The sequence below is a fragment of the Tachypleus tridentatus genome, chromosome 13 (genome assembly GCF_004210375.1).
Source record: "Tachypleus tridentatus isolate NWPU-2018 chromosome 13, ASM421037v1, whole genome shotgun sequence".
In the NCBI taxonomy this organism is placed as follows: domain Eukaryota; kingdom Metazoa; phylum Arthropoda; class Merostomata; order Xiphosura; family Limulidae; genus Tachypleus; species Tachypleus tridentatus.
The window spans coordinates 179,146,978-179,291,156 of NC_134837.1; the positions used below are offsets into that span (position 1 = coordinate 179,146,978).

The window sequence follows — 144,179 nt, forward strand, 5'->3', positions numbered from 1 at the left end:
TATTTTTTCTACACTTCTTATGTTATTCTCGCTTATCCATATATTTTCTGTTAAGCCTCACGCATCAAATCTGAATGATTAGAAATATTTGAATATAACTTGCTTAATAGCACCAATACTTATTTTTCTTCCGCTCTAGACACTGAATACTTAAGAAATTTTAAATTTAATCGTTAAATAAATAACGAACACATGAAAAATAATAGATATTTGTATTGGTTGTAAAGAACGACAGATATCTTAAAGATACTTATATATAAATTATACTTAACTAGCCTATTGAATATTGGAAGATTAATGTACGATTTAAAGTCATAAAAGAAGATTAGAGATTAGTGTATAAATAAAACCACATAGGAAGATTAGGAATTAGTATAGAGGACAAAACCAAAGAGGAAGATTAGAGATTAGTGTATAAATAAAACCACATAGAAAGATTAGGGATTAGTATAGGGGACAAAACCATATAGGAAGATTAGGGATTAGTGTATGACATAAAACCATATAGGAAGATTAGGGATTAGTGTATGACATAAAACCATATAGCAAGATTAGAGATTAACATAAGGGATAAAACCGTTAAGGAAGAATTAGGGATTAGTATATAAATTAGAGCTATAGAGAAAAATGGGTATTAATATATCAGTTAGAGTCATAGAGAAAAATTACATAGTGTAATATTAGATAGAACTACAATCTACGCTGTAAAAATATCTAAAACCTTCTATATTTATATCTGGAACAAGATAAGAAATTTGATTTAGTGTAAAAACAACTTATTACTGAAAATAGTATATTAAAAATAACCATCTGTATATGACTATGTAAAAAGCTAAAAAATAGATTGTTTAAGTACATTATATAAGTAGACTTACCGTCAAACAACTGAGGGCTGTGATACCTAAAGTATATAGTATAATTATTCCAAGGATTATATTGTATTTTAATGAGTCTAAAATATGAATACAATTGGTCAAAATCATTGAACTGAAGCAATGATAAACTTGACTCTGTACTTCCTGTGGATTAATTTATTTTATCGCTCAAATAAATTAAACATTTTTGAATAAACAACATCTACTGAATAGTTCCTCCGGTTCAGAAATTAGCCTGAACTCGATGGAAATGTTGGCATTAAAATGTGGATTTTTAACTCAAAAGAGAATGTTTGTAAAGAGTGTCGTTTAGTGTTAATATTAGTAATTTTAAAGTATGATAAGATAGTCATTTCATTCTTTTGACAACATATCCCAACTCTAGAATTCATATATCAGCGTGGTCGAAACCATATATCAGAAGGTCGAAACGTTGTTCTCTGCTTATCAATAAAAGTGTTAATACCCAGACCAGCCGTTCTGAGATACATTTTTACTTCAAGTGGGTTTCTCCTCATTAAGAAATGAATGGCGTGACTGTATACGAATAATCAACAAAACATTAGTATCAGTGGCATATAAACTTCATATACTAGTGTAACTATGTGTTAAAATTCCTATTATTAAACTTGAAGATACTTATCTATACGATAACGATATCTGTCTACATCACCTTCAAGAAACATAACATCTGGTACAGAAAGATAAATAAAGAAATTATTTGTATCTCAGAAAAATCTCAAATACTAAGTACGGAAACAAATATAAACAAACGCAAAATCAAAGAGGCCTTACTTATACAGCAACTAAAACCAAAACCAAACAAATATAAAGGAACATCTTTATACCTATACTAATTAATTACCTATAACTATAACGTCCCCTACAATCCCGTACCCATTTATACTCTCGTCCCTAAGACATGTTCCCAGCAACAGTGTGTGTGTGTGTTTTTCATATAGCAAAGCCACAAAGGGCTATCTGCTCAGCCCACCGAGGGGAATCGAACCCCTGATTTTAGCGTTGTAAATCCGGAGACATACCGCTGTACTAGCGGGGCGCCCCAGCAACAGTCAATTGCAAACTTTCTTTGTTTTCGTGAAGATGACTTAGGAAGGTCGAAACGTTGTTCTCTGCTTATCAGTAAACACATTAATACCCAGACCAGCCGTTCTGAGATACATTTTTACTTCAAGTGGGTTTCTCGTCATCAAAAAATAAATTATTTCCCATATACTGATTAAAGATATTTTTACATGTGTTTAGTCTCACTCTGAAGGAAACTGAATAACTAAAGTCTTCATAAGAATATCTTTAATTCCAGGTTTGTAGAAAAGTTATGAGAAACTTGTAAAGTTATTATATTTTATGTTGTCGTAGGAAGCGGTTATGTGAAGGTCAGACCACATTGCCACAAGATTGAATCTTGAACTACTTTAACTGATAAATTCTACATACACACAACATAATGTATAGAAATTTAAAAAAAAATCACTTTTAAATATAAATAAAGGATAGCTACACATACCATGACAAAATGGCCAGGCCATGGCTTAACTAGCCTTACCACTTCCTGATGCCCTAATTTCGGCATTATAAGTGATTGTTTGTTTGATTTTCAATTTCAAGCAAAGATACACGAGTAGAGATTTTTTGATTTTACTATTTAAGAAACAGATTTCATATAACAAACTTTATTATACTCTAGGTTTAAGAATTGAAGGAAACTCGAGAGAGAAATCCAACCTTGTTATAGGTATTGGTTTAAATCCGAGAAAACTCATAAAAAAAAGAAAGGCTTATATCATTATGGTGCTGGAACTATAAAAAAAACTCGTGATAGAAAATAAACGGTTCTGTATTTTTGGTCCTACGTGTATATATTTATATACCCACACATACATATAAACTCACGAGATAAATATATATTTTATTATTAAAGTGAATGAGCTTAAGATAATCACAGAAAAGACAATAACAAAAAAAATTTTTTTTTTTCGTTCTGCAACTGAGCCGTTCCTAATCTAGCAGTGTAAAACTAGTAGGAAAGCTAGTCATCACCACTCACCGCCAACTCCTGAGCTACTCTTTTACCAACAAATAGTGGGATTGACCGTCACTATATAACACTCCCACGGCTAAAAGGGTGAGCAGGTTTAGTGTGACGGGAATTCGAACTCTTTACCTTTGAATTAAGGGTTGAGCGCCTTAACCTGAAACAAACATACAGGTGTATTACATTAAAGGTAATGCCATCTTACAGATTTGATTGTTCAAATCTATGACCTCGAATTTAACAAAACTACAAAGAAAAACAAAAGAAGAAAAATAAGGTGTTAAAATTCATTTTAAATGTTCAAATAATTTTTCCTTTGGGATATAAACGTTCTTTCTGTTCTGAATTAGGTGAAGAGAAAAATCAATAATTTGAGAAAGACATGAGTATCACAACCAAAAATAAATTCACTGTTTGCTGAGTGTCCAATTATGTTGTTCAAATGGGACGAAAAGCATTACAATAAAAGTAGAGAATCTTCACTAGCAAACAGGAAATGTTTTATTTATGTGAACCAAAGATCTAAAGCAATATGAGGGATTTATGATTCTTTGGTTGGCAATGAGACCAGAGTGTTCTACTATAATGAGTTTTAGGCTCAGATAATAACTGGATCCAAGAATCTTTGCAAGTACCACTGAGGAGGTAAATAATGCCCGTTATTTATTTTTTATATTGGATTAGAAACCAGTGAATCCAACTAAAGAACTAAAATCGTTAAGATGGGATATAGTTTGGTTCAAATAGTCATCTTTATCTGTATTAATAAATCGACTACCATATCACAAACATTAATAATCAAATCTATTTTGTTTAAGTTCTTTAAGTGTCCTGGCTTATTTCTGAATGTTTGTTCTTGTTTTCTTTATAATTTCGCGCAAAGCTACTCGAGGCTATCTGCGCTAGCCGTCCCTAATTTAGCAGTGTAAGACTAGAAGGAGGGCAACTAGTCATCACTACCAACCTCTAACTCTAGGGCAACTTTTTTATTAACGAATAATGGAATTCGCCGTCACATTATAACGCCCCACGGCTGAAAGGAAGAGAATTTTGGTGCGACGGAGATTCGAACCCACAACCCTCAGATTAAGAGTCGAGCGCTTTAACCGCTTTGCCATGCCGGGCTCTTTATGAATGAGATTAGCTTTATTATTATAGCCCCAAACGTTGGGTACATTACTACCGGGCCTGCATAGCCAGGTGGTTAAGGCACTCGATTCTTAGTCCCAGGGTCGTGGGTTCGAGTTTCTGTCGCACCAAACGTGTTCGCTCTTTCAGTCATGGGTGCATTATAATGTTACGGTCAATTCCACTATTCGTTAGTAAAATAGTAGCTCAACAGTTAGCGGTAGATGGTGATGACCAGCTGCCTTCCCTCTAATCTTACACTGCTAAATTAGGAACGGCGAGCGCAGATATCCCTCATGTAGTTTTGCGCGAAATTCTAAACAATCCCACTATTTATTCTCTTTAACATATTCTAAAATATTCAACATCTTCGAAACTTGCGTGTAGAATATGTAACGTAGAAGAACAAAGCGGAAATAAATTTATTTTTTGTGTCCAGCCGGGTTAAGTAAGAATCAACCGATGTTATGGTACTGAAGTTACCTATCAGTTTTAGGAAGAGTTATTTGATACAATACAATTCCTTACTTTACGTCAACTGTTTGAGTAGGAACAGGTTTATTACTCAACATAACATTTTATAAAATAGTGAGCTATAAGTGATTATATAAAAAATGATATCATAAACTATAATTTAAAGTGAAAATAAACACAACAATAAACAAGGGTTTTTCATATCTTTCTGTGGTATCTAATGTGTATCATAAATGTTATTTTAACTTTTAAAAGATGGACAAAAATGTTATACTACTTATGTTTCGTGACATGGTATTTATCAGAGAACTCAATAAGAATCTTATATAATAGGCTTGACCCCAACTGAAGAAGTGGTAAGATTTCCAATTTACAACGCTAAAATCAGAGGTTCGATTTCCCTCGGAGGACACAGCAGATAGCTCGATGTGGCTTTGGTATAAGAAAATATACATACATACGCACAACAGGCAGTCACAAAGTAAGATACCTATTTAAAAATATTATTTAAAATTTATTTTTCGCCCATTCTCTGGAAACCATATTTTCTAAACTTATTTTTGTTACATATGATTGATGTTGAAATATTCAGTACCAAAGACTGGTGTGTAACATACAAGTTAAACAATTCCTGTAGCTGTTTCCTTTGTGTAAGATTTCAATACGTCGGTTCCAAACAGTCATTATGCACGTCGCCTAAGGTACATAATGATAGAGAAGAAACTGAAGAAGACACGTCAGGAATATTTATATCTTAATATAGAATATCTTACCTTATCCTAATTGATAAGGAGTTGTGTTTTCAATAGTTTCAAACAGTATCAACATAACAATGAACTAGTCTCTAGAACTTTACCACCTACTATATTGTTCACAACTATATTTACAACTTTGATATTAAAGTGTTCAATATGTGATTTTGTCCAGTAGTATAAGCCATATTTTATTAAAATACACCTGATTTTTGCTGTGTCAACTTCTTCCTTTTTTTCTCTCTTTCACACATAAATGTGCAGCGAAATTCAAGAAATCCAGTCAGATTAGTCCAAATTTAAATAACTATAGTGTAGTTAAAATGTGGCTTTAAACTGTGAAGAACGTATGCATGTATTATTGGATAAGTTTTTTTCACATCAAGAAATTTCACCTAGTGAGAATTATATAAATTAAATATACACTATATTTTTATTACGTGAGATCTAAGCATAAAGAAATCGCATTTAGGGATAACAAATTGGCAAATAAATTTATCCCTGCATGACCATGTGATTATGGCACTTAAGTAGTAATCCAAGAGTTTCGGATTTCAATCCCTGTCACACCAAACATGCTCGCCCTTTCAGCCGTGGGGTGACATAATGTTTCAGTCAATTTCACTCTTCGTCGGTAAAAAAGTAGCCCAAGAGTTGGTGGTTGGTGACTAGTTGCCTTCCCTCTAGTCTTACACTGCTAAATTAGGTACGATTAGTGCAGATAGTCCTCGTAAAGCTTTTCGTGATATTCAAAAACCAAATAAGTTAAACTATGGGTTCGATTCCCCTCGGTGAACTCCGCAGATAGCCCAATGTGACTTTGCTATAAGAAAACACACACACACCAAATAATTTTAGAGATTATTTTAACGGACAACTCTGATTTCTTAATAACTTCAAATATAGTTATGTGAAGGAATTATTACTATCTTTTTTATAGAAACCGTGAAAATGAAAACAATAGATAAAAATGTCGAGAATTTAATAAAAAAAATATAAACCGTTATTAAAGATTAATTTCCAATTTCTCAAATATCCGGATAAGGATTTAAAGACTATTCACCAAGTTATCCTCATCAAAACACTTAAAACTGAGGCACAACGGCATGTCTGCGGACTTACAACCCTAAAATCCTGATTTTGATACCTATGGTGGACAGAACACAGATAATCTACTGTGTAGCTTTGTGCTCAGTCACAAACAATAACAACTCTATAATACGAAACGAGGGTTAAAGGGTTTTTTTCTTCTGCTACCAGAAGTATTAGACTTCCATTCAGTTTAGTTAAATCTACCATAAAAAATTGTTGTTTCTTTCATATGAGTTTCTTGGATAGACGAAATAAATAACTATTTCTAACAATGAACATAGTAAGGGGAAATAAAACAACGAAAATACGTCTAACATTCGCCATACACACTATCTATATATTGGATTGAGATTTAGACTTATTTTGACCTGGAAAGGTCAGAATCAAATATGATCTCCTCTTGCGTCCTAGGTTACTGATTTATTTTATTTCATATTGTATTGTGGATTATTCAGGAAAATTCTGATTTTATCAATACACGAGGATCAGTGTTCGTGCTTAGCAGCTCGAGAACATACTTTGACCCCTTCCGAAGTCATATCTGTACATGTAACAGTCTTAACATTAACTCTGTAGTTATCACATTGTCTGAATTAGAATATCAGATAAAAGGAAACTTCACAGTAATTTACTTATTTAAAAGCCCCCCCCCCCAGCAGCTCAGCGGTATGTCTGTGAACTTACAATCTCTTCATTTGGATTGTGCGAAAGTCCTGCACATCGCAAAAACACCTATTGATAATTACACACTTCTTACTGTACTAAATAACTTGAATTGTATAACATACGGAAGAAACAAACAAACACGGTTTAGTAATATATTCAGAATTTATTTGTACTAGCAGTGGGTGACCTGCTATTGTTATAACAACTGTTATCTGGTAGAAGAACTTGAACTATGTATTATGAAGACGGCTGGTATAGTTATTAAAATTTAATTAAAATAAAGTACAGAACAACGTTTTGACCGTCTTAGGTCATCTTCAGATTAACAGGATAACTCTCTCTGTTAACTTCAAGTGGGTTTCTCGTCATCATGAACTTAGGTCTGTATTTGTGATGTATATGATAGTTGTCTATTGCACGTAACACCTTATTTTAGTTTATATTTTCCTGGAAGTAATATAGCGAGTAGGGTAGGAACCTGTCACGTAGTGGCTGTAAGTTAGGTATTGGGTAGAAGAGCTGACGATGTAGATCTGGATTCTCTGGATGTTGTCGTAAGTTGTGAATTTTCTATGTTTTGTAACTCATTTCTTATCAGTGTAGATAAAACGTTTATCCACGCTAAGCATGCGAGTTCTATTTCAACAAAGTTTTTACCTCTGTTTTAACGTGTTAGACGCGTAACACAGTTCGTACGTAGCTACTCTCTAGCTCAGAATTAATTTACGTGCTTTAGAACTGTAGTTCAAATCTAAACATTTTGCAAGTGTAGCATACCAGAGAAGAGTTACGTGTATATACAGTTCGAACAGGTATCTCTGCTGTGGTTAACAGATTTAGTTCTACTTGGGTTGTAAGAACGTTTATTCTTGCTCTATATTTCTGGCAATATTCTACTATTCTGATTGTAGATTTATAGCTACTATGGAGAGTTTCGGGTAACTCTTACAAACTGTCACATAGCGGATTGGGAGGCTAAGTCTGCACAAGAGACATATTGCACACATACATGATGAATAATATAGTGTTACCCTCTCTGGGGGACAGGAGTGAAATAATCAGAGTAGGTGCTTTCTTCTCGCATTAGACACTGTGTTTGGTTAAACAGAAGCACAAAATTTGGTGTTGTGAAATTGTTTATTTGTAGTAAAAACTATCTTTTAATAACAAATCTACACAATATCAAAATATATTGATTCTGCATTTTCTATTTTCCGAAAAGTGGAATAACTAACGAGTGATCTCGTACGGTTGTTTCATTTCTGACGTACAGACAGTTTTACCGTACAACGTCACAAGTTTTTCCTACATCGAGGATGTGGATTTGAACGAACAACTTTCAGATTGCTGATCGAATGCCCCATCACTACGCCATGCAAGTTCATGTAGATAGACACAGACAGAACTTTACAATTGTTTGCAAATTGTGAGTAATTTAAATTTTTTTTAATGATCGATAAGTTAATCCATACCATAAAAGTGATAAAAAATATCCAATTATTTTTTTACTCTAACTTCCAGAAAAAGATTCATTTAGTGTCATATAGGGTAAGAGATAATGCACTTTCTGAAAGCCGTAACTAAAACATAATTCAAATACTTAGTAATTCAGGGAAACGCGAGGGTAGAAATTAGACGATACAAAGAGCTACTCGAATACTATCTTTCCAGCCTAGTTTGGAAGTGTCAGACTTGAAAGAAAACAGATACTTAACTCTACCTACCGTCAATCAACGCTGAGAATGCATTAGTCGAATAATTTGGATCTGACGTTACACTATGAATACCATGTGTGAGCAAGTATTTTTTGTTGTAACGGGATGCGAAACAAGAATCCTCAGATTCATTTATAACCATGGCAATCAGAAAATAACGTAGGGAATAAATTTTCAAGCATAGGTTATTGACATCTTGAAAATAAGCTAAAAAACACCAATAATGGACGAAAAACTATGATCAGTTACCAGAACAATTAAACGAACGACTTTAGAATAGTTGATAACTAGAATACTTAGTTTACTTTGTTTTAATATGTGTTAAGTTTGAACGAGTTTAATTTGATGTTTAAAAGATCTTCGGGTGTGCTTTGATGCTGAAAACATAAGGTTCGTTATAATAGTTTAGAGTATAAAGTAGAAATAACTTTCTTACAGAGGAACCAATTTTATTTGGAGTCAAACAATATTGTTTACATGGAAATCAGTTCTCATTAATATTAAACGTATGTATTTAATTAAGAGCCTTACAGTAGTGTTTAACGAGAACTAAGTTTTATTAGCATTCTTTCTTTATGTTGAATTAGGAGACTTTCAATATTGTTTACAGGGAAATTAGTTCTCATTAGTATTTCTCCCCCGAGTTGAACAAGGATATTTACAATGTTGTTCATTTAAATGCCATCTAGTGTCACGATTCAACAACTTTTGAAGGATTTAAAGGGGTTCCAAAGTGAAAAGTGAGCTCCAGAAATCACTAGCATACTTTATAGATGTTAAGAAAGTAGACGTAAAAATTTCTACATAAACAATAACTTATGCGCACGCGAGCTAAACAACCAGGACAGAGATGAGATGCCTAACTTCCGGGTGAAGCCGCCTCTAATTTAAAACACTGACTGGGTGGAAGACAGCCAACACTAGGGCAGAGCACAGATAGCCCATTGTGTAGCTTTGTGCTTAATTCAAAACAACAACAATCCCCATTTATATTTACCTTTAGAGTATTCGGGATAAAATATTTTGGAGGAAGAGGTCTAGTGTACCTGACTCTCCTGTGTATACAAATATATATATACCCAAACACCTAGAGAGAGAGAGAGAGAGAGAGAGAGAGAGAACGCCAGCTAGACTTATCGACAGACTCTCTGAATTAATAAATGAACATAATCATGGTACAGCATTACTATAGCTGAAAGCACGAGACGTATTCAGTGTTATCGATTTCCAACTCGACACATTAACCATCAGGCCACTCACGTTCCTAGTGATTTCTAAATGGTTTAGGCGTATTTTCTGTAATTTTTGTAAACCTCAAAGTGACAATTAAGCTCCAGGCATGCAATATAATTATAACTTAGTTTCGACACTCTAAAGTGAACAGTGATTTTTGTGTTTGTTTGGAGGTGATTACAATGTAACGTTACATTCCAATAATACTCGTCCTTCTTGTGGTATGGACAAACCACCATGCAGAGCTTAAACAATCTAACTTTATCATGTGGTTCACGTGTAGTTTTCCTGGAGTTTGGACCCTAAAGAACATTAGAAGGTTTGACATTTCTGTTCAGAGAAACAAACTTTATTATGGCACTTGAGCATGCGATTAAGACAAGTGCTCTTTCAATTTTATTTTATTAGAAGTCCAGCATGGTATAATTTTAGTTTGACTTTTGTTTTCTAAACTTCTTTAAGGTAATTAAATGAGTTAAACGTTAAATAGATACACTTCAAAACGATAACATAATAGACTTTTATTACAAGCAGTTACTTAACTTGCTAAACAATAAGCGATGTTTTCTTAAGAAACTTCTGGTGAGAAAAACGAGAAAGGATATCAGTTTGATCACATTAGATACGGTAACGTTTGTACGTATTTTTATTTCTCTGGGAAGTAGATCATATTACTAACAGACCCAACCCTTAATAGTTAAAAAAGCATACGAATGTATTGAAAATTTAAGATAGTTGGTGATTTTAATCACTAAATATTAGAGATATCTCTAAAGCAAAAATGCATATTTTCTTCAATATGAATGTTTCATTTTGTCATTTCCTAAAATTTCCGAAAACAATGTAAAACTAAACAGGATAAAAACACAGTCACCTTGGGCAGCATCCAAAAGCAGTGTAAAACTAAACAGGATAAAAACACAGTCACCTTGGGCAGCATCCAAAAACAGTGTAAAACTAAACAGGATAAAAACACAGTCACCTTGGGCAGCATCCAAAAACAGTGTAAAGCTAAACAGGATAAAAACACAGTCACCTTGGGCAGCATCCAAAAACAGTGTAAAGCTAAACAGGATAAAAACACAGTCACCTTGGGCAGCATCCAAAAACAGTGTAAAGCTAAACAGGATAAAACACAGTCACCTTGGGCAGCATCCAAAAACAGTGTAAAACTAAACAGGATAAAAAACACAGTCACCTTGGGCAGCATCCAAAAACAGTGTAAAGCTAAACAGGATAAAAACACAGTCACCTTGGGCAGCATCCAAAAACAGTGTAAAGCTAAACAGGATAAAAACACAGTCACCTTGGGCAGCATCCAAAAACAGTGTAAAGCTAAACAGGATAAAAACACCGTCACCTTGGGCAGCATCCAAAACAGTGTAAAACTAAACAGGATAAAACACAGTCACCTTGGGCAGCATCCAAAAACAGTGTAAAGCTAAACAGGATAAAAACACAGTCACCTTGGGCAGCATCCAAAAACAGTATAAAACTAAACAGGATAAAAACACAGTCACCTTGGGCAGCATCCAAAAACAGTGTAAAGCTAAACAGGATAAAAACACAGTCACCTTGGGCAGCATCCAAAAACAGTGTAAAGCTAAACAGGATAAAAACACAGTCACCTTGGGCAGCAAATTTTTGAGGCCTACTAGTAGACATTCCTGGAACAACGTTTCCTGTAGTTCGATGACGTTTCGGGATTCTGGATGTAATACACTGGAGATACTTTACCGTTCTGGCATTGTTTGTTTGCTTCATACCATTTCTGGACAGTCGAATAATTTGATGCCCTATAACTCCTGGCAAGTGACAAGGCATAACTCTATACCAAGTAAAAACAAATTGTCCGAACAAGAAGTTGATCTATTTAAAAAAAACAAAAAACATTATTCCAAAAACACACCCTTTTGCATAAAACAGGTGTGTATGTATGTTTGACGAGCACATGCTCATAACAACTTATACAAACCATAACAAAACCTCGTACATGTGTGCCAAACGATACACTACCTTCTGTGTCACTACTAGGACGTTAACTCAATAACTACTGCATGCATGTAGACAATGACATCAATGTAAAACATTATACAAACATTTTAGTAAAAACTGTAAATATGATATTCAAATAATTTTTCAAATATTAAGAATATCTAACTGAATGAAGCAGTTATTCATTTACACCTTTTTCACAAAAATATATTACTAATATTTATATAATTAATGATCCTTTAATATTTGATTTTGTAGCTGCTAATCGAATCAAAATATATAAACATATGCGACGACTTACATGTAATAAAGGCTTAACTAGATCCATGTTTAGCTAGACATGTAATAAAGGCTTAACTAGATCCATGTTTAGCTAGACATGTAATAAAAGCTTAACTAGATCCATGTTTAGCTAGACATGTAATAAAAGCTTAACTAGATTTATGTTTAGCTAGACATGTAATAAAGGCTTAACTAGATCCATGTTTAGCTAGACATGTAATAAAGGCGTAACTAGATCCATGTTTAGCTAGACATGTAATAAAGGCTTAACTAGATCCATGTTTAGCTAGACGTTTTCGCTGTTTCTCTTTGTGAAATATTTCAAAGTTAGATTAGATATCGTCATTCATGAATTCACAAATGTTTTCTATAACTGAATTCGATGTTCTGGCAAGTCAAACACTAAAAACCTTTTAACTTAGTGTTTCTGCCTTGGTAATGCACGGTCATTTTTCTTCCAATTAAAATGAACTTCCACCGAAGAAATCGACGAGGTGATGCTATTAGCGGTACAGTTTCGTTTTAACATATAGAAGCTCTCTTGAATCGGCTTCACTGTGTCTCTGTAATGAGGCTTTTTTCTTTTTCTTCAGTTATATATATGGTGACTGTCCATTAATGTATATGCTTATGATATTAATCTCCAAGGCATGCGACACAAAGTTTGCTGCTTGTAAAAGTGGAACTGTTTATTTTTGTTTTATATCAGATCTAAGTATCATGCTTTACAATCAATGACTTTTGATCAAGAGAACTGAGAAACTGAAGTATGTTTGTAACGCCATTGGTATCAAAGCGATTGAGCTTGAAAATTCTATGTCTCGGTTAAAACAACTAAACTACTGAAAGAAATGGATTCTTTCCTAATAATTCGTTCGTGCTAGAACACTAGTGCCGAATGAATTAAGTATATTACTTGAATTAAATATAAAATTACAAAGAAACCTTGAAGGGAATTACGTATATTAGACATACAACTCATTTAATATTGCCTGGTGGGTAGAGCACTCAATCCATAAGTTGCTGGTAGTGTGTTCGAGACCCGTCACCAAATATACACACTCTTTCAACCAGGGAGCCGTTATAGTGTGAGGGTCAATCACAAGAGTTCTAATGGTTCACACTCAGTTTTGCTTCGTAAAAATATTGTCATTAGTTAACTTCCTTCTCTCTAGTCTATCACTTCAAAATTACGGATGGCCAGCGCAGATAGCTCTCAAGTAGTTTTGATCGACATTCAACGAACCAAACGTATTTTATTGAATTTAGTATTAGTTTGAAAATAAGAACATAAGTTTCCTAGTACACTTATTATTTCAAAGAAAAAGTTCGTCAAAAAGGCCAGAAATAAACAGATTTCTGTTCTGAAATCCTCAACAAGGCGCAAAATTTGGTTAAAAGCATTTCTAAGTATTCATTATTTGATACTTTAAGAAACGTCAAATTTGTTCATATCTTAAACAGGTAGAAACAGTGTTTTATTTACTGGTTTATCACTTTAGACCTGGCCCGGCATGGCCAGGTGAGTTAAAGCGTTCGACTCGTAATATGAGGGCCGCGGGTTCGAATACCGATCGCACCAAACATGTTCGCCCTTTCAGCCGTGGGTGCGTTATAATGTGACGGTCAATCCCACTATTCGTTGGTAAAAGCGTAGCCCAAGAGTTGGCGGTGGGTGGTGATGACTAGTTTCCTTCCCTCTAGTCTTACATTGCTAAATTAGGGACGGCTAGCGCAGTTAGCCCTCGAGTAGCTTTGCGCGAAATTCAAAAAACAAACAAACATCACTTTTGACCTACCCTGTACAAGTTATCGAAACACAGTAGCATCGATAATTGTTTATTTATCGTAAACCTAGAATAGCAATTATTCTTTTAACAAAACTTAACTTATACTAGTAGACGAAAGTTATATTCCAGGTGAAACAATAGTGTCAGATGTAGCTAGAAAATTATAACATCAAGAAACAGTGCGTTGTACAACTCATTGACTCTCCGCGCCTCGATGAAATCGCTATCGTATAAGGTTGGTTAGATTACTACAACGCTTATAATTAACGACTCAACAACAATACATTAGCACACACAAACGTAGGAAAAAATGTATCTCAGGACGGCTGGTATGGGTATTAACACTTTTACTAATAAAGCAGAGAACAACGTTTTGACCCTCTTAGGTCATCTTCAGGGTAACCTGAATAGCGGAATATTTCCAGTAATATAGAGCAAGAATAAACGTTGTTAAAACCCACGTAGAACTAAATCAGTTAACCACAGCAGCCAACTGTTTGAGCTATGTTTACACATAACCCTTCTCGAGTGTGCTACACCTGCAAAATAGAGTACGCATGTTCAACGTAGATAAACGTTTTATCTACACTGATAAGAAATGAGTTACAAAACATAGAAAATTCACAACTTACGACAACATCCAGAGAATCCAGATCTTCATCGTCAGCTCTTCTACCCAATACCTAACTTACAGCCACTACTTGACAGATTCCTACCCTACTCGCTATATTACTTCCAGGAAAATATAAACTAAAATAAGGTGTTACGTGCAATAGACAACTATCATATACATCACAAATACAGACCTACGTAAGTTGATGATGACAAGAAACCCACTTGAAGTTAGCAAAGAGAGTTAACCTGTTAATTTGAAGATGGATTAAGAAGTTAAAAACGTTGTTCTGTACTTTATTTTAATTAAATTTTAATAACTATACCAGCCGTCTTTAGAATACAGTCCAATTTCTTCTCCCAGATAACAGTTGTTATAATCATAACAGGTCACTCACTGCCAGTACAAAACTACGTCATTAGATTAATAAATTGTGAATATATTACTAAACCGTGTTTGTTTGTTTCTTCCGTGTGTTATACAATTCAAGTTATTTAGTACAGTAAGAAGTGTATAATTATCGATAGGTGTTTTTGCGATGTGCAGGACTTTCGCACAATCCAAATGAAGAGATTGTAAGTTCACAGACATACCGCTGAGCTACTAGGGGGGGCTTTTAAATAAGTAAATTACTGTAAAGTTTCCTTTTATCTGATATTCTAATTCAGTTCTGTGGTAAATGTAGTGTCAGAAAACATAGTAGTTAACTACTAAAAGTAGTTTAGTCGTCCTTGTTTCAAATGTTAACGTTTGTAACACAAATTGGAAGTCAAATAAATGTGTCAAATGAAGTGCCCCTTGGTGTGCGGGGGTTTATTTTACATATTTTAATCATTGTTTACAATATCAGGGTTTCACGTAGTCATATACAGATGGTTATTTTTAATACACTATTTTCAGTAATAAGCTGTTTTTACACTCAATCAACTTTCTTCGCTTGTTCCAGATATAAATATATAAGGTTTCTGACATTTTTACAGCGTAGATTGTAGTTCTACCAAATATTTCACTATCTAATCTTTCTCTATGACTGACTCTAACTTATATATTAATCTAACCTTTCTCTAGAGCTCTAATTCATATAGTAATATGTAATCTTCCCCTATTACTATAATTCATAGAAAATTTTCTAATCTTCTTCTAAAGCTCTAATTCATGTACTAATCTCTCATTGTCTGTGGTTTTTATCTCATACACTAATATCTAATTCTCTTCTATGGTTTTATCTCGTACACTAATCTCTAATATTCTTCTATGACTCTAAATCGTACACTAATCTCCAATCTTTTTCCTTTTCCTTTGAGCTTTTTCCTATTTTGTAAAGTATGTGTTTCTTATCATTTATCAACATTTCTATTGGTCTTCAGGACACACCATCAAAAGCCTATCTTTACATGTTTCTATATAGCTTACTTAAAATCCGATTCCCCTTTGTACTACAAAATACAACGAAATTTTAATAATTACTCTATTGTGGCTCAGAGATAAGCTTCAGGGCTTATAATGCTAAGAATCAAGCGTTAGATCCCTAAGACAGTAACAAAACGGGTTACGTATTGTTTAGTCTTTCACTACGACAAACAGGAAACTTCGATAATATTGTTAATATTGTTTCTCCAGTTTATAAAAAATTAAAATGCTCTTTGAACAAGTAGATGAAAATAGATGACCGACTAATAAGATATGGACAATGAGTCAACTCAATACGTTGTTAATAGTTAAGTGAAGTAGAATTTATATAAAAGCACGACCTAGCTTTCTTGACTAACAAAACAAATGTCTATTATTTTTCATGTGTTCGTTATTTCTTTAATGATTAAATATAAAATTTCTTGACTATTCAGTGTCTAGTGGTTTTATTTATACACTAATCCCTAATCTTTCTATGTGGTTTTATTTATACACTAATCCCTAATCTTTCTATGTGGTTTTATTTATACACTAATCTCTAATCTTCTTTTATTATTTAAATCGTACATTAATCTCCAATATTCTTTCTTTGAGCATCTATTCTGGTAAATATATATATATGTATGTGTATTTATATATGATTTTTGTGATTTTTATTATTTACTGTAACTTCTACTGACGTACACGATATACCATTGAACATCTAACTTAACATGTTTTTATATATATTTTAATTATAATAGCTTTTTCTCTTCTGTAATAAAAATACAATATAACTCAGTATCATTCCCCCAGTAATAAAACTCGGGTTACTCATTGTGCAGTCCTGAGTTAAAACAACTAACTTCATTAATAATGTTTCTCCTGCTTAAAAACAAAAAGTAAATGCCATTGAACGAGTATATGAAAATAAATGACCGACTGTTATGGATACTGAGTCATCTCAAGCAGTCTTTGATAGGCTAGTTAAGTATAATTTATATATAAGTATCTTTAAGATATCTGTCGTTCTTTACAACCAATACAAATATCTATTATTTTTCATGTGTTCGTTATTTATTTAACGATTAAATTTAAAATTTCTTAAGTATTCAGTGTCTAGAGCGGAAGAAAAATAAGTATTGGTGCTATTAAGCAAGTTATATTCAAATATTTCTAATCATTCAGATTTGATGCGTGAGGCTTAACAGAAAATATATGGATAAGCGAGAATAACATAAGAAGTGTAGAAAAAATACTGTTAAAATAAACTTGTTTATTGTGAGTAATTAGCTAGTATATTAGTCATGTTTTGGTTAACCCTATCTTTATTAAATGACACAAAACCAAGCCAAAATACAGAAAAACACACACACACACACATTATATATATATATATATATTTGATTGGGGAAATTATCACAATAAATAAAACAGTTATCACTCATTAATTATTTTAGAGCTTAAATCAAATATTATTCAGTGATTCTGGAATGAAAAACGCTCTGGATAAAATTCACATGAATAATTAACATCTGTAACACAAACTCCATGTTCAACATTAGTGTCGTGAAACTGATTCTAAATCTAAATCATTCCTTACGAAAGTTTCAGTTTATATAATAAACACTTTTAACAGCTGATTCACAAATTATATGTAACTTATAATATCATTTATCTCTTACACAGCTCTTGTATAATAAAACATACTTAACATACTCAGTCAGCTTTTCTATAAGTTATATCTTTTGAACACAGGTTACGTAAAGTATTATTTTCAGTATTAGTCTGATGTATATATTGTGTTAAAATCAAAGGAAGGTAATGTTTTATCTGACTACATAATGTATCCAAATCAGAACTAGAACTTGTTTCATTTATTAAAGTAATATCACCGAGGTGATGAGTTTGATCTTTGAATCTGATTCGTTTAATAAAGTAATTTAGTTATTGTTGTAGTTGTAAGTGATTAGGCTTTCTTAGTAGAGACATTTCTTTAGTTGTAATATTAACATGACAGATATTTAACGATCGCGGACCTGGTGCACCCAACCACTACTGACATATTCTTTGTTATCCATGTTTTGATCGTTCCTGTAAAGACTTGGCATGTTTTTGTAATTAACCGAGTTTCCACAATTCCTTTGTATTCTACTTTCAGATACGTTCCTCTGAAGAATCAGATAGTGAGTGTTCTTAATCATCGTTGTCAATATACATTTTTGGATTGTTCCCTATAATTTTCTCGCTAGTACATGTCCTTGTATTTTATATCTTACACAAAATAATATGTGGTTGTTTTGCTTCTGTATTCAACAAAACATGGTGGACAAGATTCTAGTTGGTCAACATTGTTTTGTTTTCAAATCCTCCATGGTTATAATCTTTAGCATAATTTATACATCTACTATAACTAATAAAGTATTGTTTTTGTATTCCAAATTGTTTTGTTTTTCCTTCACTACAGTTTGCGTTTCATTTTCTCGTGAAATATTCAACTCGGTTATGTTCGCTTGTAGCTAAATATTTGCGATCATGTCTAACTGTTGGTTTTTTATTTTTTAATTTCGCGTGATGCTACACGATGGCTATGTGTGCTAGCTGTCCCTAAGTTAGCAGTTTAAGACTACAGTTAAGGCAGCTATCAATCACTCACCGTCAACTCTTGGAGTATTATTTTACTAATTAATAGTGGGATTGACCGTCACATTATAAATAGAATAATTGTTTTTATTAGAAATTTCTGAATTGAAACACATTTTAACAAAGCCTCTGAATTGTATTCAGAATTAGGACAAACAAATTATGTTTTAATATAAAACACAGTCTCCATATTTTTATTCTTTGTGTAAATTAGTAAGATATTGAATTTTCGACAGATGATGTTGGTAGACGTTTTTACAATGTAGATAAGTTTCTTGACATTTTACTAATATCAACTTTAATAAGTAGTTTTATTTTAACGTATAAAATTTATATATATGTTTTTGTTTGTTTTTGAATTTCGCACAAAGATACTCCAGGGCTATCTGTGCTAGCCGTCCCTAATTTAGTAGTGTAAGACTAGAGGGAAGCCAGCTAGTCATCACCACCCACCGCTAACTCTTGGGCTACTATTTTACCAACGAATAGTGAGATTGACCGTCACATTATAACGCCCCCATGGCTGAAAGGGCGAGCATGTTTAGCGCGACGGGGATGCGAACCCACGACCCTCAAATTACAAGTCGCACGCCTTAACGCGCTTGGCCATGCCGGGCCACTAAAGTTTATGTATCGCTAATCCTGCAGTTTTATCGATTATTTTGATTCAGTCACGTCATTGAACGTCTTATCACAAACAGTAAAGGTTGAGTGATGCTGTCAAAATAATGAATGGAATTATTTAAACTTTAACGTAACTGACGATCCATCAATACTAGATGAAAATCATTAGATACTGTCTCTATAAAAATAATAGATTCAACAATCTGTAATTTTCGGAGTTCATCTCTAGGAATTTCAAATCAATTTTTTTCTACAGAGGGAGCTGCACAATCGACACATAAATTCTGTTCATTCAGAAACATCTAATTCCTCTGAGTGAAGAAAATGAGAAAAATCCCTAATAGATACAGACTAAAGCCGTTTATCGTTTCAGTCCACATATTTTGACTGACTGGATTCAGATTTTAAACTTGTTAAATAGCAAACTAGTTCTTAACAAAATTCACAGATCTCTATTAGACATTTGTATTATAAATTTAGTTACTTTACCATCTTTTTTTTTAACTCCAGTTCTTAAAAATAGAAAGTTTTATTTATTTCCCTACAAATACGTTTTTCAGGATAGATTCGCCCTCTTAAACAATCTAATCCTTAACTGCCAATACAACAGTGTAAAGTTGTTGTTGTTGTTGTTTTGAATTAAGCCCAAACTACACAATGGGCTATCTGTGCTCTGCCCAGCACGGGTATCGAAACCCGAGTTTTAGCGTTGTAAGTCCATAGGCATACTCCTGAGCCACTGGGGGGGGGCAGTGTAAAGTAGACGAACCACCTTGTTAATATTTAAAGACAATTCTTCATAAAGAGACGCCAAACGATATAAATATTTAACGTACTTCTGCATTTTGTGAAATAACAATTGATATTGTTACGTTTTTAAGATAATCTAAACACTTGCTGAAGATACTTGATATTTAAGTTAATTATATATCATTATTTTATGTTCATCTTATTCTCAGTAGTTGGTAACAAATCACTGTTGTGAAGCTTTAGTCTTTAATAAGAAGGAAAACGTATAGTTTTATATTGATATAATTTAACGACAGAACATTGAACTAAGATAAGACTACGCTACATTAGCGGCCTCGAGACCTTGTTTTTTTTTTTTTGTCGGTAATGCGATGTAACGTAATCGAGACTCGTCCACGTAAAATTCTTTATCGGTATAAACTTTCCAGTTAAGTAGAATGTCAGAGACGAAAAGAAAATAAACATAAGAAAAGCGTGGATATGTGGTAGATCTTGTTACTATAACTGTCGTGATCTGAGTGTGAAGTGTGTGGTAGTTCGTTGCACAATAAGGGCTGTTCTTTTACAAGAGTCAGGGGTAACAAGAGGTATTCGTTCAGGATAAATAACTCACTTTTTAAACAAAAATTTTTTTATCATATGTTTGAATATATTTATAGAGAACCATGAAGTGGATTTGTTGGTTGTTTTGAATTAAGCACAAAGCTACACAATAGACTATCTGTGCTCTGCCCACCACGGGTATCAAAACTCGGTTTTTAGCGTAGTAAGTCCCCAGATACACCACTGAGCCACTGAGGGGCGCATTTGTTAGAATGAACAAGTGGGTAAGCAACTAAAAGAGATTTTAGAAACATTTCAAATAGTTACCTCGATGAAGAGCGTAATCATTACAAGTTTATCTTATCACTGCAACATGGTACGGCATTTTATACGTAAACATTAAAGTATAATTGGTATTTTTCATACCACATATTACCCAGAGAATCGTTTAAGGTTAACGAAATTCCTAGTGTGTTGTTTCGAAAAGTTCACGTCGCAAGTGATAACGACTTTAACAGACCTGCTTCGAGACAGTTTATCTGTTAAAAAGAGCTCGTTGTTTCCGCATAAAGCAACACAATTAGCCATCCGCGCTCTGAACATCGCGGGAAATCGAACACCGGATTTTAGCGTTGTAAATTCTGTGAAGGTAAAACTGACTCAACAGAACACATTATAAGCGGACGAACCATTCCATTCAATAATAAGAAGAAAGAACACACTGGATTAATGAACATAGACAGTTCCTGACGAAGATGTAATAGAGAAATACCGAGCTAATAAAATAACATTCTGGAGATATAGGTGGTTATTTTATTTAGGTTATTAAAATATTTCAATAATTATTTTATTCACTTTATTCGTGGACTTCAATCAGTGAGGTTAAACGCACAGTTAATACTGTAAATGTTGTAAACTCCCTCCCTAGATTTAGTTTTATTTATTCACATTTCCATTTCTTTTCATACAGATTTTGTTTATTGGTTTATTTTGAATTTTGCGCAAATATACACGAGGGTTATCTGCGCTAGCCGTCCATAATTTTACATTGTAAGACTAGAGGGAAGGCAGGTAGTCATCACCACCCACCTCCAACTATGGGGTTACTCTTTTACCAACGAATAGTGGGATTGACCGTAACATTAAAACGCCCACACGGCTGAAAGGGTGAGCATGTTCGGTGTGACTGAGATATACAAATTTTGTATAAACTATATTTCGCTAAACTATATCACTCAAGTAAAATGTTGTTGGTCTTTAAAAGCAGTAAGAAATATTTTTGAATAACCTTGCATCGTGCATGCAAAGTGTTTATATTTTTTAATCGACTAAATTTATCATACTACACCATAGAATTGTTATTTTATAAATTATTTGTTTTATATTTAATATGAGTAATAATGATACGCCTTTCAAAGGTGAACATCCGAATTATAACACTAACATTCAGGTTTCGATGCCCGCACAGCACAGATAACCCATTGTTTATCTCTGCACTTAACAACATTAACAAAAGTACATGTATAACATAGATGTGTGTGTTTGTATAACTGATTGGCAAACCACTGGTGTTTTATTTGTGTGTAATTGACTGGCAAATAACTGATGTCTTATATATTTTATTCTTTACAGAAAATGTAAGAGATATAAACAATACGGATTAAATAAAGTATAATTAACAGTAAAATAACAGGAATAAAAATAAATCTTAACTTGCAGTCATAAACAGGTTAATATTCCATCCCTTCTACATGACTTAATCACGGGTAAGTTAGAGAGGCCCATCCGTTAAAGGCGCTACGACTCTTATCATTGTTTTTTAACGTATCTTACAGTAACACTATGGTGCAATTTTATCAAGCATTCAGAACTCTTGGCCTGTTTTGTATGAAGAATTTTAAAAGAGCTACACAAGGGCTATCTAGGGTATATACGGGCATAAAGGTCACGCGCCACAAACAAATAAATGTCTTTGTGAATTTAGTTAGAAAGAAAAAGTCCAAATAACGTGACATAAGCTGTGTCCAAACCTCCACCATTTGTTGTAAAGTCGCAGTAAAATAATATAATACCACTAACTTATTATGTCAAACTAACTGACTAAAGTCGCTCTCTTATACCTCAAGAAGACAAAGTTTATTTGAATCATATATTTGTTATTGGTTAAAATATGGGTGACTAAAAACTGAACTTCATCGGATTTTTTTTCTCTCTGAAGAGGCGAAAACTGGATATTTACTTTTAGGTATAAACACATATACAGGCATATATAATAACAACAAAGAATGAAATAGTAATATGTAGTTTTTAATTAGAATCAATGAGTAATTAAAGGAGAACGTAACTATAAAATAATTATTGTTTAAGTAATGTTTTCATACAAATATATTTTGTTTTTGATATCGAACAATATTAAATCAGATGTATCTTTAAAACGCAGAATGGTGACCACGTGAGCTCCAATTTCCAAACCTGGAGGAAGTATAGAGAGGATGTGGAATGTCATAATTAACACACTTCCTTAATTTCCTAGGAAAACTTCTTTCTTTTCCTTCCTATATGTCTTTTTTCAGTGGCTTGGAAAGTGATATTGTTCGGCGTCCGACTATAGATAGCTGAAAAAGATATCTTGGTAAAAAGTTAGTGTTTTCGTTCATTGGATATTCCTCCTCTGTTTGGGTGGGGAATCTGACATCGAGCCATCATTTGATTCCTGTGGTGCCAAGATGTTCCAGTGGAATGGAACTTTTACACTCGAGTACACTTTGATTCTTCTTTTTCGAAAGGAACGAACCTTGATTGTGGCGCAACGAACTGTCGAACTGTCCAGGAGTGTCTCGTTGATGTGTACTAGCGTGATGTTGTTTCGAACGTGGAAGAGAACACAGAGCCCTTTTAAAGGCTTCTCTGTATTTGGCAGACATCAGAGAGTAAAGGATAGGGTTGATGGTGGCGCTGAAGTAGTAGAGACAACCTAGCGGACGATAACAGTGAAAAAAATGCATATCATAATAGTTAATTCAAAGGAAAGCTTTAGAAAATTCAAGTTGCAAATGTCTTTTCTCCGCTGTTCTTCATCCAGAAATTAAAAATTTAGAAGTAAATAAATAAAACATCGAATAACCTTTTTGTAACATTTTTTCTATTCATGATCTTACCTGCAAGGTAGTATAGTACTTCGTTAAGAGTTCTTAAGTTCACCGTCCACTGCTGAGGGTGTACATACACAACCAGGAGGCGCTGTGCATGAAAAGGTGCCCAACAGATAAAGAAAGCGATGACAACAGCAACTATTAGTAATATAAAAATAACATTAATTATTTTAATCGACGTAAAAACATCCATATCTAAACATACAGGGAAATATCGCAATGCAATACATCTCCTAACACGACTTTCAAAAATGAAAATATTTTACTTTTTACTTTCTATTTTTATCCGGTAGATTCAGCAAGGTGACCTTACTATAAGAAAACACACACACTCTACTTTTATCTAACGTTTTTGATTTCACTGAACAAGTCTACGTTTTTTAGATTCAACTTAAATATTTAGGCTTGGCATGGCCAGGTGGTTAAGGCACTCGACTCGTAATCCGAGGTTCGCGGGTTCGAATCCCCGTAACACCAAACATGCTCGTCCTTTCAGCCGTAGGGACGTTATAATGTTATTGCCAATCCCACTATTCGTTGGTAAAAGAGTAGCCCACAGTAGTTTGCAGTGGGTAGTGATGACTAGCTACTTTTCCTCTAGGCTTACACTGCTAAATTAGAGACAGGTAACGCAGATAGCCCTCGTGCAACTTTGCGCGAAATTCAAAAATTCAAACAAACAAATATTTCAATCACCAAACCTTAGATGTTTATGAAGTAAATATATGTGTAACTCATTAATATTCTAAAAATAAGTTTTATTTACTATCTGGAAACCTCTAATATATTTAAGAAATTGATTTCACTACTAAATTACTTCCATATAAAACGTTTTGATGCTTGATTTTGTTTTTGAGCTATATGAGGACTGTCTGCGCTAACCGTTCCTAATTTAGCAGTGTGAGACTAGAGTGAAGGCAGCTAGTCATCATCACATACCACCAACTCTTGGGCTACTCTTTTAACAACGAATACTGAGATTGGCTGTCGCCTAATAACGCCCTCACGGCTGAAAGTGCAAGCATGTTTCATGTAACGGGGATGCGATTGCACAACCTTTAGATTGCTGTCGAGCCCCCTAACCACCTGATCATATCAGGCCTAAACACTTTCATCTTAAAAGTGTTTGCAGAAAGAAAGGCCTAAGGCTCGAAATACGACACGTTACTGAACACGTTTCGCACTCTCAGCTGTGAAGGCTGTAAAGTTGTAACAGCCAGTTCTGCTATTCGTTTAAGATAGAGAAGCTGGGTAGACGGCGGGTGCTGCTGAGTAACTTAACTGAAAGTTAAAGTCTCTGACATGACTGTATAGTCCACAAGCTCCAAAATATCTAATGTTTTATTGATGTGAAATCACATAAGATGCGCATGCTCACCATAAAAGCAAAAGTTAGACAACTTATCCATGAACTATTTGAATTTTACACTGGAAATTTACACGTTAATGTAAAGTACGCAGTAAAACACTACTAATTTTTACACCACTATCAAAAGCAACTGTAAAAATACTGCAGAAATTTTTTCAATGACTTTTAAGGATCAGCGGAGTCTGATCGTTCATACAACAAATCTTGTAATGTATAGATTAGTCATTAACTAAACGTTGAACATAAATATCACTTCAAGGGCGATTAATTAAGCCTAAAATGATTAGATTTAACGGTGAACTTTATGATGTCATTTATCATTTATTTTTAGCAAAGGAAACGGGATTCCTTTGTGAAATTAGTCTATACTCACAAACAGTTTACTTAATTATGTCCTTATACTCGAGTTTACTTTTGAACTATATAAGGTTTCAGAAGGGTGAAGAAACTTTACTAGGCAAAAATAGTGACGCAACTAGGTTTATTAATAGTACCAATTTCTGTTTCAGACTAGATTTTTTAATGTTTTTGTACAGAAATTTGTAAGTTTCTTGATGCGATTAGTTTTAAAGTTGTTTTTTGTGTAGTTTTAAACCTTCAAAGAGAAGGAACGCAGCTAGATTAAATATTATCTGAAAGTACCCGGCTTTTGAAAGTACCGGCTTCGATCGGGTTATTAGATTGAAGCTGTGTGTATTTTGTACCCATTTTAGCATAAAACTGTAAGCTATACGCTACGCTTTTGTTGTTATGCTACATGACATAAAAGTCATTGTTAGAATGCATTGTTACCAAAACGCGTTGGATTTCCTATATGTTAGAAGCTGTTACATAAGGAACCACTTATTCTGTATGTGTTTTTTTGGTTTTTTTTTGCTAGCTTGCTTTATTAAAAGATGCGTATGCGCGCACGAACGTGAATGAATAATGATACCCAGGTGCACACTTTCAGGGTCCACTTAGTACGTGTGCAAAGTTTCAGGCTTTTGTTTTACTTCCTCTTGGAGCTATGGCGTTTACACATCCATAGACACACAAATGCGCACGCGTGCGCACACATGCATGTTTGTCTGTGATTTCTGTTTGTAATATAAGAAAGCACTTGTTTTCTATATGGTTTTTCGCTAGTTTGCCTCCTTAAAAAGACACACACACGCACACACGTAGATAAATAAATAATACCCAAGTGCACATCTTCAGAGCCCACTTCGTATATGTGCATAATTTTAGATTTCTAAGTTCTTTGGTTGTGGAACTATGACGGTCACAGACACAGACACACCCTTTTATTAGTTTAGACGAATATATTAAAGTTTGTCTTTAGTGTTCTATAGTGTTTAACTTTTTGAGTGAAAACCAAGTTTTAATTACCTTGATTCTCGATATAACCCTGAACACTGATTGGAAAATGTACCGATTACGTCTAATTAGGCTCTTCTATATACTTTCATCTAGAAAGTACACATCGTACTTTGTTGAAAAAATTTGATCTAAAATATCTTTTACTAGAAATATAGAACTAGATTTTACGTCTCAAGGAAAAATGCAAATTAATTAAATGAACATGCCAGTTTCATTCTTATTTTTCCAAACTTTATTATACCAGAAATATAGTTAATAACAATGTTATAAAATACCAGAAGTTAAAAAAAAACTTAAAAATTAAACCACGTAAAATATTTTAGACACGTTTAATTACCAAAGCTCTCATGGTTTGGTTATTTTTTTATAAAAACAAATTTATTCACATACCTAACATTTTGTTGATCGATCTTCGGACTTGGCAATGTCTGTTGTTTCCAGAAGATGGCGAACCAATCATTGAGCCGTCAGAAGGATCACGTGATGAGTGTCGTAAAGTCAGACCAATTTTAACATACAATATGATAATTAGCGTCATGGGCAACCAGAAAAAAGCAAAAGTTGCAAACTGTAGTAAGGGAAGACTGATGTCATGGTTTTCCATGGGAAGAGAACAGAAGGCTGATTCTCTGAGAAGTATCCCAGATCCTCTTGGGTATTCGACATAATTAACTTTTGTAAAGACGGCAAAAGGTATAGAGCTGATACCCGCTATAATCCATACAAGTGATATAATTTTGACGCTCCTATATAACGAAGAGACAGTTTGAATAAACAAGGGGTAACAGATAGCGATATACCGTTCAGTACTGAAAGCCACTATCGTTAGCACTGAAGCGTAACTAGTCATCTCTGCCATCAGAGCTCGCAACTTGCAGATCGTCTCACCAAAGACCCATGGATATTGCTGCCAGTAGAGTTTCAGGTCATTTGGAAGTCCTGTAACAAAAGGTACACCTGAGAACGTGTTGTAGATATTACCTGGTAAATGGGCAATTCATCAATACTATTTTAATATGGATATTAAACTTTAAGCATGCTAAAGGGTCACTCTGAGTTTAAGATTCGTCAATACTATCTTAATATAGATATTTAGTTTTAAAATATGAGTACAAAAGAATAAAAGTAGACGCATGTTTAAATAATACAAGCAAGTTTTGTTTGTTTGTAATTAAGCACAAAGCTACACAATGGGCTATCATTGCTCTGCTCATGAGGGGTATAGAAACCCGGTTTCTGGCATTGTAAGTCCGCAGATATTCCGCTGTGTTACTAGAGGCTTTAGAGGGTGATGACGCTTCTTCAATTATTTTAGATATAAATGAATTACAAACCTCTTAACCGAAATAAAAGTTTTTAATAAACTCTCTAACGAAAACATCGAAACCTCAAGAACTACTTTATAAGTACAGCCTGTTTTAATATCAGAATTGTTATATCACAAAATTGCATTTCATTGTGCATACTGTATCATCTTTAACTGAATATTACAAATACTTACGAACGGCGAATGAAAGTACAACTGGAAACATTTTTGGAACTAGAACCTTGATTTACGTAGCACGACGTAAATAAACTTACATTTCCTCAATAAATTAGGTGTCTTCAGGTTCAAGTATTGTATAGTTTTCAAGGACTTCGATAATGAATACTCTTTATATACCTACTGTAATCCTTATTACTTAGAGATGTGCTTTAAAAATAGACTTAATGTTCATGCACAGTCGAGACATGACCAAATACATCAAGAAATGTACCAGAGTTGACTTAAATTACATTTTGTTAGAGCTTAGAGCGTGTGTGTATCTTTATAGCAAAACCATATCGAGTTACTTGCTGAGTCCACCGAGGGGAATCGAACTCCTGATTTTAGCGTTTTAAATCGTTAGACGTACCACTGTATTAGGGGAACGTTTTAAAGCTTAAAAACAATAATTTGTTTATCTTCGCGATTGTAGATAAAAAAGGAAAACTTATTCTACTGATAATCATGCGAATTAAATTATATAGATATCAAATATTAATCAATGTTTGAGAATAAAGCCCCATCTCCCCTATGTAACACAGTGGTGAGTCTCAAGAATTATAACGCTAAAAACTGAGTTTCGATACCCATGGTGGACACAGCACAAATAGCTCGTTGCGATTTCAGTTATGATAAATAAACGTATAATCTTACTATACTGAAGTCAACTCTAAAAGAGCCAGTTAGTTTCCACTACAATCGTTTCAAGGATTAGAAATAGGGGGATTTTAACCAAAAATAAATTGAAAATTCAATTTGCAATCTTAGTTTAAATTTTTTATCGTTCTACTTTGACAATCTCTTTTGTTTCTGATTGACCGCTAAAAAATGACAGCAACGTGTTCATAATTTCGGATGTACTGGTTTGCCACAGATACAGAGAAGACAACCACTTCACATGTTGAGTTATTACATACTTAACACTCATGTGCTCATTCAGCTAAACCTAGAAATAGACAAACCTCTCAACTCGCTACACAAGCCAGACTTTATGATTATATAGGTACCTACCAAAGCATCGTAAATTTTACTTCTAAACGTTTCACCCATCACTTTTCTACTGGCGTACTATAAATATAGTCGATGGAACGTTACGTGTACTGCAAAATAAAGATGGCATCATGGCTTCTTCTTACAAAGAAAGGAAAAAAATTAGATTGGATAAAAACTCTAGACATTTTCCTCTTTAAGTTCCTTTTATATCATTAATCAAATGAGTTTGTAGTTCCAACGCTAGTTTTCCATTAAATTAATTGACCGTGTAATTTACTTTTGACTTTGAAGTTCACGAAATTTGTATAAACTGAGGAATAAACATGTCTTTTAAATACAAAACCTGAGAATTTACTAAGTTTTATACAATGTTAGTAAAACTTAGCTATTACAGAATATTGACTATTTGGCTAATTGTGTATACATCTTTTGGTTTCGCCATAAAGTTATAGTCTGATAAGATTTACATGCGCCAAAGGCAAAAGTGAAACACCCACCATTAAACTAGCAGTCGATTTTGCTTTAGCGCGAGCCCACACAGTGGGCTATATCTGGGCTATTTGCTCTATCCTCCGTGAAGAATCAAACCTCAAATTTTTGTATTGTAAATGCGTAAACATACAGTTGTCCCACCGCGGGTTTAGACTAGTTGTGCCCCATCTGTTGGACAACAGCAACGAGATATTAAGAATGGTGTTTAATGTCTTTGTTTTATCTGACTGGTACAGGTAATAGTCTAATGTGGATTTTTTACTATGAAAAGTAGCTTGCTGGTTTGATAGGGAAAATAATATTATATTATGTCAAAATAACGTACTTTTATATAATCTTCGTCTTAACTCTGATATGCCTAGGTGGTTAAGGAGCTCGGCTCGCAATCTGAAGGTCCCGTGTCCGAATTCCAGTAAAACCAAACATATTCGCCATCTTAGCCGTGGGGGCGTAACAAAACACGGTCAATTTCACTATTCGTTGGTAAAAAAGTAGTTGTAGTTGTTGTTTTAAACTAAGCGCAAAGCTGCACAATGGGCTATCTGTGCTTTGCCCACCATGGGTATCGAAACCTGGTAAAAGAGTAGCCCAAGAGTTTGCTGTGGGTGGTGATAACTAGTTCCCTTCCCTCTAGTCTTACACTGCTAAATTAGGGACGTCTAGTGCAAATATCCCTCGTGTAGCTTTGTCCGAAATTCAAAAACAAATAAAATAATTCTGATTTATTTTGACGTAAATAACATTGAAGAAAATGGCTATTCGTCAGCTTGATCCAGTTTACCCCGTACTAGTTGATATCAAGCACTTTGCTAATATAATAAGTGTCTCATCCACTACCCAAGAAGTTCTAGTAATGCGAACTAGGCCTCATTGATACCAGATATAGCCTGTACGGTGTGATTCACATTATTATGTCATTTTCTTTATTTTCACTCTGAAGTTCTCTATAATAGTTCCCTTGTAATATATTGTTAGAAATTATTAGATTTGTGTTAAATGTCTTGTTAAATTATAACTATTGTTGCATAACGAGGTTCAAGGATCTAACCCAGGTATGACTGAACATGTTTCATATTTTCAGACACAGAGACTTTAATGGCTGTTTGGTTGATTATTTTAGAGCAAAACCACATTTTGCTATCTGCATGTATGCCCACAGGAAGAGGTAAGAGAGAGCTTTTGCCTCCTTACACATCACAAAAGGCCCGGCATGGTCAAGTGGATTAAAGCGTTCGACTCCTAATCTGAGGGTCGCAGGTTCGAATCCCGGTCGCACCAAACATGAGAGCGTTGGTAAAAGAGTAGCCCAAGAATTGGCGGTGGGTGATGATGATTAACTACCTTTCCTCTAGTCCTATGCTGCTAAATTAGGGACTGCTTGAGCAATTAACCCTTGTGTAGCTTTGCCCGAAACTCAAAAAACAAACATTTCACAAAATAATGCACGCATTAAAATATGCACTTAACATCGTAATTAAACTAAATATTTTTAATAATTCTTATTATAACTATAGTCTGTTGACTTACAGTGTAAAACCTGTTCCCCTAAATAGGAGTTTTGCCTCCCTCCTCGAAATATTTCTGTGGGTGTCTATGTTTATCTGCTTTATCCACCCCAAGAAATAAACTCCGGTTTATATCGTTGTGAGTTCGTAAACGTGCCGCTGTTTTCCCTAGTGACTTGGTGGGTAATAAAGACTGGTCCTCCTCTCTGTTATCAGTAGTTCTATATCTAGACTTAATGTACCTGAACGTTAGGGAACTATGACCTAGTTGTTTAGCCTATTTCTAAAGAAAAGTTGTATCTCGTCGATGTAACATCAATGACTATTAACACGTCATAAATCTTGAATGTTAGTTGACTGCTTCTTAAACGAAGCGATACTGCACATTAAGGGCAATATGTAACGAGTTAAAGAATTATAAGGATGACACGAGTCCTAATCACCCGAGACGAGAACTTATTAGCTAACAAGATTGAAAAAAACTTATTAGCTAACAAGATTGAAAAACTCTTCTATTAGCCTGGCATCAATAACTGGAGATCACAGAAAACACAGCTGTGGTGTAACTTAATTATTTTTATTGTCCTTTGATTTCAATTATCGTGGGTTTCACAATTATTTACAGTTTAATTATTAAAGGAGGGACAACAGCAGGGGACAGAAGGATATCCAGTAATCGCTGTCATAAAAGGCATTTAATGAAAGACGTCTGAAATTTGAAGTTTGGTGAAGCCTACATCAAGCTGTATGGGAATTTGCTGTACTTTGAAGAAAAAGTAAAAACATTGCTTGATCAATGGGAAAGATTAATGCCATTAAAGATAATGACAATTTCGTGTAAGTACCGGGTTTTGTAATTTCTGTAGAATTGTACAGGCTACGTTATAAATAATTCAGATTAGGGATAGCTAACAGCATTTGCGCAGATCTTTTAACACACATACTGAAGAAATAATGCAAATGCGCATGAATAGGTTTAAAAGAAAAACGATCAAATATATTTTCTTAACGCGTCTTATAATTCACATGGTCGCATGGTTTTGGTACGTGAATTCGACGAAACATTCACGATAGTAGTTGTAAAGCAACCTTTGAACCTAGCAAATACGAGATTTGGTGTTCAAAATTTCACCAGAAGGTGTATCGCCAAGAGGGCTTGAGCCTATAAACCGGAAATAGAGAAAACGATAAGTGGATTGTAAATAAATAAATCTGAATAAATTTCATTCGAAAATGGTGCAAACGTTCAGAAGCGTAAACAGTTTCAAAAGACTGTTTTGAAAAAAACTTCATATCTAAATAATTGAGTGGATGTTGTTGTAAGTATGTAATTAGGACTAAATGCTAGTCTTAGGTTAATGTATAAGGATGAGAATATTGGCTGTTTGGAATTGTGGGATCAGTTCAGTGGAAAAAAGCTTTTGTGGAATGGATAGTTTAAATTTGAATAACATAGGATCTAGTTTGTTTGCTACAGATATTAATCCAACAGTAAGGGAAATTGTAAACTAGAGCAAGACAGTCTTGAAGTCTAGAATGAACTAAATGCAAAAGGTATAGTTTAGGAAGTGAGTATAGAAGTAGTTATAAAGTATGGTTTGTTTGTTTTTGAATTTTGCGCAAAGTTAGTCGAGGGTTATCTGCCGTCCCTAATTTAGCAGTGTAAGACTAGAAGGAAGGCAGCTAGTCATTACTAACTCCCGCAAACTCTTGGGCTACTCTTTTACCAACGAATAGTGGGATTGACCGTCACATTATAACGCCCCCACGGCTAAAAAGGCGAGCATGTTTGGCGCGATGGTGATGCGAACCCGCGACCCTCAAATAACGAGTCGCACGCTTTGACCCACCTGGCCGGTGGTATAAAGATAGATTTAATTATTACTGTTTTTACTATAAGTATAATAAAAATAGATGACTTTAGAGCATTGGTAAGGAGAGAAGTGGCTTTATAGGTAAAATGTGAGATATGTCTTGTTGAAGTTGAGGATATAAAAAATAATAGCAGGGAGGTTGAATGAATTTGGGTTTATATGGTATTTATCAAGGGAAAATACTTTAAGTGGGAATTTGTTACAGACCATCAAATTATATCTATAAAATTAGTGAGAAATTTTACAGTGAAGTTAAGATTGCGGCTGTTGATGAAGTCATAATTATGGGTGGTTTTAATTTGAGGCATATTAATTGGGAAATATTGGAGTCAAACCATAAGATAGAAAGGTTTTGGAAACTGTTCAGAATGGCTTAATTCGCCAATAAGTCAAGGAACCGACAAAAAACAATAATACTTTATATCTATTGTTAACTTAAAATATAGAAATGATCGAAAGGGTGGAATTGGAAAACATCTGGACGCAAGTGGTTATAACTCTATTAAGTTCAATGTTTTGCAGCATATGAAAGATAAGGAACGATATTTTGGTTACAAATTTCAAACAAGCAGCTTTTGAAGAATTATTTGTTGTTAAATGGGAATTTGAGTTACACGGATACACTGTTCAGATGTGAAAACTCTTTTAATTACATTTCTAAATATAGAAAGAAAAGGGAAGCTGCAAGTAAAAAACCAAGTTGGCTCAAAAAGAAATAAAATAAAAAAACATCATAAATTTAAGACATTTAAATTAACTTGTACGACAGGAGATTTAGAATATTATACCATACGAAGAAAGTTTATGGAACAGGAAATTAGAACATCAAAAATATGTATGAGAAAAGGTTGATTGAAGATGTAAGAATTAAAAGTATTTCTTTAAATACATTAAAGGTAAGAAAGATGTTAAGATGGGGTAAGACTTTTGAAGTATGATAAAGGAAGGTTATAATTCGATAATTACGAGAAAGCTGGGCTGGGTTAATAAATTATGCTTTTTCTTCTGTTTTTACTAACGAATATTTAAATAGTTTTCCACACCTTTAACAATTGATAGGTGGAAACATAATCGAATAAGATGGCATATTAATTCTAAGCAGGTTAAAAAAAAAAAACGGGAAGTTTAAACAACTTTAACTATAAACCTTCTGGACCAGATAATTATACCCAGGGGTTTTGGAGGAGGTTAAAGATTGGATAGATAAAGAATGGTTAATAAATTACGTAAATTTGGTAATGATATTAAGGTCCTAGGTATTTCTAGCTGTGAAGAAGATACTGCTTATTTACAAGAGTTTTTAAATCATTTAATGAATTGGGCAAATAAACAGCAAATGGGTTTTACTTATTATAAATGCGTGATAATGATTATCATAATTTTAATTATGAGTATGATTTGGATGGGAATAACGTTAATGACGTCATAAAACTAAAGCAGTATGCTGTTTCCAGTGGTAGGGATATAGGATTTTGGGTTGTATCTGCAGAAATATTAAATACAATTCTAAAGAGGTTATAATTTTATTGTATAGGTTCATGGTTAGGCCACATTTGGAATATCGTGTTCAGTCTTGGGCTCCTTACCTAAAAAAAGACATTCAATTGTTTGAAAGAATTCAGAGAAGGTTAGTAGAATGATTTCTGGGATGGAGGGGTTGTCATACGAGAGAGAGGCTGAAACCTTTCAATTGTTTTTTCTTCAAAATATATGAGTGAGGGGAACTGATCGCGGTGTTTAAGATTGTAAAGGGAACTGATAATACTATACATCACCTTTTTCATATCTAACAGTGACAACAGTAGAACTAAGGGACACAATTATAAATTTTGGCAGTGTAGGAATCATCTTGAGCTAAGACAGTTTTATTTTTCCGACAGAGTGGGTGGTTGAACTTTGGAATGGGTTGCTATTAAATGTTATGAAGGCAGTAATTTTAAGTGAGTTTAAGAGAAAGTTTTTAAAGTATATGAATAATATGAACTGGCTTTAAGATTTCTTAAAAATTTGTTTATTAGTAGTTTTAGTTTAATTTAGAAAATGGAATAGTCGAAGTAGACCAATAAGTCCATGTTGTCCCAAAACTTTATGTTATGCATTTAAGTAACCTGAAATTATACCAACGGGATACGGTTGCACATATCAAAATATTAAGTACTATTTGCTGTTACATATTGACACACACGACACTACTTCCTGTTACAAGTTGACACACGTGGCACTATTTTCTGCTACATATTGAAGCCCGTGGAACTTTTTCCTGTTACATAATGATACACACACACGCGGCACTACTTCTTGTTACATGTCGACATAAATTGTACTACTTCTTTTACATTTGACACACAAGGCACTATTTCTTGTACACGTACGCATATGTAGCACCGCTTTCTATTATATATAGACACATCTGCCACTAATTTTTGTTTTCAAAATACTTCACGATCAAGGCTCATGTTTTAAGGATTTTCTTAGCATGCTAATTTATTTTTAGTTTCAGTTCCAACTGCCCCAAGATGTCGGTATGAAGTATGACAACTACAAATTGCGCAAACTAGCCAGTTAAGTTAAAGAATCATACTTAATTAAACTTTTTCCTTAAATCTTAAATATATTAGTATGGAAGCTTTCTACAAAGGATACAGTAGTATAGGAAGAACTAGTAAAAATTTAACTCTATTTTGGTTCGTGAACATTTATTAAGATAAAACAGAGACAACTTCAAGATATCACGTGATTGAAATAAAACTGATGACTGTGCTTCTGTTCTGGTTGGGTGGTAATCGAGATAGAATGCCCACGTGTTTCTATTCTATTCAGCTATAATAAAAAGAAGTGCCCCAACAGGTTTTCTTTAATGTCTGTCCTCTATGGAAAATCATTGACCGATTCGTTTTCGGAAGATGTAGAAAACTTTTACTGGTGATCATTACTTTCCATAGTAACGTCTTCTCATATTTTTGTCATGGTAACGGATTTCAATCAAGCTTTCTAAAACTATAATTCGTTATTTATTGATCTGTCGCCTGATTAGAGATTTTCTCATAGAAATTGTATTGTTTTTTTCCTACTATTTTGTTATTTCTATTATATTTGTTTTTCGGGAGTGCATCATGCATATATACATATATTCATAAAATATATTATATTTAATGTGTAGTCACTTGCTTACTACTACTTCGATTATATCTTTTTATATCCATAAATCAAAACGACAGCTAATAACCCCCGTATTTCCTCTTCAATAAGACAAGAACGTTGAGAAGTGATTATTTAGTACATTAGCTGCCACAATATTCAACAATGCTTGATTTTTTATTAACAGAAAAATATTGTTTAAGGTCTCGAAGGATGAACAGTTAAATTATTTAGAAATATCTTGTGCATAAAAACACGATTTGTAAACCGAAATGTTAGGAAAAAGGCTTAACATTACAGGATAGAAATACTCTTGGAGATTTAGTTTCGTGTTATGTTGAACTTAAAACTAATACTTAAATTAAACAAAGTTTATTAGACTTCGGGTAATTTATCATCCACAAAGTAAAAAGATCTAAAGTTACAGTTTCTACATATGTCGTTTTTCTCGATAAGTTTTAAGTGAAACTCCTATGACGAATCTATTTACAGAGAATTTAGTCAGTGTTCGAGACAAGAGTTGAGAACTCTATGACCTTCTGTTGTTTTTTTGACTTCGAAACGACGTTTCGGTCTACATGAATTTTATGAGAAAAGGGAGGAGATATGAGAGTGCCAACATAGAAAAATTAAATTTCTTACAATGAAGTCAAATTAACCATTTTTTATTCGAGAACAAGCCTTAGCAACCGGTAATACCTGCAAACACATTCTACAGAAACTCGGTGTTATAAAGATTCAACAACCTCCACAATAACCAATCAATATTCAACAATTTGAGGCTGTCTATTAAGGCCGCTCTATTGTCTTACAATCTCCATTTGTTTTAAGGTAATAAAGAACTCAGCATAGAATTCGAAATATAATCTTGAATTGATGAAAACTCGACACGGAAAGTTAACTAATACGTATGAATAAATTTTGTCCTTTCCTTATCGCTTGTGAAGATTAAATTTCTACAATATCACCAAATTATTGGAATTACGTAACATAGCAGTAAAATGTATACTTTTACGCAGTTATCCACGTTTGACAAATTAAAAAATCGGAAAATGTTTAGGGAATACATTTTAAACCTATAGCATACAAATATGATTAGTGTCTAAATAAAAAAGTGATAATTTATGTCTAGGAGTCGACTCTGCTAAACATTTGTTTGTTTCGTGAATTTCGTGCAAAGCTACACGAGGGCTATCTGCGCTAGCTGTCCCTAATTTAGCAGTGTAAGACTAGAGGGAAGGCAGCTAGTCATCACCACTTACCGCCAACTCTTGGACTACTCTTTTATCAATGAACAGTGGGATTGACCGTACATTATAACGCTCCCACAGCTGAAAGGACGAGCATATTTGGTGTAAAGGGGATTCGAATCCGCGACTCCCTCAGATTACGAGTCCAGTGTTTTACACACCTGGCCATGCTGGGCCTAAATGGAATTTATTGCGAATAAAAAGAATGTATGTCTACTATTATATTTAAAACATAAAACATTTCCTTAATTATTGTTTAAGACCAATCACACTAAAGACACTTCTTACTGTTGTCTGTCTGATGATAAAACATTATTATGACGAGTAAAAAATACACAAAACATGTTTACATTAAAATAAGAACCGTGTGTTTTATAGCGACGCGAATCGTGTCTTTCATGGTGACGCAAATCTTGGCCCGGCATTGCCAAGCGTGTTAAAGCGTGTGACTCGTAATCTGAAAGTCGCGGGTTCGCATCCCGATCGCGCCAAACATGCTCGCCCTTTCAGCCGTAGGGGCGTTATAATGTGACGGTCAATCCCACTTTACATTAGTAAAAGAGTAGCCCAAGAGTTAGCGGTGAGTGGTAATGACTAGCTGCCTTCCCTCTAGTCTTACACTGCTAAATTAGGGATGGCTAGCACAGATAGCCCTCGAGTAGCTTTGTGCGAAATTCCAAAACAAACAAACAAACAGACGCAAATCTTGTGTTTAGTAATGATGCGAATTGTGTGTTTCATGGTGACGCAAATCGCGAGTTTCATAGTGACGCGAACCGTGTGTTTCATAGTGACGCAAACTGTTTGTTTCATGGTGACGCAAACCTTGTTTTATAGAGACATAAATCTTTTGTTTAAAAATGACGCGAACCGATTGTTTGATGGTGACGCAAACCGGGTGTTACATAGTGACACGAGACTTCTGTTTCATAGTAACGCGAGCCATGTGTTTCATGGTGACTTAAATTTTATGTTTAGTAATGACGCGAACCGATTGTTTCATGCTGACGCAAACTGTGTGTTTCATAGAGACGCGAACCGTGTGTTTCATAGTGATATAAATCTTGTGTTTAGTAATGACGCAAGTATTCTGTTTAACAATGACGCAAACTGTGTGTTTCATTGTGACGTGAACCGTGTGTTTCACGGTGGCGCGAACCTTATGCTTCATAGTGACGCGATCCTTGTGTTTCATAGTGACGCGAACCATGTGTTTCATAGTGATATAAATCTTATGTTTAGTAATGACGCAAGTCTTCTGTTTAACAATGACGCAAACTGTGTGTTTTATGGTTACGCAAGCCGTGTGTTTTATGGTTACGCAAGCCATGAGTTTCATAGTGACGCGAATTTTGTGTTTCATAGTTACGCGAGCCGTGTGTTTCATAGTGATGCCTTTAAACACGTACTCTTATTACCGTAACGAGTGACTGTTGGTTAATTAGCATTTAATGATTATTTTTCTTAAAACTTTCTTTAATTACTTATATTTTACCGACAGTTTACTATAGTGCTTTGTATTATCAATTATGTTTTACAGACAGTTTATTACAGTGCTGTGTATTTTCAATTATATTTTACAGATAGTTTATTGTAGTACCTTAACTAATGTTACTTGCAAAAAATATAGTTTGCACCTGATTATAAAAAAAGCTTACCTAACATTGTACATTTACTACTTAAAATAAAGTTTGCACCTGATGATGACAAAAGCATTTCTAAACGTTGTTCGTTTGTTACTTGTAATAAAGTTCATACGTGATGGTGACAAAAGCTTATCTAAACGTTGTGCATCTGTTTCTTGTAATAAAGTTTATTTTATTACCAATTTAAGCCAATTTCAAAATAATGTTCTGTTTTGATGTCATTGTCTACATGCATGGAGTAATTATTGAGTAACTGGCCAAGTATTAACAGAGAAGGTAGCATATATTCAGACAAACATGCACGAGTTATTATTGTGGTCTGTACAAGTTGTTCTGAGCATTTACTAGTGAAAACACACATACGTATATGTTTTCTTTAAAAGGTTGTGTTTTTGGTATATTTAAAAAAAGATCAACGTTTCGTTGAAACAATTTCTCCATAACTGATGTCGTGTTTCTTAATATGTCAAAAGTTATAGGGCATCAAGAAATGGTATGAAGGAAAATGACATTGTTGAAAACAGCAGGGTGTCCCTAGTATATTCTATTCAAAATTCTTAAACTTCATTGGACAACAGTGAGCGTTGTTAGAGGAAAGTCTACTGGTGAACGTCGAAAATTTACTGCCCGAGATGACCTAATAAGGTCAAAATGTTGTTCTCTCCTTTATTTTGGTAAAAGTGGTAATTACCATACTAGGCGTCCTGAGATACAAATGGGAGGTTTATCAGACAAGGTCATTTTGCAATAAACTGCTATCTACAAACTGATATTAACCGTAATTCTCCATGTTATTTGAGAAAGAAAACATGCCAATTTCCAATTAAAACACTAGGAGCATGTCATCTTTTTAGATAAGCTCTGCTTCTGGATTGCTCATGGTAGGACTCTGGTTCGTCGTTTGCCTGAATAATAGATGAGGAAAGATTGCCTTTCTCGAAAGAATACACAGAAGGTGGTGAAGTACATGTTTAGGCAGCTATTTATTGTTGTGGAAAAACTATTTTTCACAACCTCCAGGGAAACGTCAAAGATGTCTCAAACAGGTATAACACAAAGGACTTACCAAGAACTCAATATTTAGTATACAAACATTGTAGGTTATAGACACTATATGTAATAGTCTAATGTTATATTTTATTATTATATATGTTTTGTTAAGGTTTCGTTGTGATATTTGGAATTCTGTTTTACAGAAGTTTCTATGGGTGTCTGATAATTATGCTTACTGTTCCAACAAATCGTGATATTCATACAAGACGTATCTTTTTGTACATATTATCTATGTAAACATTTAATATAACAAGTACTTCTCAATTAGGTAGCACAAGGTGTTTTACTCTCCTATCTTAATAATAAGGACCATATTCATTACAATCATAATGTCAGAAAATCATTCAGGTTCAAGAAATATTACTATCTTCCTGAAGAGGATAAGCCCACCTTTTGAAAGCTTAAGATTATGGGGCTTTTATTGACTTATTTGTTACAAAATATGCAAACACTTTAGCCAAGGCTGTATCTTCGAGTTAAAAGTTTTGGTTTATGTTTTTTAATGTTTACTTACAAACGAAATGTTGAATGCTGATTTTGTCTTTTGTTCCGAGTTACAACAACTGAGCGAAACAGAAATACTAAAGTAAAACAAAAAAAAGAGAACAAAAGTAATCTTTAAATACGTTTACTTGTTGAATATCTTTTATCCAGTCATTTTCAACAGCGCACTGCGTTTCAAATCTCAAATACAAAAAGTATTGCGACGAAGAGTTATGTTTTCTTAACTACTTTTGTCTTAACTTCTAATTTTCTTTATTAATTCCAGTGAAAATTAACCAACCGTTGAAGTAAATAATTTTGATATGTATTGATTTAAAAATTCGAAAACTATATTTCTCAATAATTTGTTTACATTCTCATAAGTTGTAACACTTAATGTGATTTTTAAGCTTCGGTATTTCTACCAAACATGCTTGCCCTTTCAGCCGTGGGGGCGTTATGATATGACGGTCAATCCCACTATTCGTTGGTAAAAGAGTAGCTCAAGAGTTGGTGGTGGGTGGTGATGACTAGCTGCCTTCCCTCTAATCTTACACCGCTAAATTATGGATGGCTACCACAGATAGTCCTCGAGTAGCTTTGTGCGAAATTCAAAAAAACAAACAAACAAACAAATCGGTGTTTCTAATAATAACAACCCATTTAAACGAAGTTCATGCTTTTTTGACACACATACACTGTATATTATGGTTTCGTTACTTATTTAGGCTTCACAAGTCAATGTTGCCTGAACGTAGTTAGTCTTCTATGATTTCTATAGGTTTTTATAAGAAAGCATTAAAAATATCCATCACATTTTCTCTGTTAAATGCTAAAAAAGTTTTTTTTTTTTCCGTTTTCTTTTTTTCGTCTTTTGAAGCTCTACTCAAATAAGTGGTTGCGTCTAACAACGCAAAATGCATATTTTACTTATGTTCATTGGCCTTGAGATTTTGGCCAACAGTGTATATATGCAGAGATGCCAACCATTACGATTTGAGCGTAATCATTACGATTTTGGTGTAAACATTACGACTATACGCTCATACAGACAAATATTACAACTTGTTGCAACTCCCAAATTATTATATATTATATAGGCCTATACAATAAAATGATAAACTGTTCCCCCAGGGCTTGAAAGGGGTGAAAAGAAAATTTTTCGTGAGATACAAATAAATTTTGATAATTTAAAAAAATTCATAGTCCAAATGGCTACTTGCGACAATCATGTTTGTGCTTGAAATAATAAAAAAAATATTTGTATCTCCGACGTCTACCAATAGTTTGAGTGCGGTGCTTCTCCATACTGGGTACGTGGGGGAATCCGTAGTTATGTCATCAGTGTTTGTCAGCCAATCAGCGCTCGCGTAGATGGGTATTTCTCGTTTTCTAAGCGGCATAGAAACACCAATGCGATCGTTCACAAGATGGAAAAAAGAGGCCTCGTTCACCAGATTGTCTTGTTTCTGGCAAATCTAAAAGGACTAAAACTATGAATCAAAAATTTGGGAAAGAGTCTAGTGCAACATATCCGGTCATTGCACCAAAAGTCAGTGACAGTCATGCGTTTTGTACTGTTTGTCACATTGATTTTTCTGTGACACATGGCGAGATAAACAATTGTTCCAGATATACAAAATCGGCATCTCACCAACAAAAGGCTGAGGCTAAGACAAAAACAATGCAGATAACGACATTTATGAGTAAGAATTCAAAATATGAAACCATAAATGCAGAAGTGAGTTCACGCAATTCGTCATTGCTCATAATTTACCCTTAGCTGTAGCTGATCATGCAGGACATCTATTCCGAAAAATGTTCCCAGACTCTGATATAGCAAATAAATATGGCTGTGCTAGAACCAAAACTACAAACATTGTACAAATGTTGGGTTGTAAAGATGACAAAATGATTTCAAGCACATTTACTAACAGTGTTTACAGTTTAGCCACAGATGGATCCACAGGCATGGATGACTCAAAACTGTATCCAGTAGTTGTACAATATCTGTACGGGCTCTGTCTACAATCATTACGCTCGGTCATTTGAAATATTTGGCATCTCTGTGTATGTATAGAGAGTACATTGTAGTACATTGTATGTTTATTTCATTTTTTAAACTGTTAGGAAAAGTACGTAAGTTTCCGACTTTATTTCTTTTCTTCGCCTTCTCTTTAACCCAAGTGTTTAGAAATATGTTCCAAATCCGGCGTATTAAATCTATATAGAATCTTTGTTATATTTCTCACTGAGACAACGGTTCAATGGCTTAAAACCCTCGGGACCTTCTAACCTTATTTCCTTGTTTCGGTGTGATATCGTAACTCTTATACTTGATACATTCGACGTTGGGACTTATAAATAGATTCTGATTAAGTAGAAATAGGTGATAAACTTTTCTCTGCGGTCTCATATTGTTACAGCAGACATTATTCGCCACTGCTTTAGTCTGTATACTAAACATCGCCCTACGAAATTCCAGTTTTAGATTTCTCCCCAAAGACTAATAAGAAGGGCGTTTTTACACAACTAGAACAAGTACAACACAAACAGTCGATTTTGTTTTCAGTTCTTTGCTAACCAGATGAAATAATTACATGAACACTTCCGTTCGTGTGAGTGTTAATTTATAGTTTTAAACAGATCTTTAATAACGTTCAATGAGTATTTGTCAACAACCTTAGATCGAAAAATTAAATGTAAATAATTATTAATTCACAGGTTATATAATTCTAGTGATATGATAAATGTATTTTAGCTTATAGCCTTAAATATACACCAGCAATACTGAATCATTTCGTAGTTGGCTTTTAGCGATCTAGAAATAATATTTATTCTTAGCTTTAGATGGAGCTTTAGTATTACATAATTTGTTTTCCACAATTTAAGATTTTTAGTGTAATTGAAAAATAGTTTTAAATTACAGGTTTAAAGTTATCTTCAATAATGTAAAATTAGTTTTAACAGACTATTTCTTCAGTTGCGTACAAATAATTTTAACTCACCAACGAAATATATAAAAAGTGTATATGACATCAGTATTGTAGAAACAATATTTTACATTACTACTAAAACTATCTTACATTTGTACAAAACATTAATTATTGAATAATAGATAAGGCAATGCCAACATATTATGTGAATATAATTATCAGCTTATTTCGTGTTAGCATAATCTAAACATTCGTATTATTGTAAATCAATGAAATATTAGCATGTAATACTTTAACTAAATGGAATTTTCCCTCCTTGTTGGTGAAAGTGCTTGTATGCGTACAAGAACTAATTCTTAGAAAAAAAAAGAACTACAAAACCTTGCTTTGAAAGTCTGAACTAATGTAAATAAAGACAAAACGAATTTTAAAACTGTGTACTCTTAATAACAGATAATTAAAAGACTACTACTGTAAACTCAATTATATACAGTATATCTGTTAACTATAAATTGATAGATTGGTATTGTAAACTCAATGATATACAGTATACCTGTTAACAACTAATTGGGAGATTGGTATTGCAAACTCGATGATACACAGTGTATCTGTTAACTATTTATTGGAAGACTGGCATTGTAAACTCAATGATATATATCATATCTGTTAACTGCTAATTGGAAAACTGGTATTGCAAACTCAGTGGTATACAGTTAACTGCTTAAAATAATATTTATTCTTGTTCACTTGATATTAATACGATACATCAGCGAACTTCGTGTACTTTCTTCTCAAACATTTTTATAACAAGCTAAGCAACACTAAACTCAGCGTTAACGAGTAATACAAGTTTTCCAAGAAAAATATGTCAATAAAAACCTGACTTTATAGTTAGCGTTCACTTCCTGGTGGCATACCGATAAATTTTTGGCTTTAAAAGTTGCAAACAACGATTTATAAGTACAATAAAGTGATTCTATTTTTATAGAAGACATGTTTCATGTTTCAACAAAACATTGGCCTGTCTTCTTCAGTACAAAAATTTACGTTGCAGCACCTAATAAAAATAAGGTACTGAAACCTAATTATTGTATATGGTGTATATTTAAGCAAGGGATCAAACAACTAATCTTCATGTTTCTCCACTGAAACGCGATTTTCTACGATATAAAACATTTATTTTTTAGATTTTTTTTCTGTATTGAGACTTCATCCCTGGCAAACTAACCTGCTTCACTGTCATCTTGGCATTGCAGTGGTTATATTTTGGAGTTCACTTTGTTTGCAACACAACTATACAAAGCGAAGAATTGTGGGAAATGTCACGTTCCAAGTCAGTGCGAGTGCTTAGCGAGTGCAAATTAATTCTAGGAGAAATATTTGTGGATAGTTGTTGTGACTAGCGCTTTGATCATCTAAGATTCTGATGACGTTTGCTTGTTGGATTTTTACAAAATAATCACGATTCTCGCTCGTTTAAAGTTCTTAGACGTTCGAAGTTCCTGCTCTTTTAAATTTTCTTAGATTTTAAACGTCCCTGCTTGTTTGATACTTTTAGGCTTTAACAATGCGTGCTTGTTTGATTTTCTTAGATTTTTACAATGCATCTTCTGACATTGGACAGTGTCATTGACGATGGTGCCAGTGGCCTACTTCATTCTGTTATTTTTAGTATTTTACGAACTACTTGCATTAATAAAAATAATTTAGTTTTTACCTGATTTTAGGGCATTATTTGGCTAGTTTTCTTTTTCCATTTTTGTCTTTTAATTGGTTGTTTGGTTCAGATAGCTATAAAGTCCCAAACAACTAACTAATTACTACGAATGATTTTAACGATTGCTATTTGGTTGATTTTCTCAGATTTTTTATGATAATTCCTGACTTCATTTATTTGGTTAGATTGCCACTGATTTATCTATTTTAGATTTTCAGCAATGATTTCCTTAGATTTCTACGACTTATACTTTATTGATTTTCTAGCTTCCTTCATGATGAATACTTACAAACGCCCTTCAGTTCTGCCTGAATACTCTACGTTTCGTGATTTCTTAAAACTTGTAACAACTGTAACTTTTTCACTAAGAAAGATATAATTTCACTTTTTTTAAATCCTTATTTCACATACAAAAACTTAAATCGCAAAGTTTAACACTCAATCGTTGATTATATATAGGAAATTATCCATGCTTTTTTATTTACTTTATAACTCTTCATTCACAATATCTATGGTTACCAAAGTACTTTAAACGTTTGATTAGTTATTTTGCTATAAATAATTAGATCCAGACCAAATTCCTATTACTACATTCAAGCTAAAGTTATATATTATGTATAACCTAATTTTGATTGCATATTTAAAATTCATACTATGTTTTCTGGTGTCAATAGACTGACTGGAATAGCAATAATTAGTGAAGTATTTTTTCGTATATTTTATGATCCAAAAAGGATTAAGATGTAAGAAAGCGAACTGATAATTTGGATTACATTTTGACAAGTTTTTTAGTTAGAGAAAATAACTACAGTATTAGGGTGTAAGAAAGCGAAATGATCATTTAACCATTAAATTTGGATCAAGTTCCTTGGACAGTGTAACGAAATCATTTACACACACTGTACAGTCATGTGAAAAAGTTAGGACACTCCATGAAAGCCTGTGTATTTTTCTAATATTTTTGGTTTTATAGATATTTAATCTCAATTTTAACAATACTGAGAGATTATAGGAATATAACCAAAAAAGACTTTTTCAAGATCTTCTGTAAATGTAATTCCACAAAAATGCATATTGTAACTGAGGAAAAGTTAAAACACCCTACCCCCTAATAGCTAGTGTTATCCCCTACTAGCTGAAATAACTGCAGTGAGACGCTTCTTATAACCATCTACCAGTCTCTGACATCGGTCTGAAGAAAGTTTGCTCCACTCCTTAATGCAGAATTCTTTCAGCTGTGAGATGTTTGAGGGGTTTCTTGCATGTACAGCCCATTTCAAGTTACCCCACAGCATCTCAATGGGATTAAGATCTGGGGTTTGAAATCCACCAAGAACTGGATTTACTGGTATGTTTTGGGTCATTGTCGTGTTGCAAGGTCTGGTTCCGCTTCAGCTTTAATTTTCTTACAGATGGACTCACACGTTCCTCAAGAACCCTCTGATACACAGTAGAATTCATGGTGGATTCCATGATTATGAGCTGTCCAGGTCCTGCTGCAGCAAAGCAGCCCCAAACTATGACACTTCCACCTCCATGCTTCACAGTTGGTATGAGGTTCTTTTCCTGGAATGCTGCATTTGGTTTATGCCAAACATGCCCTCTGTTCTGGTGCCCAAATAATTCAATTTTGGACTCATCTGTCCAAAGAACATTATTCCAGAAGTCATGGTCTTTGTCTACATTCTCTCTGGCAAACATTAGTCTGGCCTTGATGTTTCTCTTAGAGAGCAAAGGTTTCCTCCTTGCACACCTCCCATGCAAGTTAAACTTGTGCAGTCACTTTCTGATTGTAGAGGCATGCACTTTCACATCAACAGTAGCCAGAGCCTGCTGTAGGTCCCGTGATGACATGTTAGGGTGTTTTGAGACCTCTTTTAGCATCTTGCGGTCTGCTCTCGGGGTAAACTTGCTTGGACGACCAGACCTGGGCATGTTGGCAGTTGTTTTGAAAGCCCTCCACTTGTTGACTATTTTCCGGACAGTGGAATGGCTGATTTCAAAATCTTTTGGGATATTTTTAAATCCCTTACCAGACTCATAAGCTGTTACAATTTTCTTTCTGAAGGCCTCAGACAGCTCTTTTGCTTTCACCATGGTGCTCACTGTCACTTTAACAGTCAGTAGCACACCAAACTAAATGTCTGAGGTTTAAATAGGGCAAACCTCATTCCAAATGCTGATTCCAAATCTTCTAATCATGTGCACCTGATAAGCCGTTTTAAGTGGGAATAAATGTAGGGGTGTCCTAACTTTTTCCTCAGTTAGAATATGCATTTTTGTAGAATTACATTTATAGAAGATCTTGAAAAGTCTTTTCGTCAGTTTTATTTGTATAGTTATATTCCTATAATCTCTCAGTATTGTTAAAATTGAGATTAAATATATATATATATCCAAATATGTTACAAAAATACACAGGCTTTCATAGGGTGTCCTAACTTCTTCACATGACTGTATATACGGTGCTCTTAGAAAATGAGTCAACATTAATCTATAGATCTTCCAAAACTAGGCAAGTAATTATTTGAATATTACACTATAGTTTCTACGATAAACATTCAAGTTTTATAACTGAAGGTACCATAAATCTTGAAGGCATCTGATTTGTAGGAAAATGATATTTATTTACCGAGTTTTATTTTTTAGATATATCTGTTCTGTATGGTTTCGATTTCTTTTGAATTTCACCAACGTTTGATATTCACGTTATAACGCTCCCACGGTTGAGCGGGCGAGTAAATTTAATCTGACGGGGATTCGAACCGACGATTCTCATATTATGATTCGAGTGCCTTAACCACCTGGCCATGCCGTTACGGTCTATTTGCTTATTTGTGTTTTTCCTCTTAAGCTCAAAGGTAAACAATGGGTCATCTGCACTGTGTCCACTGAGAGCATAGAACCCCGATTTTAGTGTTATAGTCCTTCAAGATTACCGTATCACCAGCGAGCTTATAATACTAGAAACTTGGGTTGCGAAACACGAAGTAGAAATAGCACAGATAACCCATTATGTGGTGTTTTTTTTTTGCTGTTAATAACAAACAAAACTTCGTACTTTGCTTTCCATTAGACCATCGCTACATTTATAGAGTTACAATGTTAAAATTCGGAATTCGACTTTCCATGGTGAACAGATAAATAGCCCATTGTGTAGACTTGTGATAAAATCTTAAACAAACAAGCTGAGTGAAAAGCTAGTTACAATAGATAAGTAATCCATTCAGATTTTCTTGACAACAATAATCTGTATTATTATTTTGTTATGAAGAAATCGATTGATGGGAAGGTGAGGAAATTACCTTTTGCTATCCAAGAGTTTTAAATACTACTAGAAGTTATGTGTTTACTTTTCATTGAAAACTTTAGTTAAACTAAATTCTTGACTTCCGTAATACAAAATGCTATTTTTTTTACATAACATGTATACATGAAATGCGTTCCACAGCTTCGTAGTTTGGATATTTGTCTAAAAACAAATAATACTGACAAAGTACAAAAGGTAAAGTTTTAAACGGTAGAACCATAAGCACAGAAAGACCAGAATGAAGACCTTCAAACAAAATTAAGATTCCGGTTCTGAGGAACGATAGGATGTAAGGAAAGAACAATAAAGGTGAAGGCACGAGGCAGTTAGAACTATAAAATACGATAGTCGTAGGACCAGACAAGAAATAAGGTACAGCTTCATTATGAAGAACCAGCAGCAGGAAAAAAAAGCCGTGTATTAGAACGACATCTATTTGTGAGAATCTATAATCTGATAATATAATATACACAAACAATAACGCTAAAAATCGAGTTTCGGTGCCAGCTGTAGGAACAGCATAGATAGCCCATTGTATTGTTTTGCGCTTAACAGCTACAAACAAACACCATGTAATAACTGTTTGAGTTCAGTACTAGATGACAATTATGGTGATTTCGCCGACCACTTTGGAGTAGCTGGCTGCGTAGAAGGAATTGTATGGTTGCTCATTTATTGATATTAGCAGTGGCCTTCTGGATGATCACTGACGTCTTGAATCTTTAGGAACTGGGTAAATAGTAAGAAAAAGAAATTAAAACTCAAACCTCTGCCACTCTTTCGCGAATCCCACTGTAGAGTGACAAATATTTCATAATGACATAGTAATTAGCATGTCAGACAGCGGTGGAAGAGGTTTCTACAAAACCAGCTACAATCTATCTAGCTGTATTCTGGCATTTGTTTTGGAACAAGGTTAATATTTCCTAAATATATTAACCCCCAGGGACGTTTGAAGATTAAACAGTACTCCTTCAATCCTGCACTTGGTAGAAGTTAAGAATTTTGACTACGTGACTATTGTTAATTTTGGGCTAAAACATGAATTTGATAGGCGTGGCAGCTGACAAAGTGGAGGCAAAGAAGAAGCGAGAAGCAAGATGTCGGCATAATGGACGAAATACAACTCAAACGACACGATTCAGGGACAGCCAAGGATGTTGCCTTAGGGAGGATCTAGAAATCCAATGCCTTGGATTTAGGTGTGGAGGAAAACGTGAGTGCCCCGATAAAACCCACTTTCACGGGCTGGGTGCCGAATAATCTACCCAGACCGTGTCTGGGAGTAGCTGTAGGAAAATCTAGGTTAATAATGCACACAGGATTAAAAGGTGTCGGAAAACACAACAAAAACGTAAGAAAAAAGTGAAAACTAAAAACACGTAAAACATGAGAGGCTTAAGGCGGAACTGCAGAAGTAGCTGATTTCTTTTAGGCTTGCATGTACCACTTGCGCTTTGCTTGTATACCATTGAGGAAATTCAGTGTGGGCTATGGTTCAAAGATGCATAGAAGTGGTAGGATGAACGTGAATTCTCTGGTTGTACTCCCTGGATGTGTTGTTCTTTGGTGGTCTGGACTGATTTGTGACTTTTTGCAGCTTTAGTTTGTAACTACTGAGTGTTTGTGATCTTAAAGTCGCCCCCAAGTAGCTCAGCGGTATGTCTGCGGACCTACAACGCTTATAAACGGGGTTGCGATACCCGTGGTGGGCAGAGCACAGATAGCCCATTGTGTAGCTTTGTGCTTAATTCAAAACGACATCTTAAAGCCTGTCTAAACTCATGCGTCTGTAGTTTTAGTTCCCGTGGTTTGTATCTGGCTTGAGGTTATAGTACATGAAATTAAAGCTGTGGTCTGGCAGGATTTATTGTGTGTCTTCTTGGGATCAGTAAGTCCAGATATGTTGTTGGTAGTGGAGATTGAGGACGCCGATGTAGGGCTCGATAAGAATGTTTGGGTGTTTCTCCTGATTGGATCTGGATTAAGCGGTAAATAGGTGCTTGACTGTTGAAAGCCGTCCGTAGGTTGCCTATTTCGTCTGGAAGTGTTATATGACTGCGGGTTGGTGGAGCGACGATGTGGACGTTCGGCGCTAAAATGAAAGATATGGTAGAAATACCTGTTGCCAAAAATGCAGTCAGCATTATGCCTCGAAGTTGTTGCTCTCTTGATGAAATAGGTGGGTTGGTTGGTATGTTTAGAAAATATAAGATGTATTGCATGTAGCCTGATTCGGGTTTGACTTTCAATGGGCTGTTTGATTTCGTCGGGTGGACGCCACTGAGAAGAGGCTGACAGAACTTTTGGTGGGGGAACAAGTGATGTTGAATAGAGTGTTCCATGGTTGACATAAGTATTCGTAACGCAGTGGGTGTAGAGGGCTGAATTAAAATTTCGCCCGGCGAAGGATTCGAGTCCTGGACGGGTTGATAGTTGCGTCAGGCTTTGCTTGGGCGATGAACGTGGCTGTCAACGATTACCGGAGAGACCGGTAGGAAAATTGGCGTGACAGGTCTTGGCATCTTAAACAGCATGATAGCAGTGAGAACAGCACGTATTGCTGCTCGGTGACTAGTGTAGGAATGTAACCAGCTACAATGTAAGTAAAAACAAAGATATGGCAATAAGAGAACCAACGAATAAATACAATCCAAGTTAGAATCTGAGATAGATAGTCTAACGTTAAGAAAACAGAGACAGAAAGGTGGCTTAGAGCACTAACCACTACGCACAACTGACAAGATGATTTTGTTTGTTTCTGAATTTCGCGTAAAACTACACGAGAGCTATTCGCGCCAGCCATCCCTAAGTTAGAAGTTTAAAACTGAGGGGAAAGCAGCTAGTATTTATCACAAACAGCTAACTCTTTCGCTACTATTTTCCAACGAATAATGGGATTCACCGACCATTATAACGCCCCCATGGCTGAAATGGCGAGAATTTTTGGTGTGATGGGGATTCGAACCCGCGACCCTCGGATTACGAGTCAAGCGCCTTCATCACCTGGCCATGCTGGGTTTTAACCAACAGAATGGGATGTTTAGGACTGAAAAACCTATCAGAGGTACTGGTTAAGCGGTAACCAGAATTATCAAATTTTGATGAGCTATATAAGTAGCATTCGGCCTGTGTGTGGCAGGTGATCTTCCAGGAGATACATGATTTTAGAAACATGAAAATCCTTGAGCTAAAAAAAGATAGCTCTGCTACACGTGAGAGAAAAACAATTTAGATCATTAAACCACTCTGAGAGAAGACTGCTTAGATCGTTAAACTACGCTGAGAGAAGACGGTTTAGATCCTTAAACCACGCTGAGAGAAGACGGATTAGATTATTAAACCACGCTGAGAGAAGACAATTTTGATCATTAAACTACCCTGAGAGAAGACTGTTTAGATCATTAAACCACGCTGAGAGAAGACGGTTTAGACCATTAAACCACGCTGAGAGAAGAATATTTAAATCATTAAACCACGTTGAGAGAAAACGGTTTAGATCCTTAAACCACGCTGAGAGAAGACGATTTAGATAATTAAACCACGCTGAGAGTAAACGGTTTAGATCCTTAAACCACGCTGAGAGAAGACGGATTAGATTATTAAACCACGCTGAGAGAAGACAATTTAGATCATTAAACCACGCTGAGAGAAGACTGTTTAGATCATTAAACCACGCTGAGAGAAGACTGTTTAGATCATTAAACCACGTTGAGAGAAGACGGTTTAGATCCTTAAACCACGCTGAGAGAAGACTGCTTAGATCGTTAAACTACGCTGAAAGAAGACGGTTTAGATCCTTAAACCACGCTGAGAGAAGACGGTTTAGATCATTAAACCACGCTGAGAGAAGACTGTTTAGATCATTAAACCACGCTGAAAGAAAACGATTTAAATCCTTAAACCACGCTGAGAGAAGACGGTTTAGATAATTAAACCACGCTGAGATAAGACGGCTTAGATCATTAAACAAATAAATTTAAAAGCAATAATTAATTCACAATATTTATATATGTAATTATGATCATGAATCCAAAGGGGAAAAAATAAACTGTAGGCAGCTTCTTAAGTTTTTCTTACAACTCTAAGAATGTAAGATTAGAAAGTGACTCTTCCTGGGACCAGTGAAATATTTAGTTCACTGATTTATCCTCAACCTGAATCCTCACTGTAACCTTAGACAATTATATGAAGGCAGAGAATGTAAACTTTATTAATGTTTTTGATTTGCTGAGCCCACATAAAAGAAAGGCTTTAGACTCAAAAGGAAGAAAGTACATGAGAATAAACTGTCTCGTAACATTATCTATAAATAAATAATATCAGAAAATAAACTTTGGTGTTATTATCATTTAAATAAATTTAGAATTTCCTGATTATATTGGATCTTCGAAATAAATAAAAACAGAAATAACTTGACTCAATTGATCCTATATAGATTATAAGTGTTTATGAAGAGTTGAAATCTCACCAAAAGAGGTTTCATGCAGACCGTGTACAGCTAAATATAATCAGAAAGATATCACTTCACATCCTATCCTCCAAGAAGCCTCATCTGAGAGAAAATACGCGACTCTTGCCACAACAGTCTCAACCACGGACAGTATTAAACCTTCTTCAGATTGTGTTCAATTTCAAAAGACCTGAAAAGTCCTGATGAAGAAATAAAACAGTACAATACTACTTTAAAAAGTTCTTGTTCATGGCTCAGAGGTAGCAATGACGTTTCTTAAGCGGGTATCTAAAATCAATTGTCTGAAATTCTTTCATCCATCTAAGTTCCAAAAAGTTTTTCTAATTGAAATAAGTAACGAAAGAATGAAAAGTTAGAACTAAAAAAGAAGTCAATTCGATTAAACAACAAAAGTAAAAAAGTAATAACTGAAAGATGATTATTTAAATAATCTCACACTTCTCTTACATGATCAGAGCAGGACATCATGATGTACCAATGAAACTTTCAACAGAGCTATAACAGTGGTAGATACTAAAGAAAAGAGAACAGAAATAGAGAAAAACACTCAGTTAAAAAATACAAATTACTCTAGGACCTCGAGAGATGAAATCAGTGAATCCGTTCCAATATAGGTGGAAGATAAGGATAAACAGTGTCATCCAAGCCAGCTTTGGAACACCATTCAAACGGCTTAGCCCTTGACAACATACAACTGGAATAAAAACTTAAGATGATTGACATCGAGGAAATAAAAAGAAAAAATTATATTTTTGTAATTACCTTCTTAGAAAATTAACAAAAAATTTGTCTTAAAATGAAATGAAATGTTAAAATACAGAGATAAATATAATAAACAAAATAACTCAGTTTCTAGCTTTCGGTCGAAGAGAAGTTGAAAATAAAAGTCCCAAAAACGAACAGTTTCCAAATACTGCAAGTAGGAATAAAGTATTATTCCATGAAAAACAAGCCTTTTTGGATATGAAAATCAAAGACATAAAATATTGGTCTAGAATTTAGACGGAGAACAAAAAAACAAATTTTTCGTATGGTGGACGAGTACCTCAGACATCATCTTTCGAGAGTAGAAGTTTTGAAACAAAAGCTTTAATATTAATTCCCAAAATTAATGAAACATTACTTCTCACGAATAATATTTTTTTTTGGATATAAGACTCGACATCATGATATACAAACAAGAACTTCAACAAAATAACCAACTATAGGTTAATAAAACACTTATCCTCAGAGGCCTGTGGTAAACAACCGAAATAGAATATAGACTCGAACACACATATATTCAGGAGAAACAAACATCATGTCAAAAACAAATAGAATAAACTTCCAAGTGCGGCTAAGAGAAGACCGTTCTAAAATAGTTATTTAAATAATAAGAGATAATAGATTTCAACAAGTAATAAAATTTCAACAGAAGCCTCACAAAGATGCTTGCTCAATGAAACAAAAATCCACCTATCTTTAACCGTTTACTGCCAAAAATACAGAACAGATATTTGATATACAATAACCTAAGAATTCAACAACGTAACCAACTGCGATTAACCCTGTTAAACATGTAAAGAAATAAACATTATAAACAGTTTTCAAGATCACCAACAGAAACAGAAAGAGTAGAATCTTCTCCCGAAAAACTAATACAGAAATCGACATAAAATGGAGTTAATGCCCCTCACCGCCAAATGATGATTTTGTTGTGTTTTTTTTTTAATTTCGCACAAAGCTACTCGAGGACTATCTCTACTAGCTGTCCCTAATTTAGCAGTGTAAGACTAGAGGGAAGGCAGCTAGTCATCACCACCCACCGCCAACTCTTGGGCTACTTTTTTACCAACGAATAGTGGGATTAACCGTCACATTATAACGCCTCCACGGTTGAAAAGACCAGCATGTTTGTCGCGACGGGGATGCGAACCCGCGACCCTCGGATTACGAGTCGCACGCTAGGCCGTGCCGGGCCCCCGCCTAATGATTCAAAATGACCTTAAACTTTATACTTTTCCAGTTAGCTTAATATCATAATAACGAGTGGAACAGTGATTATATCAATTAATAGTATTTTACGTCATTATAAACTGAGCTCTCTAAATTCTGCTGGTTGCTACGACTTCGTATCATCAGGTATGTCCAAACTGTCTTTTTTTTTTTTTTTACTGTAGGAAGAGGTGTTGTTACACAGTGTGTTTTCTTATAGCAAAGCCATATCGTGCTTTCTTCTGCTTCCGCTGAGAGGAATCAAACCCCTGATTTTAGCGTTGTAAGTCCGAATACTTAACACTGTCGCAGCGACAGATTATTACAAATTGAATAACCATGTCATTACTGTGAAAAACATAAATCCGAAAAAGAGAAAAATACTTATTAACTTGTTTTTTATGTTTTGATCATTTCTTCGATAGAGCATTAAAATTCGGTTGGCATACTCAACTGTGTGAGCTGAATAGTTTTCTAGCTATTTACTAAGAAGTGTTTAAAATTTACGGTAACGTGTTTTAAAAAGTCCCAGCAAAGTGAGATGTTTAATCTTCTAGTTGCTTAAAGGCACTTAAAACATTCTAGACCTATAAGTAATAGTCTTCATCTCTTTAGTCTGGTGTGCGTGTGTGTGCGAATGTGATTTTCTTATAGCAAAGTCACATCGAGCTATCTGTTGTGTCCACTGCGGCGAATCGAACCGCTGATTTTGGCGTACCAGCGAGTGACTCTCTTTAGTTAGATACACTTGCAATTCCAAAGTCCATGACAATATCGGTGGTGCCTCGGTGGACTCAGCAGATGGCCCGATGTGGCTTTGCCTAAAGAGAAACAAACAAACAAACATCGGTGATGACCACTATGCGATACCCTTGTCCATCTTTTCTGATCGCGGAAACATAGCACCACACAAATCATCAATATACAAATATTCTCATACGGATTAGTTACTTCTCAATTAAAACATTTCTAAACGTTTACCCTTAATCAGACCTAGAGCTGCCAACAAAATCACCAAAGCCACAGCTGAAGCAATTAAAGACACAATACCTAGTAAAATAATTAATGGAAGCTCACTCCCGAAATCCACCAACTAAATGTTAACAGGAGACGTCAGTTCATTCGCCAATGAAACTATAAATAATGACACCAATAACCGTGTCGAAAAGCTCATTTTCAGAGGAAAATTGTAAAATCTGTAGAAATCATTCTGATGCAAAGTCAAATCCCTCATTAATACTCAATCCAATAGAAGCATATATATATCATCGTTAGGTTCACAAGACCGAAAAAAGGTCGAAACGTGGTTCTCTCCTCTACGTAAAATATTTTCTCAACCCAAACGAGCCGTTTTTACATATATATTTTTCTCTACAAGTGGGTTTTCTTGACATCACCAATAGAAGCATGTTCTCAATCACAGCCACTACTGAAAACTTCCAAACTGAATTATTTGCTAAGTACTTTGAAACATGTTTGTAACACAAAATCTTGCATCATTGGACTCAATTCAGTTTCACCACGTCAATCACTTCGTAAATAGCAATCCTTATATATTTACACCAAGGTTACCGGTAGAAACCAACCAAACCAACCAATCTTCTAATCCATACACATACACCCACTATCACAAAGAGAAATTAAAATCAGTTTAAAAAGATCAAGCGGAGAGCACCAGGTGAATACCATTATAATAGCATAATTTTAAAGACACTCTCCAACCCGAATCTAAGTCACCTAGTCAAAATATTCAATATTTTATTTTTATAAAGAATTTACCCTAAAATTTGGAACTCATCTATCGTCAAAGTAATACCTAAGTAGTAATCCCAGTAACTATAGGCCTATTAGTATACTTAACACCTTAGGTAAACTGATGGAAAAAGTGATAACGACTTCTATTTGGAAACTAAAAAAATTTTGCACATTAATATAAATACAGACTGGGAAACAGGCAAACAACAGATCACTTAGTTAGGCTTAGCGAGTCAGTAAACAGAAGCTTTAGTCGTAAACAAACCATCATTGCTACCTTTCTTGATGTTCAAGAAACACTATATTTATTATGTCATAACTGCCTTAGGTTCGAAACAACACACACTATTAGACAACCAACTGGACATTCAGTTTTTTCACCAACCGTAAAGGTAAGGTTAAAACCCAAGAACCAGAATCCAACCCCTTCATTTTAATAGCTGGAATACTAGAAGGACAGGTACTTAGCCTAATGCTCTACAATATTTCGTTAACGATATACCCTCTTCTCATCCTAAATTACACTCTAATATCTCAATATGCTGACGACATAGCTTTATCGAGTACTTAAAGCAACCCAAATACCACTACCTCTAGAACCAAAGCAACATTTGACACTGTATCATAGTGGTGCAGCGAATGGCACGTCACCCTCAAAACTAGTGAAACTCAAACGACTGCATTCTGTAAAAAAAAGTTAACAAATTCAGGGGAAACTTCAACAACATTAAACAACACTTACAATATAACCATCAAGTTTTACTAACACCAATAGGTTTAGGTTTAACGTCATGGAGGAAACACCTTAATAATATTATAAGCAAAACCAGTAAAAAATTAATTTTCTGAAACGCATTAGCAGCTAGAACCATTCTAACAATCTGCAGAGCATACAATAAACTTCTATTTGAATGTGACAACACTGCAACATGTAACATGGCGTCTAACCAATGTTCAATATAAAGAACCTCCAAAACAAAGCTTTCAAAATCGCACTAAGACTATTAAATTTCAACCCACCAGTTTATCTTGAGTTACTAACCGAAACACTACCTCTACTGGAACGGTTTATCAAACTCGCAACAAGATATTACAAACGTACCCTTATAAGGAATTTAGAAACCCAATAATTCACTTGCATAGTTAAAACCCCTGCCTTCTGGGCTAAATATATCTACCCTTTAATACGATAAATAACACTATGTAATGAAAATATTCCATGTATTATGTGTAACACCAACTAATAAACCTCTTTCATTTTCAGCTTTAGGCACTGAACAGGTAGACTATTCCATGAATGTGATTTTCTCCGAGCACTCCAGTTCACACCCCCACAAAAAAATTCACAATTGCATTTATAGATCCCTCGGCCCCTTCGCCCTGAAAAGAATGTCCTCTCGTCTTAATCCTTTAGCAACGAAAATTTTCTTTTATTAATTATATTTTATCCTTATTATATTTATTAATTTTATTATTATTATTAATATCATCAAGGGACACTGCTGTCTGTATTCCTCTGGTCAACCCACTTTCTTGACCTCCCTCGCCCAACCTGGTGTGCCTGTCTTCAACACAGCTTTTCTTGATATGATTTTCCGTTCCAAAGACCTCTCAGACGCCCTGCACAAAGCCATCAGGCTGTTCAGGTTACGTATCAAGCTATGCTCCTGTAAGACCTAACTTTACTTCCGCGAGCGAGGCTGAAGAGAAACGAATATTACTGAGCGCCCACTAATTGTCTCGAAAGACTTACTCGAGAGCTTGTGATATATAAAACCAAAATTCCTGCCAAGATAAACTAACTTACTGACTGACAGATTATTAATCTTCTGGTTATTTAATAAAAAGTGTTTCAAGTTTGAGTAACATATTTTAAAAGGTCCTTCATAGTTCGTCATATATATAAATGCTAACTTTTACCAGCCAGAAGTCCTCCGGTGGGTTAGCGGTAAATTTAAGCACTTATAATGCTAAAATTGGTTTCGATTCCCCGTGGTGGAGAGAACGGCTCTAGTTCATTGTGTAGCTTCACGCTAAAGTCACAAAATCTTGGTTGGAATACAGAGTAAGGTCATCAAATAACAAACAAAAACGCACGGTTATAATAGCAAATATCTCTGTTATCTAGCTCGGCATGACCAGGTGGTTAACGCGCTGGACTGGCAATCTAAGGGTCATGGGTTTACATTCCCGTCCATCCAAACAGGCTTGCTCTTTCAACCATGAGGGCGTGATAATGTTAGAGTCAATTCCACTATTCGTTGGTAAAAGCATACCACAAGAGTTGTTGGTTTGGACTAGTCGTCTTCCTTTTAGTTTTTCACTCTTAAAGTAGGGACAGCTAGAGCAGATAGCCCTTGTTTAGCTTTGCACGAAGCTCAAAACCAACCAACCCAGTTATCTGAACCTTAGGAATTTACAGGTTTGATAATTAGAGAGTAATAACAAAGACAAAAGTATTACAAAAATAAAATAACATATATACTAAATATACGTCAGCCGTCCCTAATTTAGAAATGAAAGACTAGAAGGAAGGCAGCTAGTAATCACCCCCCACTACCAACTCTTGGGCTACTCTTTTACCAACGAATAGTGGGATTCACTGTCACTTATAACAACCCCATGGCTAAAAGAGTGAAAATGTTTGGTGTTATGGGGATTCGAACCTACGTCCCTCGGATTAGAAGTTCAGCGCCCTAACCACCTGACCATGCTAAGCAAGTATATTCTTTTTCACCATGAGCATTTCTGCTATATTTATATATATATACACTGCTGGGAAAATAAAAATAAAAAACTTTTTTAGCATTAAATATGGAAAATGTGAATACTATGAAATTAGCCTAAATACTGCTAAATTGGGACGGTGAGCGCGGGATGGGCCTCGTGTAACTGTGTGCAAAATTCAAAAACAAACAAATTATGTTTGAGTGTGATTTGGAGTCCATTTAAGTCTTTATTTTTGTTTGGTTGCTATGAAATACAAACCTACACAAGGAACTGTCTGTGCTCTCCCCAATGAGGGTATCGAAACTTGATTTGTAGTGTTACAAGCCTTCAGACTAACCATTGAGCCACTGGGAGGCACCGCAAGCCATGACTACCTACATGAGTTTGTGTAAGTAGTAATTTCTTTTCTTCTTTTAATGTTTTTAAAGTTACTGTACGATGTCATTTCTGAGTTCATTGAATATGTTTATATAATGTTATAATTATAGGATGTTATAGCTATATAATTACAAATATATTTCATACCACTATGATTATATACACCACTGGCCAAAATCTTAAGGCCAATAGACATAAAGAAAAAATATGCATTTTGCGTTGTTAGACACAACGATTTATTTGAGTAGAGCTTTGAAAGATTAAAATAAGAAAAAAAGAATAAAAATAAAAAACTTATTTAGCATTTAATAGAGAGAAAATGTGAACACTATGAAATTAGTCTAAATACTAGCTGGTCAAAAGTTCAAGACCATACTGAAACGAAGAGTTAATCGGTAAACACATAATGAAATTTAGTCATTTGTGTTCAAGCATTAGCGTTGTCAACATCTCCCATTGACATCTCTTCTGTTACATTGGGTAAAAACATGGTAAAGGCTAAAATGTTGACAGAGTTTGAACGTGGCAGAATTGTCGAGCTGCAAAAGCAAGGTCTCTCTCAACGTGCCATCGCTGGTGAGATTGGGCGTAGTAAAACTGTTGTTGCAAATTTCTTAAAAGACTCTGAGGGATACGGATCGATAATTTCAAGTGGTCGGCCCAAAAAATTTCGCCCGCTTTGAGCAGGAGGATTCAAGGGGTTGTCCGGCAAAATACCAGCCAATCGTCGAACCAGATTAAGGCCCTTACAAACGCAGAATGCAGCTCAAGAACAATAAGACGGCATCTACAAAAGAAAGGCTTTAAAAACCGTAAACGTCTTCAAAGGCCACGCCTCCTTCCACACCATGAAACAGCTCGGTTAAACATTGCTGAAAAGCGCCAAACATGAACGTAGAAAAGTGGACGAAGGTTTTGTTCTCTAATGAGAAACAATTTAATCTGGATGGTCCAGATGGCTTCCAACGTTACTGGCACGATAAGGATATTCCACCGGAGACATTTTCTACACGACACAGTGGAGGAGGTTCCATTATGATCTCGAGTGATTTCTCCTTCCATGTTGTGTTGAAATGACTGGATCTTTAAGTAGGAAAAAGCTGCAATCCACAATGCCCGCAGGACAAAGGAACTTTTCATGGCGAATAATGTGATTCTTTTGGACCATCCAGCGTGTTCGCCCGAACTGAATCCCATTGAAAATGTTTGCGGGTGGATGGCAAGGGAAGTCAATAGAAATGGACGTCAATTCAAAACAGTGCATGATCTTCGTGAAGCCATCTTCGCCACTTGGAATACCATTCGAGCCAGTCTTCTGCAAACGCTTATATCGACCATACTAAAGCGAATATTTGTAGTTATTCGCAATGACGGCCGTGCAACTCACTACTGAGACCTTTTGTTGGGCATTTCCTACCCTGTTTAGGACTTCTTTTTGATATGGTCTTGAACTTTTGACCAGCTAGTATTTAGACTAATTTCATAGTGTTCACATTTTCTCTATTAAATGCTAAAAAGTTTTTTGTTTTTTTCCCCCTTTTCTTATTTTCATCTTTCGAAGCTCTACTCAAATAAGTAGTTGAGTCTAACAACGCAAAATGCATATTTTTTTTTATGTTCATTGACCTTAAGATTTTGGCCAACAGTGTATGTCAAGGAGTTTCATGAAATATAAACCAAATTTATACAGATCGTATATCAATAACATCTTTCTTACTCTCTCGCTGTATTGAATATTTAAAAAAATCTAATTTGTTTAAACTCTCGACATTCCTGTATTAACATAATCCGTAAAACAAAAGAAAAAATGTGTCTTTTATATGTCCGAGCTAACAGACTAAATAGTCGATTACAACAAAATACTGTCGCTAGAAAACATTTGCAGGCTATCTTCTAACTTAAAACCACAGGGGCTAGCTAGGTTTACCGTGAACAACCCTATCCAACTGACCCTACCACATCGATGTTTTTACGTGAATTCGGGTATCTTTATATGAAACCGAAAGTTAATATTTGATATTTTGGGATGATTTTTTTAATGATTCAGCTTATAAAGATGTATAGCGTGAAAGGTAAATAGAGAACTGCTTTTATTTACGTTGGTAATTTGCATAAGCACATTTTGGGTTAAATCTTATGTTATCCAGGTTAAGAAATCTGATATTTCAGCTTGGAAGCTGTGCAAAATTTCTCTGTGCAAATCCAAAATGGCTGCCACAAAAGTCACGAATTTAGCTTTTACATCCTAAAGTAGCTTTATCTGTTGGTTTATGAGATAAACTAATCTAATCTATATATCTGTTTTATTGAGAATGACGACGAAAAAGTATCAGTATTTAGAAGGATAAATGCACAGTAATAACAATAAGTCCACATCCTAATTTATATGACACAGTTAACCAGTCTTTCTTTATGGAGCAGTTATTTAGTTCCCTTATTACTTGTTATTTCATTGATTGTTTAAAAGCTGATATTTCTGATGTTTTGTATAATTAAAACTACTGAAATACATAAACAGTAAAAAAGATATTTCGTCTATCTTTGTGGATTGTTAATAAGTACACTCGTGGTGATTATAAAGCCATCTACTCTAGTAAACCAATATGCCAATTACATATATATGAGCCTAAGAACATATAGGATTATCGAGTTTTTCAAATTCTTTAACGTGTATGAGCAGTGTAAACAATAAACACCTCATTAATTCATTAACAGTTTTAAAAGAATACTTACTTCAAGTTCATTCCAAATTATAAATGGAAACCACAGGTTGTCCTGATCTGACATGGCCAGGTGGGTTAAGGCGCTCGACTCGTAATCCGATGGTCGCGGATTCGAATTCCTGTCACACCAAACATGCTCGCCCTTTCAGCCGTGGGGGCGTTATAACGTGACGATTAATTCCACTATTCGCTGGTAAAAGAGTAGCTCAAGAATTGGCGGTAGGTGGTGATGACTAGCTGCCTTCCCTCTAGTCTTACACTGCTAAATTAGGGACGGCTAACGCAGATAGCCCTCGTGTAGTTCTGCGCGAAATTCAGAAAACAAACAAACAGATTATTCTAGCTACCTTCATTTTAATTAGCAATTATCGAGTCTGGCCGACCTGTAAATCTGCGGATTCAAGGTTCGAATCCCAGTCCCCTAACGTGCTCGCGTTTTCAGCCGTTGAGGTTTATAATGTGATGGCTAATCCAACTATTAATTGGTAAAAGAGTGGCCCAAGAGTTGGCGCGTATGGTATTAAGTAGATGCCTTCTATTTAGTCTCTCATTGTAATATCAAGGATAACTAACGCAAATAGTCCTTGTGTAGCTTTACGCGAAAGACAGCAACATGAATAACAAACGTATTCAGCTTATTTGCAGTTTTAAGTAGTTATTCACCTTCGTATCCTATATTGATTTTACAGATATTCTCGACAAACATGTAAGCATGCGTGTAAATAGATAAGTTGTTCCCATCTTTTAACCTTTACCACTCATTACGTGTATTTGTATCACATTAACGGGTATTTAGTAGCCATTTGCAAAGGTAATACGTTTCACCTTATAACTCCCTTATGAACTTCAATACAACGTTAATTACTACAAGCTATGTCAATTTCAACTCCCACATGCGTGTCATGTTTTCCAGTATCAAAGAATTTTATTATCCCCAGATGAACTGACAGGGAGATCTTGAACAGACAAAGAAGGAAATATAATGAATAGATATGGATACAAATTAGACAGATTATAGAGGAAAATGTGATGCTATATAAGAAGAGAAGACAGAAAGAAACTAATGCCTCAATATATTTAATGAAAATGAAGGAACGAGTTTATTAGTTTAAAAGTGTAAACCAGAACTAGTTTGTAGATAAGCACAAAAGCTAAGCGATGGGCTATCTGTATTTTGCCCAACACAGTTACTGTGTTATTATAAGCCCACACTGTTAATGCTAACTCATCTCGAAGAGAAACTTGAGATGCAGACAAGAAACCTATATAAAGAAGTGATTAATCAAGCTATATACAGTATTTAGACTCTAATAATAAAATTTCTAAATATTTATGTAAAACTAAAAAAGACTGTTTTTTTACTTAGAAAGAAAAGGAAGTTTGGCGATAAATCTAAGTTAAAAAGTGGGTTTCTATATACGCCTTTAGCACAACCTATACAACCCATTATGTAGCTCTGAGCTTAACAACAAATAAATAAGCAAAACATGTTATGGATAAAAATAACTTAAGTCTAATACTGTTAATTATCTTCCAGAATAGTATTAATTGAAATGTTCAAATCTTACTCGAGTTACAAGTTTTGAAATATCACAAAAAATGTAATAAAAAATTATTACTTTATTTAATAGGAGTTTGATGGTGTAGGCATACGTGTGTATAGCTAGCCAGATTGTATGGTTGGTTTGTTTATGAAACAAATACTAATGTTGAAGTCCCGACCAAGGGGTAAACAAACAGCTAACAGCAACCACCGCCAACTCTTATCTTGTTCTTTACCTTCAAAAAGTGGGATTGTTAGCACCATTATAACGTCTCCAGGTCTGAAAGAACGAGATAGAATGCGAGATGGGTATCTTAAAAACCAGAACTTACTAACTAATGTGCGTAGTTAGTCGAACTCTATTATAATGTTAATGATAGTCTAGGCTCATTTACGTCTTTGTATTTTTACTGGTGCATTAGCAGCTTGGAAAAATGAATCTCTGAAACACTGTATCAGGACAGTGAGATAAGCAAATCATGAAAAACAAAATGCTACAAAACATGTATGCGTGGTCACTCTTATGATTACATTGGTAGCAAACTGTATTTCTGTTCTTCCAGTAAACAGAACGATACTAAATATTAGTGTTTTGTTATATGTGTGTGTTTTGTCAAAAAATTAGGCTTATACGTACGTATTGTGTTCTCGGAGATGGTTATTTAACGATAAATAAATCAGATGTTAAATTGGGTCTTAAACGTATGAAAATTTCGTGATACGACGTTCTTATTACAAGTATCGTATTCTTGAGAGATGGTTATTTAACGATAAATTGGGTCTTAAACGCGTTAAAAAAACGTGAGAGAATGTTTTTATTACTAGTATTAGCAACAAATTAGTAACCCTACAGTAGCTCAACGTTAAATCTGTTGACTTACGACTCCAAGCATTGGGTTTTGATTCTCGTGGTGGGGTAGCAGATAGCCCACTGTTTGCTTTGTGCTTAAAAGCAATCAATTAAGCAGAATTGTCTGTGATGTTAATCTGTCAGCTTTATTACAATGGTGTATATGACGTTGTTCTGTCTTGGTTACAATTGGGCTATATGAAGTCGCTCTGATTAATACACACTATATGATGTATGTCTGATAGTTTTATTACTATAGATTGCATGACATAGCTTTGATAGCTTTGTTAATACGGATCGACTCATAAACGGCACCTTCAGTATAAGAATGATCAGAACTTATGATTCTGAGCTGGAGTGTAGAATGAATTAAATCAAAGATTCCAGACTAATTCCAGACTAAGGGTAAAGGAGATAGAATCTACTACAAATGAAAGCGGAGCCCGGTATGTTAAGGCGCCCGACTCGTAATCTGAGGATCGAGGGTTCGAATCCCTGTCACACCAAACATGCTCGCCCTTTCAGCCTTGGTGGCATTATAATGTTACGGTCAATCCTACTATTCGTTGATAAAATAGTAGCCCAAGAGTTGGAGGTGGGAGGTGAAGACTAGCTGCCTTCCTTCTAGTCTTACATTGCTAAATTAAAAACGGCTAGTGGAGATAACCCTCATGTTGCTTTGCGCGAAATTCAAAAACAAAACAAATGAAAGCGGAACAGTGAAATGTTGTCCAAGTGTTTGAAAAACTTTATATTATTAGTGATGAGTAAATGAGTTTTATCGAGTTCTAAAGTTACTATTGCTGGTCTCTAGGCACCTACCAGACAAGAAGTAATTTAGAAAACTGACCAATATGTATATTTCGTTAACTGAACTATCATTTCAACATTACACTAGACACTGATTAAATAAATACATTATGCGATTTTCCAAAACTGTTTAATTAGCTGTATAGACAGTACGACGTAGACTTTATATTATCTACGATCGTTTATTTTATTGTAAAAGCAGTAACCAAAATATTTCTCGGGTTACAAACATTTTAATAATCCCTGAATTTACTTATAGCAAGAACAACAAAAAAGATAAACAGATGGCTAAAGATATTTATTTCATATCTAACAACCAAAATTGTAGCACTTACAAACGCAAATCCTCTTTCCCAACAAACTTATTTCGTAAGGCTATTAAAATTAATTTCCGTGTAATATAAATAATATTCTTCAAACAATAATCCTATAATATTTGAGAATTATTTAAACCGATAAAGTGATAACCTTGTGACAATCACTCCACCTGTAGTCAACCAGAACATAATGAATCTCGAAACTTGGGTGTATTATATTCACTATAGAATACTGTGGCTGTGTAACGGCGACGTTAGCTAAGTACTATCCTAGATGTCAGCTTGTGAGCGGAGCCATAGTTTAAGAAACATCAGGTTTTTTAGTTCTTCCGCTGTTGCTCAAACCTTTTTGCCAGCCTGACATTGATTAATGTTCACCAACAACCAACTGCTTATTAACTTCCAAACGTTATAATTTTTCAAAATTGTTAAAAAATAAGAGACACACGTACCCTTGAATAAGGCTTTAAAGTAATACATCATCACTGTTAGCAGCATATTTTATCACTTAATATATTACGTTTAATTAATTTACAGACTGATAAATCTTCAGTTAAAGAAGGAATTTTGTATTTCGATTCCTTGCTCAGTTTTAAAAAAAAAAGCTTGAAGAGGCTGAGTCTGGATATGTAGTTATATTAAAAGAACCTTCTAATTTAGGCCTGGCATGGCCAGATGGTTAAGGTGCTCGACTCGTAATAGGAGGGTCGTGGGTTCGAATCTCCGTAACACCAAACATGTTCGCCCTTTCAGTCGTGGGGGCGTTATAATGTGACCGTCAGTCTCACTATTCGTTGGCAAAAGAGTAGCTCAAGAGTTGGCGGTGGGTGGTGATAACTAGCTCCCTTCCCTCTAGTCTTACACTACTAAATTAGGGACGGCTAGCGCAGATAACCCTCGTGTAGCTTTGCGCGAAATTCAAAACAAAACAAACGTATTCTAATGGCACAATTTACATTAAAAATATGTTTCCAAAGCTAAGAAAATTATGGTGTCAGTAAATTTTAAACATTTCGATAAAGCTGATAATAATAATCTGTATTCTTATAAGCGAAGTGCTGAATAAAATCGACATCAGTGTTTGTTCAAATAAATATATAATATGCCACCAAAACCACGTTGTTTGCTTGTTTGGAGTTAAGCACAATGTTACATAATGGGCTATCTGTGCTTTTCTCACCGCGTGTATCGAAACTCGTTTTCTAGCAGTACGAGTCCGCTGTGCCACTGTAGGGCGCCACATTAATTTTTCAAATAATGAGAACGTTGTATAAGGTCTATTTGAAAACTGTTTCCTATATAATGACCTACGTCACAGTTTTAAAGCCTCATTCTTACAGGTGTTATTTCACACCATCAAATCACCATTAAACTTCAAAATTACAGTACTTATCGCGATAGTGTTATTTAATTGCTCATGAAACCTGTTTATTTCCAGTTTCCTGGGTTCAGGTCTTCGCTGATATGTTCTACTGCTATAGTATATGTAACTTTTAGCTCTTCATTTTATCGGCCTCACTAAGTTAACTAGAAATTTAATGACACAGTTTTATATTCGCTAGAAGATCGCTGTTGTATTTGAAATACAGTCTAAGAAAGATGTATCTCAGAACGGCTGGTATGGATATTAACATTTTTATTGATAAGCAGAGAACAATGTTTCGACCTTTTTAGGTCATCTTCAGTTTAACAAAGAAAATGTTTGCAACTCTTACTTGTTTATGGCCAGGTGATCAGGACGCTCGTCTCGTAATCTGAGGGTCACGTGTTCGAATATCCGTCACATCAAACACTGTCACGCTTTCCACAACCCCGTACCCGTTTATACTCTCGTCTCTAAGACACGTCGAAAAGTTGTTCTCTGGTTATCAATAAACGTGTTAATATCCATACCAGCGGTTCTGGTTTGGTTTGGTTTGAATTTCGCACGAAGCTACACGAGGGCTATCTGCGCTAGCCGTCCCTAATTTAGCAGTGTAAGACTAGAGGGAGGGCAGCTAGTCATCACTACCCACCGCCAACTCTTGGGCTACTCTTTTACCAACGAAAAATGGGATTGACTGACACATTATAACGTACCCACAGCTGAAAGGGCGAGCATGTTTGGTGTGACAGGAATTCGAACCCGCAACCCTCGGATTACGAGTCGAGTGCCTTAACCACCTGGTCATGCCGAGTCCACCCTTTTTGAGATACATTTTAATTTCAAGTGGTTTTCTCGTTATCAAGAGTCTAAGAAAGAAGTTAAATTAAAAACTCAAGAAACTTTGACGTTGCTTCTAACGGTAGAATTAGCAATTAATGTTGGAAGTTGTCGCTCCCCAGTGGCACAACGGGATGTCTGCAGGCTTAGACTGCTAGAAACCGGGTTTCCATACCTATGGTGGGCAGAACCCAGATAGGTGTTAAGGCAACTCATAATCCGAGGGTCGCGGATTCGCATCGCCGTCGCGCCAAACATGCTCGCCCTTTCAGCCGTGGGGGCGGTATAATGTGACGGTCAATCCCATTATTCGTTAGTAAAAGAGTAGCCCAAGAGTTGGCGGTGGGTGGTGATGACTTCTTACACTTACTCTAGTCTTACACTGGTAAATTAGGGACGGCTAGCACAGATAGCTCTCGAGTAGCTGTGTGCGAAATTTCAAAAAACAAACAAAACACTCAATAGAAGTTGTGTCCTCATGCGAGTAACTTGTTTTCCATTTTGTAAATAGGATAGTATAAAGACACGCATATAAATATTTAGAACAACTTGTTCGAATCCAGAATAACATCGATCATTTCGAGTAATTTTCTTTAGTTTTATCCTTTAAATATAGAATGAAACTTCTATTTGTGTATTAAATCATAAAAATAAATACCTCGTTTTATTGGCCTATCTATTATGCTTCTCCTAAGACTATTACTGACTTTCTCGCATGTTAAATATGTCTATATTTAAGTTGAAGAGTTGAAGTGAAGTAGAGATTGTAATTTTTCTGCTCACCATTGATCAACTGTCACTATACCAACCAGGTGATACATTTATAAGGGGAATTAGACTTGTGTTATTGTTATAGAAATTCATCCACGATGTATTTGTTCTTATTTGTACAACTGACTTTCTTTAACTTGACTTCTATGTTTATCCACTTGCCAGTTTACGTCAAGGGTTCCATAATTCTTTTTCTATGTTCTGATTAACCAATCAGGAAAATATTTAACGTTTTCTCTTGAATAAGTAAACAAAGCACTTTGCAACTGATTGTGCCATGGCCTTTACAAAAAGAGTTAACTCGATTAACTGAAACTAACCAAGACAACAATAAAATAAATGACCACAAGAATCATATCATTTGGAAAGGTCAGCCTATCTTTAATTTCTCATGGGAATGAAATAGCACCAAAAGATTATTATATTTCGAGAGAACCACAACACAATAGTCAATTAGAGTAAGTTACATCTCTTTGTATATTTTAGATGTATTTTAAGATTCAAGTGATGAAAGAGCATATTAAAGATATGTCTCTGAGAGTTTAAAACTGTTAGCGAACTTTAAAAAATGGTCAACTAAAGTTGAGAGAAATACCATAGAGATAATTAAACAACTTTCACTAAAAGCAAAAGAGTTGAAAGTTTGAAAGACACACGGAGATATGTCACACAAAATTATAGAATACCGACGATGAGAAATAGAACACGTTTTGCACTCGTATTTGGGTGGTAGATAGTTTGAAACTGGTCGTCGTCATGTTGTTGTGTCCTTGAACAAAACACTTTACCCCACTTTTATGACAGGTTACGTAGTTAACCTGCGATGGACTGACATTCCGTTCATAGTGATCAACAGGTCTTATATGATTTGCAAAGGCACGATAAGGACTTAATTTTTTTTAACTATGAGATTAACAAAAACGTCTTTGGTAGGCTGAAAATGACTGCCATGTAAAGAGAATGTATACGAGAACATAAGACAAAATGATAGTGAGAACTGACAAAATATCAACAGAAATACTACAGAGAGGTAAGAAGAATTGTTAGTAAGGATAATAAAAAGGGTAGTCCATTTCAGAATGTTTCACAGAGCCACACAAAGAGCTATCTGTGCAGAATGGTTTCAAGTTTTGAACTGATGGACAGAATTAAAAAGTAGCATCCAACACCAACTTATGGGCTACTCTTACCTGAAAGAAAGGCTAGATTTGACTGTTACTCTTATCATGCATCCTCTGCCGCGTGGTACGGAAGGAGTCTTTTTTTTTAACAGATCCCAACCACCAATATTAACCACAGTTCAAGGATGATAACTACTTTTCCCTGCCTGACTTACTTCATCTAAACAATAACGACAGACAGTAAAACATTTCAAATAGATTTCCGGGAAAATTAAGAACCATCTGTTAGTAAAATCTGATTAAAAAAGAGAAACAGGAAGAGCTGCACAAAGAGTTGAAAGTGGATTATAAGTAAAAGCTAAAAACAAGAGCCATTACTGAGAAATAAAATGTAACTATTGTTGAAAATGTAAACCGTAAGTGTCAGTAAGAGTTAAAAGAGATATGATAGGTAGAGTTGAAAGAGAACTGATATTGAGTGATAAAAGAGACTTGCTAGGTAGAGTTCAAAGAGAACTGATATTGAGTGATAAAAGAGACTTGGTAGGTAGAGTTGAAAGAGAACTGATATTGAGTGATAAAAGAGACTTGATAGGTAGAGTTGAAAGAGAACTGATATTGAGTGATAAAAGAGACTTGATAGGTAGAGTTGAAAGAGAACTGATATTGAGTGATAAAAGAGACTTGATAGGTAGAGTTGAAAGAGAACTGATATTGAGTGATAAAAGAGACTTGATAGGTAGAGTTGAAAAAGAGAACTGATACTTACTAGTGATCAAAAACTGAGACTTGATAGGTAGAGTTGAAAGAGAACTGATATTGAGTGATAGAGTTCAAAGAGACTTATTAGGTAGAGTTGAAAGAGAACTGATATTGAGTGATAAAAGAGACTTGCTAGGTAGAGTTGAAAGAGAACTGATATTGAGTGATAAAAGAGACTTGATAGGTAGAGTTGAAAGAGAACTGATATTGAGTGATAAGAGAGACTTGATATTTAAAGTTGAAAGAGAACGGACAGCAAATGCTGAATAAAAACAGACGCTAAGTGATGAAACAGAAGCGAAATGAGAATAAAAACGGAATTAGTAAAAGCGAAACAGTTAAGTTTGAAAGTGTTTGTAATAATGTCTACACTTAATGTTTTCCTGATGGAAAAAGGCAATGAAAGTAATTTCGTTCTTGTGAGGTGAAATTTAAAAATATGTACTTTAAAATAGATTGACTGTTGCTGTCACAATTTTTTGGGATGGTAAACAAGTTTTACATTAATAAAGTTCGTAAAAATGTTGATTGATGTTTTGATAAAGTAGCTGTATAGATAGTTGATACAATAAAGAAATAAACTGTAAAACACCACGTATGTTTTGTAGGTCAAATACCAATAGCACTGTACGTCCACGTACGTATTGTTTCTATATCGACAAAGTTTACAGTTAGGTGCAATAGATATACACTGCTGTCACTGCTCGGCCATGGCCACATATATTAAAAAGTCCCCCTCACACACACACAATAACAATGTTCTCTATAACCGCGTTACAAGGGAATTATAACATAATGTTTTCTTGATGATAAAAAGTAGCTTGTTTATTGAAAATGTAGTGATGATAGTGTCAAATTACCTCTGCAAGACAGCTTACTGGTAGCAGGAGATATACAAAGATTCTTCGAAGTGTCTTTTCGTTTTTTGGATCGAAAGGTTCTTTTTCTCAACTGAAGACTTGAAGCGCAGTTTTAGAGTTCGTTAGTGTGCTAGTTTTTTTTCTGCTTCAACGAAATATTTTTCCTTGGAAATGTGTTATTTGGTTCTGTATTGCTTCCATAAATGATCGTAAAATTCTCTATGCACGACATATAGAAGATACAATTAGGCACCGCCGTTCGAACTACAATGACAAGTAAATCACTACGATAATAAACAAGTACGATTAACACTCTATATTTGAAACTAATTTTGAAGCTACATTTTAGAAATTACAAGTGGACCGCAGAAACTATTTATCTGAATAGCACGTATATAGAGCGAGAGACCAGGTTTATGTAACGCCATACAGCTAACAATAGGTCAAAAGAAATAAAAGTGTCCATGTTGCTGGCTGTACTCGTCCCGAAGACCTAAGCAATGTATTTTTATATTCATCGATTTGTGCAAAAATCCACTTCCATGGTTTTGGTATGTTTCCCAAAATTAAACAGCTGTTAACACCAAAAATTGTAAGTTTCAATTGCAAATATAAGATGCCTAGTTTGATAATTTCTACTACCCTTACTAAACCTTTCCAATTGAAGTTTTATCTCAAGTGTAACACCGTAATATGACTAGTGTGTTTTGGCCTTCAACAATAATAAATTCAGTTCTGGCAAAACGGTCAAAGTCCTGATCGTTATTAAACTGACTCAAAGTAATTAAACAGATATAAAATAAAGAGGAAGACGTTTAAACTGACTCAAAGTAATTAAACAAATGTAAAATAAAGAGGAAGGGGTTCATCTGATTCAGAGTAATTACACAGATATAAAATAAATAGGAAGGCGTTTAAGCTAAGTCAAAGTCATTAAACAGATATAAAATAAAGAGGAAGACGTTTAAATTGACTCAAAGTAATTAAACAGATATAAAATAAAAAGGAAGACGTTTAAACTGACTCAAAGTAATTAAACAGATATAAAATAAAAAAAGCATTTAATCTGACTCAAAGTAATTAAACAGATATAAAATAAATAGGAAGGCGTTTAAGCTGACTCAGAGTAATTAAACAGATATAAAATAACGAGGAAGACTTTTAAACTGACTCAAAGTAATTAAACAGATATAAAATAAAAAGGAAGGCGTTTAATCCGACTCAAAGTAATTAAACAGATATAAAATAAAAAGTAAGACGTTTAAACTGACTAAAAGTAATTAAACAGATATAAAATAAAGAGGAAAACGTTTAAACTGACTAAAAGTAACTAAACAGATATAAAATAAAAAGGAAAACGTTTAAACTGACTCAAAGTAATTAAACAGATATAAAATAAAATAAAAAACATTTAATCTGACTCAAAGTAATTAAACAGATATAAAATAAATAGGAAGGCGTTTAAGCTGACTCAAAGTAATTAAACAGATATAAAATAAAATAAAAAACATTTAATCTGACTCAAAGTAATTAAACAGATATAAAATACATAGGAAGGCGTTTAAGCTGACTCAGAGTAATTAAACAGGTATAAAATAAAGAGGAAAACGTTTAAACTGACTCAAAGTAATTAAACAGATATAAAATAAAAAGGAAGACGTTTAAACTGACTCAAAGTAATTAAACAGATATAAAATAAAAAAAAGCATTTAATCTGACTCAAAGTAATTAAACAGATATAAAATAAACAGGAAGGCGTTTAAGCTGACTCACAGTAATTAAACAGATATAAAATAACGAGGAAGACGTTTAAACTGACTCAAAGTAATTAAACAGATATAAAATAAAAAGGAAGGCGTTTAATCCGACTCAAAGTAATTAAACAGATATAAAATAAAAAGTAAGACGTTTAAACTGACTAAAAGTAATTAAACAGATATAAAATAAAGAGGAAAACGTTTAAACTGACTAAAAGTAATTAAACAGATATAAAATAAAAAGGAAAACGTTTAAACTGACTCAAAGTAATTAAACAGATATAAAATAAAATAAAAAACATTTAATCTGACTCAAAGTAATTAAACAGATATAAAATAAATAGGAAGGCGTTTAAGCTGACTCAAAGTAATTAAACAGATATAAAATAAAATAAAAAACATTTAATCTGACTCAAAGTAATTAAACAGATATAAAATAAATAGGAAGGCGTTTAAGCTGACTCAGAGTAATTAAACAGATATAAAATAAAGAGGAAGACGTTTAAACTGACTCAAAGTAATTAAACAGATATAAAATGAAAAGGAAGGCGTTTAATCCGACTCAAAGTAATTAAACAGATATAAAATAAAGAGGAAAACGTTTAAACTGACTCAAAGTAATTAAACAGATATAAAATAAAATAAAAAACATTTAATCTGACTCAAAGTAATTAAACAGATATAAAATAAATAGGAAGGCGTTTAAGCTGACTCGGAGTAATTAAACAGATATAAAATAAAGAGGAAGACGTTTAAACTGACTCAAAGTAATTAAACAGATATAAAATGAAAAGGAAGGCGTTTAATCCGACTCAAAGTAATTAAACAGATATAAAATAAAAAGGAAGACGTTTAAACTGACTAAAAGTAATTAAACAGATATAAAATAAAGAGGAAAACGTTTAAACTGACTCAAAGTAATTAAACAGATATAAAATATAAAGGAAGACGTTTAATCTGACTCAAAGTAATTAAACAGATATAAAATAAATAGGAAGGCGTTTAAGCTGACTCAGAGTAATTAAACAGATATAAAATAAAGAGGAAGACGTTTAAACTGACTCAAAGTAATTAAACAGATATAAAATAAAAAGGAAGACGTTTAATCTGACTCAAAGTAATTAAACAGATATAAAATACATAGGAAGGCGTTTAAGCTGACTCAGAGTAATTAAACAGATATAAAATAAAGAGAAAGACGTTTAAACTGACTCAAAGTAATTAAACAGATATAAAATAAAAAGTAAGACGTTTAAACTGACTAAAAGTAATTAAACAGATATAAAATAAAGAGGAAAACGTTTAAACTGACTAAAAGTAATTAAACAGATATAAAATAAAAAGGAAAACGTTTAAACTGACTCAAAGTAATTAAACAGATATAAAATAAAATAAAAAACATTTAATCTGACTCAAAGTAATTAAACAGATATAAAATAAATAGGAAGGCGTTTAAGCTGACTCAAAGTAATTAAACAGATATAAAATAAAATAAAAAACATTTAATCTGACTCAAAGTAATTAAACAGATATAAAATAAATAGGAAGGCGTTTAAGCTGACTCGGAGTAATTAAACAGATATAAAATAAAGAGGAAGACGTTTAAACTGACTCAAAGTAATTAAACAGATATAAAATGAAAAGGAAGGCGTTTAATCCGACTCAAAGTAATTAAACAGATATAAAATAAAAAGGAAGACGTTTAAACTGACTAAAAGTAATTAAACAGATATAAAATAAAGAGGAAAACGTTTAAACTGACTCAAAGTAATTAAACAGATATAAAATATAAAGGAAGACGTTTAATCTGACTCAAAGTAATTAAACAGATATAAAATAAATAGGAAGGCGTTTAAGCTGACTCAGAGTAATTAAACAGATATAAAATAAAGAGGAAGACGTTTAAACTGACTCAAAGTAATTAAACAGATATAAAATAAAAAGGAAGACGTTTAATCTGACTCAAAGTAATTAAACAGATATAAAATACATAGGAAGGCGTTTAAGCTGACTCAGAGTAATTAAACAGATATAAAATAAAGAGGAAGACGTTTAAACTGACTCAAAGTAATTAAACAGATATAAAATAAAGAGGATGGGGTTAATCTGACTCAGAGTAATTAAACAGATATAAAATGAAAAGGAAAACGTTTAAACTGACTCAAAGTAATTAAACAGATATAAAATAAAATAAAAAACATTTAATCTGACTCAAAGTAATTAAACAGATATAAAATAAAATAAAAAACATTTAATCTGACTCAAAGTAATTAAACAGATATAAAATACATAGAAAGGCGTTTAAGCTGACTCAGAGTAATTAAACAGGTATAAAATAAAGAGGAAAACGTTTAAACTGACTCAAAGTAATTAAACAGATATAAAATAAAAAGGAAGACGTTTAAACTGACTCAAAGTAATTAAACAGATATAAAATAAAAAAAAGCATTTAATCTGACTCAAAGTAATTAAACAGATATAAAATAACGAGGAAGACGTTTAAACTGACTCAAAGTAATTAAACAGATATAAAATAAAAAGGAAGGCGTTTAATCTGACTCAAAGTAATTAAACAGATATAAAATAAAGAGGAAAACGTTTAAACTGACTCAAAGTAATTAAACAGATATAAAATATAAAGGAAGACGTTTAATCTGACTCAAAGTAATTAAACAGATATAAAATAAATAGGAAGGCGTTTAAGCTGACTCAGAGTAATTAAACAGATATAAAATAAAGAGGAAGACGTTTAAACTGACTCAAAGTAATTAAACAGATATAAAATAAAAAGGAAGACGTTTAATCTGACTCAAAGTAATTAAACAGATATAAAATACATAGGAAGGCGTTTAAGCTGACTCAGAGTAATTAAACAGATATAAAATAAAGAGGAAGACGTTTAAACTGACTCAAAGTAATTAAACAGATATAAAATAAAGAGGAAGGTGTTAATCTGACTCAGAGTAATTAAACAGATATAAAATAAAAAGGAAGACGTTTAATCTGACTCAAAGTAATTAAACAGATATAAAATAAATAGGAAGGCATTTAAACTGACTCAAAGTAATTAAACAGATATAAAATAAAGAGGAAGACGTTTAAACTGACTCAAAGTAATTAAACAGATATAAAATGAAAAGGAAGGCGTTTAATCCGACTCAAAGTAATTAAACAGATATAAAATAAAAAGAAAGACGTTTAAACTGACTAAAAGTAATTAAACAGATATAAAATAAAGAGGAAAACGTTTAAACTGACTCAAAGTAATTAAACAGATATAAAATATAAAGGAAGACGTTTAATCTGACTCAAAGTAATTAAACAAATATAAAATAAATAGGAAGGCGTTTAAGCTGACTCAGAGTAATTAAACAGATATAAAATAAATAGGAAGGCGTTTAAGCTGACTCAGAGTAATTAAACAGATATAAAATAAAGAAGAAGACGTTTAAACTGACTCAAAGTGATTAAACAGATATAAAATAAAAAGGAAGACGTTTAATCTGACTCAAAGTAATTAAACAGATATAAAATAAATAGGAAGGCGTTTAAGCTGACTCAGAGTAATTAAACAGATATAAAATAAATAGGAAGGCGTTTAAACTGACTCAAAGTAATTAAACAGATATAAAATAAAGAGGAAAACGTTTAAACTGTCTCAAAGTAATTAAACAGATATAAAATAAAAAGGAAGACGTTTAAACTAGACCAATACATCAAATGAAAGAGAAAATTTTCGACATAACGAAACTTCTAAAGAGATTGGCTAACAACTTACAGGCACTGTGTTAATGACGAATCATCATGCTAAACGTCGCCAATCGATTCAATGAAACACAAATTGTCTAAAGATGGGAAATGTTCGTCTAAGGTGTATGTGTTGCAGTAAAATAGAGATAACAAGTATCAGTACAACTAGAAAAAAACATAAACACGTCAAGTAATCAAATTAATTTCTTTGTTAAGGTTGGGACGTTGTTGATAGACTAATAAACAAATACACAATTTGGCAACACAACTGAATTGCTTCTCTGTGTATATCAGTTTGTGGGGGCGAATTTATTCAAAAAATACTGCTAAGTGTAAAGGAAAGATTATTTCCTAATCGTACACTCACTAAAAAGAAATATAAAAAACAGTTTAATTGAAATAATATTTAAAGCATCTTTGCTTATGTAAATTGTTATTTCCCTTGAAAGATATCTGAAGGTAACCTGGAGTAGGCAATTGTTTTAACCAGTCCCACAATTATACAGTAGTGTGTTGTCTGCCACTCAGTCAGTAGACACTAAAATGATTTCACATAAGGTACGCATAACATTGAAATTTGTATTGTGTTGACGCCAGTAAAACGTGCGCATGTCATGAATCACGAGAAGATTTGTGCACTCTGTAAACTACAACACTGTATGAGCTTGAAAAGCAATACATATATGTATTTGTTACTATTAATTTGGACTATCACAGTAGTTATCATATTCCTTAATCGATTCTGACGAAAATAATAGTAACTAGCCCAGAGTTCATAATTGCGAGCTAGAATAATCTTAGCGTAAGCTCTTTCAATATTTCTGAACAAACAAACATGCCAAAACAACAGCGCGTAAGGATTTTAAAATATTCGTTTATAGCTAACAGAATGTTTTCACCCTGTAGCTGCCCGTTAATATTTCTGGGAGCATGTACATCAAAAATCACTATTATTGTCCAGTTGACCTACTTTTGGATATAACTCAATGGATATATTTTTTAAATCTAATGTATTATGAACAGGTAAATTCATTTATGACTTTTAAACACAAAATCTCACTGTGAACGGTTTATTAAGTATATTAGGTTTTAATGGGATCATACTCAAGACTTATTACTTTTAAACAAAACTGGATTTTACTAACAACGAATTTCCTTGTTGTTAAGTGCAAAGCGACACAACGTGATATCTAGGGTATGCTCATCACAGGTATCGAAACCCGGTTTTTAGCGTTATAAGCCTTAAGATTTGCTGCTGAGCCACTGGGGGAGCCACTGACAAATAATATTCATCATACAAACTTAATATCGAACATATAACTGGGCACCTGTAATATAAAAGTCCTTCAGTGAACGGCCCGGCGTGGCCAGGTGGTTAAGGAACTCGAATCGTAATCTGAAAGTCGCGGGTTCGAATCCCCGTAACACCAAACGTGCTCGCTCTTTCAACAGTGGGGGCGTTATAATGTGACGGTTAATTCCAGTATTCGTTGGTAAAATATTAGCCCAAGAGTTGGCGGTGAGTGGTGATGACTAGCTGCTTTCCCTCTAAATTTGGAACGGCAAGCGCAGGTAGCCCTCGTGTAGCTTTGTGCGAAATTCAAATTAAACAGACAAACAAACCCTTAGTGAACTAATAAATAAAGAAATAAATGTCTACATATCGACGTTGAATATTTTCTCAACTTAAGATAAAAAATAAACCTTGAGAAAACGAAAATGAAACGTTATATATGTGTAATTCATTTCAAAGGAAAAAAGTGACAACAGTTTATGTTTCAAGGTCCACATATATATCTACAGCGGTAAGTCTACGGATTTACAAAGCTAAAATCAGGGGTTTGATTCTCCACGATGGACTTAGCAGATAACCTTTACTGTAAGGAAAACACACACATAAGTTATCTACATGTTTAACTAACCATTTGACTATGCCTTACCTTCCAATGCTGGAGCTCTGATTAAATGAGCTTACAGAAATCCGGGTGAAAGGTCATTTCAACTTGTCATCACGTTGAACAATGTAAACGTTCAGGAACAATGAATATATACGTATTTATGTGTATTATAAATTTTGCAACAAAACATTTTCTACCTTACATAGTATCTTACAGATATATCTTATAGAAAGATTGCCTTAAATTATTGGCACGTTGTAAATACATTCCTAATTAAAGTACGTGATTTTTTTGTTGTCCAATAAACATTGTTGGTTTTGTTATAACTATTGTATCTTTTTGTTTTTTATTGTAGAGTGTTTTTGTATTATTAATTATTGTCACATGACGTTCCACATTATAATTTGTGGATAATTTCCTTGTTAAATCTAGAATTTTTGTAATACTACTTTATAATTCTAATTACACTGAGCTATACAGAGTTTAAGGACGTCATATTGAAACATTATGGAGTCTCACCAAGTCATTATAGGGCAATTCAGCACATCCAGTCACGATCTGTCTAGCACATGTGTATGCTGTCAATAATCCTGATGCATCGTTTTCATTGCAAAAGACTCCATGTTCAGATTTTAATATCACAAGCACCACGCTCCATCCTGTTTTTTTCCATAGCCATTCAGAGTACAAGTACAAATTTCTCATAACGCTCTTGTGAACAATACGATTGTGCAGAAATTCATAGAAATTCATTTGTCGACTTAACTCATATGTCTTTGCGTAGAAGTACTTGAATACTTGTTTCGTTTTCCAGCTATTTGAGTATGTGAAAGTTAAAGAAATATACGATGAAGCATTTTAGATTTTTGTGACTTGTGTAACTTTGCAGATTGGGAGCCTTTTTGATTACGTTGAGTACTGTTGCTTGGGGTACGTAGATAGCTTTTGCCACTGGATTTTGTTTTCCAGAGATGGTGTACGTGCTGTTGCAAGTTTCTTTCTGGATGGTCCTGGTGCCCTTCAATGATCCATTTTCCTTCGTTTTCAATGCAATTAAATACGAGTGATATTTCTGTCTTTTAAGTTCTACATCTTCTATCTGAATACGTCTTTATGATCTGAGTGTATGAATATTTTTTCAGAAAGGACTGTTACATGCCCTTCTCAAAAATAATCACTTTCAATGTCAACATACAACTTACAAAACGCCAAACAATGCCAAAATATAATTATGATACATTCGGTTCTACAATGACTTCATGTCGACTGTCGTTGTGACGTGACTTGTTGAGTCTAATAAAATCATCCTAATATAATGAACTAAAACCACCTACATATTTCAGAATAATGGAGTCAAGGTTATTGCTCAAAATATCGTAATTGGTTTGATTTGTTTAAACTTTTCATTAAAAAAGTTCATTTACTTCGCCAGTAACTAATATCTTACTATTTCTACATAAAAGCAGTCAGTCAAAAGCTGAAATAATGCATTTACAATGAACAGGTCACTCGTCTTTGAAAACTAACCTTCCGGATTTTGTAACATAAAGGTTTGCTCTAATCAAACAAATGAACATATAAAAAAGACAAATGTACAAAATTTAGTTGTTTTTTTTAATATATTTTCATCAAACCCTTACATTTATTGAAGTATAAGACCATTAATTCGCTGCACGGAAACTAAAATCGTTGAACGGTTCACAGGGTATCTTTAAATCATTATGAATCCTTGATTCTGGTCACGTGAGACATTTTCAGATATAATTTCGTTCCATTAATCTCCCCTGCTATTCGTAAGCCTAGGTGTAGCGGGAATTTACGAACAAAAGAGAGACAGTAATGTCTTAGTGCAGTTAGATTTGTTGACAGCTGCTGGTATCAATGTTATAGCTGCGACTAGATCAAGAGTTTCGCTGAAATGTTCTGAAAAAAAAAATCATTGTTATATATACGACAACTTTTAAGTTGCCTGTAGACTTTCACAACGTTATCTCAGACGAATCACAAAAGAAATAAGCACAATGTGTATTGATGTGTGTGTTAATACAGTTGAGCTGGACGTGTGTAAAAGTTTTTAATTGAAGATTAAAACTCAATTGTTTTTAGCCATTAGTGGTTCAGAGTGGAACTACAAAATTGTACCGAGGAATTAATTAAATTGGGAGTTTCTTTACGGTACATTAGGTAATATAATATTAATAAAAGTGGGTGTATTTTAGCACCCACTAACTCAGTCTACCTATTTCCGGGTTAATTTGTTTTAATTTAAGGTATGATAAACAGAAACGTTACTTACTGTCTACAAGCGATTAATTAATATATCACTTACATGTTTGTTATATAATAATATCTAGAACTATAATGCTAATCGAATACTGCTAATAAACTACAGTAAAATAGCTACATTAAAAGTTTTGCTCTTTTCTAGAACTGCTCCAGCTTATAAAGATTAACCTTAAACTTTACAAACTAACCATAAAACAAAGCCAAAGATAAGTAACATCAAATATTTCTTCACTGTCAGGTAAATGTTGTAGATAACAATAAAGCATCGTTAAGCCTGAATAAGATAACTATTCACTCAGCTGTGTTAAATGTTGTCGATAGCAATAAAACATCGTTAAACCTGAATAGGATAAGTATTCACTCAGCTGTGTTAAATGTTGTAGATAACAATAAAACATCGTTAAACCTGAATAGGATAAGTATTCACTCAGATGTGTTAAACGTTGTAGATAACAATAAAACATCGTCAAACCTGAATAGGATAAGTATTCACTCAGCTGTGTTAAATGTTGTAGATAACAATAAAACATCGTCAAACCTGAATAGGATAAGTATTCACTCAGCTGTGTTAAATGTTGTAGATAACAATAAAACATCGTCAAACCTGAATAGGATAAGTATTCACTCAGCTGTGTTAAATGTTGTAGATAACAATAAAACATCGTCAAACCTGAATAGGATAAGTATTCACTCAGCTGTGTTAAATGTTGTAGATAACAATAAAACATCGTCAAACCTGAATAGGATAAGTATTCACTCAGCTGTGTTAAATGTTGTAGATAACAATAAAACATCGTTAAACCAGTTTTGTTCAAGAATGTTTTTTTTATGTGTACTATTATTAATGGTGAGAGGAATCCAAAAAGAAAGGCTATGTTTTTTGTAAGCTTTAGTTAAAGATAATATATAGTGACTCGTAAGAAACTGGCTATATACATTTAGTGTAATAACACGTTCTTCTGTAACGATAAACAAACTCCTATATGCAATCACTGTTCGCCCTAAATATGTTTCTTTTAGCAGTGCTAGAAATTTACCCATTCGTGTGATTTCAAATGTAACGTGTGTTTTTTCTACAACAGTCAATTACCGCCCATTCTACTGTACTGACCATAGATTCTCTACTTAAACAGTCTATAAAATAATTTATATGTGTGTGTGTGTGTGTTTCTTTGAGTTGTTTTTCAAGGCACTTGTTTGTTTGTTTTGGAATTTCGCGCACAGCTACACGAGGGCTATCTGCCCTAATTTAGTAGTGTAAGACTAGAGAGAAGGCAGCTGGTTATCACCACTCACTGCCAACTTTTGGGCTACTCTTTTACCAACAAATAATGGGATTGACCGTCACATAATAATGCCCAAACGGCTGAAAGGGCGAGCATGTTTGGTGCGACGGGAATTCGAATCCGCGACCATCAGATTACGAGTCGAACGCCTTAACGACCTGTCCATGCCGGGCCTCCATTCCTATGAAAGAGTATATGTATGTACATGTGGGTCTTTACCTAATCGTTCTATGGATAACATAATTATGGTGAAATAATCTACTTGTGGAAGATTTAGTTTCGGATATTATTTGATTTTGTGCAGCAGCATTTGCTCCCCAGTGGTAAAGCAGTATAGCTGGGAAAATACAACGCTAGAAATCGGGTTTCGATACCCGTGGTGGGCAGAGCACAGATAGTCCATTGTGTAAACTTTTGCTTAGCTTCAAACAAACAAGATGATTTTGTTCCACCATTTGTTTAGTTCAACAGCGCTTTTAACTACAAGTGAAATCAGAAAACGTTTTATTTTCATTTTTATTTTCAGTATAGTTTGTTTTTCTTAACAACGTTATGATTTTAGTTCATTTTGTACTGTTTGTGTATTATTTTGCACTGCTTGTGTATTATTTTGTACTGTTTGTGTATTATTTATACTATTTGTGTATTACATTGTACTGTTTGTGTATTATTTTGTGCTGTTTATGTATTATTTTGTACTGTTTGTATATTATTTTGTACTGTTTGTATATTATTTGTATTATTTGTGTATTAGTTGTACTATTTGTGTATTATTTTGTACTGTTTGTGTATTATTTTGTACTATTTGTGTATTATTTTGTACTGTTTGTGTATTATTTTGTACTATTTGTGTATTATTTTGTACTGTTTGTGTATTATTTTGTACTATTTGTGTATTATTTTGTACTATTTGTGTATTATTTTATACTGTTTGTATATTATTTGCTTTTCCTCAACAACTTCGTTGCTAAATCATTTTTATTGTTTTCCTCTGTTTCTCGTTGCTATGTTTCTAAATTCACACAAAAATATTAGAATAAAACCATAGTGAACGTTTGTCGTCCTTATTTAAAAAACTTTCTCATTATAAAATAAAATATAGGTATTTCTTATCTCATTGACATTATTACATTGTACAAACTCAATAAGAATCTAACTGACTGTTTCAATATAAAACGTAACAGCTACATCGAATAACATTATCCGTTTCTTACTGTCTTAAAACTACAGTTTGGATCTCTGTCAGGTCTCATTATCCCAATTTAACCAATCGTAGAGAATGTATCTCGTTGAAGTTGTATATGCCTTTAAATGGATCTTCAGATGGGAATGTTTTATAGTTATGTTTTTTTTTCCATTGTGTAGCTTTGAAACCGAACATTTTAATGCGTTTCCGGTTTCTTTTCTTATGACGCTTAGAAATAGGTAATATATAAATGTTCCCTTTCATTTAACTTTAACATACGAGTTGTGTTTCGTTAATGTAGAATGTTCGTAAAAAGCGAGTATTTAAAAAAACAAACAAACAATAAATAACTCGCAACGTGATAACTCAAGTGCTGTCGTGAAACAAAATGTAATATTTACCTACAGTTTAAATGGCTGAAACTGATATTAAAATACGTATTATCAGCAGCATGTTGTAGGAAAGTAAGAAATGCCTAAAGATATAGAGATACAAAAGCACAGTGTTCAAAATTACAGCAAAAGATTGTATATAAAAATAGGCGCTCACTTGTCAAAATACTGATCCAAAATATAACAATTCTCTATCTAAAAATAAAAGACACTGAAATACCGAGATCCAATGACATATTAACCAGGATCAGAAGAGTCAGTACTTTTTAAGTAAAGGATACCTATATATATCAAAATCCAATGACACACTAAACAAGATCAAAGCAAACTTATACACATGTTATGTTTCTACGTATAAGTGCTTCCATTAAACCTCGACGTTAGGCCTTCGGCGATCAATTTCTATTATATATTGCCAAATTAAGCAATCATCTATCACTCGTAATTCATTATTGTATGGAAATTCCTTATCTGTATTTTACTTAAAAGTAAATTAAACAAAGTCAACAAATAAATATTATCTTCAGATCCATATAACACGACCAAATATGTTATGTGTTAAAAAAAGAAAGCTCTCGTGATAAAGAGCAAATGTTTAATACATGTTTTGCATCTATATACCTTCTAATTGCTGTAATTTACTATATTTATATTTTTAATGATTTTTTTTTGTTTTAAATTAAGTAAATATTTGTCAATTCTATGTTAACTTTCCCTTAAAGTATTCCAATTACCACTCTTAGAAGAGTTTTTTCAGAGTTAGTCAATTGATCTTGCTGTTGTGAATTTTAAGAATTATTTTAATATATACAACACTAATTCATGATGTACGCAACTGAGTGCTATTCATATATATGCATCTATCTATTTCTCCTTTGTTTTTTCGGGGCCTGGCATGGCCAGGTAGGTTAAGGCGTTCGACTCGTAATCTGAGGGTCGCGGGTTCGAACACGGTCGAATCAAACATGCTCACCCTTTCATCCGTGGGTGCGTTATAATGTGACGGTCAATTTCACTCTTCGTTGGTAAAAGAGTAGCCCAGGAGCTGGCGGTGGGTGGTGATGACTAGCTGCCTTCCTCTAGTCTTACATTGCAAAATTAGGGACGTCTACCGCTGATAGCTCTCGTGCAGTTTTGCGCGAAATTCAAAAACAAACAAGATATAATTTTTAGCTGATATAACGTTCCATCTATCGTAAATTTTTCTGTTTATGACGCAGCTATTTCTTGTAAATTAAACAATTCAGAACCTACTTATGTTTATAGAAGAGAATGAATTAATATTCAATAATCTTTACCACAAACCCAACCCGACAGTCGGCTGTCATGGAACATAACACGATAATCAAACCGACCAGAAATATGTACAATATTTTTCACCATATTACTCTTGGGATATCTTTTGTTAATCAGTGAAACTTCGTCCATCTTGGAAGCTTCAGACTTTGAGTTCTGTCTCTGCTGGTCACTGTAAGTAAGCTTTTTAAATGATTTTATGTGGCTTCGAAATACTTGCAGTGTGAAGGTTTGAACATTACAATAGCAGTATCTCCAAGTTTCAGTTTCAGAACCTTAAAGCCTAAGAAATAACAAACGTTTGTCTAACACTATGCAATAGCTGAAAGAACAGCAAATACCGTCATCGAGTCGAATCCTTTTATTAAGCATCAGATGTGAACGTCAAGAATTCGATTTTCTGTAAACTTGATGCAGTCTTAATCTCCACTGGTTGTTCAGTGTTTCAAAACAATCCATGTGTAAGGAACATCAGCTGAGATCTACTGGTTCATCTTTGTTCGATTAGTTGCAGAAATCGTCTAACCCCTCACACTGAAATTAATTCATCACTTGTCCTCAATTGATGAAGAAGGGACAAACAGAGGTGTATCTAGTTTTGATCTTTCTTTCTCTCTACTAGTTTACTTTGTCCATATTGTTGCGTGTCTAGAGACAATTGTGCAGCACAATGGCAGAGTAGTTTCTCAGTGACTCGGTGGTGCTGTTGGTTGACTCGAAACAAGTACAGTCGATCAAGATGGTTGCTAGTTTCTGGAATCAACTTGCTGTTGATTGTCATGAAGGACAGTTGACCACTTACTTCGTATTTTCACTGCACATATTATGTGCACTCGTTGCGTGTGATATATTACACACTTTTTTGCGTAGAGATACATATTTGGAACGATATTTGGATCACGTTATCATGTCTGCTTTTACTGCGTGACTTGTTACTTCGTACAAATGTCCACTGATATTACATCTGCTTGGCTGAATATAAACTAGGAAATTCATTTACATATACTGAAGTACCAGTATCATTATAAGTATTGTTGTGTATTGGCTCCCAAGTTATAATTTTTGTGTCTAATTCACCTGATTGTGGTGTGCTTTTATGTTTAAATCACCTGATTCTAATGTGTTTTTTTGTGTGTGATTCATCTGATTGTAATGTGTTTTTGTGTCTGATTCACCTGATTCTAATGCGTTTTTGTGTGTGGTTCATCTTATTGTAATGTGTTGCATTCATTAAAACATTTGCTGGAATAACCACGTTAAGCATCTTTAGTGATAAGGGAATATTTTATTTCATTATCTTAACTGTTGAAGAAGTATCAATATCATTCACCACTGGAACAAACATCTGATTTAAAATAAATTTTATATTCATATATACAGCAACTAAACGAAATAATAAACTTTTCACGATTGTTAATGTAGAGCTGATAATTATTTTTATTTCTATTCTTTCAATGCTTGGAACAACACGTTTTCCTTTTTCTTCCCTCACTGGTTAAACGACAAGTCTGAAAGCTTATAACGCTAAAAATCAGGCTTTTATACCCGCTGTGGGCAGAATACAGCTTATTGTATTGTTTGTTTATATGTAAGCACAATATTTCACAATGGGCTATCAGTGCTATACTACCGACAGGTATCGAAACCCGGATTCTAGCGTTGTAAGTCCGCTGATATATCGCTGTGCCACTAGAGGGGTAACATATTATATAGTTTTGCGCTTAATAACATACAGAATTATTTCTTTCTATTTATTTATTTTATCTTTCTCAAAACGTTAAGGTAGAATATAACCATTTTTCATGACTCCTTCTGTGCCCGTAGGTTTACATACACAAAAAGTCAATTTCACTTTACAAAGACAATTTGCATTTGTTCATGCAGTGGCGCCAAGTCTAGTTGCAAGTACGAACCGTCGCGCCACCGAGGAACATGCTTATTATATATATATATACGTATGTACACACACATATGGCTATGACGGATTTAATTGTATGTATGTACGGATAATGTCAGCTCTTACTGAGGAAGTGATTTCACACACCAACATTGTTCAGGAAAAAATGACCCAACAGAGTAGCAGGCCCCAGTGCAACATCGTCGAGCCAATACTAGCAACACCATCATCTGTAATGTGAAAGTTTTGGCTACGAAAGAGACCCCACCCACCCATACGATCTATTGCGGTGAAGATGAACATAACTCTTAATCCTGTTAACAAGATATGATTTCACATCAATGAAAACTTTGATTTATCAGATTTTAGATACACCTTTAAACCAACAACTGTTTTTCCAGACCGATGGCTAAAGTAAATAAAATCACAAGATGATTAGAAAATAAAATCATAAGATGGCTAAAGTAAGTAAAATCATAACATGAATTAACTAAATAAAACTTCCAGATGGTTGAAGTAAATAAAATCACTAGATGGTTAAAATAAGTAAAATCATAAGATGAATAAATTAAATAAAACTTCAAGATAGTTGAAGTAAATAAAATCACAAGATTGTTAAAATAAGTAAAATCATAATATGACTAAAGTAAATAAAATCACAAGATGGCTAATGTAAATGAAATCATATGATAGCTAAAGTAAGTAAAATCACAGTAATCCTAATGGTCTATACACCTATCAAGTTCTTAAGTTACATAAGATGGGCCTCGCTGTCCATTAACAAAATCACTTAGATAAAAGCAACACTACTAGTAACACATCATCACAGTTTGGATCACGGTACATCATGAACTTATAACTTTTTTCAAAATAAAACCACTTCCACCTTTTCTCACAAATACTGAAATGTCTCTTTTATTGGACACTCCAAAATCTCATGCTTTTATAGGTGAAAAACTTGACGTCAAGACGTCATATAACATATCTTTTCAATAATGAGTCAGTTTTAAGTATCATAGTGAAATGTCCATTGCACTAACCTAGTAATATGTAAGCTTCAATATTAAATGAGTCATATCTGTGTCCTTTCAAATCAAAAGTGTCTTGTAATTTCCTGTAATTCATTATACTGGTCGCAATAGTTTACTTCTTTAAGCTCAGCTTACCTAAGTGTGATTGTCATTTAATTGTAATCTAACAGTATCAGTTACACATCATCATTACTTAGTAACAGTCTAACAGTACCAGTTACACATCATCATCACTTAGTAACAGTCTAACAGCACCAGTTACACATCATCATCACTTTCTCACAGTCTAAGAGTACTAGTCGCACATCTTTAGCATCTAGTTTTCAATTTCTGCGTATGATCATGTTACAAGAAAACCTTTTCTCATAGCTATCTTGTCTCAGTAACCTTTCATCTGATACACAGTATGTAAGTACCAAGTATATCGCAATGCCAGAGTGACTGAAGTCTTACGTTATGTGGTGCTTTAATAATCAATGTTGTTGGGATTTTTTAAATTATTGCGCATGTGCGAACGAAACATGTTTTAATATATATGTTAAAAAAATTTGGGTACGAGACCACGCCAAAAATAATTTGTCTAATAAAATGTAACACTTATAGTTATTGTTCTATGTGCATTAACAACTGGGTCAGTTTAACAAAACATCTTTCATTACACTTATAGTTATTGTTCTATGTGCATTAACAACTGGGTCGGTTTAACAAAACATCTTTCATTATACTTTAGTTTTTCTTAATGTTTTCATACCTCCTTCCTCTCCTGGTGACTGCGAATACTTTCATGATTAGACAAACGGCAGATACACAGCACATATAACCCATCGACACAAAACACACGAACCTAGTTTAAACATAATCAAATTCTTGACAGTTCTGATTAAGTTTATTTCCAGATGGTTTAATCTTAAATCGAATTTTCTGAGGGAGTGATGGTAACTGATGGAACAGCAAAGTGCTTTGGTGTTTCTTTCTTTCTTTTTTTATTCGAAGAAATGTATATAGCTTTCTAATCTGTCCAAAGTCTTTAACTGCTTGAATAGCAAAATAGCTATTAGTATGGTCTTATACACTCTGTTTGATTTCTAATGTGACTTTTGATTGACCTTATCTGACGGTCGTTGAAAAACGTAGACATTCAGTCATCTTGTAATATTTCCATCACCATAAGGTCAAAGTAGTTGATGGTAATATAACAACAGTTCACAGAATGTATAAAAAAATATTTTTGTTATATGGTTCTGGTCAACGGATTCTAAATGGTTTAGATAATTTAAAATCAAAATTATGTTAGGATCTACAACCAAATATTACTAATCTAATTCCATATTATGATTACGTTTTTTCTAAGGCATGGCCCATTTACAATACATTATTCATTAAATATCAGTTAACATTAGTGTGATAAATCCATAAGCCGGTTGAAACGTATTATTATGTAAAATAAAGTTGTTAATATCACTAAACATGCAAACCGAATCTCTTGTTTTATCTTTATTTTAGTCTAAAGTTTTCCGAAAATTTTGGATGCATGTTGTTGTCTTTTAGAATTAACTACCATTGGGTTTTGCATAATCTATTCTTCAATCACTTTTAATTTATTTAAAGACTAGTTATACCAAATAAATCTCAAACATTTTTCCTAAAAGGACAAGAAAACATCGTAAGTTGGCTGTGATTGATGATGACTAGCTGCCTTCCCTCTAGCCTTACACTGCTAAATTAGGGACGTCTAGCATGTATAGCCCTTGTGTAATTTTGCGCGAAATTCAAAATAAACAAATGAATGAGCAACCAAGTGATGAAACATGTACAGCACGTCCCTGGTCGAATAGAGTGGGACACGTTTTGACCAAATATCGTTTAACTCTTAGTAGACTTGCAGCAAACTGGCGTGATGTTTATAATTAAACACATGAGGTTTATCAACACCTTTCACGACGTCTTTTAGCTTACACTATCACGTGGATGAGTTTGTTTTTGGAATTTCGCACAAAGCTACTCGAGGGCTATCTGTGCTAGCCGTCCCTAATTTAGCAGTGTAAGACTAGAGGGAAGGCAGCTAGTCATCACCACCCACCGCCAACTCTTGGGCTACTCTTTTACCAACGAATAGTGGGATTGACCGTAACATTATAACGCCCCCACGGCTGGGAGGGTGAGCATGTTTAGCGCGACGCGGGCGCGAACCCGCGACCCTCGGAGTACGAGTCGCACGCCTTACGCGCTTGGCCATGCCGGGCCTCACGTGGCTGAGACACGTGTAAATGGATTGCTCAGATCCAAATTCGTTACACAAAACTGCGGGAGCTTCTTTTAACAACAAGAAGCAGGGTGTGACAGTATCCTAATTGGTCATCACCTACTACGAATTAGCAATATTTCTCACCATTAAAAAACATGTTCTTCAGAGGTCGAGATTTCAGCTAAAAAATCCCTCTTCCTTTACGCTTGTTTGTTTTGTTTTTGAAGTTCGCGCAAAGCTACAAGAGGGCAATCTGCGCTAGCTGTTCCTAATTTACTACCTTAAAACTAGAGGGAAGGCAACTAGTCATCACCACCCACCGTCAACTGTTGGGATACTTTTTATCAACAAATAGTGGGATTGACCTTCACATTATAACTCCTCCACGGCTGAAAGAGCGAGCATGTTTGGTGCAACGGGGATTTGAACTCTCGACCCTCAGATTACGAATCTAGCCATGCTGGGCCTGTTTCTTTATGAGATAGGAACTCGCGTACCTTCAACCTTTCTTTCAGGGTCATAAACAGATCTTCAACGACAGTAGACTGACAAAACTAATAATTTAGCATTTTGTGCAGAAGTTATGATGGTACATTTTTCACATACAAAGTTTTATTTGTTTGCTCAATTTCTCGCAATGCTGCTCGAAGCTGTCTGTGTTAGCTATCCCTAAGTCTGAAGTGATAGAGCCAATGGGAAGGCAACTAGTCGAAACCTTCCGCCGCCAACTACTTTTTACCCACGAATATAGTGGGACTTAAGGTCACATTTTGACGCTCCCACAGACGAAAGAGCACGTAAGTTTGGTGATGGGATTCAAACCCACGACCATATATATTGCGAGTCGAGTTACATCTAGCCAAGTGAAGTTCAGATATAAAGTTCTCGATGTTTTTTTATAAGTGTGAAAAGGAAACAAAACAACATTTAAGATTATTTTTCCTTATCTAAAATAGGGTGCCTAACTGATGCTTATCAACAAATCTAAAAGCGAAAAGCCCCATCGCTAGTACAGCGATAATAAGTCTTCGGATTGACAACGCTAAAATCAGGGTTTCGATTCCCCTTGGTGGGCTCAGCAGATAGTTCGACGTGGCTTTGCTATAAGAAAAACACACACACACTAAATCCGAAAAATGAAGTTACTATACTTATTCGACTTTATTTCAAACGTACACCGTACGAATACGAAGATAAAACTAATCAGGGTTTCAACGACCATAGGTCATGATTTTCTAAAGCTTAAAATACTGGTAACTAGTATTTACTCCATCTTTAATACAACATAATCAATACGGATGTCAGAAACCTGCACGAACAACAAGTATTTGTTCGCACGTGCGATAAGATGTCGCTTTAAGACATAATTAATTAACTTTTTACGTCTTTATACGAGGAATTAGCTTATTCGACATAGATACTGGCGCATCATTCCAAATATTTCGTTACTGACGTATCACCGAGTTCGTTCTGTATCGAGAATAATAGGTAACTATTCACTAGACCTAAAAAATTTGGCTTTGAAATCAATTCATTATATATTAAAAATGATAAGCAAAGACATATTTTCCCACAAAATGTGTTAATGGCGTTGCACTAAATTCACTCTATGTTGAGAATAATGAATAACTATTCATTATACCACAAAATTCGTTACAGACATTACAGTAAACAAACACATATATACAATTATTATGATGGATAAACTAGCAACTCAGAACATAAGCACAACAAGGTATTTTACAAATGATAAGAAAACTAGAAGGCAGACAGACAGACATGATTAATTTGTCCGTGTGTTTTCTTATAGGAAAGATACATTTGGCTGTCTTCTGTGTCTACCGAGGGGAATCGAACCTCTGGTTTTAACAGTGTAAATTAGTAGACTCACCACTGTCCCAACTGGGGACAATTTCACCGTAAGCATATATTTTGTATTTCATTTTTCGTTCAGTTCTAATATTGTTATTTCATTGTATTACATTCAGTTTGTATTAGTAATTTGGGCTTTTGATTCATAAAAAGAGCCCTTAACATTGGTAAAAATATGTTATTTATTTAGTGAAAGGTACACGAAAAAAGCCAGTAGAACGCGTTACAATAAACAGCAGTTAATAAACATGTTTTCAAGTTTTATATAGAGTTAGCACAGTTTGAAAGCTTACTTTGAAATAAAGATATATTTTCAATGTCCATTAAGTAATAATATGCCCGTTTAAAATGAATTAGATAAACCAACAAAAGGTGTTTACGTTTGCAATATATTGGTTACTCTTCTTACTGCGTATTAAAAATCTGAGAAAGGTTTTTTGTAATATATTCTTTCAGAAGAACTACTAAAATCCATGTGAAAATACTAGGTACCTAAAATTGAAGAGGAAATACCAAGGTACTCGCAAGCTTAGTTCTCTGCATTTATGCAAGTTACAAATTGATATCCACACACACTGTTTATACGTAGAAAGATGTTCCATGGGTAAAGTAAAAGTAAAAAAAAAACTACATGAGATATCCTATTGACAAAGAATGTAAAAGTTTACTGTTAACATTATACAAGGACACGCTAAATAAGAATTATTATCCATAAATGTAATAGAATAAACTTACTTCAATTAAAGAAAACGACAATAAAAGACCGACAAAATTGGATCAAAATATAATGTATTACAGCAGAAGTAAATAGTTCCCACAACAATGAATACAGAAAGGTTCCAACCACAAGAAAAATTACAATATTTCCAACTATTCAGCTAGCAGAATGTGTCTGAATTATGTATGATATCTCTTGCTTGATAGAAAAAGTACTCAGTGTGAGATGTTACAGCTGTGTTGGACAGAGAAGAGGCGACAGAAAGGAGTCGTATTTTAATGCTAGACTTACAAACCGAACATTCATGAAAGTGTTATTACAGAGGAATCGTCCCATACTCAAACTGAATTGTCAGATGCGTAAAACATGAATATAAATTAATTTACAGCGCTTGGTTTTCTCACGTTGCGAAGCTAAAGATCTGTAACAGAAATATATTTGTTCTCGTTGCTAGTGACTTATGCAGAAGCTCTTGTGTGTCTTATAATAGGCGTAACAATTTCCATAAGTATTTTCTTCCGAAACCTGAGCCCTTTTTGGCTTTCACACAAGTGTCTTTCTACTCGCCTCAGAAACATTTCTATAACTAAACCGAAAACTGTAAAGCTACATATTAACATCAATAAAAAACAATGGAGATAAAATATCTCCAAATCCAATAATAAAATAAAAAAACAAAAATATCTTAAAGAAACAAATGTATTTCAGCCCAAAACATTTTTCTTTTCAGTATTTCAATATACAGAAATACATGCTGCACTTATAATTGCCCATCAAACCATTGAAAACAAATCCACTCTGCTTCAAATACTAAAGCTTGTACTATAATATTAAAAACAATGAATAAAGATGTGCACATGTGTTAAGAAATAGGTTTAAGGCTTAATGGTTATCAATTATAGTCTACTCTCTTACTATTTAATATAAAATAACACAACAGCCGATCAACTTTACCGATATATTAACACATGTTTTAACTTTTCGCTGTTTTAGATTTTTATATGTTATATTATTGTTATACGTACTTTCCAACGATTATGACTAGTCGTCTAGTTCTAAACTTAACGAATTCACAAATAATTGGAGTGTTTATAGTCCAGTGGCTTACTACTTTGACAACTTTATAAAAGAATGAACGCAAACATTTAATCACACGTATAAACAACAGAAATATGTTTTACTTACCAAAGATCAAAATAAGAAGGTCTGAAATAGCAAGAGAGAGAAGGTAATAGTTAGTTGGAGTTTGAAAGTGCGAGTTTCTCGTTATAGCGAGACATACCACAATATTACCAATGATTCCACTCACAAATATTAAAACGTAAACGACAGTAATGGGAATAATGATGACAGAAGAAATTTGCTGAGGCCCCATCCTCAGCTCCAAGTACTGTCTTTCAGTCATGTTGGGGTCGCTGGATTCGTTACGCTCCTCCATGTTTAATACGAACAAGATGTAATATATTTGACGTTTGTTTAAGGAGGTCAAGCTATATAACTAACTGGTTCTATTAAAATCGAATGATTATTTCATACATGGTTCAATTTCTTAAAGTGTATTAACTGATTTTTTTTCCTCAAATCTCTTCTTTTTTCAATTTTTAAAATTTAACTAGAAAAAATGGAAATACGTTCTGATCTGGATATTCTTTTCGTCGTAAACGTAAGTTTAATAACTGAAGTTAACTCACTTTGCAAAATACTAACAAAAGACTTTCGACCACTAGTGCTGGGAAAGTTAGCAGGTTAAAACCTGGAACCTTTTCACAATCCGGCTTGATCTATTGATCCTCAGTTGTGTCTCGTGCGTCGTAAGATCATTTCAACGGAAGACTGTGAGAAGCTAATAAGTTTCAGCTCGGTCTGTACACAGTGGAGAAGTTCTGAAGCTCTGGGGTCCTAACAAAAAGTCACTGTAACAGAGAGTAGGCTAATTTTCTACCTGCCCATTTCTTTCACCCCGTAGAGGACCTCTTAGAGAGCTACACACCACTATTTGCAGTTTAATGACTGATGCAGAAAATAAAGTTGGATCCCGCACAGTATCTCAGTGCAGCGTTAAAGAAGTATAGCACGCGCTCAGCAGCTTCTTGTGAAGAATGTGACGTAGTGTTGTGGATCTCAACCATAAGCCAGTTCCACCAATCACGAAGAAGGAAGACCAGCAGATTTTCATTTGACTTCGATAACCGTGTTCAATATGACTAACAGTGTAAATCTGATAACATAACATTAAAATATACAGCAATGAGCAAACACGTCTTTACGATCATAATTTGTTCAATCGGAACAAATAAAAGTACAACTCGTTGTGTTCCTTTTTGTATTTGCTTTGATGCCAAAGTTGATCAATGGGCTATTTGTATTATGCCCACTGCGGATATTGAACCCAGATTTTTAATGTTGTGTGTCCGAAAGCTAATGATTAAACCTCCAGAGAGACAACAGGCTTTGTGTGTACTCATATATTTTTGAAGATTACAAATTGTAGAAACACATTCAATATATGAAATGTTTTGCGTTTGCTGTACATTTTGTTCTGAAAATAACAAATTTATCTTGGAAGTTGAAAAACCTAAGCCCCAAGGCTACAGCTGAGAGATTTGTACCACCTCCAAATTTTCATTAATAATAACAAAATTTCTTCTATAACTTTTACTGCGCAAACATTTTGAAAGTTATTACTGAACGAGGGCTAGGAAACGTAACCATGCTTACTTCATTTGAATGTTTAATGAACTATTCCACCGTCAAAAGCATTATATTTTAATGTGGTCGTAAAATCGTTTCTTGATTTAGTAATTATGCACAGTCTTGGCAAGTTAAGAAATAGAAACTGTTCTTCTCACATACCAAATTACAAGCTGGAGAACAAAATAAACCAACTTCTAATTATCATTCACAACGTTAAGATATTGTGCAATGAGAACAACATTAATAGAAGAAAAATTATAGAAGCGTTAATTATTTGTGAACTAAAACCTAACTTAAATCAAAACACAGGTGTCGCCCTGTATGTTTCTTAAATTAGAACAAAATTCTCGTGTTGTATTTCACAAAGCAGAGACAGTTACCTGATGACGGCCACGCGTATGGTCGAAACGTTGTAAAAAAGTTCAAAGATAAATAAACAATCCAATCAAAAGCCGTATCTTTGGTCTTTATCTAACATGTTTACTTACGAACGGTTGTAAGTTAATGAATTCACAATTCATAGAAACAGATAATTCAGTCTAATGTTTGTAAAGTTGTATATTAAACAATATTTACTCGATATAAAACTTAGCTATGTCTTTAGTACATGCTTATGAAGTTGTAAATTGAACAATATTCACTCAATAGAAAACTTAGCTATGTCTTCAGTCCACATATTTTTGTGTATTGAAAAGAGGAGTACTTTAAACAATTATTCTCAGAATTACTGTGATATCTCATAATGCAATATTGTTTTCTTCCAAAATCTAAATTTTGTTAATTTTTCAAGTTTCTTGGAAAAAACATGTTTTACTGGTGATGTAATATATTGAAAATTAATATCAATTAAGGAGAAATAACAAATTAATATTAATTAAGGAGATATAACAAATTAATATTAATTAAGGAGAAATAACAAATTAATATTAATTAAGGAGAAATAACAAATTAACATTAATTAAGGAGAAATAGTAAATTAATATATAATAAGGAAAAATAACAAATTAATTTCAATTAATTAAGGAGAAATAAAAAATGAATATTAATTAATTAAGGGGAAATAACTTGTAGCGACCGCTGTATTATTCATAACTTTATGTTTCTTCTTCGCCTTGAAATAATTTTGATTTTGCTTATTATATATGTTACCCTTCCTTCATGGTTTTTTGATTAAAAAAAACTACTCCACGATATTTCTTCTATTATTTAACAAAATTCGAAGAGACTGCTTAGCTTCCGTCGTTTCAAGACTGTAAGACCCAAGTCACAACCACGTGGTTTACTTTTTGCCAAATCTACAACAATAGACTGATGATGAACTATTTCTTTCTTTCTTTTTTTCTGTGCTCTGAAACTGATGCGACCCTTTTTTATTGGGCCTATAAAGATATCACTGGCTTCCTCTATAAAATGAAGAATACTATAATTTTTTTTGTTTTTCAGCATAATCTTCGAAGATATTGCAGATCTCACGCTTCTTTTCCATTACATATTCTTTGATCATTAACGCTTCCTTGTATATCTGCTACTTCGTTTACAATACTTGATGTGCGAGAAAGACTTTTCATTTGGAAAAATATTCTGTAACAAAACTGCCATACTTTAAAAACTACAAAATGATAAAAGTCAGAAGCAGTGAAGGTGTTTGTATAAGTTTTGCTGGTGTCTCGCAGTCTTATAAAATTAATTATTTTTATATCAAAGAATAGGTTTCATTTCGCAACCTCATCTGACAATTAATCGCTGAACAGTTTCGTTTTGACACCTGGAGCTTTTCAACACTTTAGTCACTTAGTCATTATATTTCCCACCTTTTAACATTCCAAAGGTTAATCACTGTACCTCCCACTTTCTAAGACCTCAGTGGTAAATCATTATAGCCTGTAAAGGTTCGGTTTCGTTTATTGACATTTCGGAGTTTAAATTCAAAGTACGATTTAATAATTTAATTCTAGAAATGTTAGAACACTCAAAAGTCCTTATCATAACGGAAAATGAAATGAAAATCTATGATTTACTAAAGAAGATATATACGTTGTTCTAACCCTTACGTTTAGAGGCACTGGCTTGTGTTACCTTTCCATGAAGTTTATTAAACCTAAGACTATTAAAGGACAAGAAAGTTATTTATTGAAAGAAATTAGATTATGTCATAATGTTAATACTGAGACAACTTTCAACAAACTAACTTTTTAGGTAGTTTAGAATGTTTTTTTTTAAATATGAAATACAATCTTCTGAAAACAATAAACATTTTGAATCACATTACATGAATTAGTACACTTTTAAGTTAACTATGTCCTGTGGTGAACCACAAAATATATAGATTTATATTAAGGTCTATATTTATGAATTAGTTGAGTACTTACTTTCGAAGTTATGGTATTGAATTTCTTATTATTGTACTCACAGTTGTGTATCTTATAAGCAAAACTGAACTTCACTGTCACTTAAGGGAAATACTTTCTAGTTCGTGGTGACAAAAATTGATGAGTTGGGATTCAAAGTTCGTAAAAACGAAAATAATGACGTTATTAAATAAAAGAAAACGGTGAATAAAGATGCATCTTCATATCAACACCAAGTAATTTTTTGAGTAATTTTCTATCTCTAGACTAATATAAAAGGTCATTTTTCCCCTCAAACAAGCAGAAAAAAGTCTGAAGTTGAAGTCTGTGTTTCTGTTTTTGTGTCTTAATGCAGCCATAAGTTCTTTTAGCACGCGCCCTAGAGGAATTGTTTTCAACTGACACATAAGTTAATTCGAAAAGTAAACCCAACGATAATAGAATTGGATAACAAAGCCTTAAAATAGGCTAGATGCTTGAGTTTCTTACAAGCGTTAAGATCTGAGCGAGAGTACAAAAAGGTAAACATCGTGTTAAGAGTTAAGTTTATAAACTGGAGCATGGTTAAAAAGGTATCATATTACAATATAAATTATTATTTATATTATATTAAATCGGTCACTGTCTCTCAACTATACCAAAGTACTGTAAATTGTTAATTAACCATAAAAAAACTGTAACGTTTACATTTTATCTCACATATCTGTCGTGATTTATTAGCTTTATAAATGAGATATTATGCTTCTTTAAATTGATTCGAATTGCTTCAGGAATCTGGTGTAATGATATCCACAACATAAGAAGGCTGTATTTCCTTTCATGATGTTTGTGTAGACACTTTACGAAACTGGTGTAATGATATCCTCAGCATAAGAAGGCTGTATGTCCCTAAATAATGATTGTGTAGACACTTTACGAAAATGGTGAAATGATATCCACAACATAAGAAGGCTGTGTGTCCCTAAATAATGATTGTGTAGACACTTTACGAAAATAATGAAATGATATCCACAACATAAGAAGGCTGTATATCCCTAAATAATGATTGTGTAGACACTTTACAAAAATGGTGAAATGATATCCACAACATAGAAGGCTGTATGTCCCTAAATAATGATTGTGTAGACACTTTACGAAAATGGTGAAATGATATCCACAACATAAGAAGGCTGTATGTTCCTAAATAATGTTTGTGTAGACACTTTAGGAAACTGGTGTACTGATATCCACATCATAAGAAGTATGTACTTCTTATTAAACTATTTGTGGATCTGCTTTAGAAAATAGTGTGATAACACATACAACATAAAAATAGTGTGATAACACATACAACATAAAAATAGTGTGATAACACATACAACATAAAAATAGTGCGATAACATACTTAGCATAAAAATAGTGTGATAACAACTCAACATAAATATCGTGTGATAACAAAGTCAGCATACAAATAGTGGAATAACATACCCAACATACAAATAATGTGATAACACAGCCAACACACAAATGCTGTATTCTCCATCACGATTACAATGTAGCTATAATGATTCTATACGATAAGGTATTTGCACATTATTTGCTTAAAGTTTTCTTGACAGCTGAAGTCACTTAGTAAATTGGGTTCCAGTACACAGGTTATATAATAGTATCGTCTTAACTTCCTGGCGAAGTCCGCTCTTTGATTTATAGGTCTGTTTAGCACGTTACGCTCTCATACACGGGTTATATACTAGCATAAGTCGTCTTTCTGGGAGAAGTACAGCCGTTTCGCTTTCAAGTGATTTAGAGCATAACGTGTTCATTATTTTAGAAACAAACGTAGTAGTTTTACTCCTTAATTGGCTAGTTTTAAAATGCAGAAATTGTATCAAACCCTGAACATATACTCTTAAAAATAAGAAAGAAACGAAAGAACGGAATACTCGTTATAACCTTCAAGGGACTTCTGTATTCCTATCAGTTAGTAACATTCAGGGTTGCGATATGCAACCCTTTATTATGCTACACCATATCTCTCTCGTTGACTTGTCGTAAAGAGAATTCGAAATTTATATGTTTCTACATAAATATCTTTAACACGTCTTATCTCTTGTGTTGACTTGTCCTAAACAGAATTTGAATATTATATGTTTTTACATAAATATCTTCAATACTTTATCTTAACATCATAAAGAAAACCTATTTCTTTAACAACTTGTTTCAATTTTATTGAATATTTAGAATACAATAGTATGTATCGTATGAATATAATAAGTAAGGGCGATGTGTGCATTCTTACCCGTGTCTACAGCAGCCTACGAAACACTCGGGCTAAAACCCTTGTCAAACATATAATGTATACGTTGCTCCATTAAGCTCTATGTAGTTAACCTACATATTCGTGATGCATTGCTTAAAATACGAGTAACTAACTATTTTACTAAGTACGTTGTGTATTTTCTGGTATGGAGATCCAATCTATCTTATTAAACCACGTTCACAGCCCCGTCATCTATCGCGTGCATTTAAGACTTCTGTGAAATCCTTTTGTACATATATATTTGTTTTGTCTTAAGCGAAAAGCCGAGCAATCAGCTATATGTTTTGTGCTCACTACAGGAATTAATCCCCGAATTATAACATTATAGGACCTAAAACTCACCAGTGAGCCATTAAATATTTTCATGTTTAACCGTTTTAACACCTTATATCGCATAACACAGTTTCAACTTTATTACTTATCATTGCCGACGGTAATATTTTATCTGGTCTTAACACTAATTATAGTCTACTAAGTGACAAAAGGTTATATTTTCTGCGACATCGTGGGGAACTAACATCGATTATAAGTCCTTCAAAGTCAGCGCTTGGTCACTTCACTGTCAAGGTGGGGTTTATGAAATATGATAATTAATACATTAAATATTTTTATTGAAATAATTTTTAATATTTTTAATTTCTGAAACTGCGTGAAATGCAATGTCAACCGTTTATCTAAGCGGAATGATATGGACTGGTGATTAGGTCACTCGAGTCGCAATATGTAGATCACGGGCTCAAATCCCCTTCAGTGAATCCCTTTCAGACTTATAACGTTACCGCTAATCCTAGTTTTCTTTGGTAAAGATTATCAGAAGAGTGGCTGTTAACTAGCTGCCCTCCCTCTTAGTCTTACACTGCTAAAGTAATGGCGACTAGCACAGAGAGTCCTCGTGTAGCTTTGCGCGAAATTTATGTAAACAATCTATCAAGTTTACTGCCTGTTACAACTGATAATATTTTTCCTGGCCACAAGGTTAATTAAAGGACATAAATATATATTTTACTGACGAAAGATATTTGATGTGCTATTCGTACTTTTTATTTCCGTCCTGTTATTTGAACTCAATTGTTATGTATATATGGAGTTTTGTTCTCCCATATGAAATGAAAATTTTAGAACTTTAAGAACTCGGGACAGGAAATACAAGTATTAAATTTAGTAGTTTACATAGCTTGGGGCATTTTTAATCTCTTAATAGGTTATGTGTAGTTTTGTTTTTACGCACAAAGCTACGCTCTGCCAGTTTCTAGCAGTAGAAGTCTGCAGACATACAACTGCGGGGGTACGGCATGGCCGCGTGGGTTAAGGCGTTCGACTCGCAATCTGAAGGTCGTGAGTTCGAATCCTTGTCGCGCCAAACGTGCTCGCCCTTTCAGCCGTGGGGGCATAATAATGTTACGGTCAATCCCACTATTTATTAGTAAAAAAGTATCCCAAGAGTTGGCGGTGGGTGGTAATGACTTGCTGCCTTCCCTTTGGTCTTAAACTGCTTAATTAGGGACGGGTAGCACAGATAGCCCTAGTGTAGCTTTGTGCGAATTTCAAAACAAACAAACAAAGCAGAATTGTTCGTATATCGAAACCAATCGAAAGAAAGAACCAGTAATGTTGACTATACACAGTGGCGCATATAAAGTTGTATGAGCCCAGGGGTTAATAATTTTTGTAGGTCCTATATCCCATGTAATTTTGCATATAATAAAGTTATCAATGGGGCCCCATTAAGACCATGGGCCCTGGGGTTGAACCCCCTTTAGTCCTTACTTAAATTCTGTACTTTGTTCAGTAAATGGCAACTGTATTTTATATATGTAGATGATGTATAAAGAAGGCGAGATTTAAGCAACAATACGTTTACTTTTCTGTGACTAAAAATAGTTTTTTTAAAGAATCAATACCTCATTGTCTTAACAACAATAACAAAAAAGTTTGATTGTTACTATTAGTTTCACATCTTATTGATGTGCGTCTCCACCCTAGTAAGTAAAGTTTACCAAATCCTTAAGAACTCAGATTGAACTGACGTTACGAAATGATCTAAGACTTCTCCAAATTTATTAGCATGAAGCAGACGTAACCAACCCATTCAACGTTTCAAGTGAAAACCAAGTTGTGTGTGACGTGACTTCTCTCTGAACATCTGAACGTTTTGATTTATTTGATTTTCCAACTTGATAAATTCATACTTGTTTCTCGTTTAAATACGTCTACGACAAAGTGAGTAAATCAAAATAATAATAAAAAGTTTGCAGCACCTGAAAATACATCACGCGTCAAGTATGAAAAACGAAAAACAAAACATCTCTAAACAAATATCTTACACTTCCAAATTAGGGACGGCTGGCGCAGATAGCCCTCGTATAGCTTTGCGCGAAATTAAAAACAAACCAAACAAAAAACAAACTAAACAAGTATCACATATATTATAGATTTCTTCAGATTAAAAGCTATTTACACTAATACCAGAATAAAGTTACAAAGAATAATTCCAGAATTAAAATTATGTCGCTTATACCAGAATAAACGTTATTTACGTTAGTGTCAGAATTAAAATTATTTCCATTTATACCAGAATTAAAATTATTTCCATTTATACCAGAATAAACGTTATTTACGTTTGTGCCAGAATTAAAATTATTTCCATTTATACCAGAATAAACGTTATTTACGTTTGTGCCAGAATTAAAATTATTTCCATTTATACCAGAATAAACGTTATTTACGTTTGAATTAAAATTATTTCCATTTATACCAGAATAAACGTTATTTACGTTTGTGCCAGAATTAAAATTATTTCCATTTATACCAGAATAAACGTTATTTACGTTTGTGCCAGAATTAAAATTATTTCCATTTATACCAGAATAAACGTTATTTACGTTTGTGCCAGAATTAATGGTATTTCCGCTGTTAAATATTCAACATTATTTACACTGTAGCCAGATTAAAAATTATTTTCGTTAAAGCTAAAGTAAACGTTAGAATGTTAGAGTTAAATGTGTGTGAAGTAGTACAAGAGTGAATTTTATTTTTACTGGTAAACAATTCACAAGTAACATTACGAAAAGTATTTCCATTACTACCAGAGTAAATAGTTCTTTCCACTACTATCATCATAACACTTTAATTTCATAATTACAGTACTGGGCAAAAGTGTTAAGACAAAGTTAAATATTAGGTTTCAGGCTACTGTCAAAGAACTATACGAGTAGAAGGTAAATCAGAGATACAACATCAAAATGTTATTAATCTTTATATTCAATACAACAGAGGCTCAGTGGAGGTAATTGAGTTCAATAAACAGTTGGCCCGGCATGGCCAGGTGGATAAGGCACTCGACTCGTAATCTGAGAGTCGCGGGTTCGAATCCCTATCACACCAAACATGCTTTCCCTTTCAGCCGTGGGGGTATTATAATGTAACAGTCAATCACTCTATTCGTTCGTAAAAGAGTAGCTCAAGATTGACGGTGGTGATGATGACTAGTTGCCTTTCTTCTAGTCTTTCACTGTTAAATTAGGAATGGTTAGCGCAGGTAGCTCTCGTGTAGCTTTGCGCGAAATTCAAAACCCAACCTCTTTATAACTAACTTTGGATTTGTGTAGTTTTATGGAATCCCACATCTGCTCAAGTGGTTAAGATCAGGGCTCAGTGAGAACCACTGCATCATTTGAATGACTCCAGCTGCTTCTTTCTTAGCTAACTAATTTCTTCACAGGTTCGATGAGTGTTTGGGATCACTAGGTTCTTAGTAGTACAATTATTTACCAATAATACGCAAGCCATTGGTTATACCAAGACAAATTAGTATCTTATGGTACTTGTACTGATCCATTATTTCATCTATTGTGCAAATATTTCCTGTCGCCTAAACAGAAGAACACCTTCAAACCATCATATTGTCTTCCTATGCTTCATGGTATAGGTGTTATACATTGAAGTATCATTCAGATCTCTTTCCTCACACATGCAACCTACACTTTGACCCAGATATTTAAAAATTAGACTCATCTTTCCATAACACCTTTTGTCCAATCATCAACAATCCAGTTATTGTACTTTTTAGTCTAATTACAGTTTCTAAACAATATCTGGAGATCAAAGCAAAGTTTTCTAACTGTTACACGAAGATATATTTCATTTTTGTTCAATCTTCATGATACTGTACATCAGGACACTTTTCTCTCATTTGGTACACGGTTATTTATCTCATGCTTGAGATCAGTGGAAGTCTCCTTCTGTCCTGAAAGCTGCATAAACAAAGATACTTAACATCAATATCACTGAGTATAGATGTTCTGCCTCTTCCTTTTCTATTTTCAAATTTATTTGTCTCATGATTGAAGGTGTACATCACATTTTTTGAGAAGAATTTCATAGCTGCAACAATTTGTCTGAAAGTCTAGGTAGCATCGTGTACAGATTTTATGCAAACTCTGTGATCTCCTGACACTTCTCTATATTTTTAGGGTTGCACCATGACAACAAAACCTGATATATAGTTCTAAACGTTGTTTTTATCAAAGTGTGTTTGTGAAGTGATATTAAATTGATTTCTTCAAGCTTATGTCGGTACCGTATAACAGCTTGTTTCTATATAGTTCAGACACTGCATGGGGTATCATGACTCTTATTTCTAACCCTAAATTTGATCAGTTTGTTTATTCAAACATGTTCTTGTATATGGGAATTCTAAACAATGGTAAGTATTCTTACCCTGGCTCATTCAGTTGTCAACATGGATCAGTGAAGCATTACCATATTGTTGAAGTTTACATCTTGTAATGGCCTGTAAGTATTATCCTCATAAAATTGAAACAATTACAATATATTCTCTTGTCCTAACACAGTACTATATTTGATAGAGTAAATGCTGTTTTAACTTGTAATATAGTAAATATTATTTCCACTAGTACTGAAATATGTGCATTTTATTATAGCAAGGCTACATCAGGCTATCTGTTGAGTCCACCGAGGGGGAATCGAGCCCATGATTTTCGCGTTATAAATCCGTAGACTTATCGCTGTACCAGGGTGTACCAAAATAAATGTTTTTCCTCCATTACAAAACTCAAACATGTTTTCAATGGTATCAGAATAAAAATTATTTGAATTATTATCAGAACAAAAGCTGTTTTGGATTTTTAGTCAGCATTTCGAACACCTTAATGAGTCAATTTCATGAAGGACTCAGCAAGAAGCTCGTTCCATAAAAGTAATTTTTGTTTATTACCAGAATATTGTATTCATGACCATTTAGTTCTAACAGCCGTTACGTTCTTTTTATGATCATCACGTTAGTTATCTGTACGTCTTTCAAGTGACAATATCACAAAAAACTTATCAATTAGCAAGTAGCTTATCTGAAAGGAACTGTAGTTTAGCTAGCAGTAAACAACAACATACACTGCAGCTTGGACCGTTTCAATGAATCATTCCAATTATATACATTTTCGGAAATTTTTTTTGAACAAACTAAAAATAAAGTCGATGAAACACAGAAATAAATTGCTTTCCAATATACTATACCCATACTAGCTTATGAATAAACCTACAGCGTATTGAGAGGCTTTTAACAAAAATTCAACGTTATTGCACATATGCTGATGACGTAATGACAGTTAAGGTACAGTATCGCCATATTAAATATAAGTTGATGCCATAATGATGTTTGAGGTGGAGTTCAGCTACATTAAACATACGTTGATGTATTTATAATGATATTTAAAGTAAATATTTCAACCACATTAAACATTAGCTGGTGGCACAAAGATGTTTGTACCCCGCTGGAACAGCGATAAGTCTACGGATTTGCAATGTTAAAATCAGAGAGCCCGAAGTGGCTTTGCAATAAGAAATCAAACTATGATTTTTAAAGTACATTTCAGCCACGTTAAGCATAAACTATTACCGTTACAATTATGGAATAGTTGTCCCTAGTCATACTAAACAGAAACGTCGTCATCATGAAGCTCCACGACACAGAACAAATATATTTCCATGAGTAACCAAACAAGTCCATCATCATGTGTCTCAACAACACAGAACAAATATATTTCCAGGAAGAACCAGACAACTCCATCATCATGAGGCTCCACAATACAGAACAAATATATTTCCAGGAAGAACCAGACAACTCCTTCATCATAAGGCTCCACAATAGAGAACAAATATGTTTCCAAAAAGAACCAAACATTTCCGTCATCATGAGGCTTCACAACACAGAACAAATATGTTTCCATGAAGAACCAAACATCTCCATCATCATGTGGCTCAACAACACAGAACAAATATGTTTCCATGAAGAACCAAACATCTCCATCATCATGTGGCTCAACAACACAGAACAAACATGTTTCCATGAAGAACCAAACATCTCCGTCATCATGATGCTTCACAATACAAAACAAATACAAAACAAATATATATTTATCTTACTTTTCCTCCATTTCTCGTGAAGAAACAAATAATGTGATATTTTTATAGAACAATCCACTTACTTAAACACTGATTTCTGTTTTCATGTCGTTTAATATTTTTATACTTTCCCACAATTTCATAACTGACGGACCAACATTTTTCCTGACAGTTATTTTATTTTGGCCATTTTTGAAATAAAAGACTATTTTTTACATGTTTCGAATGACAAAAAAGGCTTCTACCTTAAACATTTGAGAAACGAATATATTTTTAGAAGTAAAATAACATTTTGTACCTGGGTTGCCAAAAGGTCACTAGCTATATTTGACTATCTCGTAAATCAGTACTTAAGTGATGAAACTAAATGTTTTATTGAATCTCAAACGGAATAAACGTCGAAATTCTAAACATTTTTTACGTAAGAATAGCTTTTCAAGAAGATTGGGCTGAAATGTTTCATTTCCACGTGTTCACTTGAGTGGAATGTGAGATTTCGATGAATAAAATTCCATAAATAATCTACAAATAAGAATGGTTAAAACTTAATGATTCTCTTTGTTTTCTATTTTGGTGTTCCATACTAATTGAAAACCCCCAACTAAGCCTTGTAATTTAGTTTTATACGAGATATTACGACACGTGAAAAGATGTCTACTTTCAATGTGAAGCACGTACTCTACATTTTCCGTAACAATTTAACAAAGCAGAAAATTTTATGTCTCACAAAACCCAGTAGCTATAGTGTGTTTGTGGTTAAGCACGTAGACACATAATAAACTATCTAAGTTATGCCTACAGTGGGGATTGAACCTGAATTGTGATATTATAAGATCTCAAGCTTACAGATGGGTCGATGGGACTTTTAAGAAAATATAATAATTACTGCAAACTCAAGAAAACATAATCACCAACATAATGTTTTAGAGCTAATTGAATTGGGTCGGGAGTGGCCTAGTAATTAACTTATCGAGGTGTGGATCCAAAGCTTGAGACACAAGTTTCATGAACCTGTTTCGCACTTTCATCTGTAGGCTAGTCGTAAAACAGTGATATATAAACCTTCTTGCGGTAGATGCTCCAAGTCCAGTTGCGTCAAACATCATTTTACACCTCAAGTCCATTTGCATAAACATTATTTTACATTTGAAGTCCAGTTGTGTCAAACATCATTTTACACCTCAAGTCCATTTGTGTAAACATTATTTTACTTTTGAAGTCCAGTTGTGTAAACATTATTTTACTTTTGAAGTCCAGTTGTGTCAAACATTATATTATTTTTCAAGTCCAGTTGTGTCAAACATTATTTTACTTTTAAAGTCCAGTTGTGTCAAACATTATATTGTTTTTCAAGTCCAGTTGTGTCAAACATTCTATTATTTTTCAAGTCCAGCTGTGTCAAACATTATTTTACTCTTCAAGTCCAGTTGTGCCAAACATTATATTATTTTTAAGTCCAGCTGTGTCAAACATTATTTTACTCTTCAAATCCAGTTGTGTGAAACATTATATTATTTTTCAAATCCAGGTGTATCAAACATTATTTTATTTTTGAAGTCCAGTTGTGTCGAACATTATATTATTTTTCAAGTTCAGTTGTGTCAAACATTATTTTACTCTTCAAATCCAGTTGTGTCGAACATTATATTATTTTTCAAGTTCAGTTGTGTCAAACATTATTTTACTCTTCAAATCCAGTTGTGTGAAACATTATATTATTTTTCAAATCCAGGTGTATCAAACATTATTTTATTTTTGAAGTCCAGTTGTGTCAAACATTATATTATTTTTCAAGTTCAGTTGTGTCAAACATTATTTTATTTTTGAAGTCCAGTTGTGTCGAACATTATATTATTTTTCAAGTTCAGTTGTGTCAAACATTCTATTATTTTTCAAGTTCAGTTGTGTCAAACATTATTTTACTTTTTTTTTCTATACATCACGCTGTTCTGTCGCTTTAACAATCAGTTTATGCCTAACGTCACTTCCTGTTTGTTCTCTCTAAATTCAGTTACCCAATAACTTTTATTCTACACTTCGACTGGTAGAAGGGCTTGTATATGTGTTGGTAGTGGTCAGACCTCAAGTTCAAGTCTTCTGTTTAGAGAGGCTGGTGTGATATTCACTTGATTGGAATATTGTATTTTTTATAGTTAACTTTGTACCGGAGAGGTTAGCTTCGTTTTTGTATTTGAGGTAATCTCGAGTGTGGAATGGTTTTGTTGTGTACTGTTTGTTGTTGATCTTTCTCTTGTACACATGCTTTCTGATACTTGTTGAAGAACTGCTCTATTTTTCTTCTTTGTATTAACGGTTGAGTTTCAACATCATATTCGTGCAGAAAAATGTCTGCAGAACCTCACTCTCTCGTTCCATGATTTAATTTAATAATCTTGTGTTTTTGTTTTTTGAGTTTATGGGCTATTTGCCTTTCTTATTTTAAGTTAAAAGTTCGTAGCTTTCTGGATTGCTGATTTTATTTCAATTGTTAATTCGTCTTTCTCTTATTGTTATGATAGGCTGTAAGTTGTGCCTTCTGTGATTCTAGTTGTATCTAAGAGAGTATTTATGTGTTAGGGCAAAGTTTAGTTCTAGACGTAATTCTTCTACACGTTTCTTTAACGGTCTAAATACTGAAGTTTATTATTTCTCATGAAACTTAGATACTGTCATTATAACAAGGAGTAAAGGGAACATTTTAAACTATTTACTGTAGGTGGTTTACTTTTTTAGAATTTCGCGCAAAGCTACTCGAGGGCTATCTGCTCTAGCCTTCCCTAATTTAGCAGTGTAAGACTAGAGGTAAGGTAACTAGTCATCACCATTCACCGCCAACTCTTGGGCTACTCTTTTAACGACAAATAGTGGGACTGACCGCCACTTTATAACGCCCCCACGGCTGAAAGAGCAAGCATGTTTGGTGCGACGGGGATTCGAACCCGCGACCCTCAAATTACGAGTCGAACACCTTAACTTATCTGGCCACGCCGAGCTCTACTGTATGTTATCTAGTGGTTATGGCGCTCGATCCTAAATCTGGTGTCGAATATGTTTGTGTTTTTCACTCTTAGAGGTCATAAAATACAACGTCTGAAGTATTTAGTCTCTGTCAAGTGTCATGCATTACACAAGCCTAGTCATAGGCCTATAAGAGTAATAGACAAAGCTACTGACGTCCTCTACTGTTATAATTAACACAGTTCTACCTTAGAAATGACGGTAGAGAACTTAATAGTTTCGTTAAAAAACAAATTAGTAAGTAAATAAACAATACTGTAGAAGTTTGTCCATCGGATTCCACTTGTTCATGTGCGTAAGTAAACTATATGGTTACCTAAGCTTATTACTATCATACACTTCAGTTCCTTTTCTCCTTGTACACAACTTAGCCCTAAGAAAGACAATTCCTGTGTTTATATAAGGCAGAAATCGATCCTCGGTCATGTGAATGTTTTCACAGTGTTTTTCCAGGTTTTGCTATCTTCTATATCAGATGGATTGGGTATTTTATTAGTTAGACTGATGTCGGAGGCTTATTTTGTCTCTCTCCTTTCCTAATCATCTGTGTTATTTGAGTGTTATTCAAATTTATTGTACTGTTTTTTTCTTTAGTATGACACATTTTTTTACACAGGTCGGTATTATCGAGTCTTGTGTATTCTATCTTGCTGAATCGTCACTTTTACTTGTATTTCTTTCTCTAATGTATTAGAATCCACATCAATATAGCATGTTCTAAATTGTGTCTTATATCTCCATATGTCCTTTGTGTCTTATATGTCCTTTGTACACTGGTTTAACTTTATACTGTTTATATATCTTCTGTACGTTAACAGAGAGACCTCTGGCATGGGAACATGGTTGTATGCCTGTACGTTTTTTTTTTTGTTTTGTTTTTTTCTGTGAAGTTTGGTATAAGGAATCTTATTTGGAGTTGAGAGAGTGAAATGGCGGCCAGCTGTGGGTCACTGTCTTGTTTAGCCGCTAAGGAGCTTACAGAACACTTATAATTACAATACGTTGTAATGTGTTATAAAGGTAACAGGTGTGTTTTGGTTGATTTTTGAGAAAGAGATATAAAAGAGAAAAGAACAGCAACAAAACGTGTCCGGAAAATGTGAAAACAAACGAACTAACAGAGAGAAGTAAAAACTGAGAAACAAGATCTAGTTCTAAATCTGTTTATTGTTGGTTATAGTAATAAACAGTAGTATGGTATCTTTATTAGTACTGTCTAATTCCTGATAGGAAAAGTACATCCTTAATAAAGTTGAAGAGTTTGTTTGTTTTGAATTTTGCACAAAGCTGCTCGAGAGCTATCTGTGCTAGCCGTCCCTAATCTAGCAGTTTAAGACTAGAGGGAAGGGAGCTAGTCATCACCACCCACCGTCAACTCTTGGGCTACTCTTTTACCAACGAATAGTGGGATTGACCGTAACATTATAACGCCCCCACGGCTGAAAGAGCGAGCATGTTTGGTGTGACCGGGATTCGAACCCGAGACCCTCGGATTACGAGTCGAACGCCTTAACACACTTGGCCATGCCGGACCAAGTTGAAGAGAAAGCTAAGTGTAAGTACAGCAGGGTTGTAACAAAGTGGTTTTAGAAAGAGTTCATTTAGTTTTTTGAAAGAAAATTACATTCAGGTTTTATTTCATCTATTTAGTTTCTTTGGTAAATCAAATATTTTACTTTCTAGAAAATAGGTACCTTCAGATGCTTGTCTATACAGTTTTAAACGGTTTGATTTATAGTTACGGTATCTGTAAATTTCTGAGGTATATCTCTTAGTAACCATGACGCCTTGGAGTGGAGAGATATGGTTGTTATTTTTAGCATTTCTATTGTAAACCATAAGACCTTCAGTCTTGTCTATAATGTGTCTGTATTAGAGTTATCATCAACATATCTTAGCCATATCATAGCAAGCACGGCTGTTTAGAAGGTGCAACTGTTTCATAAAACTACTGGAAACTGGTAAAGGAGCGAGTCCATGGCTAGATCCTTTTGTTGTTTATAATATTTATCTTCATGTTGTATCAATAAACAAGGTTCTATTGTTATGGAGATTATCAATTGGGTGGGTGCCTTCCTCAAAATCAGTTGTGTGCTTTCTTTTTTATTAATTGGGTGATTTCCTTATAATCAGTTGAGTGTTTTCATATTATCACTCGAGTGCTTTCCTTATTATCAAGAGTAATCGTTGACTCTTTAGTAGTAAATTGTGTTTCCTTCAATATTCTCGGCGTTATGAAGTGAATAACTCGCCACACATGGCCCTCTCGTTGACCAGGGATCAAATTATGGCCACTAAGAACACAGAAATAGTCTTTCTGAGAAATTTTCTGAGCTATAGTAGCCGAACTGCAGGATAAAGCTAGAGACGTATCTAGTTAAATATATTGATGTCAGGTTAAAACTAGTTATATATATAGTTTTATACGTTAAATCTATGACATAATTAATTGAATTTAGTGATTACTAATCAATAATTATCATTAGAGGGCTCTTTTGCCTTCTAACCATCACAGCAGATATTTCTAAATTATTCAGTTTCTTACTTCTCAAGACAAGCTTTATAAGTTCACTAGTTTGGTATAAAGTATTCATACAGAGGTTATAATAACTTACTAACTTAATCCGCAAAGTTCAGACTTTCTTGATGACGAAAAAGCCACTTGAAATAAAAATGTATCTCAGAACGGCTGATATGGGTATTATCACTTGTACTGATAAGCAGGGAACAACGTTTCGAAATTCCTAAGTTATCTTTAGGTTAAGAAAGAGAGTTTGACAGACACCTATCTTATAAACGGGTATGGGATTGTAGGGGGCGTTGCAGTTGAATGTTAGGCTATTAATTAGTATAGGTATAGGATTCACATCTACAGAACACACACTTAGTTTTTTCAATCATATTAACTCAATACACCTTAACATTAAGTTCACCTGTGAACAGGAGAAACTAACCAAATAGCATTTCTTAACCTCAAGATTACTAGAACTAATACACAATTCAAAACAAAAATCTACAGAAAAATCACCCATACATTCTCTGTGATACAGCACATGAAACAAAAGAAAAAATCAACATATTAAGAAACCAAATAAACACAGCAACAAAACTATGTTCAACTGAAAACTTTAACGATGAAATCAACAAAATAAAACAACACTTTATCAACATCAACAGATTTCCTCAAAAACCGTTGAAAACAATTATACTCACACCTAGACCAACAACAAACAAACAACAATAAATCCCAAGAAACATCAGACTACAAAACCTTACACTTCTGTGTACCATATATCCCCGACATCAGTGAAAAACTAACCAACATTTGTAAAAAAAAACTTATAACAAAACACAACATTCCAGTAAACATCAAATTTATTCAAAAACCAGGTACAAAACTAAAGTCAATACTATGTAAAAACTACACTGACAAACACAACACCAACATAATTTATAAAATACAATGCAACAACTGTCACGATTTCTATATTGGAGAAATAAACAGAAAAATGGAAACTAGATTCAAAGAACAAAAAAAACACCTTCACACCTTTTTGAGCACATCAAATAAACACAACATAACCATAGAAAACACCCAGATATCAAACAGGGAAACAAATATAAACAAACGTAAAATCAAAGAAGCCTTACTTATACAATAACTAAAACCAAAACGCAAACTAACGTGGCAGGGGTTCAGTTTAGAGAGAGAGAAATCGTAAGAATTCTCTCTCCAACTGGGGTGTTCAGGAACGTTGTGGTTCCTCTTCGTCCCCTTTCGTGAAAGGTTATTAGGTTTAGTTTTATTTATTTATTTATTAAATAATTTTTGACTCTCTTTTGGGTGAAGGAGGTCATTCTTAATGTTATCCTAGACCGAGGCAAAGGCAGCACCGGAGAGAACGGCCAGGTCCCGTCCCGAAAGGCAGAAGTCAAAGTAAATATGAACATTAAATCAAATCAAACGACCCGACTCAGGGTCTGGCAATAAAGTTGCCTGTGCTGGGATCTAAAATTCCAATGCCTAAGTTTTTGCTGTGGGGGGAAACGGGAGTGCCCCGAGAAAACCCACTTTCACAGGACAAAGGGTGGTGATGACTAGCTGCCTTCCCTCTAGTCTTACACTGCTAAATTAGGGACGGCTAGCACAGATAGCCCTCGAGTAGCTTTGTGCGAAATTCAAAAAAAAAAAAAAAACAAGATTTAATATAATGTACCCAGCCTCTACGTTCCAGCAATCACACATTGCAAAAAACAAAGAAAAAATTGGTCCCAGCAACTTTAATTTTAAAAGAAAAAAAAATTAAACCAATATAAAGGAACACCTTTATACCTATACTAATTAATAACCTAACATCTAACTATAACGCCCCCTACAATTCCGTACCCGTTTATACTCTCGTCCATAAGACGTGTGTCCGGCAACGGTCACTTGTAAACTCTCTTTCTTAACCTGAAGATGACCTAGGAAAGTCGAATCGTTGTTCTTTGCTTATCAACAAAAGTGTTAATACCCAGACCAGACGTTCTGAGATGTATTTTTAAATTTCTGACCGACTACTATTGACGAGATCCATCCATATGACCTTCATATTAGCGATTTATTTTTAAAAAGTTACTAATTATGTAGTCCATATAACCTTCAAACTATCGAACCGGTTACTGCTGATAGGATCCATATAATCTTCATATTACCGACTTGTTTTTTAACCTGGTTACTACTGATGGGGTCCATATACCCTCAAAACACCGACTTGTTTTTGTTTTACCTGGTTACTACTAACGGGGTTCATATAGCTTCAATTAACTTTTTTACTCGGTTACTACTGGTGTAGTCCATATAGACTTGTTGTTTTTTATGTGGAGACTACAGTTGGGGTCCACATAAACCTCAAATTGATTATATCTTTTGTTTTCTACCTGTCACAGCTCTCAATGTAAAGACGTGGCCGAAATAATCAGGTGATGTTAATTCTTTCAATGTGAAACACATGTTAAACTTCAATAGTAATTAGTGTTGCTAGTTTTAATAATCTCTACATTTTTGTTGTATTTTTATAACAAACAAATTAACCGAATACCTAAAAAGTTTTAAAAAAAGAAATCGATGAAACATGAGCCACATTGCTAATTCTTTCGTTAACACGTTACAATTATTTCTTGTCTTAATCGTTTTAACACCTGAACTCTGAACCAGCACAGAAATACATTAATGCCAACTATGCTCTCAATATATTAATATTTATCCACTACGAATGAAGTTAAAAAAAATGTAAACTGTACACTTCAAGCACGTGGCCCGGCATGGCCAAGTGTGTTAAGGCGTTCGACTCGTAATCCAAGGATCGCGAATTCGAATCCCGGTTGCACCAAACATGCTCGCCATTTAAGCCATGGAGGCGTTATAATGTGACGGTCAATTCCACTATTCGTTGGTAAAAGAGTAGCCTAAGAGTTGGCGGGGGGTGGTGATGACTAGCTGCCTTCCATCTAGTCTTGCACTGCTAAATTAGGGACGGCTAGCGCTGATAGCCCTCGAGTAACTTTGCGCGAAAATTCAAAACAAACAAAATCAAGCACGTACGATCAAACATAACATAACAGTAGAAAACTTCGATATTGTGACGTAAGCTTGTGACTAGTAAGTTTGGGCTAAAGTGGAAGAAGAAAGTTTATTATATCAAACCTCATTGTCTTCTTTTCCTTTGGTCCAGCATGGCCAAGCGTGTTAAGGCGTGCGACTCGTAATCTGAGGGTCGCGGGTTCGAATCCCGGTTGCACCAAACATGCTCGCCCTTTAAGCCGTGAAGGCGTTATAATGTGACGGTCAATTCCACTATTCGTTGGTAAAAGAGTAGCCCAAGAGTTGGCGGTGAGTGGTGATGACTAGCTGCCTTCCCTCTAGTCTTACACTGCTAAATTATGGACGGCTAGCACAAATAGCCCTCGAGTAGCTTTGTGCGAAATTCAAAAACAAACAAACAATCTTTTCCTTTACCAAGTTTCTTTCCTAACTTGTATTAACAACATTTTTCGTATTCTTGTCATCAGAGGAGCCTTATTTAAGACTTCTGTAATAGTTAATATTTTACTTAGAAATTTCTTATAAATATTTATATCTTTCATACCTTTCCTAGCTTCATACAGTCCCTTCTATGCTTTGTTTACCGGAACGGTTTTGATCGAGGCGATCTACAGAAAAGCAACAAACTGTTTTTTGAATGGAACGTGGAAAACATGTTTGAAACGTACAATAAACCTACATAAAATCAGGTTTCCCGTCGTTTCTACTAAAGCTCTTTTCTAAATTCAGTTCATACACGTGTCTCCACGTAAGTCTCTTCCGATCTATATTAACAAGCAATATATCAACTAGACTATAAGAGGTAACCTCATCATCACATAACCTTTACCCAAATGACGCCCTTTCGCCCTAAATCGAAATATTCTTCTTTTGAGCTTTTTAATGTTATTTGTAAATAAACTATTAAGTCCATTTTATCAATTGCTGGAGTATTTACATGCGTATATCTGTGTTTATATGTATATATACACATGAGGTAAATAGAATTATTCATTCATGAATCACGTTTATCAAGATAACATTCTTAAAAAATTAAAAACCAATTTTCTTTAGTATGCACTTACTCGATATTATGGTTGGGAACATTGCGTCGACAAAACATATTAAAACTAAACATTTGATGTTAAAAGCATTTTCAAAAAAAAATTATACAAGGTATCAGTATGTAATTCTGTGGTATTTTATCTTATATCGTCTGACAGTAATAGTAATTGTACTATCTACACTGTGTTGTACAAGTTGTCTTACCACAGTGTTAGTAATATTATGTTATACTTGTTGTCTTATCACAATATTAGTAATGCTATGTTATACTAGCTGTCTTACCACTGTGTTAGCAATACTGTGTTATACAAGCTGGGGCCTGGCATGGCCAAGCGCGTAAGGCGTGCGACTCGTAATCCGAGGGTCGCGGGTTCGCGCCCGCGTCGCGCTAAACATGCTCGCCCGTCCAGCCGTGGGGGCGTATAATGTGACGGTCAATCCCGCTATTCGTTGGTAAAAGAGTAGCCCAAGAGTTGGCGGTGGGTGGTGATGACTAGCTGCCTTCTCTCTAGTCTTACACTGCTAAATTAGGGACCGCTAGCACAGATAGCCCTCGAGTAGCTTTGTGCGAAATTCCAAAAACAAACAAACAAACATATACTAGCTGTCTTACCTCTGTGTTAGTAATACTGTGTTGTACTATCTGTCTTACTACAGTGTTAGTAATACTATGCTGTACTAGCTGTGTTACCACAGTGTTAAAAATACTATGTTGTACTAGCTGTCTTCCACAGTGTTAGTAATACTATGCTGTACTAGCTGTGTTACCACAGTGTTAAAAATACTATGTTGTACTAGCTGTCTTCCACAGTGTTAGTAATATTAGGTTGTACTAGCTGTGTTACCAGTGTTAGTATAGTATTTGTTGTACTAGCTGTGTCACCAGTGCTAGTATAACATATGTTGTACTAGCTGGGTTACCAGTGTTAGTATAGCAGATGTTACCCATTACGTAGCTCCGTGTTTAATAATAGGGAAATAAGTAATGGTAAAAGAACATGCTTTGAGAGACCAACAGAAACATTTCCAACACGAACCTGTTTTATGTACTAACGGCTTGATAACACGTGTTAATTATAAAACAGTTTTCATAAACAGAACGATATAGTCTTATTTCGTAACAAATACTCAAAGAAGTCTTCCGTTATGAAACTGAAATGTATAGTTTCGCACTGAAACGCTTCTCAGTAGCTCAGCATTAAGTTTGTACGCTTCAGACGTCAAAAATCAGCTTTAGATACCCGTAGTGGATACACCATAGAGAGATTGTAATTAGTGTAGTGTTTTGGTTAACACTGAAACTCACAGATTATTAAAATTACTCCTCTTTCTTCAAATCATTATCTGTAATTAACTTTATGAAAATTTGCTGAACTCTGAACATAAGATTGTGCTTTTAATAGTAATATATTTCATATTGTTGTATTTTTATCTTGACAAGCAGAAATAACGTTTTCGTCTCTGTGACTTCAAAGAAAATTTTTAGTATATATCACTGATTAGTCCAAGTGAGCTGTGTTAATTATGAACTGGTTGTTGCCAAGTGAGTACACATCACAAGTATGTACTCCCATATGTAGATTGTTTGTTCTCGACCTCGGGCTGTACTCCGTACTTTGAGCAATGGATATACTGTAAGAGCGACAGTCAACTTCCACTATTCAAGTCTCCCGCTGGTGCCGCAGTAAGTCTACTGATTTACAACACTAAACTCAGGCGTTCGATTCCCCTTAGTGGACTCAGCAGGTAGCCTAATGTTGGTTTTGCTATAAGAAAACACACACAATATTTGAGTGAAGAGACAAACTTATATGTGGCGATCGATGATGTTGGTTAGGTGCCTTCCCTATTTATAGTTCACCAACTAAGAATTAGAGACTGCTATGTTTATCCTTGTGTAGCTTTCCACGAAACGGAAACAAATAATTTAAATTTCAATTACCTGTACCATTGATTTTAGTAACAGTTATACTTTCGTAGAGACCAACTAATCAGGTTTGAAATATCATAGAAGTGTTTAAAACACGAAACTATCACTTTCCTCAAAAAACAAAATAAAAATGCTTGAAATAAACCTCTAGGTGTCTCTCAGCTCAATGTTGGGGAACGTAGGAAGTCTAAAGACATTTTATATAAAATTTACTTATATGATTGTCTGTACGTTTTGAAATAAGTGTTAGCATATGTTGAAACATTACTGAATAAACAGAAGTGAGAACTGGATAACATTTTATCCAATACAAACACATGTTACTGGAGAAAGATCAATAGAGAGAAAGCGTTTTAATTTGATCAAATAACGGAAATTTCAGCCATACGTCTTACAAACCTCCTATTTGATCGTAGTCTTAAAATTATTTATATTCGATGAACGTATTCTGGAATGAAAAAGCTACTTTCCCTCTCTCAGTAGTAAAGTAGACACAAGTTGCTTATAGAAAAAAAAAGTCTAAACTCTACAGAGAAATCTTTCTACCGTACTATTGACTGGACAAAAATGACTGGCAAAAGCACATTGTGCGAATCATATAAAAAAAACTAACTTGTTCGTTTTACGTTTTCGGAACGTTTTAGTGACTTCGGATAAAACTATTGTTGTATAGCCATTGAATTAGAAAACATCAAACTATTAAAAGAATGAAACGTTTCTGTAAAGGAAACTTCTTCAGAAAGAAGTAATAATTTTGAGGTCGTAGTTGAAAATAAATGTCATTATTATAAGACGTTATTATTATAGACTCGAAATTCGATTCTATTTCTGTAAAGAAACCAGTTATTTGTCAAATGTAAATACGAAGGAAATGTAGTTAAAGTGTATTACAGAACAAACCCGTTTGTTAAATAACTTGGAAAATCTATATTTCTTGAAGGTTCCTTCATCTCTTTTGTAAACTAGTCTCCGCTCAATCTTTATATTTATATATTTTTAATTAATCAATGAACATAAGGACCGGTCCACATTCTATAGATGTAAGAAAAAGTGTAAATATTTATTAGTTTCATAAATACAAAGTTAATAACCTTACTTTTATACCACCCATTAGCAGGACAACAGTACGAATATGGGAGTACAACTCTAGAGTCCGGGGTTTCACTCTCACGGTGTACAGAATGCAGATGTACCATTGTACAGCTTTCTTCTAAAAATAAACAAACAACAACAAACACTAAAAACAAATTATATGAATTAACATTAAACTAAAACAAACAACATCGTACACTAAAAACAAATTGTTTGAATTATTACATTAAAGTAAAACAACAGCATACACTAGCTGCCTTCTCTCTAGTCTTATATTGCTAAATTACGGACGTCTAACGTAGACAGTGCCTGTGTTGCTTTGCGCAAAATTCAAAAACAAACAAGCAGTTCACTAGAATATGTTTTTAATCCTGTAAAACATTTGTCCACCTTAGAGTTATACACTAAACTATTGTTCTAACGGCTAATGATTAGCTTACATTTGAAAACTAACTAATAGCAGCAATGCCACATGTTAGAAAAAGATACGATTTAGGTGAATGTTTGAATTAGCTGTTAGAGTTTTAACGACCATACACAGGAATCACTTTTCTTAACTATGCTAATTTTGTATACACGTTTCATGTTATCATGAATTTTTACTACAGTATTTTCAGCGAATCGTGTTTTTTTTTAACATTATAAAGAATCACGTATTTATCCTATACCATGAAAATTTCTTATTCGAGATACATAACTAATCCTCAGAAAATACACTTAGAAGAAGGAACTTAATGTTATCTACGTGTCCTTTTAAAAGATGACTACAAAGGAGTTATTCATTAGGGTTAAATAAATTATCGTTATGTGATTATACTGCGTTTCAGCAAACAAATATGGACCACTTTTAAAGTCTCTCTGTGTGTTCTTGCCGATAAAGCATTAGTATTTTTTAGTGCAAAAAATGTCCTGGAATATTATTTTTAAGCATTCTCATAAAAAAGGCATTTTTATGGTATTATAATCAAATTCTTCACAACACAATATGGCGTACATTCAGTTTGATAACAATAGAAACTTAATGTTACAAAATGGTTACTCTTTTTACAACTTTGTTGACCAGTCGCACACTGATGTTGGATAAGTGTTATAGGTTTGTTGTAGTTAAGCACAAAGCTACGCAATGGGCTATCTGTGATCTGCCCATCACTGGAATCGAAAGCCGATTGCAGCGTTCTATGTTCGCAGACACGCCGTTGTGCTACTGGGGTGGTGAGGACGAGGGTTTTTATGACGTAATTCTTCTTATTTTTGACTCAGATTTCTGTGTGAATGGAATACTTCATCATATAGCGAGATAAACCTAATTGTGAGAGAGTTACTTTTTTTTTTAAATCAAGACGTAAGAATTAGGGACAGCTAGTGCAGATAGCCCTCGTGTAGCTTTGCGCAAAATTAAAAATCTGACAAATAAACATCTCTTTCGGTCTTTCAATAATAATTTCCAAACGACGATTTATAAAAGTTATGACATTTATTTTGGGGAAAACGTGCTACATGTTTCGCCGAAATTTTTGTGTCTTTATCCGACATGTATTCGAATCTATGAAGATGTTATATCAATCATACATAAAGCAAAACCAAAACTTATTTCAATTGCTGTTTGCTCTCTGTTTCGGAAGAAAGTACACATTAAAGTAAATAAACATATCATCATACATTTCATACACTATTTTAATTTCCCAAAGTAAGATTCAGATTTAGATACCTTTCTTTAAACACTTGCTCTACGATCGTAAAGAGAGTTTAAGAAATTTACTTTCGCTGTTCAACCTACCGAGTAGTAGTAATATGGTTGTTTAAAGTCGTAAAGGTTTTATGGCTCTCACTGCAAACTATCAGAACGGACAGGTTTCATTTCATTCCATCTTAAGCTTTCCTCGGCCTAAAATAGAACCCTAGTTCGGTTTACATGAAGCTAGAAAATAAACAACTTTGTCATAAAACTTATATACTATTTCCATCACCATGAGAACATTTGTGAAGTGTCTACCTTCTTATAAATACTCAACAAAACTATTAAGGTTTAAAGAACAATTGTTTACGTACATCTAAAGCTGTTGAGTCGAATAATTGTTGATGTACAAATTCACTCGTTGATGTAACTTTATAGGTATTTCAATGAACTATTTAACAAATTTTCTAACCCTAAAGTTAACGAATTGTTTATGCATTTCCCTGTTAATGTGTTCTATGTATTGTATCGTATCGAATAATTTTATGTTCTTGCATCGGGTAAATAACTGATCAAAATAACTTGAGTGATATTACCATGTGTAAAATACAATTGGGTTGAGGTATAGTACCCCAACCGTAATCAGTGTAATTCACTATTAAACAGATGATTTACCCTTTCATGTAAGAAAGGCCTATATACGTATATAGAACGAGAGAGATAGGAACAAAGCTTCTTATTTATGAAACACTGTTATTATAATGAATATTAAAACAAATTACTTATTTCTCACGCATGTGGGTCATTAAATTGAACACTGCTTCACAGTAAGGGATTCACACTGTCTGTATCGGTTTAGAAAGATTGCTGTATAAAATACGAGCACAGAAAGTTCTACGACATTGTATTTGTGTCTAAAAGTACCACAAGAAACAGTAATTATACTGTTTCAGACGTTATTGCACGAGCTGTCTAAACAGAGCGTTCATTAATACTGTGTCGAGAAAGGTGTTATTTATAACTCTTTTGACTGGTTTATTAAGAAGATAAAACTTTGCAATAAAAGAGCAAAGATCAAACAGAACTTTTGACTAATGATAAAAATGACATCTGTTGTACAGAAATCATAATGATTTTTTTCTAACGACTTTAATTCTTGTGAAATGCAAAACAATCATTGTGAAATGGTCATTACAGAAATATTATTCTAAAATAGTCATTAGGAAATAGTCATCAGAAAACAGTCATTAGGAAATAGTCATTAAAAACAGTCATTAGGAAATAGTTATTAGAAAATAATCATTATAACACAGTCATTAGAAAAGAGTCATTAGGAAATAGTCATTATAACACAGTCATTAGAAAAGAGTCATCAGGAAATAGTCATTATAAAACAGTCAATATAAAATAGTCATTATAAAACAGTCATTATAAAATAGTTATTAGAAAACAGTCATCAGGAAATAGTCATTAGAGAACAGTCGTTAGGAAATAGTCATAATATAATAGTCATTGGAAAACAGTTATTAGGAAATAGTCATTAGAGAACAGTCGTTAGGAAAAAGTCATAATATAATAGTCATTGGAAAACAGTTATTAGGAAATAGTCATTAGAAAACCGTCATTAAGAAATAGTCATTATAAAGTAGTCACTAGGAAACAGTCATTATAAAATAGTCGTTGGGAAATATTCATTATGCAATAGTCATTAGAAAAGAATTATTAAAAATAGTCATTAGAAAACATTCATTACAAAATAGTCAATAGAAAATAATCATTAGAAAAACAGTCAATAGGAAATAGCTATTACAAAATAGTCATTAGAAAACAGTAATTAGGAAATAGTCATCATAAATTAGTCATTAGAAAACAGTCATTAGGAAATAGTCATTATAAAATGGCCATTATAAAACAGTCGTCAGGAAAAAATCATTATAAAACAGTCGTCAGGAAAAAATCATTATAAAACAGTCATTAGAAAATATCCACTATAAAACTTAGTCTTTTTTCGTTGTGAAATTGCGTATGAATTTACCCTTCAGATCAAAATATAATAGAACTATTACTGGCACAAAACTGTCATTTTTCTTTCAAAACAACCACATGAAATAATTATTTTTTTGTCACATAACAGGACCTGGCTACAACTGATCTATTGAAGAAAACACTGTATTAGTGGTAGAAGAACTTAAAGTTTCGGTAGCTCAGTGTGATAGACATTTTATACAAGACTTCCATTTGATCGTGTGTATATACGGAAATCAATATAACGTACGCTCTGTAAACTCTTGGACAAGACTCAAGTGGCTTCTGGAAATTATCGCTGGATGACTAGAGACAGGCCAATATAAAAAATGATAAACCTTACTTTTATTAAAGCATGAAATTTCATCTATCAACCGTTAGAAAACTCAGTTGAACGTGATAGGGACCTGCAGTTTAGTTCTTTGTACCATACTATTAGCTAGACAAGAAGAATGACAAAGGCACAACATATATAAGGAATATGTTAACTTTAACGTTATCAACCATTCGTTGAAATTCAGAAGAACTGTTGTTATCGTTACTGTTTGAATTAAGCCACGAGAAGTATTATAATATTACAAGACACTAGTCCTTCAGGAATGGATTTGCTTAAACTTAAACAACGATAGTAAAATTAAATATGTTGATTGTATAAAGTTAAATTGTAGAATACTGTCTCATTTCTGCTTCTCTGGATATTTGTAACATTTCAATTCTAAAAGCGTATTTAGAATGTATTAAACAAACATAAAGTTACGTATTTGGATAAAAGCTCTACATTCACTCTTCTATAATATTGAAATTTGTTTAACAGATCTTAAACGAAAGTGAAAGAAAGTGTTGACATGTAATCAAAAACCTAATATTACTCCTTAAAAATTTAAATCTCAAACCATAATATAATTTTAAATTAAAAGCATATATTTCAAGTATTTTAAATTAACAAGTAAGAGAGAAATATATTGTACATTTTACAGATAAACGAAATATTACAATAATTTGTTTTGTGGTTGTTACCTTGATTTACAGCTTGTATATATATTTAAAACTTTCAAATATATACATTTCCCATACCGGTTTACAGAGGTGCAAAAAGCTAACTCAATTTACTGAAAACAAAATGCCGAAAACTTGTTAATGTTAGTATGGTAATCAACGGTTACACTAATTTTACTGTAATAATCACGCGTAATTTGATTTTTAGTGCAACAAACTGTATTTATAATAATTATCAGTGTAAATTACTTTATTAATAATAATTGTCTGTATACTACGCTAATTATTAACAGTGTAAGTCACTTTATTAATAACAATTGTCAGTGTGCTAGGTTAATTATTAACAGTGTAAGTCACTTTATTAATAACAATTGTCAGTGTGCTAGGTTAATTATTAACAGTGTAAGTCACTTTATCGATAATAATTGTAAGTGTGCTGGGTTAATTATTAACAGTGTAAGTCACTTTATTGACTTTATTCCCTCTAGTCTTACACTGCTAAATTAGGGACGGCTAGTGCAGATAGTCCTCGATTAGCTTTGCCATTTGGGGAATATTTACTTTTTCACAAAAGTAATCCTTTGAAATAAAATGTGAACTACTTATTAAAGAAAACCTCTACAAATTATTACATGGAAAGTCATTATCTTCTCTAAATTTTCACAAAACTCTGTCTATCTTATCGTGAAATTCCTGATATCCATAGGTCGTTTTAGTTCAAATATTACACTTCTTTCAACACTATTCCATCAGCAGCTGAATGCTGTTGAAAAACACGCATATCGAGTTTTTAACTTGAGATCTTTATATATATATATATGTGCGTGTTTTTGTTTTTTTTAGCATTTAATGTTTACAATATTCTGTTACCCGCTAGTACAGCGGTAAGTCTGCGGATGTACAACACTAAAATCAGGCGTTCGATTCCCTAGTAGCTTAACTATAAGAAAACACACACATACAATATCCTATGCACGAAGTGAAAAATATGTCATGATTTAAATTAATAGTGACACGAATATAGAAGTCGTGGGAGTTATCACATTGTATTTTATAAATAATGTTGGTGTGGTGTTTGTCAGTGTAGTTTCTACATAGTATAGACCTTAGTTTTGTGCCTGGTTTTTGAATAAATTTGAAATGAACTGGAATGTCATATTTTGTTACTAGTGTTTGTCAAATGTTACTTATTTTTCTGCTGATGTTGGGAATATATGGTGTCCAGCAGTATATGGTTTTGTGATTTTTTAATTCGTGGGGTATATTTACTTTTGTTAGTTGATTTTGCTTTTTGTCTAGGTGTGTGCGTATAATGTTTTCTACGGTTTGTGGAAGAAACTCATTGATGTTGATGAAGTATTGTTTTATTTTGTCTAATTCATCGTTAATTTTATCTGGTGAGCATAGTTTTATGGCTGTGCTTATTTTGCTTCCTAGTATGTTGAGTTTTTGTTTTGTTTCATGTGCAGAGTCCCAAGGAATGTATAGTCCAGTATGGGTGATTTTTCGGTGGATTTCTGTTTTAAATTGTGTATCGGTTATTGTAATTTTGAGGTTAAGAAATGATATTTGATTGCTTTCTTCCTGTTCACATGTGAAGTTAATCTTGGGATGTATAGAGTTAATGTGATTGAAAAAATTAAGTGTGTATTCTGTAGATGTAAATCCTGCAATCGTGTCTTCTACATATCTGTACCAGTATAGTGGTTGATGTACTGCTGTGTTAATTGCTTGTGTTTCAACTTGTGTCATAAAAATATTGGCGAGAACTGGTGATACTAGGTTGTCCATGTTTAGGCCATTTGTTTTTATATAGTTGTTTTTGTTGAACATGAAGTTTGTCTTCATCGTGCACCCTCTACATTCCTACACTCAATTACACAACCCCCTTCAAACATGTGGTCAGCTATCAGTCAGTTACCTCTTTCTTTCTTTGTGAAACTAACGATGGTCGAAGAAGGTCGAAACGTTGTTTGCTCTTCTGCATGGGATTTTTTCAACCCATACCAGCCGTTTTTACATATATGTTTTTCTCTACAAGTGGTTTTCTTGTCATCACGGATTAATAGTGTCACGAACCAAACAGGATTTAATATGTTGAACTTTTTGAAGTCCTACCGTAAACAGTATAAACGCTATACTATCGTTTCATTATTATGTGGAGTTTATCCACATAATAATTTGACAGTTATCTTTAAACTTGAGTGTACCTTGTATATTACTTCCTGAATCCAAACATAAGTTTTATAAGTCCAGAAATATGTAACGTAATCTATGGTTATAAGTATAATAGGTTTGATATTAAATATTTGGTTAAACCACTAGGTTGCCCCAAACACACACAAAAGGACATGCGGATTTAATGACGTAATCACATTCTCTGTGGATGTGACGTTCATTGCAAGTTGTTAAAGATTCCACTTGATAAAGATTGCGAATTGGAAAAAGCCATTCGATTAATAGAGTAATTCCACGACTTCACGAAATTACTTTTTTAAGTTCCTGATGTCGCTGAATCGTAAAATGCATAACAAATCGAACACAATAAAGCATCAGAACTGTTACCATGTGTCAATGTTTTGCATTTGAAATAACCTAAAAAGCCGTCTGAATTTTGTCATGTTGTATGTTTTTCTACTTTATTAAACTACTCATCTCGTATGACGCTATTTATAATAGTTTCCTTGAAGAGCTGACTTAGTGGACTAGATCATATGTCCAACGGAACTCTAAAGCGTTTAACCTTTTATATTTGTTTTATTTAACATATAGACAGTATGAATTATGTAGTTTTTATTTAAAGTTATTTAACATTGCCCTATCCGTTATTTTTATAAGACTATTTAGTTATATTAATTAACTTTAATTATTTTATTTAATGTATCAATCAATTTATATTGGTCATTCTTTCAGAGAGCAAATTAAATAGGTCAGTAGTAACTTGCATTGTTGTTGTTGTGTTTTAATTCTTTTAGATTTCTATAGATTCTCGACACTTCAAGTAAATGTCTCTTTGTATGAAGTATCCTTTTATAAAGAACAAAGAGCGATTTTAGTCACGTGTCACGTTCTAGAAATAATGAAGAAGCTTTAACTTCATTAAATGTCAAAGCCTGTGTGGAGTGCCTAACAAGGCAGAACTCTCAAATAACGTCGTGAGACCAAAACTGTGAATACATCATTATATACACATGTAAGTCATTGGAACCGTTTTTTTATCATTATGAAAGCTAAAGTAAGTTATCCTGACTAACAAGAAACATAAAAGCAACATTGATCGTTCGAATAACTTTGTTTTGTTTAACCGTTGGTCTTATGACAGTTAATCTGGAAGCGTTCAAGGATCGTGACCCAACTTATAAAGAAACGAGACATTGGTTCACTTGCGATTTATTTTTCACCATAATCTCTTCCTAATTCTATACACCTGTGGTGTTATAAGATCCTCATACCTTTTTGAAAGATTGTTTTTCTTGGTCCTCAATCCATGACTGAATGGTGTGTATGGGTTCATCATTACTTTGAAGTCTTCGATCTGTTAGAAATATTCTATGACTAGAGAAGAGAAAAACAAAAACTTGGAGCTAAATTCGCCGAGTGAAGAGGAAAGATGATTGGATTATACAAACCAACATCATGGACAATATTCAAAGCAACATCAGATTTTTGAGCTAGAGCATTATACTGATGGAAGATATCCTTGTCCTGATGGAAGATAACACTACACTGATGGAAGAAATTATTGACCTTATGGAAGATAACATTCTACTGATGGAAGAAAATCTTGTTCTGATGGAAAATAACATTGTTCTGTTAGAAACAAACATTAACCTGATGGAAGATAACATTGTTCTGTTAGAAACAAGCATTAACCTGATGGAAGATAACATTGTTCTGTTAGAAACAAACATTAACCTGATGGAAGATAACATTGTTCTGATAGAAAGAAACATTAACCTGCTGGAAGATAACATTGTTCTGACAGAAACAAACATTGTCCTGATTAAAACGAACATTGTTGTGATGAAAGCAAACATTGCCCTTACAGAAGAAAACATTATTATGGTGGGAGAGAACATTTTCCTGATGGAAGAAAACATTATTATGACAGAAGAGGGCATTGTTCTGATGAAATCCCACACTTCATTCATCAGTTCTACCCTCTTCTCTGATTTTTTCTCAGATGGAAGATAACATTGTTCTGATAGAAAGAAACATTAACCTGCTGGAAGATAACATTGTTCTGACAGAAACAAACATTGTCCTGATTAAAGCGAACATTGTTGTGATGAAAGCAAACATTGTCCTTACAGAAGAAAACATTATTATGGTGGGAGAGAACATTTTCCTGATGGAAGAAAGCATTGTTCTGATGAAATCCCACACTTCATTCATCAGTTCTACCCTCTTCTCTGATTTTTTTCAGATTGTTGGTTAAGGATGCATACTAATCTTCTGTAACGGCTTAACTCCTTTCCAAAGAATCAACTAGTAAAACGTTATCGACATCCCAAAAAGCTGATGTCATGACTTTCCAAGCGGAAAGGATTGGCTTGATTAATAGCATTAACAGTAAATGTGTACTGAATATTAAAACATTTTCACAGCAACACTGAACTTTACTAGTTAAGCTTAGTAAGGCTTAACTGTGCCAGTGTGGACCTTGTAAAGTTAAAGTTGTCTACAAACAATTTAGTTAGACTTAAGTATGTTGTTGTGTACTTAACGAAAACTGAAATGTACCAGTGTAAGTATAGTAATACCTAACTGTGCGAATCTGAGCCTTGTAATGCTAAATGATTCTAAAATCAATTTAGTAAGACTAAAATGTACCAGCTGAATTATAATAGCAAATGTTCGAAAATGACAATCACACTGGTATGAAGTTAAATATTACTACCATTAAACCTGTAGAACAATACTTCATCAACATCAATAAGTTTCCTCCACAAACCGTAGAAAACATTATACGCACACACCTAGACAGAAAGCAAAATCAACCAACAAAAGTAAATATATCTCACGAATCAAAAAATCACGAAACCATATACTGCTGCATACCATATATCCCCGACATCAGCAGACAAATAACCAACATTTGGCAAAAACTAATAACAAAATATGACATTCCAGTTAATACCAAATTTATTCAAAAACCAGGCACAAAACTGAGGTCTATACTATGTAAAAACTACACTGACAAACACACCAACATTATTTATAAAATACAATGTGATAACTGCCACGACTTCTATACTGGAGAAACAAGTAGAAAAATGGAAACCAGATTCAAAGAACATAAAAAGTCACCTTCACACGTTTTCGAACACTGCAAGTCAAATAAACACAACATAACCATAGAAAACACTCAAATGCTAAATAAAAAAAAAATATAAACAAACGCAAAATTAAAGAAGCCTTACTTATACAACAACTTAAACCAAAAATAAACCAATATAAAGGAACGCCTTTATACCTATATTGAATAAAATAAAATAAAATTATATATTCAAACATCTAACACCGCCCTATACATTCCGACACGCAGTTACACAACCCCTTCCAAACATGTGGTCAGCTTCCGGTCAGTTACCTCTTTTTTTGTGAACCTGACGATGACCGAAAAAGGTCGAAACGTTGTTCGCTCTTCTATGTAAAATATTTTCTCAACCCAAACGAGCCGTTTTTGCATATATAAAGTGTTAGATTGAATTGTATTATAGTAATATTAAACCAGTAGGCTGCATTACGGTGTTTTAATATGAACCTGCTAGGCTTAACTACAGTATTGTAATAAAAACTTGGTAGTGAGAGTAAAATAATAGAATTATAAATGTTGTAAGGCTAAATTGTAGCTGCAAATCCAAAGGCTTAACTGTTCAAACATGAATCTAGTAAGGATACGTAACCCAGACAAGTGTGGCCCGAATAAGGCTGAACGAGCGTCAGCAAATATCATTGCTTACGATATTTTAGCAAACCTTCGACGACAGTCGTAAAATAAATTGATAAAAATGGGTAACAGGTTAAAATATCTAAAATACAATGTTTGTTTATTGTTGTTTCTCTATATGAGAATATGTAATTAGAATATGATAATCAGGTCAGTATGCAAGAACATAGCAATTATCTAGTGCGAGTAACGTCTAGGAAAGAAAAAATCTATTTATCCTGTTCAGTGTCTGTTTTAATTGGTTAGTCTTTTTTGTCAGTGAGATTTGATTGGGTTAAGCTTTTTGTTTGTGTGTTTTGATTGGCTGGTATCTTTTTTTGTGTATTTTGATTGGGTTAGTAGATTTGTTTGTGTATTTTGATTGGTTGATATCCTTTGTGTGTTTTGAAATTGTAACGCTGTATTAATTGGTTTAGGTTACCTTATATTTGAATCCTACAAAATCTTCCCCTAAGGAAATAATTTTATAGACAACTACTTTCTTGTGTTACACAAATAACAAAAGTTTCAACAATTGAGGATCCTGTTAAACTTGTTATGAAACACAAATATTAGTTTACCTTACTGTTACTCTACAACTTTGTATTAAAAGGAAGTTAATGTTACGTACCGTATTGAAATTAAAACAGAGTCATTTATCTCTCTGCTCAAAGTAACTTCTACAAATAAACAAATGCTACAGCTCCTGATAAAAGTAAGTATTTATTAATCTTTTAATAATACTCTTCGTAATTTTGACCACTCTTGGTAGATTAATATTAATTGAGAAAGAAAGCACATTACGCTGCTGTAATAATAGATATAGGTAAACGACGTATAGGCATACGGAACAATTTTACAGATGGTAGAACATACTACATGTTTAGACGAAACGTGGGTCAACCTTCTTCATAATTGGATGCTTCATCATTCAGAAAACTTTACCTTATGCTCATATATCGTTTTTTTAGTTTTTTTTACCTAACATTTATTATGATAACATTGTCTCTGAAGAATGACCAGGCATGGCCAGGTGGTTAAGGGGCTCGACTCGTAATCTGAATGTCGCGGGTTCTAATCCCCATTACACCAAACATGTTCGTCCTTTCAGCCGTGAGAGCGTTATATAATGTTACAGTCAATCCCACTATTCGTTGGTAAGAGAGTAGCCCAAAAGTTCGCGGTGGGGGTGATGACTAGCTGCCTTCCCTCTAATCTTACACTGCTAAATTAAGGACGGCTAGCGCAGATAACCCTTGTGTAGCTTTGCGCGAAATTCAAAACAAACCAATCTGTGAAGAAGCCTCGTGGAGTTTTAATACAAGTTTAATAGAATAACAACTTCACGGAACGCTTTTAATGTGAAGGCTTCCAGCATGTCACCTTCTTCGATTTTGTATTAATGCTTTCTCCAGTATTTGTTATCAAACGTGTAATCTCTTCGATATGAGGATGATGTGCGCCCCTATTGGTACTTTAACGAGTTAGGCCATAACCGATTTCCTATATGAATCTTCCCAATTTGAGGACAGCGATTGACTATAGACTGTACCGTCATTAACTCATTTTGCTGACTGTTAGACAACAGTCGGATTATTAATTGTTTCATTGCTGTTTATTGACGAGACGAGAATTACTGTCGAGTTTTCGAAATTCTTGAACGATCAAACTAATCAGATCGTTTTTTTCAAAGAAAGGGGCATATTTATATTTCTAGCTTGATTAAGTATGATATATATATAATAATTATCATTGATCTCTGATCACAGCAAGCTACCTACATTGAAATCAGCGGCGTAGTAAAGGTGTTTAATGCTCGGGAGCAGAACATAATTTGGTGCCCCCCCCACCAAAAAAAAAATATCAGCTCCATCTGCCATTTACACTCTTACTTTCTGTATTTACTTTCAAACATGAAAACATAACAAAACATGTTAACAAGCCTCATTCTTATATGAACAGTTAAATGCTGGGTAAACTGGTTGTTAACTTGGCGCTTCCTGAACCTGTCATCCTGTGGCAAATGTCCTCCTCGCACCTTCTCAATATACCTCTGCATATGTTTGTGTGTGTGATAATTAAAAATTAGCTGAACAATAAACACAGCTAATTTTATATAACGTTCTTCCTGACCCTCAGTGGCATAGCGGTATGTCTGTGGACTCTGACTACTAAAACTGGGTTTCGATACCCATGGTAAGCATAACATAGCTAGCCAAGTGTGCAGCTTTGCGCTTAATTCTAAACAAACAAATAAACGTTCTTACTTATGATAACTGTATTGTATTCATTGACTCACAAATTGGGTACCCTTGCATCATAAGGTTCAGCCAACTTACGAGAATCAGGTAAATCCTAAATACCAAGCTGACAAAGCAAAATAATTTGTATAATTAGAAGTGAAAATAATAAAAACTAATACATGTCTTAAATATTTTAACCGATTCTTTTAACGACAGTAGCATTAGAAAAGATAAAAATAAGCCCCTCCTCCGAGATTTCACTGCAATAATATAGCTGGATAAAACGTGACTGAAACTGATCAGTTTGCTTCTTATTTAAAAAAAGTAAAACCTTAATTTATTTTATCCGTGTCTTTCTACACTAAGAATAAAAAACGTACGAATTTCAATATAAATATAATGCCTAAAACACGGCAAATATGCTTTTTATGTATCTAACAAAGTAAAGGTATTAAAAACATTTCTTACTAAGAAAAGAGAAGTTCCATACCAGATGGTATGACATAACGAACACGTGTTTAACACATTTGTATATGCAAAAATTGAAAAGAATAATCACGTTCGAACCAACGTTCATACAGAATATGATAAAAGCAGGCAGATTAAGTAATGTTTAAATTCATATATACCGAAATATTTTTAATAATAAAAAAACAACGTATAAAGTTTTGACCTTACGTATATCTTGCTGGTATTCTACTTTAATTCGCTGGCGTGAGCTACTTTCAGATAGTACAAAGAAGGCCTAGTTTGAGTGCAACTGTGAATTAACAACAAATGTTAGCGAGGTATAAATCATAGAAATCCACGAGCTTTATATATGGTTTTAAGATGTCATCGAACAACAAGAAATCCTTAAGCTTTGTAAATTGTTTTTAAGATATTTCCCTAACCTTAAAACACTTACTTTATCATCAGATAAAACAACTGATTGTCAAACAGATAGACGTCATTTCGTTCCAGTTGTTGTTGTTTTTCTCAGATAGACAAGATAACCATATATCTTAACTTCTTATTAAGTTTTATTTTGACACGCATGAAAAACAGTCATTTTATACATAAATGTCGTCCACTGGTATTTCCCTTACTGATCACAACTGGACTTGAGAAAACTATGTTTTGGGCTTGATATTAACTCTTCTACATCCATTGTTGGTTAATGGAATCTAGTGTTAGAAAAAGAATGATTCCAAAGACACTACCATTAATATTATATATATATAATGACCGAAACATTTTTCTCTCGTTATGTATTCTCTGTAGTACTGTAAATAGGTGAAGTATGTTTTTTTTTTCATCCCTATAGTCCATTACTTTGGCTATATAATCGAAACTGACGTACGGATACAAACATTGTAGAGAGAACAATAAATAGTGAGATTTAGGTTTAATGTACCAACACTTTACTGAAGTCATGTGAATGTCTGTTTTCCAGTTTTCCAGCTGTTTTACTGAAAAGCAAAAATTCTTTTATTTTTACGGTCAATAAAAATGGTTGTAAGTTTTTTTTTCCTTTTGGACGAATACTCAATAAAATACAGCGCAAGTGTCAAAGACGTCACACTTTCTCAGCTTCCAAGCTTGTTTCCGCTAGTGAAAACGTTTATTGCGTTGAATAAAACGAAAGTAGAGAAAACTGCACTGATACGATTTTCTGTCGAGATTTTGTTATGTGATCGATCGGATAGTTTGCTACTACTTGACACTAAGAACGACGTGTTTAAGTAAGCCTACATTTACAGTGATTCATTCTTATTTATATGTGGTAAGTAAAAATCATAGGAATGGCACGAAACTCTTGATAGTTTACAAACACTGTTTTTACAAATATGGTGAAATAATATGTAAGATCATAACAGACAGATTCAAGTGTTTTCTAAAAGAATGGTGTATCTAATAGATGACACATCAACGTGTACTTCTCTTTATAATTGTATGAGCTTTCGAGTTCTTGAAAGCGTTTCGTAAGCAAATTCGTGAATAGAGCAGAGAGTGAGAATCAGTCCAGTTATTTAGTCCAAAGCTGGACCTAACCCTCGTGGTGACAATGCTGTCTAAATTAAGGTTAGTTTTACTTTACTACTTGTACACTACTAGTTTCCATCTTTTTTTTCTCACTCAGATGTATTTCTTTTGATTTATGAAACCCACAACATTTCTCTTCATTACTGTTTATCAGGTGGTCTTCTTATTTTCTTACTTACATACCACTTACACCCGTTAGTTTGTAAGTTATTTTAACCCATGCACTGTTTCTTTAAAGGCATGTAGTTTTGTCTTGAGATGTAGACATATGGGGAGAAAACCTGTGCACATGAAATCTCTTATTTCAGAATCCTTTGGACTATAGATATATTTGTATGATGTCATCGTTGTCGATTAATGGCTTGTTTCACGTGGCATTATTGACAGATTTTGATACTTTCTGTTAACGAACAAGTACTGTATTATATCAATTTTTCAACTGCCTACTTATAAACAGATACGATGTTGGCTCACCCTAAACCCCATCTCAGTTCTTCGTAGCACGAAGAAACAGAAAATAGCAACTAAACTGGATATAGCTGGAAGTCCTTGTTTGTTATTGAAAGTCAAAGTTCCTTTTAATCGTAGCTAGCACGGGTGCTACGAAGTCAGAAGATGAACAAGTGTACGTAAGTGGAGCTTTAAAAAGCCTATAAAAACGATAAATGAGTTTTACAGAAATACCATAAGACCTGTTTCCAGACATTTTCTTCTTTACAAAGTAAACTATACAAGCTGCGTGTTTCAGATATTGATTTAATAAAAAGTTATTAGCAGAACCTAGTTAGTCTTGAGTAATAAGCTCTTTCAAGGAACCTCTTCCCATACTGTGTAGTAGAAACTTGTTACCTTTCACAGCATCTCTTCCCATACTGTGTAGTAAAAACATGTTAACTTTCACAGCATCTCTTCCCATACTGTGTAGTAGAAACTTGTTACCTTTCACAGCATCTCTTCCCATACTGTGTAGTAGAAACTTGTTAACTTTCACAGCATCTCTTCCCATACTGTGTAGTAGAAACTTGTTACCTTTCACAGCATCTCTTCCATACTGTGTAGTAAAAACTTGTTACCATTCACAGCATCTCTTCCATACTGTGTAGTAGAAACTTGTTAACTTTCACAGCATCTCTTCCCATACTGTGTAGTAGAAACTTGTTAACTTTCACAGCATCTCTTCCTATATGGCGTTGTAGAAACTTATTAACGGTAATACACATCCTTGGCGATTTCAACAACCAACACAAATTAACAAAGTCGGGCAAGTTAGTGAATTCATTTAGCTAATTGTCTGCTTTAGTTTAGAATGCATTTTGGATTATTCGATTACAAGAAAATTATACCGTAGGCACTGCTTTTACAAATGTAGAAATGTAATAATCTCGACTTTGATTAGAAATGCAAAGGTTTACAGAAAACACCAAGCATCAGATCCAGAACATCCCTCTCCCTTCTTCTTACCTAAGAAAGAATAAATTATTGGTAAATAAAGAAATGCAAACAAATGTTTATACTACGTTTCTTAGCTCAAAGCTAAACAACAGACACTCTACTCTCTGTCCAAGTGATTAATCGATTCCCGAATTATATCATTTTAAATCTGTAATATTATCACTAATTCACTTAGGTTATAAAGTAAGTTACTTACCGGTAAAAGACCAACTGTGATTTATTTGTTTGTTTTGATTTTTATTTCCTGTATCCGCCACATAAACTAAGCAGAGATAAAACCCGATTAGTAGAGAGCTAACCTTCGCCAAGCAGCGTTGACCATACTCGGCTTTTAAAGAAGGAAAACATGTCTGTATGTCTGCCCTTATCAACGGATATAAATCATTTCAAGTATAATAATGAGAAATAATTTGCCTTGCCCTTTGACCTTAACCCTCCAAAACTAAACACTTCTAAGTCGTATCATAGTCAAAACGTACACCAACTTTTGCCCAAACCCATTGAGGTTCTTTTCCAGAAACCTTGCTGAAAAGCACACACAGAAAGTACTGAAAAGAGTGTAAATAAATGGATAAAGAAGCCATTATAAGTCTTAGTCAAAATCTTTATTGAACTGAAAGATAACTATTAAAATTAGGTGTAAAAACTTTATTACAAAAAGTAGCTTAACCTACAATCATAACTTAGCAACACAATAATGGTATCATATATATTCGTGTATAGGATATAGTGATGTGCTTTATCACTGCTTGCACACTGAACGACTTTAATTTATTGTATTTTGTCGTCTATGTCCCGATCTTACGGTTGACCATTATCGGTGAAGATCATCTTCAAACATTCAATTTACAGTAATCCCGGCTTCCATTAAATGTAATTCTAATTTCATAACTCTGAACTTTGAACTGACTTGATAAACTCTCTCTCTTTATTGTTGTTTATTGATGAAACCAGAATTCCTGTCTAGTTTTCGAAATTCTTGGACCGTGCATGGCCAGATTGTTAAGGCACTTGACTCGTAATCCGCTGGTTTCTGTCCTCGTCACACCAAACATGCTCGCTCTTTCAGCCGTGGGGGCATTATAATGTTACAATCAATCCCACTATTCGCTAGTAAAAAAGTATCCCAAGAGTTAGCGGTGGATGGTGATGACTAGTTGCCTTTCCTCTAGTCTTACACTGCAAAATTGGGGATGGCTAGCGCAGATAGCTTTCGTATAGCTTTGCACGAAATTCAAGAACAAACCAACCAATCGAAATTCTTGAACGAACAAACTGACCAGATTGATCTTTCTTATTGTGTATTTTATCAAGAAAGGAGACATATTTCTAGCTTGATGAAGTATGTTTTAAGACAGCATGAAAAACATAGTCATTTTATACATAAATGTATTGCATTGATATTTCCTTTACTGACGACGACCGGACATTAAAAATCTGTGTAGATGACTTGATATTAACTCAACTAGATCCAGTGTTGGTTAACGGGAAACACAACGGTGCCTGTTAAAGAAATAAAAAGTCTACAAGGGACAGTGTTATGTAATCTTTCTTTTTCTTTGGTTATTAAATTTCTAATTACCTAATTGTATTCTAATTACACATCCTGCTTTGTGGAAGATACTAATTGACTCATTTAACTGTTTAACTACTTGTGTCTGTAAACTCAAAATCAAAAAGTCTAAATACAAAAACGTGGAAATACTTCAGCACGTCCATAGACCTCTTTTTAGAATAAAGAATTATACAAATCAAATAGAAAGTTTCCGGTTACCCTACACAAAATTGAGATAATCGAACCAGCAAATAGTGGGTGATGAAAGCCAAAAATCTGTTTAAAAAAAAAAAGCGTAAACGTGACTTATTTCGAGATGTTTATATCCTTCTTGTTGGTCAAAAACCCTGAAATATATATCACTACAATAATTTTCCATCGTTCGTGTGTGTTAGCTTTCGTCTTCCAGAAGTGGCTATCTTGATTACACTCAAACCACCCACGTGGCACTGAAAGTAAATAACGGTAACTATAGTGTTTTAATATCCTCGGTGGGAACAGCACAAATGACCACACACGAACGGCTATATACTCATTTACATATAAAACAGATCCGATACTTTGGACAATCCATGAATAATTAATCAAGTACGTAAAGATAACTGAATCAAATGAGTCTTTATCTTGATGATTAAGATTATTCAAGTAGAATAACGTAAAATACTACAGCCGTAGGCAGTGAATGAATAGCTTAAAAATGCACTGGTGAAATATTATTGGTAAATAATAACCAAACGTCATAAAAATACCAAACTCGTTAAATCTCTTGTGACTTGGAATAAACGTTTGTGAAATACACAAAGAGATACTGGCTTACGAGAGTCCTATTTTAGGCACTATATGTTGATAATTACACGCTTTTGTGGTTTGGTGGTATTACAGACAATCAAAGAAATCCACCGAATATCTAGATTCAAAGCACGCTTAGCGAAACAGTTATAAAATGAAATATACGTCATTTTAAATCCAATACATTAATATATGTAAAACAACCATAACATAATCACGTAACTAAATTGTGTTCCTGTTTGCTAGATTGGTTCTCACAGTCCAGTAACTGTAAGTACCTGAAAAAAAGTAGTTCATGCAAATCTCTATGAGTCATTATTGTATAATGTAGAGTTTTTAATTAATTCTAATGCTCTTTATCGCCCTCTACCGGCGAGTCTTCAAAACGCACCAGAATTGTCGAGTTCAAAGTTTCTCAGTAGAACAGCATTAAGTTTATTCAGTTACAACACTAAACTCCTGGATTAAGTTTCCTACGGTTAACACAGCAGATAACCCAATATGACTTTAATTTAGAGCAATAAAACAAACAAAGAAATAATTATTTTTTTTTTAAATGCATACTCATATTTTTGTAGGGAACTACATCTCGCAATACACGGCTGAAAAGGCAAGGATGTTTAGTGTGACGGGGATTTGAACCTGCGACCCTCAGATTACGAGTTGAGTGCTTTAATTACCTGGCCATGTATAATGAAATCTTTTACTATGTACAACACCTATAAACCTCTTTTCTATGAATTTGTGTTATACCTGAAAAGACAGATCATTGCTCTGTCGAAGCATGTGATATGCACTGAAATATTTCATTATAATTACAAATCGTTGTGTCTTATTTGTACCAATAATTAGTTGTAATTTATTAATATTTTACGTAATAAATAAATATTACAGATGGGTTTATAAATAGGAAAAGGTGATACGCTGACCAGTTTTTATTACATTCAATAATTGTTTTTTCATTGAATATCCACCAGTGTAACAGTTAGTATCCTTTATCAACGATTAACTGATAATAAATTAATTTAATACAATTGTATGCTGTATTTTCACTATATCCTGGAATCATTGAATAGTTAAAGTTGAAATAGTACTATACCTAAAAAACACGTAATGTCGTATTACCAGTTTGAACATTATTTATCCGTCCATATTTTTGACATTGTCAGCGAAACAAGAGCGGGGCTTGACTGAAGAGGGCGTTAGAAATGTTGAAACAAATTTACATTTTTATTTGGCATTGTTATGTTAATGTGATATTGTTATGTTAATTTGGTATTGTTACGTTAACGTGGTATTGTTATGTTAATCTTATATTGTTATGTTAATTTCGTATTGTTATGTTAATGTGATATTGTTATGTTTTTTGGTATTGTTACGTTAATGTCGATTCACACTTTGTTTTAAACTACTTTGCATGGAAGTGCGTAGTTACCTAATTATTTTTTATATTGGTAGTGAATCCTGATTTGAAATTCTACATACTCTTCAGAAACACCAGATGAGAACTGTACAATGAACGAACGATTAGTTAGAGATAATGGTCTTCTGTGCAGTGATCATGGATACAAATTAAACACCATCAACCTTAATAAAACACTTGTTTTCAACCAATAATTAATTAAAATACATAGGCTTCGTATCTGTCTGAGAATGTTAGCACGCTATGCACCACTGCGATTAGTTGTTGCTGAGAATCAACCAATCCAGTAATGAGTAAACCTGGATATATATATATCTATAATTGGGCTAGTGTTGACCCAATAGAAATACGTTTGGTGAAAGCCTGTATGATCTCAAATAGACGTGAGACACTGTTTAAATACTGGAATCATGGCGTTGTTGTTGGTTGTCTCTCGGATTTCATGATGAGTCTCTATTCGAATACGAAATCACTTCTCTTAATGTTGACAACCGGAGTAACTCGGACTGACGGATGCTACAACACCTGCTCCCGGTTGATCCAGTCATAACTGAATGTTCTGTAGGAACACTGACCTTTCGGTCCATTTTCTGGGTGCATCTAATTTCCGAGGTTTGGATTCAGCTTAGAAGGGTGCACCTCCGCTTGGATCAGTCTTCGGCACGAGTACCCATTAATGGTGGGGACTTGTTTTATTTATAAAAGATTGTTCTTCGAGCGGTTTTTAATTCACATGTCTAGAGAGTTTTCGGCCGCAGTGAAAGACTAGATGCATTTAGTATTTCAGCAGACTCCGTTAAAACGTAGTTCCAGGGCTTATAACTATGGACGATACACTAAATTAGAAGTATAATCTAAAAATTGTTTAATTAAGATTCTTTTTGTCTTTTAATGCTTGACACCAGGCAGATCTCGTACAACTTCGCAATCGTTTGAAGCGCATTGATTGGTTTGGTTTGGTATGAATTTCGCGCAAAGCTACACCTATCTGCGCTAGCCATCCCTAAATTAGTAGTGTAAAACTAGAGGGAAGGCAGTTAGTAATCACCACCTACCGCCAACTCTTAGGCTATTCTTTTACCAACGAATAGTAGGATTGATCGTAACATTATAACGCCCCTACAGCGACCTTCACGTGCCGAGTGGAGCGCCCTAACCACCTAAGCCTGTTGAAAAGAAAACGTTTGTTAATCGCAAAGTTATATCTACCGCGAGTGTCACAAACCCATTTTCTAGCTTTATAAAGAAAAACAAGTCAAAATATATTGCAATCAAATTAATATAAAGTTGGATATAGAGTCAGGAACGTTGTTGTTCCTCTTCGTCCCCTCACGTGAAAAATTATTGAAATTTACATGGGGTTTTTGCCTTTATTTTATTTTGACTTTTTTAAGGTGAAGATGTGAGGTTGGTCATAATATAATTAACTGGTCAGCAAAACAAAGGCGGCACCGGAGAGGCCAACCAGGCCAAAACTCAACCATCAGATGTCAAAGTAAATATCAACGCCAGACGACCTAAAGATCCCAATGCTTGAGATTTGGCTGTGGGGGGAAACAGGAGTGCCCCAAGAAAACCCACTTTCACAGGAGAAGCGCCGAAAGATTTACCCGTCCTGTGCCCAAGACCTGAAAAAGAAGTACATATTATGGTCATGAGGTTTATGTTTTATGTACTTTGTTGTGTGATTGCTGAAATATATTATATGGTGAAATATATTTTGTTGGTGGACTGGCTAATTTACATAGTGATGCAGTTAGTTTGTTTCTGTGTTCTGCTTTTAAATAATATTTGTATGACATTTCTATTAGTCTGCTTCTAAGAGTTGATAAGTTACTGATTTGGTGTATATAGTTTACTGGTGTGTATGATGGTAGTCTGTATGTTGCTCTTAGTATTTTATTTTGTTGTACTTGGATTTTCTGTAGTGTGTTATTTGAAATATTATATGTGACTTGACATCCATACTCTATTAACGGACGGATGTAAGCCTTGGATATTTGGATAATGGTCTCTGATGAGCAGTTTGAGTGTTTGCTGGTTAAAGTCATTAAATGTGAAATGCGTTTTTTTGATGGATGAGTGTATGTTGTTAACATATTTTTCCATGTTAATCGAAAGTGATGTCAAGGAATGTGATGTGTTTGCTTATGTTAATGGTCGTATTTCCGAGTGAGATTTTCACTTTTTCTAGAGTTTTTCTTTTTCTCTTTTAATTTCCTGTAAAAGGTGATTGCTTGTGTTTTGGTTGGATTTAAAACTACTCTCCACTTGTTGCTCCAGTTCGAGACATTATTTAGTGTTTCTTGAACGCGAGACATGGCCATTAGAGGGTTTCTGGAGGTACTCAGATAACAATGTAGTCTGCGTATTGCGAATTGTAAGTGTACGTTAAACTGGGGAAAGGTATATCGCTGACAAAGATAATGTACAGTATTGGAGAAAGGACTGAATCTTGGGGCACTCCTGCAGTTATTTTGAAAGATTTGGATATAGTTTTACTGACTTTCACTTGTGCTGCTCTTTCTGTAAGGAAGTTTGATATCCATTTAATAATAGTGGGATTTATTTTCAGATGTGTTAATTTCTTAATTAATTACTATTTTTCTTTTTAAGGTTTACTAATAATCCAGACGGCATTAGCTAGTCCTTAAAAGGAATGTTTTTTAAACACTTTGATACCAACATTTATGCTAAATAATTATACAATTAATAAACCCGACAACACAGGAACAATATTAATCATTTTAATAAATATGAACTTTATCAAACAATACCAGTGGCAAAACAACACCAGTCTAAGGATTTGCTACTCTAATCCAACAATCAATAACAATACCAACAATGCTACTAGATTAGATAACACAGTTTTTAAATATAGATTAACCCAGTAGCTCCTCCTATAAATAAAAAATAATAAAACAACTGTCAGTCAGTAGTAATGCTTTAATAGCTATTTTAATTGAAATATACAATTAACTATATGTGTATACATTTATCTGTTTATATACATACGTATTATTAAATGGTAATGGGTACTCAGATACATACTGCTTGATGGTTGATGATAAACTCCGCTCATTCAAGGTAAACAGTTAATAGAGATAAAAATGTAGTTGTTACCCAAAAAATACTTTTTCTAGCAAGAACGTATTTACTAATTAAAGGCTCTTTACTCTTAATCTGAGGGTCACGAGTTCGATTCCCCGTGGCACCAAACATGCTCGCTCTTTCAGCCGTGAGGGGGCATTATAAATGACGGTCAATCACACTATTCTTTGGTAAAAGAGTAGCCTAAGAGTTGGCGGTGGGTGGTGATGACTGGCTGCCTTTCCTTTAGTCTTACGCTGCTAAGTTAGGGACGGCTAGCGCAGTTAATTTTGCGCGAATTTAAAAACAAACAAACCAAAATCTGCTCAAAGTAAATTACGTTTAAAAGATGTTGTAATACGTCAGTATACACTGGTTTGTTTTCTTAAAGTACTGCGCTGGCATGGCCAAGCGCGTAAGGCGTGCGACTCGTAATGCGAGGGTCGCGGGTTCGCGCCCGCGTCGCGCTAAACATGCTCGCCCTCCCAGCCGTGGGGGCGTATAATGCGACGGTCAATCCCACTATTCGTTGGTAAAAGAGTAGCCCAAGAGTTGGCGGTGGGTGGTGATGACTAGCTGCCTTCCCTCTAGTCTTACACTGCTAAATTAGGGACGGCTAGCACAGATAGCCCTCGAGTAGCTTTGTGCGAAATTCCAAAAACAAACAAAAACAAACTTAAAGTACTAATATGAGCTTCAATATATGTCAAATCGTGTTGACTAGTACACAGTTAAGTGCTTACGGTAACGTTGTGGAAATTGAATATTGTTGGTAGCTTGTTCCACTACATAAGTCTAATCATTCAACACGTGGCCGTAGCCACGTAGATAACGCATAGGAAGACCTATAATCAAAACCTGGTCACTATCAACTTAAAAAGAATTAGGTCTTCTCAGGCTCTTCACGAAGACGGCACAGGTTAGCAGATGAATTGTTAGATAAAACTATTTAGTGATTAATACATGGTTTAAAAAGTTACTAATTAATAATTAAGTTTGGATAGACGTGTAGAATACTAAAAATGATGGCTCAATCTTTTGATTAATACCAAGCAATCACAATGTTCTAAAATAATGTCTACCGTCCTATTTGTTCAAAATCGTCATCTTATCCATATAAATAATACACTTGCGTTTTTGTGTTCAGAACTTTTATCGATCAGACGCAACAGATTGCGTGTAGTTAAAAAGATCAGAATTGCATATTGTTGTTTTTTTTCTGCTCAGTAAACTTT

The 144,179-nt window shown here is 33.9% G+C and overlaps 1 protein-coding gene across 1 annotated transcript; it reads right to left on the reverse strand.

Moving 5' to 3' along the window:
• Positions 1 to 22,235: 22,235 nt before the first annotated feature.
• Positions 22,236 to 95,371, reverse strand: LOC143239414 (neuropeptides capa receptor-like). Its single transcript, XM_076480443.1, has 4 exons — positions 94,496 to 95,371; positions 26,894 to 27,442; positions 23,779 to 23,910; positions 22,236 to 23,594 (listed from the first exon to the last, which is right to left on the reverse strand). Exons 1-4 carry the CDS (start codon positions 94,746 to 94,748, stop codon positions 23,323 to 23,325), a joined length of 1,206 nt encoding a protein of 401 aa, XP_076336558.1. The 5' UTR covers positions 94,749 to 95,371; the 3' UTR covers positions 22,236 to 23,322.
• Positions 95,372 to 144,179: the final 48,808 nt, after the last annotated feature.

Coding starts and splice junctions, on each gene's coding strand:
- LOC143239414 (XM_076480443.1), bottom strand. CDS start 94,748: ATGGAGGAGCGTAACGAATCCAGCGACCCCAACATGACTGAAAGACAG. Junction 27,443..94,495: donor CCTTCTTATTTTGATCTTTG/GTAAGTAAAACA, acceptor CTTTTGTTACAG/GACTTCCAAATGACCTGAAA. Junction 23,911..26,893: donor ATCGATCAACAAAATGTTAG/GTATGTGAATAA, acceptor TATTACTAATAG/TTGCTGTTGTCATCGCTTTC.